The sequence below is a fragment of the Ranitomeya variabilis genome, chromosome 6 (genome assembly GCF_051348905.1).
Source record: "Ranitomeya variabilis isolate aRanVar5 chromosome 6, aRanVar5.hap1, whole genome shotgun sequence".
NCBI lineage: Eukaryota > Metazoa > Chordata > Amphibia > Anura > Dendrobatidae > Ranitomeya > Ranitomeya variabilis.
This window is the reverse complement of record NC_135237.1, coordinates 78972474-79116652: the sequence shown is the minus strand read 5'-3', so window position 1 is coordinate 79116652 and position 144179 is coordinate 78972474. Positions and strand designations below refer to the sequence as shown.

Below are 144179 nucleotides of genomic sequence, written 5' to 3'. Positions count from 1 at the left end.
TCAAGTACCCACAGTCAGTGGTGTGGGGTGCCATGTCAGCTGCTGGTGTTGGTCCACTGTGTTTCATCAAGGGCAGGGTCAATGCAGCTAGCTATCAGGAGATTTTGGAGCACTTCATGCTTCCTGGCACCTGCTCACAGTGCCAAAACCACTGGTAAATGGTTTACTGACCATGGTATTACTGTGCTCAATTGGCCTGCCAACTCTCCTGACCTGAACCCCATAGAGAATCTGTGGGATATTGTGAAGAGAAAGTTGAGAGACGCAAGACCCAACACTCTGGATGAGCTTAAGGCCGCTATTGAAGCATCCTGGGCCTCCATAACATCTCAGCAGTGTCACAGGCTGATTGCCTCCATGCCACGCCGCATTGAAGCAGTCATTTCTGCCAAAGGATTCCCGACCAAGTATTGAGTGCATAACTGAACATTATTATTTGATGGTTTTTTTGTTTGTTATTAAAAAACACTTTTATTTGATTGGACGGGTGAAATATGCTAATTTATTGAGACAGGTTTTTTTGGGTTATGGAGTTGTATGCCAAAATCATCAGTATTAAAACAATAAAAGACCTGACAAATTTCAGTTGGTGGATAATGAATCTATAATATATGAAAGTTTAATTGTAATCATTACATTATGGTAAATAATGAAATTTAACACTATATGCTAATTTTTTGAGAAGGACCTGTATTGTATTTGGAATTTTTCAACTAAAATGATTTGATTAAGAAAATGGCATGAGACTTGCCCAGATCCAGAAGAAGACAAATCCGTTAACATGAAGGAACAGTTCAACACAACAAACTCGGCTCCACTTCATCAGGACCAAGGAGCAGCTACCAGGCTTTCTTCTAAGCGCTACAGAACTGTGAGTGAGAGACATGGGGAACACATTTTTAAATGTATTTTAGTCATTCTTTATGGACATTAAAAAAAATTAAAAATGTTAAAAACAGACCGATATCAGCAAAAGAAAGGAAGAATATCACAGAAACATAAAAATGAAGCCCCATGTATCATGAAAAAAATATGCGAATATTACTAGAATATCTGAACAAAAAAAAAATGTACACCTCTTTAAAGGGAACCTGTCTGCAGGATTGTGCACAGTAACCTACAGACAGTGTCAGGTCGGCGCCGTTATACTTATTACAATGAATCCTTGGGTGTTGAAATCCGTCTTGTGGTTGTTCTTTAATCTTTATTTTCAGTTCTGTGTTAATGGTATGCCCGTGCTCCAGGGTGGCCTGTGGGGGGTCTGCATGTGGTCCTCGGATTAGCTATTCACAATGCAGACTGCTGACAGGTTACTGATCCCTCACTGACCTGCCCCATAGTTTGCATAATGAATATCTGTACATATATACAAAAAAAACCTTCTGCTGGCAGGTGTCAGCCGTGGCACTTGTGCTGCAGCATAATCGCATGTTTAGTGCCTAAGTAATAACTGTTCGTGATGTTATTGAGTGAGTACAAAAAAAAATCTACTTGAAAATGGGACCCGCTGCTTCTGCGCAGTAGCAGCTATCGGTGTGAATAGAGATCTGAGAGCTGCTATTGCGCCGGCACCGGAGAGGAAAAAAATAAATTCCTCCTCCATGATGCGCATTAGTAGCTATCGGATCTCTATACACACCGATAGTTGATACTGCACAGGCACGGTGAGCGCCATTTTCAAACGATTTTTTTTTTTAATTCGCTCAATAACATCAAGAACAGTAATTACTAGGTCACTAAACATTTGATGTGCAAATGTGCAGCAGCGCAGGTGCCACGGTGAAAGATGCCTGCAGGAGGGTTTTTTTTTCATTATGCAAACTAGGAGGCAGGTCAGTGAGGGATCATTGACCTGTCAGCAACCTGCATTATGAATATATAATCAGAGCACCACATGAAGACCCCCACAGACCGCCCCGGAGTATGAGCATACCATTAACTCAACACTGAAAAAAAAGATTACCGTAAACAACAACCACAAGACGGATTTCATCACCAAGGTATCATTGTAATCAGTATAACGGTGCCGACCTGACACTGTCTGTAGGTTTCTGTGCACAATCCTGCTGACAGGTTCACTTTAAACTATATTTATAAACAAAAACATCAAAAATGTACCTGGTCAGGAACAGGAGTAAATGACCTGATCAGGGCCGTATTTGCCACTAGGCACTTGAGGTCACGTGCCTAGGGCGGGGACAGGCGGGGGGGCGGCACCTGAGCAAGTGTATTTTTTTTTTTTTTCGTTTTTTTTTTTTTTTTTTAAAGGGAACCTGTCACCACGTTTTTGGAAGATGGGATAAAAATAGCGTTAAATAGGGGCAGAGGTGGGCGTTACATTAGTGTGTGTGTTATGCGTTTATTACCCACCTAAGTTGCCGAAATAACTTTGCAAAGTCTCCGTTTTCGCCTGTCAATCAGGCTGGTCAGGTCGCATGGGCGTTGTCTTCCCCCAGATTTGGCGTAGTTTTCCGTTGGTGGCGTAGTGGTGTGCGCATGCCCAAAGTCCGGAATCCTCTTCCAGGGGATTTAAAATAGCGCGGTGTTCGTTATTGCATTGGTGATCGGTGGGCGCGGCCATCTTCCTTTGGCCGCGCGTGCGCAGAAGCGGCGCTCTGCTGGCCGCGGCTTCAGGAAAATGGCCGCCGCGATATCCATCTGCGCACGCGCGGCATCCCGCGGCCATTTTCCTGAAGCCGCGGCCAGCAGAGCGCCGCTTCTGCGCACGCGCGGCCAAAGGAAGATGGCCGCGCCCACCGATCACCAATGAAATAACGAACAGCGCGCTCTTTTAAATCCCCTGGAAGAGGATTCCGGACTTTGGGCATGCGCACACCACTACGCCACCAACGGAAAACTACGCCAAATCTGGGTGAAGACACCACGCCCATGTGACCTGACCAGCCTGATTGACAGGCGAAAACGGAGACTTTGCAAAGTTATTTCGGCAACTTAGGTGGGTAATAAACGCATAACACACACACTAATGTAACGCCCACCTCTGCCCCTATTTAACGCTATTTTTATCCCATCTTCCAAAAACGTGGTGACAGGTTCCCTTTAATACTAGTTCTGTGGGTCCCTTCCTGAAGACAGGGGGCGGCAGAGCGACAGCCAGAACACGTGGTGCTGGTGCCGACTCTCCCTACTCCCCCTGCTGAGACACAGTGACCTCACTGACCCCATGCTCACAGCCTCACTGGTGGTGCCGGCGGGAATGTGTCTGCTGAGGTGGAGCGGCGGCGCCCTGTGTGCCGACCCTGGGTCCTGTCCTGGACTCGCACATTGCTGGCCAGGAGCTGGAGGACTCGCAGACAGTAGCGAGCGCGGTACATGCACAGTGAGTAGTGTACTGTCTCTGTCTGTAACGATCTCCCTCCTGGCTCCTGCCCGCGCGCTGCCTGCTGCACGGCTGTCTGTGACTCACCTCACGGTCCTCACCCCTTCCCTCACATTCCTCCTCAGCCTCGTTTCTTCCTGTAGTGCCTGAGGCTGGAGGAGCTGTGCAAACACAGCAGCCCTGAATGTATGATATCTGTTTGATCTTTCCTCCCGGCAGACGGACCCAGAGAGTGAGTGGTGGGGGTGGGGTATAGTACACCCCCACTCACTCTATCTGGGTCCTGGGAGCAAACATTGCCACTGCTGGTGTGCAGAGCTGTGTGTGTGTGTAGCTCTGTGTGTGCGGAGCTCTGTGTGTGCGGAGCTCTGTGTGCGCGGAGCTGTCTGTGTGTGGAGCTCTGTGTGCGCGGAGCTGTCTGTGTGCGCGGAGCTGTCTGTGTGCGCAGAGCTGTCTGTGTGCGCAGAGCTGTCTGTGTGCGCAGAGCTGTCTGTGTGCGCAGAGCTGTCTGTGTGCGCAGAGCTGTCTGTGTGCGCAGAGCTGTCTGTGTGCGCAGAGCTGTCTGTGTGCGCAGAGCTGTCTGTGTGCGCAGAGCTGTCTGTGTGCGCAGAGCTGTCTGTGTGTGTCTGTGTGCGGAGCTCTGTGTGTGCGAAGCTGTATGTATGTGTGTCTGTGCGGTGCTGTATGTGTGTCTGCGGAGCTCTGTGTGCGCGGAGCTGTCTGTGTGCGCAGAGCTGTCTGTGTGCGCAGAGCTGTCTGTGTGCGCAGAGCTGTCTGTGTGCGCAGAGCTGTCTGTGTGCGCAGAGCTGTCTGTGTGCGCAGAGCTGTCTGTGTGCGCAGAGCTGTCTGTGTGCGCAGAGCTGTCTGTGTGCGCAGAGCTGTCTGTGTGCGCAGAGCTGTCTGTGTGCGCAGAGTTGTCTGTGTGCGCAGAGCTGTATGTGTGTGTCTGTGTGCGGAGCTCTGTGTGTGCGAAGCTGTATGTATGTGTGTCTGTGCGGTGCTGTATGTGTGTCTGCGGAGCTCTGTGTGCGCAGAGCTGTCTGTGCAGAGCTCTGTGTGTGCGGAGCTCTGTGTGTGCGGAGCTCTGTGTGTGCGGAGCTGTCTGTGTGCGCAGAGCTGTATGTGTGTGTCTGTGTGCGGAGCTCTGTGTGTGCGAAGCTGTATGTATGTGTGTCTGTGCGGTGCTGTATGTGTGTGTGCGGAGCTCTGTGTGCGCAGAGCTGTCTGTGTGCGGAGCTCTGTGTGTGCGGAGCTCTGTGTGTGCGGAGCTGTCTGTGTGTGCGGAGCTGTCTGTGTGCGCGGAGCTGTCTGTGTGCGGAGCTCTGTGTGTGCGGAGCTCTGTGTGTGCGGAGCTGTCTGTGTGCGCAGAGCTGTATGTGTGTGTCTGTGTGCGGAGCTCTGTGTGTGCGAAGCTGTATGTATGTGTGTCTGTGCGGTGCTGTATGTGTGTGTGCGGAGCTCTGTGTGCGCAGAGCTGTCTGTGTGCGGAGCTCTGTGTGTGCGGAGCTCTGTGTGTGCGGAGCTGTCTGTGTGTGCGGAGCTGTCTGTGTGCGCGGAGCTGTCTGTGTGCGCGGAGCTGTCTGTGTGCGCGGAGCTGTCTGTGTGCGCGGAGCTGTCTGTGTGCGCGGAGCTGTCTGTGTGCGCGGAGCTGTCTGTGTGCGCGGAGCTGTCTGTGTGCGCGGAGCTGTCTGTGTGCGCAGAGCTGTCTGTGTGCGCAGAGCTGTCTGTGTGCGTCTGTGTGCGGAGCTCTGTGTGTGCGAAGCTGTATGTATGTGTGTCTGCGGTGCTGTATGTGTGTGTGCGGAGCTCTGTGTGCGCAGAGCTGTCTGTGTGCGGAGCTCTGTGTGCGCAGAGCTGTCTGTGTGTGCGGAGCTCTGTGTGCGCAGAGCTGTCTGTGTGTGCGGAGCTCTGTGTGCGCAGAGCTGTCTGTGTGTGCGGAGCTCTGTGTGCGCAGAGATGTCTGTGTGCGGAGCTCTGTGTGCGCAGAGTTGTCTGTGTGTGCGGAGCTCTGTGTGCGCAGAGCTGTATGTATGTGTGTGTCTGTGTGGAGCTGTACGTGTGTGCGGAGCTGTACGTGTGTGCGGAGCTGTCAGTGCCAGTGTGTCGCACCATCCCGGACCAACTTTTTACTATTGATGCTGCCTATGCAGCGTCAATTATAAAAAGATATAATGTTAAAAATAAGTAAAAAATGTAAAAATTGTGCTATTCTCACCTTCCGCCGTCCACCGATGCGCACGATGCTGCCGCCAGCTTCCGTTCCCAGTGATGCATTGCAAAATTACCCAGATGACTTGGCGGTCTCCGCTAAGTCATCTGGGTAATTTCGCAATGCATCACTGGGAACAGAAGCTGGCGGCAGCATCACGCGCATTGGGACAGCTTCGGTGGACGCCGGAGGGTGAGTATATAACTTTTTTATTTTAATTCTTTTTTTAACAGGGATATGGTGCCTATACTGCTATATATTACGTGGGCTGTTATATTCTACGTGGGCTGTGTTATATACTGCCTGGCTGCTATATACTACGTGGGCAGTGATATATACTACGTGGGCTGTGTTATATACTGCGTGGGCTGTGTTATATACTGCGTGGGCTGTGTTATATACTGCGTGGGCTGTGTTGTACACTGCGTGGGCTGTGTTGTACACTGCGTGGGCTGTGTTGTACACTGCGTGGGCTGTGTTGTACACTGCGTGGGCTGTGTTGTACACTGCGTGGGCTGTGTTGTACACTGCGTGGGCTGTGTTGTACACTGCGTGGGCTGTGTTGTACACTGCGTGGGCTGTGTTGTACACTGCGTGGGCTGTGTTGTACACTGCGTGGGCTGTGTTGTACACTGCGTGGGCTGTGTTGTACACTGCGTGGGCTGTGTTGTACACTGCGTGGGCTGTGTTGTACACTGCGTGGGCTGTGTTGTACACTGCGTGGGCTGTGTTGTACACTGCGTGGGCTGTGTTGTACACTGCGTGGGCTGTGTTGTACACTGCGTGGGCTGTGTTGTACACTGCGTGGGCTGTGTTGTACACTGCGTGGGCTGTGTTGTACACTGCGTGGGCTGTGTTGTACACTGCGTGGGCTGTGTTGTACACTGCGTGGGCTGTGTTGTACACTGCGTGGGCTGTGTTGTACACTGCGTGGGCTGTGTTGTACACTGCGTGGGCTGTGTTGTACACTGCGTGGGCTGTGTTGTACACTGCGTGGGCTGTGTTGTACACTGCGTGGGCTGTGTTGTACACTGCGTGGGCTGTGTTGTACACTGCGTGGGCTGTGTTGTACACTGCGTGGGCTGTGTTGTACACTGCGTGGGCTGTGTTGTACACTGCGTGGGCTGTGTTGTACACTGCGTGGGCTGTGTTGTACACTGCGTGGGCTGTGTTGTACACTGCGTGGGCTGTGTTGTACACTGCGTGGGCTGTGTTGTACACTGCGTGGGCTGTGTTGTACACTGCGTGGGCTGTGTTGTACACTGCGTGGGCTGTGTTGTACACTGCGTGGGCTGTGTTGTACACTGCGTGGGCTGTGTTGTACACTGCGTGGGCTGTGTTGTACACTGCGTGGGCTGTGTTGTACACTGCGTGGGCTGTGTTGTACACTGCGTGGGCTGTGTTGTACACTGCGTGGGCTGTGTTGTACACTGCGTGGGCTGTGTTGTACACTGCGTGGGCTGTGTTGTACACTGCGTGGGCTGTGTTGTACACTGCGTGGGCTGTGTTGTACACTGCGTGGGCTGTGTTGTACACTGCGTGGGCTGTGTTGTACACTGCGTGGGCTGTGTTGTACACTGCGTGGGCTGTGTTGTACACTGCGTGGGCTGTGTTGTACACTGCGTGGGCTGTGTTGTACACTGCGTGGGCTGTGTTGTACACTGCGTGGGCTGTGTTGTACACTGCGTGGGCTGTGTTGTACACTGCGTGGGCTGTGTTGTACACTGCGTGGGCTGTGTTGTACACTGCGTGGGCTGTGTTGTACACTGCGTGGGCTGTGTTGTACACTGCGTGGGCTGTGTTGTACACTGCGTGGGCTGTGTTGTACACTGCGTGGGCTGTGTTGTACACTGCGTGGGCTGTGTTGTACACTGCGTGGGCTGTGTTGTACACTGCGTGGGCTGTGTTGTACACTGCGTGGGCTGTGTTGTACACTGCGTGGGCTGTGTTGTACACTGCGTGGGCTGTGTTGTACACTGCGTGGGCTGTGTTGTACACTGCGTGGGCTGTGTTGTACACTGCGTGGGCTGTGTTGTACACTGCGTGGGCTGTGTTGTACACTGCGTGGGCTGTGTTGTACACTGCGTGGGCTGTGTTGTACACTGCGTGGGCTGTGTTGTACACTGCGTGGGCTGTGTTGTACACTGCGTGGGCTGTGTTGTACACTGCGTGGGCTGTTATATATTGCGTGGGCTGTGCTATATACTGCGTGGGCTGTGCTATATACTGCGTGGGCTGTGCTATATATTGCGTGGGCTGTGTTATATACTGCGTGGGCTGTGCTATATACTACGTGGCTGCTATATACTACGTGGCTCTTATACACTATGTGGCTGTGTTATATACTGCGTGGGCTGTGCTATATACTACGTGGCTGCTATGTACTATGTGGCTGTGTTATATACTATATAATACAGCACTGAGGGGGTATAGAGCTGGAGTAACAGATCTACTCCCTCATTTGCATATGTATGCAAACCGATTTGAGATGAGTGGACTGAACATGTAAAAATATTGCTGGAATTGTCTTTGAAAGAGCTACATGGGCATATACATAGATTTGGACCCCTTACGGATTCCCTATGGGACTTGCGAACATGTGCAGCACTTGCGGTTTTACACTTACGATGAGACAAAAAAACACTGCTAGCAGCGTTTTTTTCCGTTGCTGCAAGTACCGCATTTATCGGATCGCGGCAAAACTGCAAGTGCGGCACACGTCCGCAAGTCCCACAGGGAATGAATGAGACCGAACGCAGTGTTGCCGTAAGTGATGCGTTACGTGGCAGATGCAGAAAAACTGCCGGATCGGCCACGAATGGTAAAAATCGCTGATGTGAAAGTAGCCCAAGTCACTGCCGACAGTGTCTGCATTAGTCATACTGACCAGTGGGGGAGGCAGCACGAAAAGTGCCTAGGGCAGCAGAAACTCTAAATACGGCCCTGGACCTGATCTTGAACAGTGTTAGCCTCCCTGTAATAACACTGTATACAGTGAGAGAGGTTTATACCTTACAGAGAACCACTGATTAGTGGTGGCCATAATCGATAATCTTGATCGATAATCTTGGCACTATGTTGGACTTTCTATGTAGCCAGAAACCCAAAGACTTGAAAGTACAGACATTCCTTAGACTTTTTCTGCTTGCTGGGCGTTAAGACATTTGCACTGCCATATTTGGTAATACCGTAAGTAACATATGGCTGGAGAATACAGCGTTCTTAATCCGTAACCAGTAATTCCGGTTTCTCTGTAGGAGTCAACAGTAAACAGCACATAAAACCCACATATTACTTTCTGCAGCCACACCTGGCTGCTAAGCAGCACACGCTCTCTGCAATGTCAGGGGACTTAGATCCTAAGTGACAGTATGTATATATGGAGCAGTATGTCAGATAGTTTAGGCTACTTTCACACTAGCGTCGTGTGACGTACGTCGCAATGCGTCGCTTTGGAGAAAAAAACGCATCCTGCAAAGTTGCCCGCAGGATGCGTTTTTTCTCCATAGGCTTGCATTAGCAATGCATTGCGACGGATTGCCAAACTTCGCATCCGTCGTGCGACGGATGTGTCGTGTTTTGGTGGACTGTCGGCACAAAAAAGTTTCATGTAACTTTTTCTGTGCGTCGCGTCCGCCATTTTCGACAGCGCAGGCACGGCCGAATTTCCGCCCCCTCCTCCCCGGACTGCAGAATGGGCAGTGGATGTGCAGCGCCCCAGAGTCCTGGTCGTTGCAGTACTGAAGCTCTGCCGCTAAGGGGAGCTATGGTACGTCTGATGGCACTGAAGGAGTTCATCTGACCAGGTATCACATACACCAATACATTTCACAGTCGGGCCTCCAGGGGGAGCTAAGGGTGCTATTTATTAGGCCACTCCTCACCTGGTGGGTAAAACTGGGGGTCAGGCAGGAAGTTAGACAGAAAGCTGACTGGGTTGGAACCAGGCAACACCTTGTGGCAGAGGGTGTTGTGGGGGAAGATTCAGTAGGGTCCCTGTCAGGTTTGGGACCCTGACAGAGGCCTGGCAACGAGAGAGAACGTAACGGGACCGTGCCTGCTCAGCATAGCGGCGGTGCCCTAAGAAAGGATCAGAAGCGAGATATATTGTGCTGAGTGAGAAACGAGATCAAAGCAAGAAGGAGAATACCAGTAGGAGTCGTGCTGTAAGACCGAGGCAACATCCTACTGAGGCGCACAGCCGGCGGCCGGAACGCCGAGGAAGTATTTCTATATATAGCTTCAGGCAATACTTCAAACCAACGGCAGGACAGTCAGTCATAGGCGGGCTGTCTCACCTAAATCACCTAAGAAGACATAGGGGGCAACCTGTGGAGAGGGGCGACTCTAGGGTCCCGGAAGAGCTCCGAGCCTACCCGTCATACGGGTGCGTCCCAACCATAACACCGGGAGGGACGGATTAGCAGAACATCATCTAATCGAGTTGTGAGGGAACACGAGAAACAGACACAACAGTTGTGGGGACTTTCCGTAAGCACAGCAGGGGAGGACCGCAACACCTAGCGCTAGCAGGAAGGCACAGATTTCCACCTGCAAAGAGAACTCTGGAGGTGCCATTGGACCGGCCGGACTTGCGCAGCCTGGTGAACCGTATTCCGGACTGAGGACCCAGAGATCTTCAGTAAAGAGGTAAAGAGACTGCAACCTGGTGTCCTCGTTATTTACTGCGACCGGCACTTCACAACTACACCACCATTCACCACTCTTTCACCGGACGTCCCCCTGGCAGGCAGGGCCACGGACCGGGTCTAGCCACCGTGACAACCCCAGAACAAGAGACCCAGAGGCCCGGTACCGGGTACCCCTCGGCCCTGCGGCAGTGTGGGGGCGCTCCATTTGCGTTGTAAAACTGCTTCCGCTGCCCACGTCTTGCAGTTATTTCACAGCGTCCGTCGGTACGTCGGCCCGACGCATTGCGACAGGCCTGTACCGACGGATCAGTGTGAAAGCAGCCTTAGTCTGTGTAAAAGAATGGATTTAAATGAATAAAATAATAAAAGATTAAAAATGCTTTAAAAATAAAACAGTAATTGTGATACATCTGACATACCAGGCTACATATCTCAATATGATTGCACCAATTTTGCCCAAATTGCTATATTACTTTATCGTAAATGCCCATGCCAAATTTATCAATATTTTAACTCCACTTATTACACTAGTTTTTAGTACCTGTGCCAAAACTTTAGAAAAATGATAAAAGGGTGCCCTGCTTACCTTATGGCGTGAAGTACTACATACTTATTATTCAGTTTAAAAAAAAGTTGCATATTCTATACAGGTCATAGCTGTCTTACAAAGGATGTAGGACAAATACATTTAAGTTGTAAACATTTTTAGTTACATTGTTACATAGTTACATAGGTTGAAAAAAGCCCTAGGTCCAACAAGTTCAACCTTTCTCCTCCAATTGTACATTTTATCACTAAACTAGTTATAGCCCGCAATGTTATGTGTATCAAGGAAATTATCCAGCCCTTTTTTAAAAGCTGTTACAGTGTCTGTCATTACTATCTCTTGTGGTCGGCATGCCACACTGACTGCTCTAACTGTAAAGAACCCTTTCCTTATCTGCCAGAATCAACTTTCTTCCACCCATAATGAGTGCTCCCTGGTCCTTAGCATGGTCTTTGGAAGGAATAAGCCTTGTGCCAGTCCTCTGTACTGACCACACATATAATTTATACATATAAATGTGATCTCCTCTGAGGCTTTTTTTTTCTAAGCTGAACAAGCCCAACTTTTCCAACCTCTCCTCATATGAGAGGCCTTCCATCCCTTGTAATAATCTAGTTGCCCATCTTTGAACTGACTCTTAACTTCTTAATGTTCTTTTTAAAATGTGGAGCCCAAAATTGGAACCCGTATTCTAGATGTGGCCTTACCAGTTTATACATCCTAAATCTTGTTTGCTTTTGCAGCTGCTGCCTGACATTGAGTGTTACTGCTCAGCTTACTTGTAACCAGAATACCCAAGTCCTTTTCCTGTTCTGTAGTCCCAAGTGTGGTCCCATTTAATGTATATGCAGCAATAGGATTATTCCATCCTAGGTGCATTACTCTACATTCATCAAAATTAAATCTCACTTGCCAAGTGTTTGCCCATTAAGTCATCTTATCCAGATCATTTTGCAATATTGTAATGTCAAGGTCAGATTTTAATATCCTACATAGTTTTGGTTTTAATATAAAGGTTAAAAATAATCGGTCCTAGCACAGATCCCTGCGGTCCCCACTGCTCCCAGTACAGATCCCTGCGGTCCCCACTGCTCCCAGTACAGATCCCTGTGGTCCCCACTGCTCCCAGTACAGATCCCTGTGGTCCCCATTGCTCCCAGTACAGATCCCTGCAGTCCTCACTGCTGACTATATCCCATTTAGTACCATTTGTGACTCTTTGTTTCCTGTCATTTAGCCAATTCCATCTGTATATAGTTTCCCCCAGTCCCTGCCTCTGTAGCTTCAGTATAAGTTTGTTATGTGGTACAGTATGAAATGCCTTTGCAAAGTCCAGATAAATCACATCAGCCGCATTACCGATATCCAGACTTGCACTTACCTCCTCATAGAAACCCAACATGTTAGTTAGACACGACCTATCTGTCATGACTCCATGCTGGTTGTCAGTTATTATATTATTCTCTGCAATATAATTCTGCAGGTCATCTCTTATGATGCCCCCAAAAACTTTGCACACTATTGATGTTAGACTTACCGGATGGTAATTACCTGGATCCACCTTCTTACCTTTCTTAAATATCGGTACCACATCAGCCATCCTCCAATCCTGTGGCAGCACCCCTGTTACAAAAGAGTCTAAGAATATGGGATACACTTGGATTTTTATCCCATAAAAAGTCACAATTAGTGCAAAATTCTACATTAACATGCGTCATTTCAAACATGTGGACTTTTGCTCATTTCTAGCATGCAAGTTGCTATTTGCTGAAAATTTTGAAACTTTTGACACATTGGTCTCAGGGTCTTATCATTAGGAAGACAATGCTCAAAACATTGTGCAGCCATAACTTGTGCCAAATTTATTAATAAGGTGCAGTATTTGATAATGATAATATTGGGTATGCAGAAATAAAGTGACTACTCACTACACTAAAGATTTGCTGTTAGTTACACCATTTTTAATAAATGAGGGCCACTGTTCATAGTCTTCACTGGTAGGTCCTTCTGTGGCCAGAGATTAAAAAAGAAAAAAAGTCGAGCAGGTCAAACAAATTCTGAATCTCTTTGTGCAGCAAAATAGTTAGCTCAATAGCATTAAATACTTAATGAAATAGATATGAGTTGTTTACTTACATTAACCATACTGAGGACCAAGGGGCACGATTTTGGCAGATAAATAGGAGATGGTTCTTTACAGTAAGAGCAGTCAGAATGTGTAAGGCCGACCACAGGAGGTAGGAATGTCAGACACAATAATGGCTTTTAAAAAAGGGCTGGACGATTTCCTTGATACACATAACATTGCGGGTTATAGTTAAATTAGTGGCAAAATGTACAATTGGTGGAGAAAGGTCGATCTTGATGAACCTAGGTCTTTTTTAAACCTATGTAACCAAGTCAATAAGATTGTACAGTAAAGTTTTGGGGTTCTTAAAAAACCTAGCAAAGAAAAGACACATAAATTCTTGCTTCTGAAGAAAAATTCCTTTGTTTTATAAACAAATTTGGACAATTTTATACCAGAAAACTAGTGCACAGACAGTATATCCACTCTTAAAGGGGCTGTCCGGCCTTAGGTACAGGTCTGCAGTTACTCTATGTGAGTGCAGACTTGTTAATCCTCACAATGCGCACACTGCACGCTGTGAGGATTCTCCAGTGCTGCGAGCAGCTGACGCGTGACTGCAAGTATGTGATTTGCTTACAGAGGTGCATGTGCCGACTAGACATGCACAGCCTCACTCAATGTAAGTGTATTGTGTGAGGCCGGACATGTCCAGTCAGAATGTGGCTGTAAGTATGCAAATCACATACTTGCAGTCACATGACCACCCTCCAATGCCAGCACCAGAGAATCCTCACTGCGCTCAGTGTACACAATGTGAGGATTCACAAGTCTGCAGTCACATAGAGTAACTGCAAGTTTGTACCTTAAGGTCGGACAACCCCTTTGACATTTAGTCTCATCATTACAACCACTTGTCTAATAACAGCCATCCTAACAGCTGATCATCTGAAGTCGAACAACTAGAGCTCCAAGGGACCAGCTGTTGATGCATGAATTGAAATTACCTTTTATTTCATGGGGACTAGTCTGCATGATTTCCATGTCCCCAAATATGCCATTTGGATAGGGGTTCTCTTGAAGATATATTGGCCCCGACTCATCAAACTGATTTTGCCAGACATCTGGCTTAAAAGGCCCTGAAAGGTTTCAAAATGTTTGCAAAACACAGAATTGTGCAAAAATGTGACGGCTTTTCTTCTTTCGTGACAGATTTTGCTGGAGCAGGGACGGAATGGGGGTAGACAGGACATGGTCATGTCTGCTTGTCTAATCCATGACTTTAATACACTTGTCTTGGGTCCGAGCTCTGCCCCCTTCATCTATGTGAATCATTATATGTGATAATTTTCCTAGTCCTATATAAGACCCACCAGGATGCACACCTTGGTATTAAGACTCTTAGTTTTCTTGTGTCCTGTCTGTCTGTGGCCTCCGGTGCTTCTTGTCCTTGTTTCCCACAAGCATTACCTGCCTGAGGACTGTTGCTCTTTTGCCCGTGTGCCCACCTGAACTTCACCAGGTGAGATGAAACAATGACGAGCTGTGGCATACCTTTCACCACAAATCTTACTCCACTCCCTGACCGAAGTAAAATTTTGACGAAGCACCATTTTAAAGACGTGATTGATTAATTAAAAATCGTGCTTTTGTTAATGAATCGGGCGAGTCTTACTCCAACACGCCCCCTCATCAAGACTGGCGTGAACAACTCTGGTCTTGATGAATCGTGGCTATCCTCTTTATTGATTTTATCCAAGAATTTCTTGTGTGAGGCATTCGAAGCATTTTTATAGATTTTTGCATTTTGCATTCTTTCCTAGCTACTGTTTACCAAGTGCACAATAATGAACGTGTGAACTAATAACCCCGTGGACTTGTCCTCTGTGTAATCCAGGTGTAGTGTGGATAGTCAAAAATATACATTAACCTAGTTTATCTCAGTATTTGGATTATCATACAATCCTACCACACCTCATTGTATAGCTGGGAAAACACAGTACATTTCCTTATTCGGGGTAGTGAACAGGGCTAGATCATTGAAGAAACATTTCCATAGAAGTTATTCTACTCTTTCTCCAGTGTGTTTGATATTTAGTAGAGACAGAAAAATCACTAATGTGTTTAAAGTGTTTAGCGAGTTGCCCGAAATTTAATACAAACATCAAAAAACTGACCGTCACTTCCAAAAAGAAATCAGGTATGTACAGGTGCTTACTAGGAGTAGCCATCTCCATATATAACTAACAAAATAAAGTAGCACTCTGTAGCACTATAGCATGCAAACATGAAATGTATGAAATTTGAATTGCTTTTCTGCTCTAGAAAATCCGAAAAATTGAGAATATTTAGCTCATAAATTAGCAACTTCATGCATATCCGGCAGCCGCGATACGGCGATTCTCATTGCTGGGACCTATCTGGTGGGGACTCCTTCTCAAGGGGTTAAACCTACATTTATATAGGAAGGTAGGATCCTGCTGTAATTAAAACCACCAGAGGCTGAGGGGTAGAGTCCTCTGTCAGAGAGCCTATGTATACATATATAAAAAAAAACTGACCGTCACTTCCAAACAGAAATCAGGTGTGAATAGGTGCTTACTAAGAGTAGCCATCTCCATACATAACCAACAAATAAAGTAGCACTCTGGAGCGCTACAGTATGCAAACATGAAATTGGCCAATTTATGCGCTAAGTATTTTCAAATTTTCAAGCGCAGTAATGCAATTCAAATTTCATATATTTCACATATGGAGATGGCTACTCTTAGTAAGCAACTGTTCACAGCTGATTTCTGTTTGGATGTGCTGGTTCAGCTTTTCTTTTTTATTAAATTTTCAAAAATTTCCACATTTCTGTTTTTTTTCTGTCAAGATGGGGTGCAGAGTGCACATTAATGAGAAAAAATTAACTTTTTTGAATTTACCAAATGGCTGCAATGAAACAAAGATTGAAAAATTTAAAGAGGTCTGAATACTTTCTGTACCCACTGTATGTATCAGACCATGAGACGAGTCTCAAATAGGATAGGTCACAGCCACGATAATCGCCTTATCGTGGCAGTCGGGTACACATGAATTGGCCAATTTAGGCGCTAAGTATACTCAATTTTTCATATTTTCTAGAGCAGTAATGTATTTCAAAATTCATATATTTTATATTTGCATGCTATAGCACTACAGAGTGCACCAAATTTAATAGGCCACATACTTCATCAATTTGAAGCGATTTGAGATTTTTTGATCAGCTGTTGTGAATTTTAGCATCTATGATGGTCCATAATTCAATATCAAGTAAAATAAAAAGAATTTCCAACACTGGATTGAAAATATATCTCCAGATTAAATTTGTCTGCTGCATTTCCATGTTCTAATTTGATTATAAGCCTCTGACTCATTTACCTGTTCAAAAGAACAAAAGATCCCCTGTTCCACCTACTGAATTGTGAATAAGCTTATAAGCGCCATTTCCAATGTGATTATATGATGTTTTAGGTTGTAGGGAAGTGTATACAGCACAACACACACATCGGCAAAGTCTAAACCTAGGTTTATACTTGTGTTTCAATACAACAATTATGATAAAACTTGAGTTTATTCTGTGCAATATTTTATCCTCATACACAAAAACAGTCTAAAGGATACACCTATCTAATGCCAATAATGCCTAAATAGCATTTTTCCACTCAAATTTTTACATTTCTTCCTATATCTTATTCTTCACGTTTTTTTCCTGCTCTGTTGGTGGTTTGTGGGCTGGCAGCCGGCAGAAAAGCTTATGTGTCACTCACTCCTCACAGTAGTTCCTCATAGTTTTGCTGAAGCTTCATTCTGTAGCCTTTCTTCCCCAGGCACACTCCCAGACTGGTCATCTGTCAGACTGGGCGGATTCCGAGTAGGCCGGTCAGTCCAAAGATTGACCAGCATAGACACATAACCACAGGTCTAAGCTTGTGAGGGAGTAAACTTTTGAAGCTCATGTTCCGCTCCTCCTCCATTGCATTTGAAGAATATGTGCAGGCTACATCACCATGGTATGTCTCTGCGCAGCACCATTCCAGAGCAGCAGGGAGAAAGACAGAAACAGAGATTGTGTGGTTACTTTAGTTTATATTTTATTTGTGACATGATCCTTTTATTGAATTGAGAACCTACCTCATGTTATACATACCATAACTGACATAGAATGGAGAGAAGTATTTGCGCTTCCTTATTCATGCACCGTTACCCCTCTGTGTCTCTTCCACCAATAGAGTATTAAACCCCTTATCCTCCAATCACGTTTGGCCTTTCGCCCTTGGCCCTCTAGGTAAGTCCTGTTTTTTTGCTAAACATCCAACATAAAATCTTAAAAATAAAATAATAATAATAATAATAAAAATTTTTTTTTTTTTTAGTATAACTATTTTATTATACAAGCCCTAACATTAGTGCTAACCCCAAATAGGGTCAGAAAAACTGCAAAAATTTTTAATTTATTATAACTTTTTTTACAGAGGAAACTGCTCAATTTAGGACCGCTCTCCCAGAAGGTTTCAGTAGAATGAGAGTGAGAATATAAGCAGAGCGATAAACGAGAGATGATTCAGCCTCTGTAATCTAGTTATTGCCTATGCAGAGAGCAGTAGTCAAAATGAGTTTTTCATTGGTTGTTGCTCTCTGCATAGGCAGAGACCGAGATCATCAAGCTCACCTCTTAAACTGAGAAAAAAGTTTAGCTTTCCCACCTCCGGTTAGGTATTCACTGTGCCAGTGAAAAAATTGTGCTTGTCGGCGCTACTCAGTGCATTAGAAGTCTCCTGGATCATTGGATAGTTGATGCATGACATGCCAAGCTGCCCCCTCCCTTCCCAATTGACTTTGGCGGTCGATGAAACTGCCCCCATGGCCCCTACAAGCTCCAACACTGTATATCATGACTCCTTGCCTCTTGGACGTTGTCCAGCTTGCAGGAAACCAAGGAGCTTTTATAAGTCCGTTATTGTCTCTCCCGATAATTTATCTTGCTGGAAAATACTGCATTAATGTGACAATACAATGGGATCTGTTCTTCTGAACTGTTGAGAAATAATTCTTATCATACAGTTAGTATTTAGCTACAGGAGCCAGTTTTCCAACATAAGGACATTTTAGGCTCTGTTCACATTACGTTAAGCAATTTTCATTTACGCAGGAAAAATTCAATTCTGTTCACCCAAGTATCCTTCTAGGCTATAGAGAGTAAAGGCCTATATTGCATGGAGCCTGAAACGTATGTGACTGCATGCCCATGTAGTGGTATATGTGGGAGCCTCCTCGAAGATCTATATGTTGGGAAATCTTTCTATGAACATTTATTATTGTATTTAATTAACATGATTTGGCACAATCTCTCTCAGATTGGATATAAAATTCTGAAAACACTAAGTATGTTGTAATTACATAACACTTCAGACTGAACTAGACTCTCCATACACCATACCATACAACCTCCTCGTGGTCAAGGGGAAGTGGTGAAGAAGGGTCTTTGGGCCCAGGTTTGGTCTTCAGCACAAAAGACATGTTCTAAATTTCTTACAAATAAATTGTCCTAGCATCTCATAAATACAACGTGTATTTCCTTATATTTAGTTACTTCTAGATTCCATCCTTTTGTGCTGTAGCTTCAATTGTGAGACTGATCCAGGTTTCATACAAACAGTTGAAAGAGTAGTACAATTATCCTAGTAATTACCAAGATTAATTATCCCCTCTTGTGAAATGATGCAGTACCATTAGTTATACTCTGTGCTTCCTGTGTAGTATTAATTTATATTATTGGTTTATATAATATTCCATTTTACAGGGAGGAACCAAAAAATTCTGAAATCCATAAAAAAGGGTTCCTCTTCCCTTGGTATTTTTTGTCATTGTGACAAAACAAATACAAGACCCTTCTCTCCTGGATTGTAGACGAAGACCCCAAAATGGGGAGACAATTTTTCTCATTGCTTTGGACCTCTATCTCTTCTATGTACAGACGTGTGTAGAATTTGGGTATTTCCTGCCAACTACTAAAAAATTAGGGAGTATGTGATAATATAGAAATCTCACTCCGCAAGTACTGGAGGATGATAATGCTGTAGTCAAAAAGGCAGGCCCCGCCACGGATATTATTTTAACACAGCTTTCTTCTTTATTCATAGCTTACCGTGACATTTAGAGACGCATATTTCATAAGTCCACAAATGATATTAGTTTTAATATCTTATGTCAACTATGCTAACCCTCAGTGTTAGGACTAACATTATCCTGCTGTACTGGGAGGCTGCTTTGATCAATATGGCTTTTCTTTCCTGCTTGTTTTATAGCTGATGATGGATATATAAAGTAAACGTTTATTCATAGAGGACACTGGAGGACAAGTTTGCAGAACAGAAAGGAACAAAGAAGCATCTTGAGAAATACTTACTTTTCCAAGATTGACAGGCAATGTTTGCTTAACCGACACAGAAAAACAATTATTACAATGCATCTGCTCTTTGCTAGAATTATAATATAATGCAGGAATTAATTACGTATCTATGTAAGTATGTATATATACCGTACTTGTTAAAGGGATTTGCTGGCACTTCCCATATTGTTTGTGGATATTCGGTGAAGTTTATTATAGAATGTAATTGAGTGCATGTAATTGGGGTTTAGGAAACTCACATGATGCAGGAAAAACACAGAGACTTCAGTGCATGCTGTAGGTTTTAATATGGCAAAGTAATAATCGCAGGGTCTAACTAAAGTTTAGATTATGGTCCGCTATTGTAATGCAAGAAGGGATTGGGAAGATAAATGGAAACACAACCATATAGTAGGAGTACATTTCCAAACCTCAAGAGGGTACATACAGTGCTCAGCATAAATGAGTGAACCCCTAATGAAAAGTAAGATTTTAATTAATATGTCACAGAACACAAGGACAGTTTCAAGAATTATGGCAAGGCTGAGTTACACAGAACACTTTTTTTTAACCCACAACATGAAAGCAAGATTTATAATAAAACTTTCTTTATAAAATCTTCAGTTTTATTCAGATTAGTTGATGCAAAAATGAATACATCTACTACATCTAGTATTTTGTATGAAATTCATGATTTTTAAGGACAGCACCAAGACTTCTAGGCTTGCGATGAACAAGTTGGCACATACTGCAACATCTGTCTTTTTCTATTCTTCATGAACGACCTCTTTTAAAGTGAACCTGTCACCAGGTTTGCCCGATAAGAGATACGGCCATCACCTTTCAGGGCTGATAAAAGCTGTATATCTGCCCCAACCTGACCTGTAAGAGACCTGCGAGGCGGTCTGGTCCGAAGGGAGTCGCAGGTCTTTGTCCGGTGTCTCACATCTTCTTACGATCCCCGTCCTCCTGCTTGCTTTGTCATCCACATGGTCTCCTCGGCACAGCGCTCCTGCATAAGTGTGCTTTTCCGCCCTGTCAAGGGCACAGCAAAGTACTGCAGTGCCCATGTGCCGGGCCTCTCTGACCTTTCCCTCAACAGGGCAGAGAAGTGCACCTGCGCAGGAGTGCGGTGCCGTGAAGACACATCATCCACACGAAGCAAGCAGGAGTGATGGTATCGCAAAAAGAAGGGAGGCGCCGGACCAAGACGCCCATCAGACCGGACCGCCCAGCAGGTGAGTATAATAAAAGTTATTTTTCTTCTGTTGCAGATCAGGTTGGGGGCAGATATACTGTACAGCATTATAGAATGCTGTATATCAGCCTCGAAATGTCATGGCCGTATATCTTATTGGCCAAACCTGGTGACAGATTCTCTTTAAAGCCTCGATGCTGCAAGGAGAGTGATGACAACTTGTCTATTCAGAATTACCTACTGTATCCTCACCCATCCCTTGTAGATTGTGAGCCCTCGCGGGCAGGGTCCTGTCTCCTCCTGTACCAGTTGTGACTTGTTCAAGATTATTGTACCTGTCTTTATTATGTATACCCCTCCTCACATGTAAAGCGCCATGGAATAAATGGCGCTATAATAATAAATAATAATAATAATAATAATTACCAATAAGTGTTCGATTGGGTTCATAGTAGAAGAAATACTTAACCACTGAATCACTTTCACACTTCTTCAGAAATGCAACAGTGGCTGTAGAGGTGTGCTTTTGTTCATTGTCATGTTTTAAAAGTGCACATCTATCAAGGGTATGGAGTGATGGTAGCATCATCCCTTTAAATATAGAGTAATACAGCTGTAAATTCATGATACTATAAATGAAATGTAGCTCCTAAACCTCAGCAGCACTCATGCAGCTCTACATAAGGACATTGCCACCATCATGTTTCACTGTAGGCACCACACATTTTTCTTTGTACCCCTCACCTTTGCGACACCATACAGTTGTGAAGCCATCAGTTCCAAAAACATTTATCTTAGGCTCATCACTAAATAGAATCTGAATAGACATCATATTTTTCTGCATGAGCACCTGGCAAATTGTAGGCAGGCTTTTTTGTGTATGTGTATTCTCTGCAGTGTACACCGTCACAGGAATTACTCACCCTGGTTTGGTTTCTACTTCTTTATCTAACTGCAGTGAACTTCAGGCTATGTGCACACGGTCAGGATTTTTCTATTTTTTTTCGTGTTTTTTCGGCCGTTTTCAGCAGAAAAAAGCACTTAAAAACACATACATACACATACATACATACTCCATTTCCTGACAGCAAGCGGCTTGGATGGTAAACATATCATTCATTCCCTGAACTGAACTATCCTGCATGTCTATTGCTCCATTCCCTGACAGCAAGCGGCTTGCATGGTAAACATATCATTCATTCCCTGAACTGAACTATCCTGCATGTCTATTGCTCCATTCCCTGACAGCAAGCGGCTTGGATGGTAAACATATCATTCATTCCCTGAACTGAACTATCCTGCATGTCTATTGCTCCATTCCCTGACAGCAAGCGGCTTGGATGGTAAACATATCATTCATTCCCTGAACTGAACTATCCTGCATGTCTATTGCTCCATTCCCTGACAGCAAGCGGCTTGGATGGTATCTGATTCATTCTATCTTCGGCATTGAATCCTGCATATAGCTATATATGTTAGTCATCTTATTATGCATTTGTTTGTGTTTATAGATATTTAACTCACTTTTGCTTGTCCCTATGTAGAGAGATCACATAGCTTTTTCAAAGGGGTTTATGATCCATGCAGACCTGGACATTTGTTTATCTCATCACTACATTTATTGTGTCCCGCTGTCTCAACTGAGTTAGATTGATTGGTAACAAGAGGGGGAGAAACACCCTTTTCCACAAAAAAAAAAAAAAGTGAGATCTAAGAGCTAGCCTTCTATAAATGTAGACATAGCTTGGGGATGCATTCATGCAGGGGTGCATTCGTGCACTATTATTCGTGTCCTTTTTTCAAAGTATATATTTTTTTCTAAGTATGACGCAGTTATAACATGGCAGTTAGACAGGGCAGGAGACAGGTAAGACAATCTAAACCTACTCCCTATTCACTTGAAACAGAACAAATACACACCATAAGTAAGGCCGTACTGGGCCGCAGGCCTTCAAAGGGAGGACGCCATGACAGGGTTAAGTGATAATACATGAGAAAGCATTGGGTTGAGGGAATTTTGGGTGGGGAAGGGTTAATAAGTTTGAATCAGGGGAATGATGTATGGCTAGGGGGAGGGGGAATGGGGAGAAGAGGCGGAGTAAGGGCGGGCAGTATAAGGGGCAACGGCCATCTCAGTGGGGCAACCATTTTAGGTCCCCCACCGTACTAGAAACAAGCTCAGAGCTGATTTTAGTTATGGAGATTGAGGCGATTTTGCAGCAATTGAGAGCGGCTGCGGGAACCAGAGGTGCGGGATGGCTGCAGGCATCCATTCAGGGCCTGCTGCCTGATGAGGGAGCCGACCAACCCCAAGGTTTAAGTGCAGGGCGACGGACTCGGAGGTCTAGGCCTCCGGAGCGCCTCAGCCCTGAGGCTACCCCCAGGGCCCGGCGCCGTATAAGGAGCCCCTCTAGGGACCCTCCGGCCGCGGTCACGAAGCGTCGGCAGCCGGCGCGTAAACCTGCAGCTGGGAGGAATCCGCAGCACCGGCGGGGCCTGCAACAGGGGGAGGTGTCGGCCTCCCTTGCAGCGATGGCATCTGGAGGAAGCGAGGATACAGGAGCAGGAGCGGCCGCTGCCCAACCAGGAACGGGCTCGGCTCGGCGGGGCAGAGAGGTACTGAAGAGCACACGAGGGCCTGCTAGTCAGGTGCCTTCAGCGCAGGGGGGAAGCCGGCAACGCGAGCACTCACCAGCAGCAGAAGGAGCCAGGGATCCGGGGTCAGGAACGGCTGGGGCCCCTTCGGTTCGGCCCCAGGCTCGGCATTCATCCAGCAGCAGTGAGGAGTCGGCGGGGCGAGCATCAGCACGCAGGGCGGCTGGTGAGTGGCAGTGGGGAGTCTCCTCCTGCTCATCGGCTGCTGCTGCTGCTACAGAGAGCAGAGCTGGACGTCCCTGTGCTGCAGCTGGGAGGGGGAGGGGGGGCGAAGCTGACCGCAGGCATGGAGGAGATCGCTGTGTAGTAGGAGGGAGGGAATCTCTGGCCACTGGGGAGGGGGAGAGGAGGGGGGAGCATGGATTAGGCCATTCATCTAGAAGAAGAGGATCATCAGACGGATCTGAACCAGGACATGTGGGACGTATGGACACTGGGGACGCAGCGGTCGAGTCAGGCCGGCTGCACACTGCATCAACTTCCATGGGACAGCACGAGGATGGAGGAAGCACGCGCCCAGAGAGATCGCGTCAGGACGCCGGATTGGCGGCTGCTGGGAACACAGCACCCAGGCAGCCAGGTGAGCAAGACTGCACTTCTTTTTACTTACCTGCACTAGCCTCAAATGTGAATGCAAGGGGGGAGGAGTTATCTGTTGGGGGGGCTAGTGGCGGCTCTGGTGTTTTATTACAAAGTCTTAAAGATTTAGTGCGGTTATGGGAGGCGGGGAGTACGCAGGGTACGTTATCTCCCTCGGCGGCTTGGTTAGGTAATAGAAGGGGTATAGGGGATGGAGAAAGAAGTCTGGAGTCACGTCCTGTGGTACAGAGCGAGGTAACGGGGGTTACTGCGGCGGCTGGGGACGAGGCGGCTTCGGGCAACGCAATAACGGGTCAGGTATCCACGGCGGTTGATAACGGGGCAAAGATAAAGATGAAGCAGTGCGTTTAGGGGATGCTGCAAAATGTGAAGTGTATGTCTGTTTTGAGGGGCCTCTGGGAACACATTTAAAGCAGGAAGTAAGGGATAGGATTTGGAAGGGAGAATACGTGGAGATATTCTCACTTCTCCCACTCGAACGTTTTAATTTAGACAGGGTCAGACGGGATGAGTATAAAAAGGAAGACGAGGAGAGGAGACGTTTTCGTTTGATACCCCGCACATTCAATAATTGGTTACAGGCTTTCGCTATATTGGCTAGTGTGATTGGGGAAAAAGCGCCAGAAAATTGTTCGCCCCTATTCTGCTATATGGATACCATAGGGGAGGCATATAGAGTATACGGGGGACAAGGATGGTTGAGATATGATGAACAATTCCGCCAGAGGAAAGCAGTTCGTCCAAACATTAGATGGGATCATAAAGACATAGCTCTATGGATGAGAGTGACGGCCCCTGGAAAAGGGGGTTTGGGTTCACAATCGTTTCTTGGGGGCACCGGGGGTTCAGGGCAGTCAGGGCACTCGGTGGCAGTACAGAAAGGACTGTGCTTCTCATACAATGACGGCGCATGCAGGTTTGGTGCCAAGTGCAAATTCAAACACGAGTGTTCCGCCTGCGGAGGTAATCATGGGGTGTCGAAGTGCTTCAAGGGAGGAAGACAGAAGGGATCTGAGGGTTTTGAAAAAAGGGGTGACACCAGTTCGGCTGGAAGAGATGGAGCACTTCCTAAATAAATACCCTGACAAAGAGGCTGCAAAATTGTTGCGTGATGGTTTTCGGGACGGATTCAAGATCCCTTTTGTTGACATGGAGGTGAGGTTATCAACCAAGAATTTGAAATCAGCCAGGGAATTCCCAGAAGTGGTCACTGAAAAATTACAAAAAGAAGTGGCTTTAGGTAGAATGGCTGGGCCGTTTGACACAGCCCCCATGGTTAACCTGAGAGTGTCGCCATTGGGGGTTGTACCAAAAAAGGAGCCTAACAAGTTCAGGTTGATTCATCACCTTTCATTTCCGAAGGGCTCTTCGGTAAATGATGGAATTGACCCCCAATTGTGTTGTTGGCAAAGATGGACATTGAGGCAGCGTTTAGACTGCTACCAGTTCATCCGGACAGTATGCATTTGCTTGGTTGTTTTTGGGACGGGGGATTTTTTGTGGATCGTTGTTTACCGATGGGGTGTTCATTGTCATGCGCCTATTTCGAAGCATTTAGTACGTTTTTAGAATGGGTAGTTAAGGACGTGACAGGACTCGGTTCTTGTGTTCATTATCTGGATGATTTCTTGTTTGTTGGGTCGGCCTTTTCTTCGGATTGTTCGGTTTTACTTCACTCGATGGAAGGGGTGGCTAAAAAATTTGGCGTTCCGTTGGCAGCGGAAAAAACGGTTGGGCCTGTTACATCTTTGAGTTTTCTGGGTATTGAAATCGACACGGTGGCAATGGAGTGTAGATTGCCAGAGGACAAACTGGTGAACATGAGATTGGAGGTGAAGCGTGTGGGTAGCTTGAAGAAGGTAACACTTCGTGAGGTCCAGTCGTTGCTTGGTAAACTGAACTTCGCATGTCGGATCATGCCAATGGGAAGAGCCTTTTGTCGTAGACTTTCATTGGCCACGGTTGGGATTAGAGCGCCGAATCATTTCATACGGCTTAGAAGGGATCTGAAGGATGATTTGAAAGTTTGGGAATTTTTTCTGGATTCATACAATGGAAAGTCACTCTGGATTGCGCCGGTGGTGTCGGCGGAGTTTCTCGGCATTTTGGTCGGTTCAGTGGACAAATCGGGTTTTTCTTTGTTTTTTCGGAACGAATGGTTAGTGGCCGAGTGGCCAAAAACGTGGAAAGAGAACGGTTTAGTGGCTGATCTTACACTACGCGAAGTTTTTCCTATCGTGGTAGCTTTGACACTATGGGGAGGCAATGTTCGAGACAAGAAAATATGTTTTTGTTGCGGCTCAATTGGGGCCATGGAGGCTATTAATTCGTTGTCATCATCAAAACACTCTCTTCTGCGAGTTTTACAACACTTGGTTTGGGCTGGTTTGAATTTTAATTTGTGGGTCACGGCGGAGCTTGGGGTTTTGAAATATAACAACATTCTTGAAGCTCTTTCTTCTTCGCAGTGGGATCGTGTTCGGGAGTTGGCACCTCAAGTGGAACCCACGGGGAAGGTTTGTTCAGAGGAGCTTTGGAATCTTCCGCTGGGGCAGTGAGAGACTTGTTGGCCAGATCGCTGTCGGCTGGAACTTGGTCGCACTATACGAGGGCCTGGGATTCTTGGGTCCGGTGGAAATATCAGATGGGTGCGGATTTAGAGGACGAAAGAAAATTGATTTTATTTATCGGTCATATCTGGGAGTCAGGTTGGTCAGTGTCAAAAATCAATAATTCGTTATCAGGCTTGGCTTTTGGCTTTAAACTTAGAGGGTTGCAGGATTTGACAAAATCGTTTCTGGTCCGGCAGGTGGTAAAAGGCTGTCGTAAAGGCTGGAAGGTGTCAGACGGTAGGCGGCCGGTGTCATATGAAGTTTTATTAAATCTGGAAAATCAGTTAGAGGCTGTGTGTTCGGATATGGGGGAAGTAATTTTGTTTAGATTAGCATTTTCTCTAGCATTTTTTGGTGCGTTTCGGTTAGGTGAATTGGTTAGTCCTTCCAAGTGTAAGAAAGGTGGTATACTGAGGCAGGATGTGGACATGTTTGGGGACAGGCTAGTGATATTTTTGCGTTCTTCCAAAACGGATACTGCAGGTAAAGGTTGTCGAGTGGTTCTTTTTGAGGAAAACGGCTCTCCAGTTTGCCCGGTAAAATGTTTGAGGGAGTTCCTGTCTGGTCCAGGTTCGGGGGATTGACCATTGTTAGTGCATAAGGATGGGTCATTTCTCTCCCGTTTTCAATTTTTGACTGTATTTAGACGTTGTTTGGAAAAAGGGGGCATTTCAGCGAAGAATTTTAGTGGGCATTCATTCTGGATTGGGGCGGCAACGGAGGCTGCCAGGAGGGGTCTAGGAGATGAAATGGTTCAGAGGATCGGTCGTTAGGAATCCGTAAGATTTCGTTCTTACATTCGCCCGTCTTTGTTGTAACGGATTGATCTAATTGACCGCAGTTTTTCCTTTTCAGTTATACGGTGTTGATGTTTCCTTTTCTATTTTCAGAGCCGAGGCAATTGCTTATTTGGATCATGGGTCATTCATTTGTATTCTGGGCGGCATTGAGGGCTGACGTGCGGCCGGACGGGAGACAACTGGGAGTGCCCCGATCGCGTGGAACCCTGAGGTGGATCGGAAAAAGGGGTATGATGTGGAAGCAATTGCTGTCGGAATTCCACAGATTTGTTCGATTGGATCGGGTGCCAGACTTGTTGGTGGTTCATTTGGGGGGCAATGACTTGGGCAAACGTCCCTGTAGGGAACTAATTAAGGATATCAAGTTTGACATGTTACTGCTTTGGTCTATGTTTCCACGTTTGTTGGTTGTTTGGTCGGACATTGTGCCCAGGAAGGTTTGGCGCGAGGCAAGATCTGTTCATGGTGTGAACAAGGCGCGGATTAAGTTAAACAGAGCGATTTCACGTTTTATGGTGAGAAATGGGGCACTTGTGGTTCGGCATAAGGATCTGGAGTCTGGGCAAGGGGGATACTGGAGGAAAGATGGGGTCCATTTAAATGCGATAGGTCTAGATTTGTGGTGTCTGGCGATTCAAGAGGGCATTGAGAAAGGTATTTTGGTATGGCGTGACATAAATGTTTGAGGGGTCAGAACATTTATGCTGGTGGCGTGGGGGGGGAGGTCCTCGAGGTTGGTGGTGATGGAAATGGTGGATCGGAGGGGGGGGGGATCTCTAAGGTCCTGGACTCCCCCGTGGGTGAACAAATTTGGAATGGAACAAAAAGATCACATGGAGGTGATAATTAGGATTTATGGGTAATTTTGGAGGAAATTGGCAGGGTGAGTCTATGGGCGTCTCTGAGCTGGAGCGTAGCGGCTAGAGGCAAGACGTGACCTGGAGGCCAAGTTTTACGGTTATGGAAGACAAGTTTTTATGGTCTGGAGGCCAAGTTTATTACATTTTGGGGCTTCGAGGACCACCCTCCCCGTGGTTAATGTTTAATAAATAAACTGTTTGTTATTATGTGTTAATAAACGGCTGCTGTGGCCAACTTATCCAAATACCATTGTGGTCAGTTTTTTATTTCAGATAAAGCGGTCGGGCCGTTTGGTTGAAGGGTAAAAATGAGGAGTAAAAAAGGTGGGTAGAGAAACTCATGGGGATTCACGTATACCAACTGTCATGTATCTGTATAATCTATATCCTGGCTGCTGCATTCACTCACCGCCCTTGCATAAACTCTTTACACTCCATCCATATCGGCCCCTCTGTCCTTGCCTCTCCTATGTATAGCACTCATGCTCTGTTCACATTGCTTAACAGCGCAGATCCATTCAGTCCCACCATCCAACACAAAAGACGCTCTCACAAATCACTTAACCATCTGCTCACTCTTTCTATCCTCCTTCTCCTAGTCGCTGGAGACATCTCTCCAAACCCCGGCCCCCCATGTTATAGCCAGTCAAACCTCCCAACTGCTACACCCAGAAACCCCTCTAACCTTATTAATATTCCATGCATGCCTTCTGTCTCTTTCAATTGTGCTCTTTGGAATTCTCGCTCTGTGTGTAATAAACTCTCCTTCACCCATGATTACTTCCTTTCTAAGGCTCTTAATCTCCTGGCTCTTACTGAAACCTGGATTCAGCAGTCAGACACAACTGCTGCTGCTGCTCTCTCCTATGGTGGACTACACTTTTCTCATACCCCAAGATCAGACAACAGAGCAGGTGGAGGCGTTGGGCTGCTCCTTTCACCCAAATGTACCTTCCAAGTTATCCCCCAAGTACCCTCACTTGTATTCCCTTCCTTTGAGGTCCATGCTGTCAGACTCTACGTCCCCTTCTCCATGCGAGTGGCGGTGGTGTATCGTCCTCCTTGCCCCTCTCATCAGTTCCTGGATCACTTTGCCACCTGGCTTCCACACTTTCTCTCCTGTGACACCCCCATCCTTATCATGGGTGATTTCAACATCCCCATTGCTTCTCCCCTTTCCCCGTCTGCTTCTCACCTTTTATCTCTAACCTCCTCTTTTGGCCTCTCGCAGCATACTAACTCTCCAACGCATGAAGATGGAAACTCCCTTGACTTGGTCTTCTCCCGACTTTGCTCACTGGATGATTTCACAAACACCCCTCTCCCGCTCTCTGACCACAACCTTCTTTCATTCTCTATCAAGAACTGCCATCCCGCTCAGGTCACCCCCACTTTCCACACTTATAGAAACATACAGGCCATTAACACCCAGAAACTTATGAAGAACTTGCAGTCCTCATTGGCCCCAATCTCCTCCATCTCATGTCCTGATTCTGCTCTGAACCATTACAGTGAAACCCTGCAAAGTGCCCTGGACGAAGCTGCTCCTCCTATACATAGAGCAACTCGACACAGACGGCGACAACCGTGGCACACGCTGCAAACACGCTTCCTGCAGCGATGCTCCAGGTGCGCCGAACATCTGTGGAGAAAATCTAATCTACCCGAAGATTTCATCCATTATAAGTTCATGCTAAAAACATACAACTCTGCCCTTCACCTCTCCAAACAAACCTATTTCAACACCCTCATCACCTCACTGTCCAATAACCCTAAACGTCTCTTCGACACTTTCCAGTCCCTACTCAACCCAAGAGAGCAGGCCCCAACCACAGATCTCCGCGCTGACGATCTGGCCAATTACTTCAAAGAAAAAATTGACCACATTCGACAGGAAATCATCTCCCAATCTCTTCATACCAGGCACTGTCCTCCCTCCCCCACTGCATCTAGTTCACTCTCTGACTTTGAACCAGTTACTGAAGAAGAAGTAAGCAGGCTCCTTGCATCTTCTCGCCCGACCACTTGCACCAGTGACCCCATTCCGTCACATCTCCTGCAGTCCCTTTCCCCGGCTGTCACCTCTCACCTAACAAAAATATTCAACCTTTCCCTCACTTCCGGTATTTTTCCCTCCTCATTTAAGCATGCCATCATACATCCATTACTTAAAAAACCCTCCCTCGACCAAAACTGTGCCGCTAATTATAGACCTGTCTCTAATCTTCCCTTCATCTCTAAACTCCTGGAACGCCTGGTCCACTCCCGTCTTACCCGCTATCTCTCAGATAACTCTCTTCTCGACCCTCTTCAATCTGGCTTCCGCTCTTTACACTCTACTGAAACTGCCCTCACTAAAGTCTCTAATGACCTACTAACAGCTAAATCTAATGGCCACTACTCCATGCTAATTCTATTGGATCTTTCCACAGCATTCGACACTGTGGATCATCAGCTCCTCCTCACTATGCTCCGCTCCATCGGCATCAAGGACACCGTTCTCTCTTGGTTCTCCTCCTATCTCTCTGACCGATCCTTCACTGTATGTTTTGCTGGTTCCTCCTCCTCTCACCTTCCCCATACTGTTGGGGTTCCTCAAGGATCAGTCCTAGGCCCCCTCCTCTTCTCTTTGTATACTGCCCCTATTGGACAATCAGTAGATTTGGGTTCCAGTACCATCTCTATGCTGATGACACCCAATTATACACCTCTTCTCCTGCTTTCACTCTGACCTTCTTAGAAAACACCAGTGATTGTCTTACCGCTGTCTCTAACATCATGTCCTCCCTCTATCTGAAACTGAACCTGTCAAAAACTGAACTCCTCGTGTTCTGTCCCTCTACTAACCTACCTTTGCCTGACATTGCCATCTCCGTGTGCGGTTCAATCATTACTCCAAAGCAACATGCCCGCTGCCTTGGGGTCATCCTTGATTCCGAGCTTTCATTCACCCCCCACATCCGATCACTGGCTCGCTCTTCTTATCTGCATCTCAAAAACATTTCAAGAATTCGCCCTTTTCTTACTTTCGACTCTGCAAAAACTCTTACTGTTTCTCTTATTCATTCCCGTCTGGACTATTGTAACTCTCTACTAATCGGCCTCCCTCTTACCAAACTCTCCCCGCTCCAATCTGTCCTGAATGCTGCTGCCAGGATCATATTCCTCACCAACCGTTACACCGATGCCTCTACCTTGTGCCAGTCATTACACTGGCTACCCATCCACTCCAGAATCCAGTACAAAACTACTACACTCATCCACAAAGCACTCCATGGCTCAGCACCACCCTACATCTCCTCTCTGGTCTCAGTCTACCACCCTACCCGTGCCCTCCGCTCCGCTAATGACCTCAGGTTAGCATCCTCAATAATCAGAACCTCCCACTCCCGTCTCCAAGACTTTACACATGCTGCGCCGATTCTTTGGAATGCACTACCTAGGTTAATACGATTAATCCCCAATCCCCACAGTTTTAAGCGTGCCCTAAAAACGCATTTGTTCAGACTGGCCTACCGCCTCAACGCATTAACCTAACTATCCCTGTGTGGCCTATTAAAAATGGAAAAAAAACCAAAAACACATAATCAGGTTCCTTGCATCGTGTTCTCATACACTTTATGCAGTTAATAGCCCTCTGTGTCTGTACTGCTACATACTTAGGCTGTTAACTGGTTCATGCAGCTTTACATGAACACCCGAGCCTTACACTATGGCTGGTCCAAATAACTAAAGCAATTGTTACCATCCACCTCTCGTGTCTCCCCTTTTCCTCATAGTTTGTAAGCTTGCGAGCAGGGCCCTCATTCCTCCTGGTATCTATTTTGAACTGTGATTTCTGTTATGCTGTAATGTCTATTGTCTGTACAAGTCCCCTCTATAAGTTGTAAAGCGCTGCGGAATATGTTGGCGCTATATAAATAAAAATTATTATTATTATTATTATTATTATTATCCCATCATTTTTAATGCATTCTGCAATTTTTGTGCACATGATGCATTTTTTTCCGTGAAAAAAACGCATCGTGGGAAAAAACGCAGCATGTTCATTAATTTTGCAGATTTTTCACGTTTTTGATGCTATTTAATGCATTGGGAAGTTACAGAAAAAAACGCACAAAAAACGCGCAAAAAAGTGTGAGAAAGACGCAAAAAAGACACAAAAAAACCGCAGGATTTCTGCAAGAAATCCTGACATGTGCACATAGCCTGAATGTTGATTTTATTCAATCCTTCTCATCAAAGATATTCCTGTTTAGGTGTTATCTTCCGTGGTCGGCTTGGACATCTCTATGAAATGGAGGCAGTTCTATCTTTGTTATATTTTTGTATCACTTTTGCTATTGTATTCTGACAGAAAAATAAAGCTTTGCTGATCCTCTTGTAGCCCTCACCTTTCTTTTGTAAAAAAATTATTTTATTTCTCAGGTTTTGTGACATTTCTCTTCCATGTGGTGCCATTGCTGACAGTATGACATTTTTTTTGTTAAGTAACACCTTTTTATAGTGAAGGTGAAGCAGAAGTCCAGCGTGGGTGATATCCATAAAAAATAACTTCCAAAATCCATCTTTATATCCAGAGACACAAAAAAGGGTAATTCATATCAGTGACAGTCACAGGCTTAAAGTGCAATTAAAATCATACACGTTTCAATGGTCGTGCCGCCTTAGTCAGTGTCACAATGACTAACCTGACACTTGACAATTTGTTTTCACCAAAAGGAATTGAGCTGTTTATAGTGGCTGTCATGTTCAGGAGGCAGATTATGTGCAGTTCCATATACAATCTGTGAAATGGAGCTGGAGTTTTTAGGAGGATGGCAGCCATATTTTACTAATCCTGAACAATCCCTTTACAAACAACTGATCCACCAGAGTAGATTTTTTCCATTTTCATGGTTTTGTTTTGGTCCACCTGCATGACTTTCCCTAGCTTTCCAATATCTATAGTAGCCCTAGTTATCCTTGGAAAAAAAACACTTAAGTCCCTGTTTTGCAATTGCCAGTGATCCATGCAGCAAAAAAAAAAATATTAGCGTTATATATTATTGTGAAAATATATTAAGACACTAAAGGATGAGCCGTCAACATGTGATTATTAAAGGGAACCTGTCAACCCCCAGGGCCTATTAAAGTAAAAGAGCCACCTTCAGCAGCACTATGGCTGTATTCTGTGAAGGTGACTCTTCTGTTTATTATCCCTAGGAACGTTGTAATGACTTTTATAAATTTCCCGCCATACCTCTATTGAGTCAGGGAGGTATGTTTTCTCCCCCTGACTCAACTGCCTCACAGCCGTCCATCATCCAGCTCTGTCCTCTGTGCACCGCCTCTTCTCTTTGTCGTGAAGTCACTTGCGCCTTTGTGTAGCTGAGGCCCTAGATCCTGCAGGGTGTTATGATGGATTCAAACTGCGGGACTGGGAATCTGGCGCCTGTGCAGTGGAGCGGGTCACCGTGCTCCATTGAAGATAGTGCCAAAGTCTTGTGAGACTTCACAAATCTCGCGAGACATCGGCACTCTCTTCAATGGAGCACGGTGACCCGCTCCACTGCGCAGGCGCCAGATTCCCAGCCCTGCAGTGTGAATACATCATAACACACTGCGGGGTGGGATCTAGGGCTTCGCTACATGAAGGCGCCGGTGACATCACAACAAAGAGAGGAGGCGGCGCCCGGAGGCAAGACGGGGGATGATGGACGGCTGCGAGGCGGTTGAGTCAGGGGGAGAAAACATACCTCCCTGACTCAATAGAGGTATGGCAGGAAATTTATAAAAGTCATTATTTCAGCGTTCCTAGGGATAATAAACATAAGAGCCACCTTCACAGAATGCAGCCTTAGTGCTGCTGAAGGTGGCACTTTAACTTAAATAGGTCCTAGGGGGTGACAGGTTCCCTTTAAGGATCCAACCCCTTGGATGGACCCCCATGATCAGCGGTATTGGAGTTCCATAGCCCTTTTTTTGTTTATCCAGCAAAGCAGCTGATCCTTTTTTGCAGTATATAGTGGAATAGGCCACTACCAATTATACATTCATAGCCACCAATATTTTTTATAAACTTGAAAACCCCTTTAAGGTAAAAAAGACACAAATGTAAAAGTATGAAATCATATTAACACTTACATGCATGTGCAATTAGCTAATATGTTTTTTTCTTTAGCCATACTTTCTCACTCCCTGAGGCATTATTATATGTTTCACTCTCCATCCCAGCTTATATGTCACATGTAATATGTTGTTACGCCTAATTCAGCTAGAAGAATGTGACGTCTGCATTGCAGCTGCTGGATAGATAGGAGCTTATTTCTGCTTTACATGTTTTCTCGGCATTATTTATTAGAGAATATGATGACATCTTGATCATTTCAAATATGTTATTAATATACTTGGTTTTATCCTTGTATCACTTCATAACATACATGTTTTACCCAATGTACTATTATGACCCACTGATGGACCATTTTGTAGATATAATAAGGGACATAGTAGAGGGATAATAAGTTGTTAGAGGTATTCTGGATCCAATTTCAATAGAATAGAGACCCTAGCTGATCGACAGAATGGGACACTTTTGTCCACAATCTGGAGTGGCAGTGGGCTTGTTTGACTGCCACTCTATTAATTTTCTATGGGATTTCTAGATATAACTGAGAACATCACTTGGTTTTCTCCAGCAGCCCAATGAATGAATGGAATGGCAATCGCATGCACACTTTCACTCCATTCAGAAGGGGAACAAAAGTGTGGCCAATGCTGGGGGCTCTACTGCAGGTCAAGGATGAGCTGCAAATCATCAGAGGAATTGGAAGACTGAGTCAATTAGAAGAAAGCTGCTGTGGAGCGGAGTCATTAAGCCATCAATCCAATAGGTGTATAGAAAGAAAAGAATTGTGCAAAAAAGTCTGGATCACCAAAAATATATAATATAAATACATCTTTATTAGTGTAGCATGAACTAACAGTAGAAATGAAAATTAAAAAATAATTAAAAAGCTAAATAGGCTATGATATACCATCAAAGGTCTCCATATAAAGGTCAACACCCTCCTCCAATGACCTTACTCAGGTAATCCACAGTATTTTCCCTCATGAAGGCTTGGAGCTATAGCAGCCGGCTAACTTCCTCTCTGGAGCTGTTTGAGGCCGTTTGGTGTTAACTCTCTGAGTCTGCTCAAGCTAAGTTCATTCCCCTTGTCTGTCTACCTTTTTGTCTTTAGTTTACAGTGGGGATTGACCAGTGCTCAACCCTCTTCCCTCCCTATCCAAGCCCTAGCTCTAGGGAGATTCACGGCTTAGGTTCCTGCTCAACGATTTGTTAGGAACCAATTTAGGGATGGTAGGACAGGTAGTGTTATCAGGTCTGCCTAGGGGTTTCCACTCATCCTTTCCCTAGTGTCTGGGCTTCCTTCCCCTCATCCTTTCGCGTTGCACTTAGAATTCCCACACTGTGCGTGACAATTACCTCATGTAAGACTACACACCATTAAACTTGTCGCCTCATGTAAGACTGTGTAACCATCAAGCTGGTTGCCTCCGTGTGAGTTAAGTTATTGAACTTACAAATGTGTGCTTTTATCCTTCCACTATCCCCAGGGATGGGTCATCACTCTACTAATGAGAGCTATTACATTGTATTCTATTTAAAGGGGCATACCATAATGATTTCACTGTTATGACAGGACAGCAGACCCTCGACCGCAAAGTTAATTTCAACCCTCATTACAAACTCGATAACTTATCCCTAAGGGAAGAGTCACACGACCACATAGCTCGGATGATGATTGCAAAGTTTGGACTGGACATTAGCTCTCCCGACCCGAGTGTGACAGCTGCATAAAAACACAAGCTGTCATGCTCGGGTCGGGAGAACCGATGGCCAGTGTGAGCCTTGTCCGAGTTATATGGTGTTAGGGGTCGAGTTCCCGCCTCTGCACAGGGGGAATCTCGAGCCATCTCCGCTGCGGTCTCCCATTCCTCTCCAGCCACAGTGGAGCTTGCTCAGCGGAGACATCGGTCCCAGTGTCTAGCTCAGCCTGATACGGCACTCAACCTCGGCAGTGGATATTACCGCAGTTGCTGTTCAGGCTGCTAGCATGGCTGCAGCAACCTTGTCCACTACCACCCCTGTTCCAACTCTTTCTCGCCTCCCACTGCTGGAGAAATTTTCTGGAGACAGTAAATCTTGTAGGGGTTTCGTGAGCCAGTGCTCTATACATCTCGAGCTTCTGGCCACACGTTTCCCCACAGAGCGGGCAAAGGTGGGATTTATAGTGCCTCTCCGGTCGGACAGGGCATTGGAGTGGGCTACGCCACTGTGGGAGCATGGCGATCAAGTGGTGCAGAGTGCTCCGCTGTTCCTGAGCACTCTGAAACAGGTCTTTTTAGGACCTCGAATCACCCACGGTACGGCGCTCCAACTGTTGGCATTGACTCAGGGCTCGTCCTTGGACAGCCATTTTGCCGTCCACTTCCATACCCTAGCATCTGAGTTGGAGTGGTCAGATAAAGCCCTTATCCAAATATTTGGAGGGGGCTGGCTGACCACGTGAAGGATGCTCTGGCCACTAGGGAGATTCCCGCCACACTGGAGGAGTCAATAGCTGTGTCCACTCATATTGACCTCCGTTTTTACGAGCGGAGGTTAGAGCGAGCCCAGTGTAGGCAGAGTTTTCGGCTGGCTCCCACCTTCTCCAAACCTTTGGAATCTCCGGTCCTGGTCCCTGAGTCACATGAGGCCATGGAGGTGTCACGAGCGAGATCTAAGTCCCGGACCGCACGTACACACAAGGTCTGTCATGTTTTCCAGCAGTCAGGACATTTTGCCATCAGATGTCCCCAGCGGTCGAGGAAACGTCAGCATCTAGTGGTAGTAGGTGGACGTACACAAGACACGGCAACGTTTGTCTCCAAATTGTCCTTTAAGAGGACAATTACTATAGGCTCATTCTCCCACTCGGTAGAGCTTTGCGTGGATTGTGGGGCGGAGGGCAATTTTATGTCTTCAGCCTTCGCCCAACGTCACGCAATTCCCATGGTAATGCTTGCTCAACCAGTTACCGTACAAGTGGTGAATGGGTTGACACTGCCCTCTCAGATAACACACCAGACCATCCCTTTCACTCTGTCCATGTTGCCATCTCGTCAGGAGATTATATCTCTGCTCGTCATTCCTGAGGGAATTGATGAGGTCCTGTTAGAGATACCTTGGCTACGGTTCCACTCTCCTCATATTGAGTGGTCCACAGGCAGAATTTTGGGATGGGGTGAATCTTGTGGGGGTAGTTGTCAGAGGGAATGCGTTCAGGTTGCTACTACCGAGGTACCCACAGATCTATCCTCTCTCCCCATGCAATATTGACCCTATGCAGACATGTTCTCCAAAAGGGCTGACCTCTTGCCTGGGGCTGAGCCTCCCTGGGGTCGAGTCTATCCGTTACCTCTCCCAGAGACGGAGGCAATGTCACAGTAGATCCAGGAAAATCTGGCAAGGGGATTCATTAGGAAGTCAGTGTCACCTGCAGGGGCCGGGTTCTTCTTCGTGCAGAAAAAGAATGGGGAACTACGTCCATGTATAGACTACAGGGGTCTTAACGCCATCACCGTTAAGAATAAATATCCCCTGCCCCTGATATCTGAGCTCTTTGAAAGGCTTCGAGGAGCAAGGGTATTTACTAAACTAGATCTGCGGGGTGTTTACAACCTGATTCGCATCCGTGAGGCGGATGAATGGAAGACGGCTTTTAACACCAGGGATGAGCACTATGAATATCTAGTGATGCCCTTTGGGCTCTGTAATGCCCCTGCCATTTTCCAAGACTTTGTAAATGATATCTTCCAGGATATGCTCTCCACCTCAGTCGTTGTCTATATGGATGATATCCTCATCTACTCTCCAGATATTGACTCCCACCGGAGAGATGTTTGCAAAGTCTTCGACCTCTTACAAGCTAATTCCCTCTACGCCAAGTTGGAGAAATGTGTGTGTTACCTTTCCTGGGCTACATCATCTCTGCCCAGGGATTGGCTATGGATCCTGCCAAACTACAGGCTGTGATGGACTGGCAAGAACCCCATTCTCTTAAAGCGGTGCAGCGCTTTATGAGGTTTATTAACTATTATCGCCAGTTCATTCCTTATTTCTCAACTTTGGTAGCCCTCACCAAGAAGGGAGCAAATCCCAAATTGTGGTCTGAGGAGGTCTCCAAGGCCTTCACTTCTATTAAGTCCCATTTTGCTAGTGCTCCCATTCTACATCGCCCCGATGTAGATAAGCCATTTATAATGGAGGTGGATGCCTCTTCTGTTGGTGCTGGAGCAGTCCTCTTTCTAAAGGATGCTCAAGGTCGGAAGCATCCTTGCCTCTTCTTTTCCAAGACCTTCACACCAGCGGAGAGGAATTATTACATTGGGGACAGGGAGTTGCTAGCAATGAAGTTGGCCTTCTCTGAGTGGAGACATCTTTTGGAGGGGGCTCGCTTTCCTTTCCAAGTATTCACAGACCACAAGAATTTGGTTTACCTACAGACAGCCCAGCGGTTAAATTCTCGCCAAGCCAGATGGTCCTTGTTCTTCTCCAGGTTCCATTTCCCCCTCCATTTCCTTTCCAGGGATAAGAACATTTGTGCTGACGCTCTCTCTCGGTCTGTTGTGTCATCTGAGGACGAGGAAGAGGAGCCTCGGCTTACTTGTTTTTTTTTTTTGCTCATGTCTAATGTATTTGTCTATATTTGCCCCGTATTTCACATGTACAGCGCCATGGAACAAATGGCGCTATAAAAATGAATAATAATAATAATAATAATACTGTCCCTACTGAGAGTCTGAGAACTGTGGCCCCGATTTCGCTAGAGTCTCTGCCTCCAGGCAAGTCTTTTGTACCATTCAGTCTGTGTTCGGAGGTTCTCTCTTGGGCTCACTCGTCCAGGGTGGGTGGACATTTTGGGTCCAAAAAGACATCTGAGATACTGGCGATGACATACTAGTGGCTGCATATGGCCCGTGATGTCGCAGACTATGTTCGGGCGTGTGTCTCCTGCGCCAAGAACAAGTCTCCTCGTCAATGGCCAGCTGGGTTGCTTTATCCCCTGCCGGTGGCGGACAGGCCCTGGGAGGTGGTCAGGATGGATTTTGTAGTGGGCTTACCCAAGTCTCGTAGCTGCACCATTATTTGCGTGATCACCGACCATTTTTCCAAAATGGTGCACTTGGTGCCTCTTCCAAGGCTACCTTCTGCACGGGCGCTGGCAGCTTTGTTTATCAAACATATCTTTCACCTACACGGTATGCAGGACAAAATTGTCAGTGACCGGGGTCCCCAGTTTGCATCTCAATTCTGGAGAGAGCTTTGTCGTCTACTCAGCATTGAGTTGAATCTCTCCTTGGCATATTATCTCGAGACGAATGGGTTGGTAGAGAGGGCCAACCAGACTCTGGTCACATATCTACATCATTTTGTTTCTGCCAGGCAGGATGACTGGGCATCCTTGCTACCGTGGGCGGAGTTTGCGCTTAACAACGCCATAGCTGACTCCACCGGTCAGACTCCATTCCTCCTTAATTACGGCCATCATCCGCGTGTCCCTGTGCCCATGCCCGTGTCTTCCACCGACTCCAGGGTGGCAGACTGGGCTGTGGAGGCACGGGACATTTGGGACCGCACTCAGGATGCCATTCCAAGGAGAGAATCAGGTCCTCCGCCGATGCTCATCGGCGCCCCGCTTAGACCTTTGCTCCTGGTGACTTAGTGTGGCTCTCCGTCTGTATCATGAGGCTGCGTGTTGAGTCCACTAAGTTTGCACCTCGCTACTTGGGTCCCTTCAAGGTCCTCGAACAGCTTAATGCTGTGGTCTACCATCTGGCCCTTCCTCCACGCCTAGGTATCACAGACACCTTTCATGTGTCCCTCTTGAAGCCTGTATACATGTCCCGGTATTCCGAGTCATCTGCCGGGACATCGGGTTCATCTACGGACGATTACAAGGTGAACGCTATTTTGGGGTGCAAGGTGGTACGTGGCAAGAAATTTTATTTGGTGTACTGGAAGGGTTATTGCCCAGAAGACAGATCTTGGGAGCCTGCTGAGCACATTTGAGCTCCGCAGCTCATTGTGGCCTTCGAGCGTAGCGAGGTCCAAGGAGGGAGGGGCCCTAATGTTAGCGGTCGAGTTCCCGCCTCTGCACAGGGGGAATCTCAAGCCATCTCCGCTGTGGTCTCCCATTCTTCTCCAGCCACGATGGAGCCTGCTCAGCAGAGACGTAGGTCCCAGCATCTAGCTCAGCCTGATACGGTGCAGATGATTACTGCTGCCTTTCCAGGTTCAGCCATTGTAACCAGTACTAGTCAGCGGCGAGCAGACGTCTCTGGGACTAAGTCCTGCTTTTCCCTTTCTGAGCATGCCCAGGGTAAGACCTCTCATTGGAGGTCGGGGGTCACATGCTCAGGTACTGCAGCAGCTCCCATTGGTCCTCTAGGAAGGTCCTAAAGTTGCTGCAGCTATAAAAGGTTCGCATGGCCGCGCGGTCATGCGCTAGTATCAACTTAGTCTACGTTCACATTAGCGTTCGGCGCCGCCGCCGCATGCGTCCCTATATTTAACATGGGGGCGCATGGACATGCGTTGTGCTGCGTTTTGCAACGCATGCGTTTTTTTGGCCGCAAGCGTTGGGCGCAGAAAATGCAGCAAGTTGCATTTTTTTTGCGTCCAACTTTCGGCAAAAAAGGACGCATGCGTCCCTATATTTAACATGGGGGCGCATGGACATGCGTTGTGCTGCGTTTTGCAACGCATGCGTTTTTTTGGCCGCAAGCGTTGGGCGCAGAAAATGCAGCAAGTTGCATTTTTTTTGCGTCCAACTTTCGGCAAAAAAGGACGCATGCGTCGCAAAATGCAGCGTTTTAGCGTGCGTTTTGTTGCGTTTTTGTCTGCATTGTGCGTTGAGTCGCCGACGCAGCGGCGCACAACGCAAATGTGAACGTAGCCTAACTTATGTGTTCTGCGCCAGTGTGGTCATATGTATGTGGTTTCAGGGTTCGGCTGAAATAAGCCCCTAGAATACCGGCACCTCTGGTGAGTTTTGTGTGAGTGGATTCAGGGTCCGGCTGAAATAAGCCCCTAGAATACCAGCACCTCCGGTGAGGAGTTTTGTGTGTGCTATTCTGACTGCATGACCACTGTTCGCTCTATTTGGTAGCTGTGCTCCTCTGTGAGGTTAACAGGGCACAGCGTTCTCTTGTCTTTAGTGACTCTGTGAAGTAAGAGAGTTCACTTATACTGCCATATAGTACCGTCAGTTACTAGCAGCGGGTTTTACTCCTGCACGGTGGGCCCCGGGTTGCGAACGCACCGATTACTCTATAAATATATATTTGGTGCGTTCCGCCAAACCCTAACATATGGCGCGTGACTCTTCCCTAAGATTAATCCTCTGACACAATATAGTTAATTGCTTTATGTCAAGGCAATTCTCATTATAAGTGATCATTTGGAACAATTGCTACATGTAAATGACAGACAATAAACATGAAGCACTAATATAGTAATAATCCCTGTGTTACCAACAAATTTCCTGCTCCAGAAACAATACACTTCCCATATTTCGCAGAGTCTAACCTTCATGTAGTATTGCGAGCTGTGATTTTTTTCCGTCTCCTTGTATATCATTTACTAATGCAGTTAACTACTTCGTATCATTTTAACAGTGCAACCTTCCCATTCTAACTTAAGGAAACCAAATTACTCATTGACTCGCTGAGCAGCACATTCTCCCCCCTGTCCTGTGGGTAGGGTGCTTGGTCGGAGAATTCTGGGTGGGTTGGCCCAGCATGTAGGAGGATCACTGCAGGTGAGCCTGGGCTCAGGTTACAGGTTTGGGAACTGTGACAAGTAAAGGTGACAACATTGGTCCCGACAGAGAGACCTCGCAGAGACGAAATTATATTCATTGTGTAACTAAGGTAAGAATTTCCTACTTTTCTTGTTACTTTATTACTTGAAGTGTTCTCCACTGCCGTGCTGTGACTGGTTAATGGGAAGCATCATCCGTCTCCTTCCATGAGACACTGCCCTGTAAACACAATTTTTCTATAAAGGTTATGCAGCATAATCAAGGATATTTTTCTATGTTACATAGAAAGAACATAATAGGAATAACCATAAGGATTGCCATGAGAAATGATAAGTGAATTGTAAGCTTTGCTGGTAGTTTGGCCAACTATCATTTGCAAGGGGAGATCGATATGAAGGGTGTTTCCGTATGTGACTCCTTGCTGAAGCATGCAGAAGAACCACCACCCTATCGCCCTAGGAGATGGATATCGTACAGGCAGATCTCTAGCTCGATATGTAGATTGGATGGAAGCTTTATCTGAAATTGGGCGTTTGCGGGACGATGTGGGAGACTGATAAAGTCATATTGAATCTGATTACTTTCATTTATTGCTGTTAATGTGGTTCTACAAGCTATTGATTCATGGGGTGTACTTAATTTATCACGCCCTGCTTCGGCATTTTGGCCTATTTTTTGTTAAATAAATAATTACACTGGAGCTTGTCATGTATTGTTCATTTGAGGTTGCATTTAAATAATTTGAAGACTTTCTGAAAACCAGATAATTTTCTTATTATGCCCAGATACTTAAAACCATAGAACTTATAGAGGGTGCACTTATAGCTTCCCTCATGAATATATTTTCTGCTGTTGCCTCTCTTTCCAATCCATACATAGAACCTAAATCAGTAAGGCTTAGGCTACATGGTGAATTTGGATATACAGGTAAGATAGCCAAATAATGCTCTGTGCAGCTGCTATATCATAGTGTAATGCAAGGAGAATGGGTCACGTTGCAGCCTGTAGGGTACTGCGACCATGGCAGAGAAAGTCCGAACCAGTTGGAGTTTTTGTGACCTGCTTACTGCAGTACCCTGGGGTCACAATGCAAACCTGTTTGCCTACATTACACTGTGGTATAGCAGCAGCATAGTGAGATTATTGGTTACTTATCCGGTGTCACAGCCCAAATCGCCATGCAGCCAGAGCCTAAATCTGCCACAATTATGCAACCAATCCAAAACCACACTGTGCTCTGCGAAGGTTTAACCTGGACTATGTTGGGGGAATGTGTCCAATGTGCATATCCTGGATGCAATGTCTGTAACGTTGGAGGTTCCCTTTATACATTAATAAGTTACAGGAGTTGTCTGGCCTTGAGGTACTGTGAATCCATACAGTGCGCAGTGCGCTCACTGTCAGGATTCTCCATTGCCGGCACTCACATCTGGCGGGTGCGTGCGCATATATGCGATCAAGTGTGCGTAGCCTCGTTCAGTACAAGTAAAATGAGCGAGGCCGGACACATCAAGTCAGAATGTGGCTGGAAGTATGCAAATCGCATTGTTGAGGTCACATGACTGCCCACTCTTGGTGCTGGGGAATCCTGACAGTGTACACACTGCACGCTGTGAGGATTCATATGCCGGCAGTCACATAGAGAGACTGCACAGTTTTTACTGCTGGTAACAGAACAAGTAAATGTGTTCGGGAACATGTCGGGCGTGTACACACCCGGCTGAGTTTGGCAAAGTCAAAGTTGAACATTTCTAAACAAATATTTTTTCTCCTCCTCCCGCCTTGATGAAACGAGTCACTATTTTTATACCGGTATACAAGGTAACAGCTGTCGTCATGTTACAGGAGATAAAAACGTCTTTCCTTGAAAGCTAGCTAAAGAGACCTCATAAAATCAATGACTTATGCTTCCCAATACAGAATAGTGAGTTGTGGGGACTGAAAGCAAAGCTGCCGGCTGTTACACATTAACGTCTATACATCACATTCACGGCAGTCACCTTGAGGAGAATGTCAAGAAAAATACTTTATTCCCTTATTACAGGGAGCTTTTGCTGACTTGTAATCTACATATAATATATAATTAAAGGCACATCCGGGAGTCAGGCTTTTACTTCACATGTAAGGTCAGTGCAAACTCTCTATACAAGAAATAAGGCTGGGGTCACACGTGTGCCTAAAAAACCAGCACCATTCTCATCCAGAAAAGTGTGATGATTTTTTTTTCTCATTTGTCATCCGTATTATCAGTTTCCTGTGCTAATTGTAATGTATCCGTAAAAATCGGATGTTGTACTGATGGTTCGTATGCGATTTTTCTCTCACACCCATCCGATTTTGGAGTGATATCTCAGCATGCTGCAATTTTTTTCACACCAAATACAGATGAGAAAAAATATGTAGCTCTGCCCTGCCTCATAGATTTACATTGGTCTGAGTACTATCACTTTTTTTTTTTTCAGATTGTACTCGTCCCAGTTATGTGTTCGTATGAGTGAGCCCTAAAACTGATATATTCAACAGATTAGTGCTAAAATGTCTTTAATCTACCAGTTCTGATGACACGTCTGTTTTAGTAAAAAAAAATTGCATTCCCCATGGGCCATGACATAAAATTTCTTCATACTATTTTTTTTTTTTTAATATCCTGGGCCCTTCCTCTGTAAATTTTCCTGGCAATTTCTGAATAAATTGACACTGGGTGTTACCAATTGAAGGTGTTACCCAACTGTGAGGCTAGGTACAGATGAAGGTATAGACTCTCATTCCAGAGAATCGGGCCAATTATGTAAATCACACTCTGACCAAACGTATCAGAGTGTGAGCTAGTATGGAGAATGGAGAAAAAAAAGACTATCTTCTCCATTCTATCCATCGGTGGAAATCAGACTGCACTCAGTCAGATGTCTTACGATTGGGTGAGGGACATATGAGTGTGGAGAAGAGAAGGCGGTCTTGGGAGGACTGGAGGTTGTGTGTTGGAAGATATCGGGAGATTAGCTCAGAGATATACGGAGAAGAAGATTATGGATGGTTTTGTAGGTCAGTGTTGGAAGTCGGGCAGCAGAGTTAGGCTATGTTCACACTTTGCGTTTTTTGCTGCGGATCCGCAGCGGATTTGACGCTGCGGATCCGCAGCAGTTTTCCATGCAGGGTACAGTACAATGTTACCCTATGGAAAACAAAAACCGCTGTCCCCACATTGCGGAAAATCCCTTAAAAAACCGCACGAAATTGCGGAAAAAAAAGGAGCATGTCACTTCTTTCTGCGGATTCCGCAGTGGTTTTCAACATGCACCAATAGGAAAGTGCTGTTGAAAACCCGCAGAGGAATCCGCAGAAGAAACCGCAGGAAAATCCGCAGTGAAAACCGCAGCGGTTTTGCACTGCGGTTTTTCAAAATCCGCTGCGGAAAAATGCGCAGCAAAATCTGCAAAGTGTGAACAAGCCCTTAGCTAGGTTTCTACGATCAGGAAGTAACTGGGTATTTTTGCTGCATCCAAAGAGCTGCATTCTAATCACGTAGATAAATCCACATGTGTTCACTGAACCATCCGGATTTACTGCATCCAATACATATCTATTGTGGAAATTTCTGTTGCGGAGACTCGTGTCTCCACAACAGAAAATTACATGCTACAGCTCTTAATTCCGCACCGCTGGTGAGTTTACGCAACATCAAATAAAAGCACAATGGGCATGAGATTTCTATAAATCCCATCCTCTGTGCTTGTACTGTACAAAGCAGCGTTTCGAACGCAGCACAAGTGCACTGCGGGCAAAATGCTGCTATTCTTGATCTTGGACACATACTCTTATGATGAACTGGAGGGGTGCGAGAGTGTGAGCTGGGAGGCCACCGAAGAGGATATTGCAGTAGTCGAGGTGGGAGATAATGAGGGCATACACTAACATTTTAGTAGGTTGAGGATTAAGAAAAGGACAGATTCTGGAAATATCTTTGAGTTCTAGGTGTCAGGAGAATCACCTTATGGTGATGATGCCATACTATCTCATTTTGTCCACCTTTGTGGTTGATTTTCTCTTCAAAAATGGTGGCAAACTATCTTTTATTAGCTTGCTGGATGTATTATTAAATATCATCAATTCTGTTTATGATTATGGCACAAAATTAGTATTTTTTTCTTTGATGCTCGAAATTTTCTTTTATTTAAAAAAATCAAGAATTAAAGCTATCTCCGTCCCTTTAATTTCATCTGATGTCCTACAATCTTGTAAAGCCAGAGTAAATCTTTGAGAACTGTTTTTTTTTCTATATAACATAGTATTCAGTGACTTTGCAGTGATCCGCTTGTGAATCCGGGTTTGGGAATGCATGAGCTTCTTATCTCATCCACAATACCATGAGGCTAAGGCTACGTGCCCATGATCATGAAGAACTGCGATTTGGATGCAGCTAACCTGCACTGTGACCAAAACGCAGCTTTCTACATTACAAGCACAGTGGATGAGATTTATAGAAATCCCATGCCCACTGTGCTTCTATTTAATGCTGCCTAAACTCACCCACGGTGCGGGTTTACGAGCCACAGCATGTCAATTATCTAACGTTCTCTGCTGCATAGTCTCACCCATAGCCAGTTATAAGATGCGGTAAATCCGCATGGTTTACTGAATTTCACTGCAAGATTAGAACTCAGCGTTTTGGATGCAGCAAAACTACGCTGCCTCCAAAACACTGCATTTTCCTGATCGTATAGACAAAGCCTAATAAAACACTGAGTGTTTTTCCTTGCTTGCAGCATTTAGTAATCCATTCCTGACTTCTCATGGCCATATACAGTTGTTCTCAAAAGTTTACATACCCCGGCAGAACTTTTGCTTTCTTTTCCTTTTTTCAGAGAATATGAATGATAACACCAAAACTTTTTCTCCACTCATGGTTAGTGGTTGGGTGAAGCTATTTATTGTCAAACTAATGTGTATTCTCTTTTTAAATCATAGTGACAACCCAAAACATCCAAATGACCCCGATGAAAAGTTTACATACCCGATTTCTTAATACCGTGTATTGCCCCCTCTAACATCAATGACAGCTTGAAATCTTTCGTGGTAGTCATGGATGAGGTTCTTTATTTTCTCAGATGGTAAAGCTGCCCACTCTTCCTGGAAAAAAGCCTCCAGTTCCTGTAAATTCCTGGGCTGTTTAGCATGAGCTGCATGCTTGAGATCTCCCCAGAGTGGCTCAATGATATTGAGGTCAGTGGACCGAGATGGCCACTCCAGAACCTTCACTTTGTTCTGCAGTATCCAATGGCAGGTCAACTTGGCCTTATGTTTTGGATCGTTGTCATATTGGAACGTCGAAGTACGTGTCATGCGCAGCTTCCCGGCTGATGAGTGCAAACTTGTCTTTAGTATTTGATGATAGCGTGCTACATTCATCTTTCCTTCAACAATGACCAAGTTTCCTGTTATGTTGTAGCTCACACATCCCCAAACATCAGCGATCCACGTCCGTGCTTTACAGTAGGAATGGTGTTCCTTTCATCATAGCCCTTGTTAACCTCTCTCCTAATGTAACGTTTATGGTTGTGGCCAAAAAGTTCAATTTTGGTCTCATCACTCCAAATTACCTTGTTTCAGAAGTTGAGGTTTGTGTCTGTGCTGTTTTGCGTATTGTATGCGAGTTATTTTGCGGCATTTGCACAGTAATGGCTTTAATCTGGCGACTTAACCATGCAGCCCATTTTTCTTAAAGTGCCTCCTTATTGTGCATCTTGAAACAGCCAGACTGCTAGTTTTCAGAGAGTCTTGTATTTCATCTGATGTTATTTGTGGTCTTTTCTTTGCATCCCAAACAATTTTCCTGGCAGTTGTGGATGACATTTTTGTTGGTCTACCTGACCATGGTTTTTGTTTTTACAGAGCCCCTGATTTTTCATTTGTTAATCACAGTTTGAACACTTTTTGCATCCCTTTCCTGTTTTATACAGTTCAACTACCTTTTCCCGTAGATCTGTTGCACAATTCTTTTGCTTCCCCATGACTCACAATCCAGAAACATCAGTGGCTGGATGAAAGATGCAAGAGCCTGTTTGGATCCCAGAAACTCACTCAGCTTTTATGCACGCACACACAAGCCAACAGGTCACAGGTGAGGATGTTACTTTTAGTAGCCATTCAAACCCATTTGTGTCAACTTCTGTGCATGTTATCAGACCAAAATCACCAGGGTATGTGAACTTTTGATCAGGGTCATTTGAATGTTTTGAGTTGTCATTAATATTTAAAGAGAGAAAGCAATAGTTTGACAATAAATAGCTCCACCATGAGTGGAGAAAAAGTTTTGGTGTTATCATTCATATTCTCCGGAAAAAAGGCCAAGAAAGCAAAAAATCTGTCGGATATGAAAACTTTTGAGCATAACTGTAATGTCTGTGATCTGCAGGGCATCAGCAGGGAACTCTAATTTTTCTACGTTTGCCTGGAGCTCATTCTAGTCACTCAGCAGCTAATGATAATGATTATGATAATAATAATAATAGGTAACTGATATTTAAAAGGACTGTACAGGTTGAGAAAGATATAGCGGCTTTAATTCAGGAACAGCGCCACTCCCTTCCACAGATTGTGTTTGGTATTGCATTTTAACTGCACTGAACCAAATAGGAGTAATGCGCAATCACATATACAGCCTGTGGATAGTAGCAGCACTGTTTTTAGAAGAAAACAGCCATGTTTTAATTATACTGGACAATCCCTTTAAGCTATTGACCATTGAGCTTCACTTTAAAATATATATACAGTGTCTTGCGAAAGTATTCGGCTCCCTGGAACTTTTCAACCTTTTTCCACATATCATGCTTCAAACATAAAGATACCAAATGTACATTTTTGGGGGAAGAATCAACAACAAGTGGAACACAATTGTGAAGTTGAACGAAATTTATTGGTTATTTTAAATTTTTGTGGAAATTCAAAAACTGAAAAGTGGGATGTGCAATATTATTATTTACTTTTCAGTGCAGCAAACTCACTCCAGAAGTTCATTGTGGATCTCTGAATGATCCAATGTTGTCCTAAATGCCAAATGATGAAAATATAATCCACCTGTGTGTAATCAAGTCTCTATATAAATGCACCTGCTCAGTGATAGTCTCATGGCTCTGTCTGAAGCACAGAGAGCATCATGAAGACCAAGGAACACAACAGGCAGTTCTGTGATACTGTTGTGGAGAAGTTTAAAGCCGGATTTCGATACAAAATGATTTCCAAAGCTTTAACCCCTTAACGACCGCCAATACGCCTTTTAACGGCGGCAGTTAAGGGGAATTAAACCACAGCGCCAATAATTAACGGCGCTGTGGAAAAAGTGTATAGCACCCCCAGAGTCAGATTTTCTCTGGAGTTTCGGTTGCCGGTGGTAGCCGAGACCCCAGAGAACATAATTCGGGTCAGTTTTTGCCAACCCCCGAGTTGCGATCGCCGGTAATTAACCGTTTACCGGAGCTCGCAAAAAAAACCCAAAAAACGATTTGCCATTTAATTTCTCTGTCCTCCAATGTGATGGCACATCAGGGGACAGAGAAATGGGGTCCCCGATTGCCCCTGATACTCACCCGTCTCCCCCGGTGCTCCTCGTGGTTCCCCATGGGCGCCGCCATCTTCTTCTGGCAAAAAACGGCAGGCGCATGCGCAGTGCACCCGCCGCCGGCACCTGGCAGATCTTTGGGGTCTCGGCTGCCAGGGTAACCAAGAACCCAAAGAACATGATTGGGGTCGGTTTTTACCGCAAAAAAAAAAAATGCGGTGTGTCATTCTCTGTCCTCTGATGTGATCGCAGATCAGAGGACAGAGAAATAGGGGGATCGGGGACCCTGTTATACTTACCAGAGTCCCTGGGTCCTCCTGCTTCCTCTGCTGGCCGCCGGCTTCTTGCTTTGGTAAGAAAATGGTGGGCACATGCGCAGATCACCCGCCGTGATCTGCCGGTCGGCAGAGGAAGATTCTTCCTCTTGTTTTATTTTGGTCACTGTGAGATCCTATCACAGTGATCAAAATAAAAAAAATAGTAAATACCCCCCCCTTATCACCCCCTTAGTTAGGAAAAATAATAAAATAAAAAAAGGATGTCTTTCTATTTTCCAATTAGGGTTAGGGTTAGGGCTAGGGTTATTTGGGGCTAAAGTTAGGGTTAGGGTTGGAGCTAAAGTTAGGGTTAGGGTTGGGGCTAGGGTTAGGGTTGGGGCTAAAGTTAGGGGTAGGGCTAAGGTTGGGGTTAAAGTTAGGGTTAGAGTTGGGATTAGGGTTAGGGTTGGCAATAGGGTTACGTTTTGGATTAGGGATAGGTTTGGGATTAGGGTTAAGGTTAGGGTTGGGATTAGGGTTAGGGGTGTATTGGGATTAGGGTTAGGTTTGAGGTTAGAGTTGAGATTAGAATTAGTGGTGTTGGATTTAGGGTTTTGATTAGAGTTATGGTTAGGGTTGGGATTAGGGTTAGGGGTGTTTTGGGGTTAGGTGTCAGGACTCTGAACATTTTTTATTACCTTTTTGTGCATTACTGCCCTTTTCCAAGATGGTGCCTTTGGTCTCATGTGCACTGTGTCTTCCTGCTATAAAACTCCACCCCAGCCTTCAGTCTGTGCTAGAGTATTCTGCCTTGCATCCAGCTCCAGACCTCTGGTGACTCCCTGGCTATATATCTGCTCCTGTGTACCTGTGGGGTTATCCTGCTACTCTGCTCTGAGTTCCTGCTGCATACACCAGTTCCAGTAATCCTCCTTCATCTGCTGCTCGTGTTTGCTTCCATCTGCATTTGCTGGACATGTAAGCTGTTTCTGCTCTGCAAGAACCTGAGACTATTACCCAGACCTCCCTGGTTGAGCTAAGATATTATTTGAACTGCCTTATAAGCATATCTATCTGTGTTTTGGACTAAGCAAGGACTTATTCGTGTCAAGTATCCTCAAGAATAATTGTGCTTCATAGACTTTCTGCGTGATTGCATTTTCCTCTGAAGTTTCCTATAGACTGCTGAGCTGCATTTGATATTTGCACCAAGTGTTGTGGACTTGAGTTTCTCTCTGCACCTGTTTGAATTACTGTGTGATAATATAGACTTTACCACTTATAAAACTGTGTCCTGTAGTTGTCTTGTTCCACGCAAAGAGTCTTCTGAGTTATCCTCTAGAACTATTACAGGATACTCTAGCCTAAAAAAAAAAGGAGACTGCTGGAACAATGACTGCAGAAAGCAGACTAGAGCAGGTGTTTTCCATAATTAGATCACTGCAGAAAGATGTGGAAGGTCTGCAAAAGAAGTTTGGAAGCTTTGAACTCCATCAACAAGTGTTTGGACAGACTTTGCAGGACTTAAGCACCCGCATGGCTGCTCAGGAAAACAAACTTGCTAACATAGAGTCCCAGTATGGACGGGCTTTTCAGGACATAAGCACGCAAATAGCTGCACAAGAGACTTTTCCCTCTAGGCAACCGCCACCAGCTAGCCCACCTAAGTTGCCCCCATTCAGATTTAATGGTGATCGCGACAAATTTCGTGGCTTTGTGAATCAATGTATGCTATATTTTGATGTGCATGCTGACCGTTTTCCTAATGATAGATCCAAAGTATTGTGTGTAATAATGCTGCTGACCGCACGAGCACACGCCTGGGCGAATCCGATGATTGAGTCTCGTGACCCACGGTTAAATAACTTGGATGATTTCTTGGCAGCTATGGCATTATTGTTTGATGATCCTAATCGCCGTGCAACCGCTGAATCTGCTTTAATGTCTTTACGCCAGGCAAAACGTTCTGTTATTGAGTATGCTACTGAATTCAGGAGATTAGCGGTAGATACTAATTGGGACAGTTATGCACAATTACCTATTTTTTAAAAGGGGTCTGTCTAGTATTGTAAAAGATGAACTAGCTCGCTCTGAGTCACCACAAGAGCTAGAGACATTTATACAGCATTGTGTGCACATTGACATTCGCCTTACTGAGCGTAGGCAGGAGAAGTTTGCTGCATATAACCGTATTTCTAACTTTTCCCTTCCTTTCAAGGAGCCTGCAGGTAAAACATCTCGGGAGGTGGAGGAGGTGCCCATGCAAATTGATTCCGTTCAGAGGCACGAGATCAATGAGCGCCGGGAGCATCGCCTTCGTGAAAGTCTATGTTTCTACTGCGGCCAGTCTGACCACTTCTTGATCAATTGTCCTAAGTGTCCTAGACGGCCTAACAAGGTGCTAGCAGTAGTAGGGGAGTATGACAACTGTGATGATGAATCTGACATCTCTGAATGTAGCCTGCCTTTAAACGCTGTATTCCATTCACTTTCTATGACTTCAACCCCCAAGGAGCTTAAGGAAAAGAACTCTCATTGTTCTCTCCCTATTAAGATCCTGTGTTCAGGACAGTGGATTTCCAGTGCAGCTATGATTGACTCTGGTGCAGGTGGCAATTTCATGGATATCTCATTTGCCAAGGAACATGGTATTGAAATTCAGCAAAGAGCCTCTCCAATTACCATGGAAACAGTGGATGGGTCACCTTTAATCTCTGAGCCTGTGGATCAGGAGACCGAACCCCTTGAAATTTTGTTGGAGCCTAATCATCAGGAGCAACTTTCTTTCTTGCTAATTTCTTCTCCTCATTTTCCTGTGATTTTAGGCATTCCTTGGTTGCGTTCTCAGAACCCAATTATCAACTGGGAGACCAAGGAGATTATCTTTCCAACAAGGAACAACTCAGCTTTAACAGAAGCTGTCCCTGAGTCCACCGCTACGGAACCACATGTACTGGTATTTTCTTTACCTCCAGCATATAAAGAGTTCTCTGACATCTGTGACAAGAAGAATGCAGATTAGCTTCCTCCACACAGGCATTATGACTGTCCCATTGAGTTGCTTCCTGGGGCAGCTATTCCTTTTGGTAATGCATACCCTTTGGAGGCACCTGAGCTTCAAGCCTTAAAGGAGTATATTGATGAAAATCTGGCCAAAGGCTTTATAAGTCCTTCTTCCTCACCAGCAGGGGCACCTATCTTTTTTGTACAGAAGAAGGATGGGACCCTGAGACCCTGTGTTGACTATCGGGAACTCAATAAGGTAATCGTACAAAACCGTTACCCTTTGCCTCTGATTCACGAATTACTGGAAAGAGTCCGCCATGCTAAGGTGTTCTCTAAACTGGATCTTCGCGGGGCTTATAATTTGGTGCGTATTCGTCCAGGGGATGAGTGGAAGACAGCATTCAGATGCTGGTATGGACACTTTGAATCTCTTGTGATGCCCTTCGGGCTTTGTAACGCCCCTGCAACGTTTCAAAACCTTGCTGATCACATTTTCAGAGATTTGTTGGACCAGTTTGTTGTGATCTATTTGGACGATATACTAATCTTTTCTGACTCTCTACAGGAACATGAAGAACATGTCAAAACTGTTTTAAGACGTCTGAAAGAGAACCATCTGTATATTAAGCCAGAGAAATGCGAGTTCCATCGTTCTGAGATACAGTTCTTAGGTTATATCATCTCTCCCCAGGGGCTGAACATGGAATTTGGTAAGATTCAGGCTATCCTTGACTGGCCGGTACCCAAGAACGTTAAGGAGGTCCAACGTTTTTATTGGTTTTGCAAATTTCTACAGACGCTTCAATCGAAATTTTTCTGATATTGTCCGTCCCATTACTTCCTTGACAAAGAAGGAAAAGCCCTTTAAGTGGTCATCACAGGCTCAAGAAGCTTTTGATCGGCTTAAGATCTGTTTCACATCAGCACCGCTGTTGATACAACCAGATCCAACACTTTCTTTCATTGTGGTGGTGGATGCTTCTGATAATGCTTTGGGGGCTATTCTCTCCCAAAGAACTGGAGAGAAGGGTCTGCTACATCCTTGTGCTTTCTTTTCCCGTAGACTAACCTCAGCAGAGAAGAATTACGACGTGGGAGACAAGGAATTGCTGGCTATTATTGCGGCTTTCAAAGAATGGAGGCATCATCTGCAAGGAGCTGCACAACAGATCATAGTGCTAACTGACCATCGCAATTTAGAGTTCCTTAGATCCGCTAGATGTCTTTCTCCTCGTCAGGCTCGTTGGAACTTATTTTTAAATCAATTTAACTTTGTTATCTCGTACCGTCCAGGTTCTCGTAATGGGAAGGCTGATGCTTTATCCCGAATCCATGCTGCGGATTCCGTACCTGGAGCCCCGTCCAAGACCATGGGGTATCAGCGTACTCAGGACAAACTGGACAACAAATTTTGAGGTCCAATTTCTCCTGTTACCCTTGAGAAAATAAAAAATTGCGAGCTTAAAAATCATTTTTGAGGAAAAAAAAGATTTTTTATTTTCACGGCTCTACGATACAAATTTCTGTGAAGCACTTGGGGGTTCAAAGTGCTCACCACACATCGAGATAAGTTCCTTAATGGGTCCTTCTCTTCCAAGCTCTGCCGTGCGCCCACACAGCGGTTTACCACCACATATGGGGTATTGACGTACTCAGGAGAAATTGCACAACAACTTTCGTCATCTAATTTCTCCTGATACCCTTGTCAAAATAAGAATTTGTGGGCGAAAAGATCATTTTTGTGTAAAAAATGCGATTTTTCATTTTCACTGCTCTACGTTATAAACTTCTGTGAAGCACTTGGGGGTTCAAAGTGCTCACCACACATTTAGATAAGTTCCTTAAGGGATCTAGTTTCCAAAATGCTGTCACTTGTGGGGGGTTTCTACTGTTTAGGCACATCAGGGGCTCTCCAAACGCGACATGGCGTCCGATCTCAATTCCAGCCAATTCTGCATTGAAAAAGTCAAATGGCACTCCTTCTCTTCCAAGCTCTGCCGTGCGCCCAAACAGCGGTTTACCCCCACATATGGGTATCGACGTACTCAGGAGAAATTGCACAACAGCTTTCATGGTCTAATTTCTACTGTTAACCTTGTCAAAATAAGAAATTGTGGGCGAAAATATCATTTTTGTATAAAAAATGCAATTTTTCATTTTCACGGCTCTATGTTATAAACTTCTGTGAAGCACTTGGGGGGTTCAAAGTGCTCACCACACATCTAGATAAGTTCCTTAAGGGGTCTAGTTTCCAAAATGGTGTCACATATGGGGGGTTTCCATTGTTTAGGCACATCAGGGGCTCTCCAAACGCGACTTGGTGTCCAATCTCAATTCCAGCCAATTCTGCATTGAAAAAGTCAAACGGTGCTCCTTCTCTTCCAAGCCCTGCCGTGCGCCCAAACAGTGGTTTACCACCATATATGGGGTATCGGCGTATTCAGGAGAAATTGCACAACAAATTTTGTGGTTCATTTTCTCTTTTTACACAATATCGAAGAAATGTTACCACTATCATGAAGTACAATATGTCAAGAAAAAACAATCTCAGAATCAGCAGGATTCGTTAAAGCGTTCCAGAGTTATAACCTCATAAAGTGACAGTGGTCAGAATTGTAAAAATTGGCTCGGTCATTAAGTACCAAATTGGCTGTCACTAAGGGGTTAAACATCCCAAGGAGCACTGTGCAAGCAATCATATTGAAATGGAAGGAGTATCATACCACTGCAAATCTACCAAGACCCGGCTGTCCCTCTAAACTTTAATCTCAAACAAGAAGAAGACTGATCAGAGATGCAGCCAAGAGGCCCATGATCTCTCTGGATGAACTGCAGAGATCTACAGCTGAGGTGGGACAGTCTGTCCATAGGACAAGCAGGGCCGTATTTGCCACTAGGCACTTGAGGGCACGTGCCTAGGGCGGGGACAGGTGGGGGGCGGCACCAGAGCAAGTTTTTTGTTTTTTTTTAATACTAGTCCTGTGGGTCTTTTCCTGAAGACAGGGGGCGGCAGAGCGGCAGCCAGAACACGTGGTGCTGGTGCCGACTCTCCCTACTCCCCCTGCTGAGACACAGTGACCTCACTGACCCCCTGCTCACAGCCTCACTGGTGCCGGCCGGAATGTGACTGCTGAGGTGGAGCGGCGGCGCCCTGGGTCCCGACCCTCGGTCCTGTCCTGGACTCACACATTGCTGGCCTGGAGCTGGAGGACTCGCAGACAGTAGAGCAGTACATACACAGTGAGTAGTGTACTGTCTCTGTCTGTAATCATCGCCCTCCTGGCTCCTGCCCGCGCGCTGCCTGCTGCAGGGCTGTCTGTGACTCACCTCACGGTCCTCACCCCTTCCCTCACATTCCTCAGCCTCGTTTCTGCCTGTAGTGCCTGAGGCTGGAGGAGCCGTGCAAACACAGTAGCCTTTAAATGTTTGATGTCTGTTTGATCTTTGCTCCCGGCAGACGGACCCAGAGAGTGAGTGGTGGGGGTGGGGTATAATACACCCCCACTCACTCTATCTGGGTCCTGGGAGCAAACATTGCCACTGCTGGTCTGCAGAGCTGTATGTGTGTGTGTGTGTGTGTGTAGAGCTGTATGTATGTGTATGTGTGTGTCTGTGTGTGCGGAGCGCTGTGTGTGCGGAGCTCTGTGTGCAGAGCTGTATGTATGTGTGTCTGTGCGGTGCTGTGTGTGCGTGTGTGTGTGTAGAGCTGTATGTATGTGTGTGTGTGCGGGCAGCGGAGCTGTATGTGTGTGTGTGTGCGGAGCGCTGTGTGTGCAGAGCTCTGTGTGCGGAGCTGTATGTATGTATGTCTGTGCGGTGCTGTGTGTGTGTGTGTGTGTAGAGCTGTATGTATGTATGTGCGTGTGTGCGGGCAGCGGAGCTGTATGTGTGTGTCTGTGTGTGCGGAGCTCTGTGTGTGCGGAGCTCTGTGTGCGGAGCTGTATGTATGTGTGTGCGGTGCTGTATGTGTGTGTGTGTGGAGCTCTGTGTGTGTGGAGCTGTATGTTTGTGTCTGTGCGGTGCTGTATGTGTGTGTGTGTGTGCGCGGAGATGTATGTGTGTGTGCGGAGCTGTATGTATGTGTGTGTATGCGGTGCTGTATGTGTGTGTGTGTGTGTGTGTGTGTGTGTGTGCGCGGAGCTGTGTGTGCGGAGCTCTGTGTGTGTGGAGCTGTATGTATGTGTGTCTGTGCGGTGCTGTGTGTGTGTGTGTGCGGAGCTCTGTGTGTGTGCGGAGCTGTATGTATGTATGTGTGTGTCTGTGCGGTGCTGTATGTGTGTGTGTGGAACTATATGTGTGTGGGGCTGTATGTGTGTGTGCAGCGGAGCTGTGTGTGTGCATGGAGCTGTGTGTATGTGTGTGTCTGTGTGGAGCTCTGTGTGCGGAGCTGTATGTGTGTGTGTGCGGAGCTATATGTGTGTGGGGCTGTATGTGTGTGTGCGTGGGCAGCGGAGCTGTGTGTGTGCATGGAGCTGTGTGTATGTGTGTGTCTGTGTGGAGCTCTGTGTGCGGAGCTGTATGTGTGTGTGTGCGGAGCTGTATGTGTGTGGGGCTGTATGTGTGTGTGTGGGCAGCGGTGCTGTATGTGTGTGTGCGCAGAGCTGTATGTGTGTGGGGCTGTGTGTGTGCGGAGCTGTATGTGTGTGTGTGCGGAGCTGTATGTGTGTATTTGTGTGGAGCTGTATGTATGTGTGTGTCTGTGTGGAGCTGTACGTGTGTGCGGAGCTGTCAGTGCCAGTGTGTCGCCCCATCCCGGACCAACTTTTTACTATTGATGCTGCCTATGCAGCATCAATAGTAAAAATATATAATGTTAAAAATAATTAAAATATTTAAAAATTGTGCTATTCTCACCTTCCGCCGTCCACCGATGCGCGCGATGCTGCCGCCAGCTTCCGTTCCCAGTGATGCATTGCGAAATTACCCAGATGACTTGGCGGTCTCCGCTAAGTCATCTGGGTAACTTCGTAATGCATCACTGGGAACGGAAGCTGGCGGCAGCATCACGCGCATCGGGACAGCTTCGGTGGACGCCGGAGGGTGGGTATATAACTTTTTTATTTTAATTCTTTTTTTAACAGGGATATGGTGCCCATACTGCTATATATTACGTGGGCTGTTATATTCTACATGGGCTGTGTTATATACTGCGTGGGCTGTGTTATATACTGCCTGGCTGCTATATACTACGTGGGCTGTGTTATATGCTATGTGGGCTGTGTTATACACTATGCGGGCTGTGTTATACACTACGCGGGCTGTGTTATAAACTACGTGGGCTGTGTTATACACTACGTGGGCTGTGTTATATACTGCGTGGGCTGTGTTATACACTACGTGGGCTGTGTTATATACTGCATGGGCTGTGTTATACACTGCCTGGCTGTGTTATATACTACGTGGGCTGTGTTATACACTACGTGGGCTGTGTTATACACTACGTGGGCTGTGTTATATACTGCGTGGGCTGTGTTATATACTGCCTGGCTGTGTTATACACTACGTGGGCTGTGTTATACACTACGTGGGCTGTGTTATATACTGCCTGGGATGTTATATACTGCGTGGGCTGTGTTATACGCTATGTGGGCTGTGTTATATACTGCGTGGGCTGTGTTATACACTATGCGGGCTGTGTTATACACTACGCGGGCTGTGTTATAAACTACGTGGGCTGTGTTATACACTACGTGGGCTGTGTTATATGCTGCGTGGGCTGTGTTATACACTGCCTGGCTGTGTTATATACTACGTGGGCAGTGATATATACTGCATGGGCTGTGCTATATACTGCATGGGCTGTGCTATATACTACATTGGCTGTGTTATATACTGCGTGGGCTGTGCTATATACTACATTGGCTGTGTTATATACTGCGTGGGCTGTGCTATATATTACGTGGGCTGTGCTATATATTACGTGGGCTGTGTTATATACTGCGTGGGCTGTGCTATATATTACGTGGGCTGTGTTATATACTGTGTGGGCTGTGCTATAAACTATGTGGCTGCTATATACTACGTGGCTCTTATATACTATGTGGCTGTGTTATATACTATATAATACAGCACTGAGGGGGTATAGAGCTGGAGTAACAGATCTACTCCCTCATTTGCATATGTATGCAAACTGATTTCAGATGAATGGACTGAACATGTAAAAATATTGCTGGAATTGTCTTTGAAAGAGCTACATGGGCATATACATAGATTTGGACCCCTTACTGATTCCCTATGGGACTTGCGAACATGTGCAGCACTTGCGGTTTTACACTTACGATGAGACAAAAAAACACTGCTAGCAGCGTTTTTTTCCGTTGCTGCAAGTACCGCATTTACCGGATCGCGGCAAAAATGCAAGTGCGGCACATGTCCGCAAGTCCCACAGGGAGTGAATGAGACCGAACGCAGTGTTGCCGTAAGTGATGCGTTACATGGCAGATGCAGAAAAACTGCCGGATAGGCCATGAATGGTAAAAATCGCTGATGTGAAAGTAGCCCAAGTCACTGGCGACAGTGTCTGCATTAGTCATACTCACCAGTGGGGGAGGCAGGACGAAAAGTGCCTAGGGCAGCAGAAACTCTAAATACGGCCCTGAGGACAAGAATCAGTTGTACTCTGCAGAAATCTGGCCTTCATGGAAGAGTGGCAAGAAGAAAGCCATTTCTCAAAGATATCCATAAAAGGTGTTGTTTAAAGTTTGCAACAAGCCACCTGGGAGACACACCAAACATGTGGAAGAAGGTGCTCTGGTCAGATGAAACCAAAATCAAACTTTTTGGCAACAATGCCAAACGATATGCTTGGTGTAAAGACAACACAGCTCATCACCCTGAACACACCATCTCCATTGTCAAACATGGTGGTGGCAGCATCATGGTTTCAGCCTGCTTTTCTTCAGCAGGGACAGGGAAGATGGTTAAAATTGATGGGAAGATGGATGGAGCCAAATACAGGACCATTCTTGAAGAAAACCTGTTGGAGTCTGCAAAAGACTGGTATGGAGATTTGTCTTACAATAAGACAATGATCCCAAACATAAAGCAAAATCTACAATGGAATGGTTCACAAATAAACATATCCATGTGTTAGAATGGCCAAGTCAAAGTCCAGACCTCAATCCAATCGAGAATCTGTGGAAAGAGCTGAAAACTGCTGTTCACAAACAATCTCCATCAAACCTCACTGAGCTCGAGCTGTTTGCAAAGGAAGAATGGGCAATAATTTCAGTCTCTCGATGTACAAAACTGATAGAGACATACCCCAAACGACTTGCAGCTGTAATCGCAGCAAAAGGTGGCGCAACAAAGTATTAAGTTAAAGGGGCCAAATAACATTAGACGCCCCACTTTTCAGTTTTTGAATTTCCACAAAAATTTAAAATAACCAATAAATTTAATTCAGCTTCATAATTGTGCTCCACTTGTTGTTGATTCTTCACCAAAAATTTACATTTGGTATCTTTATGTTTGAAGCATGATATGTGGGAAAAGGTTGAAAAGTTCCAGGGAGCCAAATACTTTCACAAGACACTGTATATATACATTTTAAAGTGAAGCCCTCTATGGGAGGTGGAGCCGCATATTCATCACTGTATTGAGCGGCACCACGTGACCGCTCATACAGGAGAAGCTGCGGCGCTGAGAGGACGCATCAAGGGAGCTGGGTGAGTATTTTATTTTCAGCGGGTGCACAGGGGGTGGGAGGGGGGTGGTGACAAAGATCTTTATTTCAACCGCAAAAAAAACCAAAAAACAATGATTTTTCATTTCTTCTCTCCTGCGAACGCTGCTGGAGAGAAGAAATGAATGGCGGCTTCAGCACCACAAGCTGGGGGGACAGCGCTTACTGTAGCGCTGTCTCCTGCACGGCACACGGACGGCACATGGACAGCATCCATGTGCGGTACGTGTTTTACACGGACCCATTGACTTTAATGGGTCCGTGCGATCCGTGCGCTCCCACGAACACTGACATGTCTCCGTGTTTTTCAAACGGACACACGGTCCATGAAAACACGCTGACATGTGCAGAGACACATTGATTTTAATGTGTCTACGTGAGTCAGTGTCTCCGGTACGTGAGAAAACTGTCACCACACGTACCGGAGCCACTGACATGTGAAACCGGCCTGATAGTGTCCTTTTAAAATCATCTTCAGTTGTGGTAATATCAAGTGACCTTTCATTTCTAGAATTTATTTTGAAGGTTCAGTCATGGGCTGATAGCTTTTACCACCCCCTCAACAATCTAGTTCAGGAGTTTGGGCATATTCCTGCACAGTGCTATCAAAGCTATGAATTGCTTTCAATTCCTGTAGCTGTCTTTGGAAGGAGTTTTCCATTCATGATGATTGGCATCGTCCCTCTGTCTTTCACCCTCAACTCGGTAATAAACTGTGTTAATTCCTGAAAAGAATGTCCACATGATGTCCTCATGGTCTCTCTCTCCCAGATCTTCCATCTGTTCATTAATGACTATTAAGAGATGTCTCTGGGTGCTTGCTTTAGAGATCTGTTCTTCTGACATTTGACATGTTCTGCTACTGCACTCAATTATTCCTGTGTTAAGGGTAGAAGCAATTCACTGACACTGTGAATCTGTTTCCACAGCCATAGCTTCCTGGTTCTACTATTATTCTTTGTTTCAATACTGGTCCCCTTTCATTGATACAACAGAGTTTAGTTGAAGTCCTGCTGTATGTTTCAATAGCTGTGCCTCTGCTCACTACAATCTTATTCCTGCTGGATTCCCAGTCTTATTCCTTATGGATTCCCCATAGGGGCCACCAATATTGTAAGTCCACCACTTAGTATATGGAAGCAGGACAAAGGAACATGGGTTCTTTGGAATCTTGGAGGGATTTTACTCAGGGCGACTATTAACCAGAATCTTTCACAGTCATGTGGCTTCCATACAGAGGTTTATTATAAGGTTTTAATCAAGTTTCTTTCCATCACATAGAATCACTTCTCTTTATACAATGCTTCTAGCAAACAAATGAGAGTCTCTTCACAGACAACTGCTCTTCACACATAGTGTCTTTACACAGAGTAGCACTATATGTTTATCATGCAGTGATGTGGAGGGAAGGGAATGAGTCCACTGTTGGCTCTCTCTCACTCTCTTATTTTGAGGCAACAAAGATGGCTCCTGGCTTTCCTGACTGCCTCTATGCTTCCAGCAGTCACATCCCTGAAAGAACTGATCTTGGCCGCTTATTTTAGCTCAGTCTGACAGGAGACTTTCTCTGACACAGTATTCTTCTGGATATCCCAGACACTAGTAATGGGTTGTTTGTGAACGAACTGAGGCAAAGAGCCAGGTCCCTGCTGTGTATGATGGGAGCCAGCACCCCAGTGGGAGCCACTAAATTCTCTGAATGGCTCACACTGGACGTAAAATTTCGGTGTTCGGCAGATGTAACTCTGCCCACCCGAACCAAACTCTGTCCGCTTATCATTTTAATTGTCTAACTGTAAGTAGTAGTCCATGAGCCGGGCCAGATATCGGTACCACCCGGAGTGACTAATTTTCTTTGGTATTTTTAGGTAGATGCATGTCTGTAGTTTATTTTTTGATATGATAGCCCTTACATATACGTAGCTTATTAACCCCTTCAGCCCTAGGCCTATTTGTACCCAAGTGCCTAAGCCAATCTGACCTGTGCCACTTCATGGGCTAATAACTTTGGAACGCTTTCACCTATCCAAGCCATTCTGAGATTGTTTTCTCGTGACATATTGTACTTCACGTCAGTGCTAAATGGGAGTCAATATATTTTACCTTTCTATATAAAAAAATGCTAAATATTCGGAAATTTTGGAAAAATCGGCAATTTTTTAACTTTGAAATTCTCTGCTTTTTACAAAAATACTGATACCCCCCATAATAGTTATTAATTTACACTCCCCACATGTTTACTTCATATTGGCATCATTTTGAAAATGAAACCTTATTGTTTTACGACGTAATAGGGCTTATAGTTTTATGCGCAATTTTTCACATTTACAGCAAAACCCACTTTTCAAAGGACCAAGTCACTTCTGAAGTCACTTTAAGGGGCTTACATAACAGAAACCACCCATAAATTACCCCATTTTGCAAACTACACCCCTCAAGCTGTTCAAAACTCATTTTTAAAAACTGTTAACCCTTTAGGTGTTCCACAGGAATTTTAGCATGAGCCAAGAACCAAATATGACGATATCGGTACCACCCGGAGTGACTAGATGTAGTATTTGTAACAAAATTTAATCCAAGTTATGTAAATACACACTGAACATGTCATGTGCATATATATATATATATATATATATATATATATATATATATATATATATATGTTACTCCATAATATCTTCAACATCGGACTCTGAATCTGACTGTTGTTCTACTGGCTCGTCTTCAGTACCCTTGTTCTGGCATGTCTGTAATCTGCACATGTCTGTGCACTTCAGGCCATTGCTGAGGCAAGTACACTGAGGAAGTTCACATGACCGCACACACTTGCAGGACAGTAGCTGTATAATAGCTTCTGGTGCTGGTGCCCCTTGCATCCACTTGACAACAAGCTTTCCGTCGTTATCTATCATCCAACCGCAGTCTGTTGGGTTTGCAACCCATGGCTGGCTCTGCAGACTTCTCCTCCAGATCGCAGCCTGGTAGTTTGCACGCAGTGCATGCATGAAAAGGCAGTCCTGGCAAGGAGGGAGTTGACTTGACTCTACCACTCCACGTCTGGCACAGAACAGCTGATAACGGAGCCTGTTTACCTCAGTTGTTTGGGTAGTTGGCAGGTACATGTGGCAGGTGATTTCCTGTAACTTCTCAAAAAGTTCGGTAGACACTTCCCATGAACGACCAACTTCCTGAAAGGCATCCTGGTATGTCTTGTTCATCTTCAACTGCTTGAGTGTCGTCATCTTCCCACGGCCAGCGAATGCACTGACGGTGTCACAGCCTGTAAATGCATGCATACCAATCAATGAATCACATACGCTGCCTCCCAATGTTCGGCTCAGAGTGGTGATATCCAGGAATCTTGTCCGGTTCTGTGTACCGCATTTCTGGAACAGGTGGGATGGGATTTTGTGGCACATGCCCAGACACAGGACCATGACATCAGTATCCTCCGAAGTGATGATGACCGACTTGTAACCAGATTCTGCTGCATGAAGAGCATGGAGAAGGAGGCGTGTGTCTGCTTCTTCTTGATTTGACTTAAGGTCAGCAGCCTCTTCCCACTGTTCTTTGGTGATCTTAAAGCAGAGCTGCTCACATGTGACATACAGCTCCTTCTCCTCAAGCTTCTCCCTGTGGTGTTTCGCCTTCCATTCTTCTACCAGAAACTTTATGAGACTTGCCTTGTTGGAGGAACTACTTAGAAGCTTTTTCCACTGCTGGATGTTGTGCCCATGTTGAATGTTCTTGAAATGGATCCCTGTGCCTTCATATCTGTTGACTCTTTCTGTATCTTTGATGGATGTCTCCTTGTAGACGTCAAAGACAATATCAATGCGCTTGCTCTTAGCACCCTCATGGATAGCGCGACTCATTGCTGTGCCTGCTAGCTGGCCAAATGTTGCATTGTTTCCCTTCAGTTTCTGAACCAGGCTCATCCCATCAATGATGGTTGCAGAGGGCTCGGGGATCACTTCTGCAGGACGAGCATTCCTCTCCAACTCCCTTGCGAGGGCAGCCTTGTTGGTCTTGCGGATAGACCCATCACCATTGGCAAGTGCCCATGGCAATGGACCCAGGGGATGAGTCAAGACATCACTCATTTGTAGCTTTCTGTTCTCAGCTACAAGTATCATCTGGCCAAATAGGTTTCTGTCAGCCTTCAAAATTACCTCCTTGCCAAGACCTTGTCTGCGTGTCTTCATTTGGATGTTAGAGAACGTTTTAAGTTTGTTCTTCGTCATCTTGTCATGAAACAATGTAGTTGGCTTATCGGTACCCAAACGCTCATCCTTGAATGTTTGATATGCATCCTCTCCTATACTGTATGCCCCTTGAAGGTCTTTGGCTACATCTGGTGGTGCTACAGTCGCTGTTGACAAACTGATAAGTTCACCATTATGCTCTTTGTTGAAGGGGTTCACCCAACCTGTCTCCAGCAGTTGAACGAAAGATTGGACATCGGCTTCATCTCTTCTAATCCTAGACACCTGTAGGTCTGAATGGCTGAAGTCAGTATATTGTTGGCCTACCAGGGCCCTCAGCTGCCTCAAGTACATACTGCGGTACTCTGATGTCAGGTAGAACCTGGAAACAGCTCCAACTTTGAGGCTGAAGCCTTTTGTGCCCCCTGGTGTCTGGGTGTCTTTGTTGATTGTCTCTTCAATGGTCTGGTCCACAGGAATTCGTCCAAAAGGATTCTTGCTACCGATCTGGACCGAAAAGCCACCTTGCATGAAGTATTCATGGACCTCTGGGTGTTCTATGGGCAGCCGAGACATTGTGGCATAGTAATAGGTTAGGTATCGGGCATAGTTGACCTTGTCATAGGCAAAACACCATGGTATCATCTGGGAGGTGTCAGCCTCTACAGAGGGAGATAGGAGCTCTGCAGAGAAGACCGGAGAGTCCTGTTCAGCACAGAACGTGTATGTGTCAGTGTGTGTGCGTGTGTTGGGGCACCTCAGGGTGTCTTCAAATGTGACATAGCCCCCTAGATTTCTTCCAGTAAAATTTGCACTCCAAAAGTCATTTGGCGCTCCTTCCCTTCCGAGGCCTGCCGTTCCCCAATACTGCAGTGTACGACAACATATCGGGTGTTGTTGTGTTCGGGAGAGATTGGTGAACAAATAGTGGGGTGCATTTTTTGCTGGTACACCTCTTAAAAATAAAAAAATGAGCCTAAAATGACACCTTCATGTAAAAAATGCACTTTTTCCATTTTCTCAACCAAGTGTTTCCAACTACTGTGAAACACTGGTTGGGTCAAAGTGGTCACTATACCCCCTAAAAGATTCCTTGGGGGTGTAGTTTCCAAAATAGGGTCACTTTTTGGGGTTTCCACTGTGGGGGTACCTCAGGCAGCCTTCAAATGTGACATGGCCCCCTAGATTTCTTCCAGTGAATCCGCCACCCAAAAACCACATAGCGCTCCTTCCGTGTTGAGCTGTGCTGTGTGCCCATACTTTAGTTTACGAGTACATGTGGGGTGTTTCTATAAACTGCAGAATTAGGGTAACCAAGTTTGGGTTTGCCGTTAACCCTTGCTAGGTTGCAGGTAAAATTGGATTACAATGTAATATCTGGAAAAAAAATGAAATTTTGAAATTTCGCCTTCATTCTGCTAAAATTCCTGTGGAACACCTAAAGGGTTAACAGTTTTTAAAAATGAGTTTTGAACAGCTTGAGGGGTGTAGTTTGCAAAATGGGGTAATTTATGGGTGGTTTCTGTTATGTAAGCCCCTTAAAGTGACTTCAGAAGTGACTTGGTCCTTTGAAAAGTGGGTTTTGCTGTAAATGTGAAAAATTGCGCATAAAACTATAAGCCCTATTACGTCGTAAAACAATAAGGTTTCATTTTCAAAATGATGCCAATATGAAGTAAACATGTGGGGAGTGTAAATTAATAACTATTATGGGGGGTATCAGTATTTTTGTAAAAAGCAGAGAATTTCAAAGTTAAAAAATTGCCGATTTTTCCAAAATTTCCGAATATTTAGCATTTTTTTATATAGAAAGGTAAAATATATTGACTCCCATTTAGCACTGACGTGAAGTACAATATGTCACGAGAAAACAATCTCAGAATGGCTTGGATAGGTGAAAGCGTTCCAAAGTTATTAGCCCATGAAGTGGCACAGGTCAGATTGGCTTAGGCACTTGGGTACAAATAGGCCTAGGGCTGAAGGGGTTAATAAGCTACGTATATGTAAGGGCTATCATATCAAAAAATAAACTACAGACATGCATCTACCTAAAAATACCAAAGAGAATTAGTCACTCCGCTTGGTACCGATATCGTCAAATTTGGTTCTTGGCTCATGGACTATAGGCAGAGTTTCAGCCACGGGTGGGTGGTGTTTTGGTTGCATTAAAGTCATAATAAATATGTGTTCACCTATTGTGAACACATATTTCATAGGCATCTATTTAGGATCCAAAAGACCCTGCTCTTTTTGGTGAGCAGAACCAGACTACTAAAAAGAGCAAGACTGCCCATCACTACCAGACACAACAAATACTTTACCATAATACTCTGGGGCTGTGTTGACCACTCCTATTCTCCTGTAACCACTTTAGCCCCTCTGGTTGCTGGATGATTCTAAATCAGCAATGCAGCTTCTACTTGATACATAACTTTCTTTAAAACCCCTTTCCGTCATCATGATAGTATGCCGATGTCTGACCCCCTCCCTTTGATGTGGGCTCCGGTCATTTGAACAGCTGACATGTGCTCGGAATAGCCACGGTGAAATCGCGATCCACCCATTAAATGCCACTGTCAAACGCTGACAGTGGCATTTATCTCGTGCTTCCAGCCATCTGTCCGGAAACCCACCCACCGGTGACCCCGTCACGTGATCACGGGTCACCGATTCATTAGCATGACAACCAGAGTTCTCCTGGAGACCTCTATGGTTGTCACTGCCGGATTGCCACCCAGTGGTCGGTGCTCATAGCAATTGAGTAATTCTACTACATAGAGGCGATCTGATCATCGTCTCTATGTAGCAGAGCCGATCGGGTTGCGGCAGCTTCAAGTCTCCCATGGAGACTATTGAAGCATGCCAAAAGTAAAAAAAATGTTTTTAAAAATATAAAAAATATATAAAAGTTCAAATCACCCCCCTTTCGTCCTATTCAAAGTAAAGCAATGAAAAAACAAAAAGCAAACATACACATATTTTGGATCGCTGGGTTCAGAATCACCCGATCTATCAATAAAAAAAAGGATTAACCTGAACGCTAAACGGCGTAGCGAGAAAAAAAGTCAAAACATCAGAATTACTTTTCTTTGGTTGCCGTGACATTGGATTAAAATGCAATAACGGGCAATCAAAAAAACGTATCTGCACAAAAGTGGTATAATTAAAAATGTCAGCTCGGCACGAAAAAAAAGCCCTCACCCAACCTGAGATCACGAAAAATGGAGACGCTTCGGGTATTGGAAAATTGCGCAATTTTTTTTAAACAAAGTTTGGAATTTATTTTCCACCACTTAGATAAGAAAGAACCTAGACATGTTTGGTGTCTGTGAACTTGTAATGACCTGGAGAATCATAATAGCAGGTCAGTTTTAGCATTTAGTGAACCTAGAAAAAAAGCCAAACAAACAAGTGTGGGATTGCACTTTTTTTTGCAATTTCACTGCACTTGGAATTTTTTTCCCATTTGCTAGTACACGACATGGTAAAACCAATGGAGTCGTTCAAAAGTACAACTCCTCCCCCAAAAAAACAAGCCCTCACATGGCCATATTGACTGAAAAATAAAACAGCTCTGGGAAGAAGGGGAGCGAAAAACGAAAACGCAAAACCGAAAATACCTCGGGGGGTGAATAAGGGGTTAAAACATAAAAATCTGCAGGTAGAAACTAGGGAATAATTTTTTTTAAGATTCAATCATACACAATCTTGGGATCACACATATAATGGCATATGCTGAAGAAATCACTGCCAGCTCCAGCTTTGCCAAACAATTTATTGTATTTATTCCCACGCTCTACCAGGGGAAGAATAGAACAGAGTGAAACCTAGATTATGTCTCACACCTGAACAGCAAATATTTGCCAACTTTTCATTGGATACACCTGCAAAAAATGTGTTAGATAGTATGAAGTCTCAATACGTAGTTCTGGGTGATTAATTGCTAAATAAGATTAATGCTGAGGACTAGTCGGAATGGTCATTTTATCAATCATTTTATCTTTAGGAAAAAGGATGTTTGGCAATAAAAAAAATAAAATAAACTGAGTCCTAAAGATATATTGATACCTGAAATCAAGGAGTTTGTTACTTCTGAATGTTGCCTCCAGATGTGGTAGCATAAATCTGTTGACTAAGGCTGGTTTCACACTTGTGTTGGGCAGAGCTGCAGAGTTCCTCCATTAAGCCCCGCCCACTGCCGCACTTCTTCTACTCAGCTCCGCCTACGTCGGTATGCGTCCTGCTTACCTATCTTTAACATTGGGTACGCAGGCCATGCAAATGTATGCGGATGCCTCCACATGCATCGTTTTGATGCTGTGCCGACCGCAACAAACTGCAACATGTTGCGTTCGGCGCAGCGTCAAAACGGCACATGCGGAGGCATCCGCATACATTTGCATGGCCTGCGTACCCAATGTTACAATGTTAAAGATAGGTACACAGGATGCATGCCAACATAGGCATGAATGAAAGAAGTGCGGCAGTGGGCGGGGCTTAACGGAGGAACTCTGCAGCTCTGCCCAACACAAGTGTGAAACCAGCCTAATTCCCCAAATATTCAGTTCCCATGATGAGATTTTGACGCTGTGTATTTTCAATGTGCAAAAAACGCAGATTCTTACAGTTCTAGCAAAGTTTATGAAATTTATAGAAATATCCTGCCCACTGTGGTTTTCTTTTACGCAGCGCAAACTGACCTGCGGTACGTGTGTCAAATTCGCAGCATGTCAATTTCTTAGGCCTGTCCCACACGTCCAGATAATTTCATTACCGGAAAAATCGGTACCGGAGTTATCCGTGTCTGTGTGTCCGTGTGCTCACGTGGCACATCAGTGTGGCACACGTGCGGCAGCCGTGTGCCGCCCATGTGCCGACTGTGTACCACACGGACCGTGCAGGAGACAGCGCTAGAGATAAGCACTGTCCCCTGCATCTGGTGCTGAAGCCGCCATTCATTTCTTCTCTCCAGCAGCGTTCGCTGGAGAGAAGATATGAAAAATCTTTTTTTTTTACTGTGTTTCAAATAAAGATCCCTGTCACCAACCCCCTCCCACCCCCTGTGCGCCCGCCCGCTGGAAATAAAATACTCACCCAGCTCCCTCGCTGCTTCCTCTCAGCGCCGCAGCTTCTTCCTGTATGAGCGGTCACGTTGTACCGCTTATTACAGTGATGAATATGCGGCTCCACCCCTATGGGTGGTCTCCGAGTATTTTGCGGCTGCTAGACAGCTTGAACACATGTGGGGGTTGCCTGGTTGCTAGGGAATCCCCACATATATTCAAGCTGTCTAACAGCCGCAAATCATGCAGCTGCGTCGACATAAACTAAATCTCCGAGCACGCCGAAATACTCGGAGATCACCCAATGCATGCTCCGAGAAACTCGAGTAACGAGCATAGTCGCTTATCACTAGTGTATATGACCCGCGGTGCTTGTTTGAAATCTGCAACATGTCAATTTCTCTTGCTGGTATGTTGCAATTTATGTGCGGACTTTCCCCATAGAATTGCACTAGATGCGAAAAATCTGCAGAAAAAAAAAATCAATTGTGTTTTTAGTGCAATTTACGCTGTGGAAACGCTCTAAAAATGCATGCAATCCACACAGATATCAGGAAGTATCAAAAACAAAGAATCTTTATTTAAAACATGACATACAAAATAAATAAATAAAAAATCATAAAACCACAAGTAAAAAAAAACACACAAAAAAATATTTTTATATGCTTTTTTATTTTGCTTTTGTCACTGCAGTTTTGTCTCTTTACGGTATGCTATGTTTTCAATTAAGTTGCTTTGTTTTTTATATATCCTGGTATTTCGCTTTAACAAAACTTTATTGATACTGTCAATGGGCAAACATTTGAATAACACAAATGTCTCATCTCAGTGTACTAAATGGCGAGACTTATACAAAGAAGCTACTGAAGCAACGAGAACAGAGTAGAAACGGCAGCAAATTCAGTATGGAACAATATTTATTTATATGTATTTCCTTTTTTTTTTCAAGTTCTAGGGCTGTATTTGCCACTGTGCAATTGAGGGCAGGTGCATAGGGCAGCAGAATTTAGGGAGCAGCACTGTAATAAGTGTTTTTGGGGGTTTTTTTTGCAGGTACTGCCACAGAGATCAGGCAATTGAGTAAGAATCCACTACACGAGAGGAAGGATGGTTTTTTTTTAGGTAGAGGCAGCTTGTGAGCCCTAAGGCCATGTGCACACGATGCGGTTATTACTGCGGATCCGCAGCGTTTTTGACGCTGCGGATCCGCAGCAGTTTTCCATGCGGTGTACAGTACCATGTTAACCTATGGAAAATAAAAACCGGGTAGTGGGTATGTGAGTGCCCGTATAAGTGTAGTGAACATGTGCCTACATAAAATCTGGGCTCTCTGTCACAATATATAATAACTAGATGGTGGCCCGATTCTAACGCATCGGGTATTCTAGAATATGTATGTATGTATGTATATAGCAGCCCCACAGTATATAGCACAGGCCACGTAGTATATAGGAGCCATGTAGTATATAGCAGACAAATACTACGTGGCCTGTGCTATATACTATGTGGCTGCTATATACATAGATACATACATATTGTAGAATACCTGATGCGTTAATACAGGCCACGCAGTATATAACAGTGGCCACACAGTATACAACACAGCTCAAACAGTATATAACACAGCCCACGCAGTATATAGCAGCCACGCAGTATATAATACAGGAGACGTAGTATATAACACAGGCCACGCAGTATATAACACAGGGCACATAGTATATAGCACAGCCCACGCAGTATATAACACAGCCCAAACAGTATATAACACAGCCCACGTAGTATATAACATTGCCCACATAGAATGTAGCACAGCCCACGCAGTATATAGCAGCCCACGCAGTATACAGCAGCCATGTAGTATCTAACATTGCCCACATAGTATATAGCACAGCCCATGCAGTATCTTGCACCCATGTAGTATATAACACAGCCCTAATAGTATTTATCAGTGTGGGCACCATATCCCTGTTAAAAAAAATAATTAAAATAAAAAATAGTTATATACTCACCCGCAGGGATCCAGCGAAGCCCTGCTGATGTGCGTGCAGCTGCCGCCATCTTCCGTTCCCAGAGATGCATTGCGAAATTACCCAGAAGACTTAGCGGTCTCGCGAGACCGCTAAGTCTTCTGGGTAATTTCGCAATGCATCTCTGGGAACGGAAGATGGCGGCAGGCGCGAGCGCATCGTCCAACGACGGAAGGTGAGAATAGCCTTTTTTTATTTTTTTTTATTTTTAACATTACATCTTTTTACTATTGATGCCGCATAGGCAGCATCAATAGTAAAAAGTTGGGGACACACAGGGTTAATAGCAGCGGTAACAGAGTGCATTACCCGTGCCATAACGCGGTCCGTTACCGCTGGTATTAACCCCGTGTTTGCGGTGACTGGAGGGGAGTATGCGGGCGCCGGGCACTGACTGCAGGGGAATAGGGAGGGACTAATTGGACTGTGGCCGTCGCTGATTGGTCGCGGCAGCTATGACAGGCAGCTGGCGAGACCAATCAGCGACGCGGGATTTCCGTGACGGAAGTTGCAGACAGAAAGACGGAAGTACCCCTTAGACAATTATACAGTATATATAGATTAATAAGTGAGTTCTGAGAGAGTCTTGAGACAAGGATAGGGGCAGCATGGTGGCTCAGCACTGCAGCCTTGCAGCGCTGGGGTCCTGCAAAGATTTTATATGTTCTCCCCGTGTTTGTGTGGGATTCTTCCGGGGTCTCTGGTTTCCTCCCACACTCCAAAGACATACGGATAATGAATTTAGATTGTGAGCCCCAATGGGTACAGCAATGATAATGTCTGAAAATGCTGTGGAATATGATGGCGCTATATAAGCAAAGTATGATAATATAATAATAAGGGGAAACCAACAAAGTGAATCGAAGTGCCGAGGGTAGCCTGAGATGTAAATATGTCCCTGCCGAGTTCATGTAGATTTGTTCATGCACAATGATATTCTAGATCCACAGATGTCTGTAAAAACATGAGAAAAACAACTTTGCAAAACAAATATGAAGGATTTTCACATTTAGGTTTTAGTGGTTTGGCACGCAATACTGAAAACTCTTCCTTTGCATATTACACAAGGGGAGTCAGTATAGGTAGAGTAGTCCTTACCATTATGTGAGGTCTGGTAGAGCTAAGACAAAGCCTAAGAATTACCAGAGAGTTAATGACTTAACCAGACGGCATAAAGGTTTATATTGTGCAATCTGAATCACAATGCTTGTCAATACTTTATGGTTCTGTATAGTATTGAGTTGGAAATATTTAAAAAAGATCAAATACTTTCTTGTTCTTTTTTTTTAAATTTAAAGGAAACCTTTAATACGCTATTTACTTGCAGATATATGGTTAATTTGTAAGTAAATAACATTACAGTTCTGCCTGGCCGCCTTACTGAAAGTGCTGCTATTGGGAGAAAAAGAACTTTATTCCTACCAGCAGCTGCCTGTTTCTAGTCATATAGGGTCCATGGAGAGGCTGCAGTTACCGCTCGGCAGCTGTAGGCACGCCCTGGCACTATGATTAACGGTTCACCACACATATTTGCCCTGCAGAGCTAGCGATCAAACAATGTGCCAGGGTGTGCAATCCCCCAGGACTGAAAGCCAGCAGCTCCCAGGAGGAAGAAAGTTTATTTTCTCCCTGTAGCCGCACTTTCAGTAAACCGGCCAGGAAGCAATTTTTTTTCTATTCATCTGCAGATTAACCCTATATCTGAAGGTAAATAGTGTTTTTCAAGGTGACCGGTTCCCTTTGAAAATATAAGATACTTTCATTATCATGCACCGTCAACATCAAGAAGAAAATTAAATGTGGAGTGATGGCTACAAATAAGAAAAAACTTTTTGGTGCAATTGTCATACAATCTAGTGAGTATGTGGGTCCCCCAATCCACCCTTGAGTACAGATGTTGTTGGAAAGAGATCAGGGGTGTTGCATTTCATCCTTCTCATCTGTTTTGTGCTTGCTGAGGATGAGCCTCTGGCAGAGAGGTCTGACGATGTCTTTTCCCATCTTCACACTGAAAAATACATGGATTACTGACCCATGCACGATAATGGTAGGACAGGATGAACTTTGTCAGCGAAAACTACTACATGTCTATGGCTGGTCGAGTAGGATTGCCTTCTCGTTAATTAGACCACCAAGTGTTGTGGGGAGATTTATGGGTAATAAAATAGGAAATAAAATATGCAAATAGCCTCTTAATACAGGAAGAGATCAGGGTTTCTAGCGAAACCTACATTCCTGTTAAAGACCACTCACCCAGCCAAGGAGTCTACTGCTTTGCATTGATGACGGATAAGAACCCTGAAGCAGCAGTTTGCAAATGAAGATTCTGATTTGGCTACATACTGTAAGTCATGTGGCAAGGATGATGACATAGGACTGCTGCATTCAATATGTGGCACTAAAGACCTTGTTCTCTTCCTTTGTGAAGAGGCTGTTTTTATATGTAGTGGTCATTATTAACACCATAGGAACCAATATGTCTAACAGGAGGTACAAAGGGCTGAGTTTGTAAATGAAGGGTTGTGCCTATAAAAAAGGCACTTTTTACTTTAGGCCTGAGGAATGCTGTGAAGGAGAATCATACGCTCAACTAGTTGCTATATAGTTAAGAAGGATTAGCAATAAAGTACTTTCATTGCCTTAGTGTTTCCATAATAGTTTTAAAAAAATAATAAAAAATGATGACAGTAAATATTGCCCATCAAAATTTTTTTTATTAGTTTGAATTTTCCAGAGAAATTATAAGTTTTCATTTTCAGTGATCTACAGACACATTTCATTGTGTAGAAATTGTTTTAATTCATTTGCAGCCCATTAACCTCAGAAATTTGCACCAAAATATGGTAAAAACTGAATAATCAATGTGGGTCATTGTCTGAATATTTAATGCACTTGCATAAACCTACCCAAAGTCTGACTATGTGCCCGGAGGAATAATGTCCAGGGGTTTGCTGCCCTCCTATAAATATACTTTTGGGGTTCTGGAAGATAAGTTTCAACCAATTTATGAAGACCTATTTCAAAAGAAGAAAGTCATGCACAAAATTAATTTAAAAAAAGTTTATTTCAGAATAAGAATATGAAACAATAAACTTAGTTTGTTTCAATATAATCACACATTAATGTCCAAGAATGTTTTCACCCATATATTGGGTAGAGTACCCCTTTAAATACTAAATTTCCATCACAACTATGTTACCAGAAACGTATTAATTACTAGTAACACAAGGTTCTTCATAAAAACAAAGATTTTTATTGATATCACAATATTAAAAAGTAAATATGAAAGGTGCTAAGTCATTAAAGAGAGGACCCAATACCATGGGGTACCACAAAGCACAAGCTCATTCAAAGAATATAGCAGCCCTGTGCAAATTATTGATTAATAATGAAAATGCACAACAAAATTAAAACAAGCCAAATACAAAATGCATATTTCTTATAGCTAAACCAAAAATCCACAGAAAAAGTGGTTTAGTCCTATATAGTAAATGGCTGTAATGTCAACATACCATATATAAATAGCCTAAAAATGCGCTGTAACAATACTGTTATGTGTGCAAATGCTGCTATCCTAGCAGGTAGACAAAAATTAGTCCTATATAGTGAATGGCTGTAATAATAACATACCATATATAAATGGCCTAAAAATGCCCTGTTACATTGCTATTATGTGTGCAAATGCTGCTATCCTAACGCCCAGACGCCTCACGAAGAAGCTGTACGAAACGCGCGTCGGGGCAGAGGGACGCCCAGGATATCCATGTGCACACCACTTTATAGGTATTTTATGCCCTTATATCTTTGCACTTTATTCTTGTCTACCTGCTAGGATAGCAGCATTTGCACACATAATAGCAATGTAACAGCCCATTTTTAGGCTATTTATATATGGTATGCTGTTATTACAGCCATTCACTATATAGGACTAATTTTCGTCTACCTGCTACGATAGCAGGATTTGCACACATAACAGCAATGTTACAGCACATTTTTAGGCTATTTATATATGGTATGTTGACATTATAGCCATTTACTATATAGGACTAAACAACTTTTTCTGTGGATTTTTTGTTTAGCTATAAGAAATATGCATTTTGTATTTGGCTTGTTTTAATTTTGTTGTGCATTTTTATTATTAGTCAATAATTTGCATAGGACTGCTATATTCTTTGAATGAGCTTGTGCTTTGTGGTATCCCATGGTATTGTGTCCTTTAATGATTTAGCACCTTTCATATTTACTTTTTAATATTGTGATATCAATAAAAATCTTTGTTTTTATGAAGTACCTTGTGATACTAGTAATTAATACGTTTCTGGTAACATAGTTGTGATGGAAATTTAGTTTGTTTCGAGCGCAGAACTCTCTTTTTTGGTGAAGAAAAGCGTGGTGCATAGTGCATCTGATGGGGAATGGCATTATTTGTCTGTTTTCAGGAGCCCTTAGGGTGGTTTCACACACAGCGTTTTTGGAAAACTTCACAGAAGGGCATATACTTCTTTCTCTTTGATCTATTTCTGCCTTTGTCTTAAAAAAAACTTCATCAAAAATTTCAATGGCTTGTAATGACATTAATTTTATACATTTTCTTTTATAAGTGTTTGTTGGTGGCATTTTTTTGCAGTCATTACTTACATACGTTATTTAAGACCTAAAGAGGTGTATATGGGAAAACATGAAAGAAAAAAACGTGTAATGCATTGGGGTGCTTTCACATTGTGCTTATCTTCACGTTCGTGGGTCTCATCGGGGCAGGGGTCCATATCACCCTGCAAAACGGGATTTGGGCTTATGCGGCAACGAGGCCATACACTATAATGGTGCTGACAGAGCGAACGTGCGTTCTGCTCTAACACATACAGTAGCTTTTATTATTCACAGTCTTTATAATCCAGTTTATCTAGAAGATTGCGGCCAGCTCCTGCTTTCACTAGTTTGTTCTGCTATGATTGAGCAAGGGTTACAACTTTCAATTGATGCCTGACAAGTCTCAAATACATGAGCATTTCGAGATTGACAATATTTGTCTTTAAGTTTAAGAAAAATAAAAAACGGAATTTGAAGAGTTTTCCCTTTGAAACAAATAATTAGTTTTCACAAACTTCATGCTCTTTTGTGGTGTAGACTAACCAAACCCAACTTTTTTACGGAGCACTAAAACCTTGTGGGGATCTGAGTTTGATTCATTGGAACCGTTCTTAAAATATTAAAACATTTTTTTTTTAATATTCTCTTCTGTGAAAAAAAGGAGCCACTCTTAAAATTTCGCGTTGGGATACATGATGGTCTCATCACTTCCTCTTTGTGACTGTGATGTCATGACCATCAGTTGTGTAGCCTTTCAACAGCAATTGCACTGCCCCGATGGAAGCCAGATTAGAAGTCAGCCACAAGATCTCTGGGCTAGGGCGTTTTGCGTAGATGGGGCTGTCCTAATTAACGCAACCACTGAAGCAAACTAGTGGAGCACCACCAGGAAAGGAGGGAAAAAATGAGCCATGGCCGTAGCAGGGAGATGTAGTCATGGAACTGCAAACATGCCCACAGGATGGATGTGTCGTGTGGGAGCAAGAGCCAAACTAATAATCAAACAACATGATCGGTAAAGCAAATTGCTTTATTAGTTCGACCACCAATAAGAAAGATAACTTGGTAATAATATAAGATCCAGATCACCCTCCCCCAAATAAAAGGGGCTGTCCTTTATCTACAGGACATCTGATACATGTATGATCGCTGGGACCCATCATTCACAAGAATGGGTTTATTAAAACACCATGGATTTCAATGCTGTTGTTTTTTAAAGCATATTTGGTGGTAATTTGTATTTTGACACATTTGTGAACATACAAACATACATTTTTTTCTGGTGTTTTTCTTGCCTATGAGAAAAATGCCAGAAATGCTATCAAACCCAGAGCAAGCTTTATTTTGAAAAAAATATATAACTGAGCCAAAAAATGACACAAACCAAAACAATTTGTGTGTTGTATAATTTATAATTTCACTATAGGCTTTAACACTAACATTAACACTTTAAAACTCATGAAAAATGCAACAACAAAAAAACAGCACAGTGTGAAAACAGCCTCAGTGAATTTTTATGCAAAATACATCATCTGGAAGGGTTGGCAGTCAAGAAGTCAGATACAAAGAGTGAAATGTGACTGATGTGGATAGTGTTGCTCTTTACTAGAATGGCTGTTTGCATTGGGAATTATTGGTTTGTGATATACTATAAACAGCTCAGGCTTTTATGCGCCAGTCTGCAGCTCCTGAACTAGTGAATGCAGGCATTGTGCCACCTGCCAGGCAACAAACAGTACAATGTATACAGCCATGTACAATATTGACTTTCTGCCAAAGCATCTAGTTAGCGAAGAGATTGCCAAGTATTAACCTTTTACTTTCCATTAAGGTTTAATTCCCAACTTAGTCATTTATAGTAGGTCCATAAAAAATGCCATAAATGTATGACACATGCAGATCCCACCTATAGAACCTGCTCCTGTTTCTAGAACTGGGTCCCTGACCCCCATATTGTGGCTGCTGTAAAGGCACATTGGGCCGTCCATGTATGACTCTTTCCATTGGGTCATGTATGTATCAGATAGTCATGGTATGCACTTTATGGCTTGGTGTAAAGGAGAAACTTCAATTAATGTAATCCACCATTGCAAGATATGAATAGACACTGAGACAGCGAGGAGTGCTGGGAGAGGTCATCTCTGAAGCCTACAGAATTGAGAATTCGTCCCTACAGCTCCAGAACTCTATATAGTGCAGTGGGTGGGATGTTATCTATGAGCCACCATATATAGTGCCCACTGACATTACTGATCCTCGTGATCTTGCACTTACCATAAGACTAGGATCAGATGATCATATTTCATGGCTCATTTATGAATGACAATAACCTGAATTATGGCTGATGTCTTGACCCAACGTACGGCCTCTGATTCCATATTAGACAGTACGTTCTGGTCGGGAGACCTGCGATCAGTCCAGGCACTGTGGTCTCTATACAGATGGTGAAATATATCCGTCTGAACTTGGCCAAAATGCAGTTTGCTGAGAAAGTGATAAACATGCTGCTGTAAGACATTACAATGTCCTGCAGAACAAGATATTTTTCTCCAGCCTCAGTCTTAGGCCGGAGTCACACTTGCGAGTGTGATGCAAGAAACTCGAGCGAGTCTCTCGTCTCAATACCCGGCACTGCTGCCGGCACTCGGGACCGGAGTGTGCGGCTGCATACAAATACATGTGGATCGCTCCCACATAAAGGCAATGGGGTACTCGGCACCGGGTCCTTCGGTTCGGGGAATGTCACGGTGGCCCGACCCGGTCCGCGGCCCTTTGAGGGACGTCCAATAAAGGAAAGAGTTTTGATGGTTTTGGGAAAGGTCTTTAAAGGGGTAGTTCGTGACGCCACCTGTGGTATTCGGTCAGGGTGACCGACGCTGCTTAGGGGTCCGCTGGGGTTGATGTTATGGCAGCTAGATGGTATACCTTCCCACAGGTGAAGTGTATCCCCAGGGCTTCCCAGAAGTGTAGGTGGTGATGATGTGAGGCGCAGCGAATAACGAGGACACAAGGTTGCAGTCTCTTTACCTTTACTGAAGACTTCAGCATCCACAGTCCAGGGTACAGACCACAGGGTAGGCAGAGTCCGGCCGGACTGAAGGCAAATCCAGAGTCCCCTTATCCAGGTGGAAATCAGTAGCCTTCCACTAGCGCCTGTGTGTTGTAGTACCTCCCTGCTGAGCTTCTCGGTAAGGTCCTCACAACTCTTGTAGATGTTCTAGATGTTATTTATTCCTCTTTGTCCCCCAGATGGTATGGATAGGACAAACCCGTATGACTGATGGCCTGAGGCTTGTTTATAGGGACCCTAGAGACGCCCCGACCGCCACAAGTTGCCACCGTGTCTTCCTAGGTATTAAGGTCGGGCAGCCAACTTGGAAATGACTGTCCTGCCGGTCTCTGGAGCAAGGCTTGGAGACTGTTGCTCCCTCGGTGTTCCGGCCACCGGCTACGCGCCTCAGAAGGAGGCAGCCTTTACAGGGCAGAACTCCTTCTGGTGTTTTCTCCTTGTGCTATGACTTTGTTTCTCACCCTCTACAACACAGTTCTCTTCGTGTACTTTCTTAGGATGCTGCCACACGTGGGGCAGGCGCAGCTCCGTAGCTTTCTGTCTAGCTAGGCCTCTGACAGGATCCCACCCCTGTCAGGGACCCTCTGTCTGCAGCTCCGATGTTCCTCCTTTCCCCCTGTCTGCCTGACAGGTGTTGCCTGGGCAAAGCCCAGTCAGCTTCTCTCTAACTTTCTATCCAGCCAACCAGTTTTACCCTTCTGTGAGGAGTGCCCTAGTAGATACGAGCAAGGCTCCCCCTGGTGGTCTGGAGTGTGAAGTGTGGTGTATGGTTTGTGATACCTGGTAGGTAGATCTCCTTTATTACCTTCAGACGTAATATCACTCCCCCTGGTGGAAGAACAACATTACTGCAACGACCAGGACTCTGGGGCGCTGCACATGCAGCCGCACACTCCAGTCCCGAGTGCCGGCGGCAGTGCCGGGAATTGATGCGAGAGTCTCTCATTGCACATCACAAGTGTGACACCGGCCTTACTCTGCGCTCATTTGTAAATCTGTATTCTCTCAGTCAGCCTTACAAGTTTACAATATGGCATGGAGACTGAGCATGGAGGAGGACTAAAACAGGAAAATTATAACCCTTTCAACTCACTCAGCTAAGGACAGGTTTTTTCTCTTTCTACAGCCCTGCTCTATGGCAGGAGTGACACGATGCTGCTCGTCTGACAGTTGAAACAATGTCTTGAGCTGTGTTTCTTCAGGTAGTAACCAAAAAGATGAGGTTGCAGTTTGAAATATGTCACAGCGGCCATTTTTATCACATTCTAAGAGAACCCCTGTAAGCAGACCTCACAGGACGGTGTCTGCAGCAATACTGAAATTCTTTTCTTAGCCCCCTGTATACTATATTTAATAGCATCTGTGGTAAATAATGGGGTTAGGCACTGGGAGGCTCTCTGAAATTATAAAAAGACACCAGAGCTGTATTTGGGTTTGTATACTTGTTCAGTTCTTGGTATATAAAAACAGATACCAAACCGATGTAAGAAAACAGACATATGGATACCATACGGATGAAAAATTATCTGTTTCTTTCTGGACTCCTCAATTAGGCCATAGGGTATACGGGATTCAGACAGATGTAGTGCAGTAACTTAAGGGTCAGTCATGTCTGCAAATTGTAAAGTAGACAAGTGCAAAGTTACACACAGGCACCATCATGCATGCTTTGATTTCTTCCCACATGGATCAATGTCTATTGTTTGACACCTTTTCACACAAAATGGTAAAATATGATATTGTAACATTATCTGCTGTCAGTATAAAAAAAAGTGCTTAGAGATTCGCATGTGCAGATCCATGGCATTACCAACCAGGGTTGCACTGACATAGTGGGATACCAGTGGCTGTGACACATTCAGCCCCAAATACAACAGGTACCAAAAGTTCCAGCAGAAGATAACCGCATGTGGAAACAACTTTGGAGTCACTTACCACTAGGTTCTATTTTAGCTTATTAACTTTATTGAAAAGATGCCAATACAAGTAGGCATGCAAATGTTCTGCATGGATAGATGGTGAGATGTCAAAATCATTTCCTTTGTCGGCCTAAGAAAACCCAGTGCAACCCAATCACCATAATCACATCGCTGACCCATGTGCTACATCAAACGCACATAATGTTAATATCCCAGGGAGCCCATTTAGTAACCCACCTTCATTACGTCTGCTCTGCTTATTTGACTATATTCAAACAAGGATCTCAGTACACTGCACCTCATATTACATGGCACTGCTGCTATGTCAGCTGTAATAGTAGTAAGACTTACCATTTCATAAACATGATCACATCTTACCGCATTTACAGTGAAAACTACAATCATAGCGACATTGTGGTAAAAAAACTATGTATCTACATGCAGGTCTGCAATTGTGATTTAATAGCACTGCTTAGGATTGAGCAAAAATATTTGCAGGACCCTGGTAAAGCGGCCACTTTGGTAGTCTGTGGCCACCGGCCCAGAGCACTGTGATTCTCGTACCATTTATGTCTTCCCCGATGCATTTTTTAATTAGTAGGTCCGTCCTCTAATGTCATTGCTGCTGCACAATGCACGCATGATGTTGAATGTGCCTACATAATTGCAGAGGCACCAGTGATGATGTCGCAGGTGTCTACATAATTGCAGAGGCACCAGTGATGATGTCGCAGGTATTAGGAGGTTTACAGTGCTTTAACTGCTCTCTGCCACATCTTTACTGCCTCATGAGATTGTATCCTAAATAGGTTTCCAGTGGCATAACTTAAACTTAAGGGTCCCAAAGCAAAATCTCCAATAGGACCCCCAAATATGACAGGTCTTTAATGGTATTAGTGACTGTTTGGGTCTTGGTGTAGCTGTAACCCTGGCCTCTATAGTTATGCCCCTGCTTTTTTCTAAAGAGTAACTGGGAATTATTTTGGTTTACTCTACTACCAAGTTCTGGTAATCCTATGACCGTTTTGTGGTCACTAGTGCACAAACGTATGAGCCTCATGCAGAGGACCACAGAGGCACATGTAGCTATAGAGCCCTTGGTTTGGGAACATTGCTATGTTTTTATTACCATTCACAGTATATATTAACGTCTCTCTTCTTGTAAAGCTACGCACATAAAGTATGTACCATTGATAAGTATCATTGTAACATTTCTCAAATCTTGTCTTACAGCTTCTCTGTCAAAATGAGCACGCAGTCTCTTGCTAACATTAGTAGGAAACCTGGATTACAAATATGGTCCATCGAGGTAAAAAACTTTCTTACTTTACAATTTTAAGTTTTAGAGAAGAATATATTTCAGCAGAGGTATGAGTCAATTTTGTAGCAATCAAATTGGGCCTCAGGCGCTTCATATTATTCCTGTTCAGCCTAATAATCTACTATATAATTGTCTAAGGGTCACTTCCGTCTTCCTGTCTGTCTGCCTGTAACAGAAATCCCAGGTCGCTGATTGGTCGCGGCAAAACAGCCACGACCAATCAGCGACGGGCACAGTCCGGCGGCAAAATGGCCGCTCCTTACTCCCCGCAGTCAGTGCCCGCTCCATACTCCCCTCCAGTCAGCCCTCACACAGGGTTAATGGCAGCGTTAGTGGACCGCGTTATGCTGCGGTGTAACGCACTCCGTTAATGCTGCTTTTAACCCTGTGTGACCAACTTTTTACTATTGATGCTGCCTATGCAGCATCAATAGTAAAAAGATCTAATGTTAAAAATAATTAAAAAATAAAAAATCATTATATACTCACCTTCCAGATCCAGCCCAGGCCTTTCCCGCTCCTCGCGATGCTCTGGTGACCGGTCCATGCATTGCACCGCACATTAACATCTCGCGAGACCGCAATGATTTAAATCCCGCTTCGCTGATTGATGTCACCAAAGCTCCTTTTACACTTCTAACTTTAGACGCTATACTGATGCAGGACTGGTATCAGTGCAGTTTCTGGATTATAAAAGCAGGGGCCCCTTTTGAGGATGGGGTTCCTTGGCAATTGCCAAGATTGCCCCCTGTTAAATACCTGCCTAGGCTCTTGGGTAGCAGAGTCCTTGTCAATTTCAGCTATGGTTTAAGAAGAGGCATAGAATATGTTTTCCATGAGCCACCCAAGTTCAGTAGGACTGACATCTGCCTAGATTTGCCCAGTCTACCCATAGATAGATAGATAGATAGATAGATAGATAGATAGATAGACAAAAGGAAAAGTAGGAGCAGCACCAAGACAATATGGATGCAGAGCCTCCCTGGTAAGCACCAAACTATCCAGACAAAAAATAAGGAATGGAGGCAGCACACCAAAAAGGTATGGCAAAAAAGTGTGGTTTATTAGCCCTTGGTGGCTGGCAATGTTTCAGTTGTTAGGGTTCACACATAGATATGGTAGATAGAAAGATTTTCCATGAAAAAAAAATGTTTCATTTTCACAAGTACAGTAAGAAAGTACTGTATATAAATTATTTATTCATCTGGACAGACATTAGGGGGCTGCTCTATAATGAGCTTTAGGATCCATACTATTCTTTTACGGAATGTTCATGGCTTGAGAAAGGCTCACAGTTTGAAGAACCGAAATGTCGCACATACATGGGTAAATATAAACCACAGTTTTATTTTCACTATCTCATGTCTGAAGGGCTACCATTTTATGTCATGAGTACAGTCACATGTAAAAGTTTGGGCACCCCTGGTAAAAATTACTGTTATTTTGAAGAGTTAAGCAAGTTGAAGATGAAATCATCTCTAAAAGACCTAAAGTTAAAGATGAAACATTTATTTTATATTTCAGGCAAAAAAATATTAATATATTGTCATCTTTTACATTTTAAAAATTACATAACGGAAAATGGACCTATTCAAAAGTTTTGGCGTTGAGGGAGATTTGTGTGCTCAGATAAGTTTGACTAAGGTTTCAGACCTTAATTAGCCTGCTAGGCTTATGTCTTGTTCACTATCATCATTAGGAAAGATCAGGTGATGCAAATTTATAAAAACCCAGCGTCATCTAACCTAGTGCCAAAAAAAACAGCAGCCATGGGTTTTTCTAAGCAGCTGTCTAGCACTGTGAAAATGAAAACAATAGAGGCCCACAAAGGAGGAGAAGGCTATAAGAAGATAGAAAAGCGTTTGCAAGTTGCCTTTTCCTCAGTTTGAAATGTAATTAAGAAATGGCAGTTTACAGGAACAGTGGAGGGCAAGATAAGGTCTGGAAGACCAAGCAAAATTTCACAGTGAGAGCTGCTTGTAGGCTTGCAAGAGAGGGAAATCAGACCCCAGCTTGACTGCAAATGACCTTCAGAAAGATTTAGCAGACTCTGGAGTTATGGTACATTGTTCTATTGTTTAGAGACACCTGCATAAATATCGCTTTCATGGAAGATTCATCAGAGGAAAATCTCTCCTGCCTCCTCACCATAGAATTCAGTATCAGAAGTATGCAAAAAAAATCTAAACAAGCCTGATGCATTTTGGGAACAAGTCCTGTGGACTGTTGAGGTTAAAACAGAGCTCTTTAGCCACAATTATCAAAGGTATGTGTGGAGAAAAAAAGGGCACAGAATTTCAGGAATATAATCTCTCACCAACCATGAGTTTCCCAAGGAAGAATGGATGAAAATCCCTCAAAACGAGAACTGAAAGTCTCTTGGCTGGCAACAAAAAGTGTTTACAAAATGTGATATTTTCAAAAGGGGATGTTACTAGGTACTAACCATCAGGGGCGGCGTCAGCACCCGGCGTACCCGGGCAAGTGCCGGGGCCCTGGCGAGACGGGGGGGGCCCATTTATGATAGTACACACTGTCACGGTCTACATCCCTGCTGTGCGTGTACAGTGATCAAATCAAATCCCTCATCATCCCCGGCGGCACCTCGGCAGCAGGGGGGCAGACAACAGAGCTCTGTCTGAGCCGTTTCGCTGGCGCCTGGTGCTGCGCAGCTGCAATAGCAGCAATACTCACCTCCGCCGGCCCGTCACCATGGATACACAATACAGATAGAGTCATGTTGTGAATTTGGATTCTGGGCTCCCCCGGTGGCTACTGGTGGAATTGAACTGGTGTCTTCATCTTCTCTGTTCACCTGTTCCCATCAAGATGTGGGAGTCACTATATAACCTTGCTGCTTTGTTAGTTGCTTGCCGGTCAACAATGTTATCAGAAGCCTCTCTGTGCTTGTTCCTGCTCCTAGACAACTACTAGATAAGTTGGACTCTTGTCCATGTTTGTTTTTGCATTTTTGTTCCAGTTCACAGCTGTAGTTTCGTTACTGTGTCTGGAAAGCTCTTGTGAACAGGAATTGCCACTCTGGTGTTATGAGTTAATGCCAGAGTTTTAAAGTAATTTCTGGATGGTGTTTTGTTAGGGTTTTTAGCTGACCATGAAAGTGTTCTTCCTGTCTTCTGCTATGTAGTAAGTGGACCTCAAATTTGCTAAACCTATTTTCATACTACGTTTTGTTATTTCATCTTAATTCACCGCCAATACATGTGGGGGGCCTCTGTCTCCTTTCGGGGTATTTCTCTAGAGGTGAGCTAGGACTTATTTTCCTCTGCTAGCATTATTTAGTCCTCCGGCTGGTGCTGGGCATCTAGAATCAACGTAGGCATGCTACCCGGCCACTGCTAGTTGTGTGTTAGGTTTAGTTCATGGTCAGCTCAGTTCCCATCTTCCAAGAGCTAGTTCCTATATATGCTGATGCTATGTTCTCTTGCCATTGAGATCATGACAGTTTGACCGGCCCACAAAGTGTTAATTGTTTGGGCTGAAGCAGGAGATAGAGAAGTGTTTAAGGGAAATTTTTTTTTTTTTTTTTTTTCCCTTCAGAGTTTTGCTGTCTAGCCCTTAATTGCTGTCTAGCTGCTTCTTACCTCCTCTTAACCCTTGAATGGCTCTGTGTCCACCTGTTTGTAATGGATCTTCAGAGTGTAACTGCAGGTTTGAATAATCTCGCCACGAAGGTACAAAATTTGCAAGATTTTGTTTGTCATGCACCTGTATCTGAGCCGAGAATTCCTTTGCCGGAATTTTTCTCGGGGAATAGATCTGGGTTTCAGAATTTTTGAAATAATTGCAAATTATTTTTGTCCCTGAAATCTCGCTCTGCCGGAGACCCTGCACAGCAGGTCAGGATTGTGATTTCCTTGCTCCGGGGCGACCCTCAAGACTGGGCTTTTTCATTGACACCAGGGGATCCTGCGTTGCTCAATGTGGATGCGTTTTTTCTGGCCTTGGGGTTGCTTTATGACGAACCTCATTTGGAGCTTCAGGCAGAAAAAACTTTGATGTCCCTATCTCAGGGGCAAGATGAAGCGGAAATTTACTGCCAAAGATTCCGTAAATGGTCTGTGCTTACTCAGTGGAATGAGTGCGCCCTGGCGGCGACTTTCAGAGAGGGTCTCTCTGATGCCATTAAGGATGTTATGGTGGGGTTCCCTGTGCCTGCGGGTCTGAATGAGTCCATGACAATGGCTATTCAGATCGATAGGCGTTTGCGGGAGCGCAAACCAGTGCACCATCTGGCGGTGTCCACTGAGAAGTCGCCAGAGAGTATGCAGTGTGATAGAATTCTGTCCCGAAGCGAGCGGCAGAATTTTAGACGGAAAAATGGGTTGTGTTTCTATTGTGGTGATTCTACTCATGTTATATCAGCATGCTCTAAACGCACTAAAAAGCTTGGTAAATCTGTTTCCATTTGCACCTCACCGTCTAAGTTTATTCTATCTGTGACCCTGATTTGCTCTTTGTCATCTATTACCACGGACGCCTATGTCGACTCTGGCGCCGCTTTGAGTCTTATGGATTGGTCCTTTGCCAAACGCTGTGGGTATGATTTAGAGCCTTTGGAGACTCCTATTCCTCTGAAGGGGATTGACTCCACCCCATTGGCTAATAATAAACCACAATACTGGACACAAGTAACTATGCGTATTAATCCGGATCACCAGGAGATTATTCGCTTTCTGGTGCTGTATAATCTACATGATGATTTGGTGCTAGGATTGCCTTGGCTGCAATCTCACAACCCAGTCCTCGACTGGAGAGCTATGTCTGTGTTGAGCTGGGGATGTAAGGGGGCTCATGGGGATGTACCTGTGGTTTCCATTTCATCATCTATTCCCTCTGAAATTCCTGAGTTCCTGTCTGACTATCGTGACGTCTTTGAAGAATCCAAGCTTGGTTCGTTACCTCCGCACCGAGAGTGCGATTGTGCCATAGATTTAATCCCGGGTAGTAAATACCCAAAGGGTCGTTTATTTAATCTGTCTGTGCCTGAACATGCTGCTATGCGAGAATATATAAAGGAGTCCTTGGAAAAGGGACATATTCGTCCATCGTCATCTCCCTTAGGAGCCGGTTTTTTCTTTGTGTCAAAAAAAGACGGCTCTTTGAGACCATGTATTGATTATCGGCTTTTGAATAAAATCACTGTTAAATATCAATACCCATTGCCGTTGCTGACTGATTTGTTTGCTCGCATAAAGGGGGCCAAGTGGTTCTCTAAGATTGACCTTCGTGGGGCATATAATTTGGTGCGAATCAGGCAGGGGGATGAGTGGAAAACCGCATTTAATACGCCCGAGGGCCACTTTGAGTATTTAGTGATGCCTTTTGGTCTTTCAAATGCTCCGTCAGTTTTCCAGTCCTTTATGCATGATATTTTTCGCGATTATTTGGATAAATTTATGATTGTGTATCTGGATGATATTCTGATTTTTTCGGATGACTGGGACTCTCATGTCCAGCAAGTCAGGAGGGTTTTTCAGGTTTTGCGGTCTAATTCTTTGTGTGTGAAGGGTTCTAAGTGTGTTTTTGGGGTACAGAGAATTTCCTTTTTGGGATATATTTTTTCCCCCTCTTCCATTGAAATGGATCCTGTCAAGGTTCAAGCTATTTGTGATTGGACGCAGCCCTCTTCTCTTAAGAGTCTTCAGAAATTTTTGGGCTTTGCTAACTTTTATCGTCGATTTATTGCTGGTTTTTCGGATATTGCTAAGCCATTGACCGATTTGACTAAGAAGGGTGCTGATGTTGCTGATTGGTCCCCTGATGCTGTGGAGGCCTTTCGGGAGCTTAAGCGCCGTTTTTCCTCTGCCCCTGTGTTGCGTCAGCCTGATGTTGCTCTACCTTTTCAGGTTGAGGTCGACGCTTCTGAGATCGGAGCTGGGGCAGTGTTGTCGCAGAAAAGTTCTGACTGCTCCGTGATGAGGCCTTGTGCCTTCTTTTCCCGTAAATTTTCGCCCGCTGAGCGGAATTATGATGTTGGGAATCGGGAGCTTTTGGCCATGAAGTGGGCTTTTGAGGAGTGGCGCCATTGGCTTGAGGGGGCCAGACATCAGGTGGTGGTATTGACGGACCACAAAAATTTGATTTATCTTGAGACCGCCAGGCGCCTGAATCCTAGACAGGCGCGCTGGTCATTATTTTTCTCTCGGTTTAATTTTGTGGTGTCATACCTACCGGGTTCTAAGAATGTTAAGGCGGATGCCCTTTCTAGGAGTTTTGAGCCTGACTCGCCTGGTAACTCTGAGCCCACAGGTATCCTTAAGGATGGAGTGGTATTGTCAGCCGTTTCTCCAGACCTGCGGCGGGCCTTGCAGGAGTTTCAGGCGGATAGACCTGATCGTTGCCCACCTGATAAACTGTTTGTTCCTGATGATTGGACCAGTAGAGTAATCTCTGAGGTTCATTCTTCTGCGTTGGCAGGTCATCCTGGCATTTTTGGTACCAGGGATTTGGTGGCAAGGTCCTTCTGGTGGCCTTCCCTGTCACGAGATGTGCGAGGCTTTGTGCAGTCTTGTGACGTTTGTGCTCGGGCCAAGCCTTGTTGTTCTCGGGCTAGTGGATTATTGTTGCCCTTGCCTATTCCTAAGAGGCCTTGGACGCACATCTCGATGGATTTTATTTCAGATCTGCCTGTTTCTCAGAAGATGTCTGTCATCTGGGTGGTGTGTGACCGTTTCTCTAAGATGGTCCATTTGGTTCCTCTGCCCAAGTTGCCTTCTTCTTCCGAGTTGGTTCCTCTGTTTTTTCAAAATGTTGTTCGTTTGCATGGTATTCCTGAGAATATCGTTTCTGACAGAGGGACTCAATTCGTGTCTAGATTTTGGCGGGCATTCTGTGCTAGGATGGGCATAGATTTATCTTTTTCGTCCGCTTTCCATCCTCAGACGAATGGCCAGACCGAGCGGATTAATCAGACCCTGGAGACATATCTGAGGTGTTTTGTGTCTGCTGACCAGGATGATTGGGTTGCTTTTTTGCCATTGGCGGAGTTCGCTCTCAATAATCGGGCCAGCTCTGCCACTTTGGTGTCCCCGTTTTTCTGTAATTCGGGGTTTCATCCTCGATTTTCCTCTGGTCAGGTGGAATCTTCGGATTGTCCTGGAGTGGATGCTGTGGTGGAGAGATTGCATCAGATCTGGGGGCAGGTGGTGGACAATTTGAGGTTGTCCCAGGAGAAGACTCAGCTTTTTGCCAACCGCCACCGTCGTGTTGGTCCTCGGCTTTGTGTTGGGGATTTGGTGTGGTTGTCTTCTCGTTTTGTCCCTATGAGGGTCTCTTCTCCTAAGTTTAAGCCTCGGTTCATCGGCCCGTATAAGATATTGGAGATTCTTAACCCTGTTTCCTTCCGTTTGGACCTCCCTTCATACTTTTCTATTCATAACGTTTTTCATCGGTCATTATTGCGCAGGTATGAGGTACCGGTTGTGCCTTCCGTTGAGCCTCCTGCTCCGGTGTTGGTTGAGGGTGAGTTGGAGTACGTTGTGGAGAAAATCTTAGACTCTCGTGTTTCCAGACGGAAGCTCCAGTATCTGGTCAAGTGGAAGGGATACGGCCAGGAGGATAATTCTTGGGTGAATGCATCTGATGTTCATGCCTCTGATCTGGTTCGTGCCTTTCATAGGGCCCATCCTGATCGCCCTGGTGGTTCTGGTGAGGGTTCGGTGCCCCCTCCTTGAGGGGGGGGTACTGTTGTGAATTTGGATTCTGGGCTCCCCCGGTGGCTACTGGTGGAATTGAACTGGTGTCTTCATCTTCTCTGTTCACCTGTTCCCATCAAGATGTGGGAGTCACTATATAACCTTGCTGCTTTGTTAGTTGCTTGCCGGTCAACAATGTTATCAGAAGCCTCTCTGTGCTTGTTCCTGCTCCTAGACAACTACTAGATAAGTTGGACTCTTGTCCATGTTTGTTTTTGCATTTTTGTTCCAGTTCACAGCTGTAGTTTCGTTACTGTGTCTGGAAAGCTCTTGTGAACAGGAATTGCCACTCTGGTGTTATGAGTTAATGCCAGAGTTTTAAAGTAATTTCTGGATGGTGTTTTGTTAGGGTTTTTAGCTGACCATGAAAGTGTTCTTTCTGTCTTCTGCTATGTAGTAAGTGGACCTCAAATTTGCTAAACCTATTTTCATACTACGTTTTGTTATTTCATCTTAATTCACCGCCAATACATGTGGGGGGCCTCTGTCTCCTTTCGGGGTATTTCTCTAGAGGTGAGCTAGGACTTATTTTCCTCTGCTAGCATTATTTAGTCCTCCGGCTGGTGCTGGGCATCTAGAATCAACGTAGGCATGCTACCCGGCCACTGCTAGTTGTGTGTTAGGTTTAGTTCATGGTCAGCTCAGTTCCCATCTTCCAAGAGCTAGTTCCTATATATGCTGATGCTATGTTCTCTTGCCATTGAGATCATGACAGAGTCACTTCCGGGCGGCGCTGGGTCATCTGTCCTGTTACTTCCGGTCGGCTCGTCTTCCTAAGAGCAAGAAGACAGAGCCACCATCCAGGACATGAGGACAGCCTGGTCTAGCAGTGCCAAGCAGGAGAAGACGGGCAGCAGCTGCAGTGAGTGAGGAGGTGCACGGTCGGTGCCCTCTCCTGTGTGTCCACAAGGAGGGCGACGGGCCGGCGAAGGCTAGCAGCAGTGACTGTGAGTGAATCGTCTTCGGTGACGGTCCCCGACCCCAACGCTGCGCATTGCGGGGGCTGGGGGGGAATGAATCGGAATGGGATGCAGGCAGCCTGCTGCTGACTGACTCTGAGCCTGGGTCTGCTGCGTGAGTCACTGGACCTTTTACTTTCCAAATCTGATCTCAGCCAGTGTCACCCATTTTAGGTTTTGCCGCCGCTGCCGCGGTTATATACTACGTCACGGGGCTGTGCTGTGTTATATACTGCGTGCGTGGGCTGTGTGGGTTATATACTGCGTGGGCTGTGTGTTATATACTGCGTGGGCTGTGTGGGTTATATACTGCGTGGGCTGTGTGTTATATACTGCGTGGGCTGTGTTATATACTGCGTGGGCTGTGTGTTATATACTGCGTGGGCTGTTATATACTGCGTGGGCTGTGTGTTATATACTGCGTGGGCTGTGTGTTATATACTGCGTGGGCTGTGTGGGTTATATACTGCATGGGCTGTGTGGGTTATATACTGCGTGGGCTGTGTGGGTTATGTTGACTTATATAAAGCCCTTCTGCTGTATGGTATTGTAGAATTTACAATAGCTATCGCTCAGGTAAGAAGTTAAATCTGGCATTGTATTATACTTTTTTATTTCTTATCTGTGCATCATGAATCGTGGTATGTGTTAAAGGGGGGGGGGCCCACTGAGACTCGTTCGCCCGGGGCCCTCAAAAACCTGGAGCCGGCCCTGCTAACCATGCAGGGTGGCTAAACTTTTGCGTTGCCCAGTTTCCTTTTTGTAATTTTTTAAATGTAAGAGATGAAAATATATATTTTTTTTGCCTAAAATTCAAAGGAAATGTGTCATCTTTAACTTTAGACATTTTAAAGATCATTTCATCCTCAACTCGCTTAATTGTTCACAATTACAGTAATTTTGACCAGGAGTGCTCAAACCTTTACATGCCACTGTATATGGAAGATACTGGGTCGGAGCCCTAAGGCTTGCACCCGTTTTCTGTATCAGTTTTGTGTAGTGCTGCTTTATTTTGAAGATAGATAGATAGATAGATAGATAGATAGATAGATAGATAGATAGATAGATAGATAGATAGATAGATAGATAGTCTCTAAACAGATATATTTCTATTCCATAGATAGATTTTATAGGTAGCAAAATATATTTATGTAGAGACCATAATGACAAGGCTTATTTCATTCTATTTTTTATATATCAAAAAAATATAAAGTAGAATATAGAGTAGGGATGAAGTGAGTCTTGTTAATAAATTTAACTGAATCATTTGTAGTTGCTCATCAGAGAGTAGACAGAGACCGAACCCCGGGGCTCTCCCATTATACTAAATTTAGTCATCAAATATTAGTCACACAATAGTCATATGTCAGATAAAGAGCATCTGTCGGTGTTTTTCAGTGTTTTCCACCCATTGACTTGAATGGGTGGTGAAAAAGCCCCAAAAACACAGGTATCCAGGTTCCGCTGCTATATATGCCCAAACCTGATTCTATGGAATAGGACTATTTTTTAACATTAAACTTTATCAGTATGCAGAAGAGACAAATCTAGATTGCCAAAACCGCATTCTGTAAATTCACTATATGGATATCAATATCTTATGGTTGATAACATTTCTATGACTCACAAATATTTTTGGGGTGGTTGCATCTGTGACGTACTTTAAATGACATTTAAGAAATTAGTCACAACTTGATTGGCATGAACAACAGGCCTCAGTCGTTGCAGCCGTATGCCACTTCTCAAACGATTGGTGTAACCTCTTCCTGGATGTGTGGCAGTTTCCAGCACGCCTCTAGTCTTTTTGGTGCCTAAGTCAACACCCCTCCCCTAAATAAGATGTATACATTGACTGTGTATCTATAGGTGAAAATGTTGCCCCCTTCTGTCCAGGAAAGGTGTTGCATGTGGCAGATTTCATTCCAAACCACATTTGTATTCTGTGTACTCAACACCAACGTAAGTCCAAACAGACTAACTAAAAACGAACTAAAGCGAAGTTCCCATTCTAAATGTTTTTCCACTGCATATTTCCGTGGTTAAAAGAAATTGGCCCTTTACAGTTTACATAAATCTCATGCACACTGTGCTATTTTTCCCTAGAAGGGAACGTGTTTTTGATCCTTATACTGCCTTGTTTGCCGGGGTGAACGGTCTGCAGCAAACTGTGTCATGTTGTGTAAAGTTAGACAAATGTATCCGAAGAAGGACCAGGCGTATCATCCAGTAGGAGCCACCATGATAAATCCTGCCCATTTTGTGGCCTAATGGCCAATCGGGTGCACCAGTGTTTGCAGGAACACTCGCTCCTATCGGCCAGTATAGACAGGACGGCAGTCACCTGATAAATGAGCGACACGCTCGTTCATTGAGGGGTGATAGTTTTTATTCCAGTGAACAAATCATCGTTCTCGGCAGCACATAATGATGTGTCAGCCAGTGACGTGCTGCTGATAACGTGATATTCTGTGCACACGGAACAACCAAATTAGCGGTCGTTCTGCTCACGTAGATTATCCATCTGCCCCGGCCGCAGTGTTACTAATGACCACCAGTTTCCTATTGTCTTTAGCATCTGTTCAGACATTGTATTGCATGTAGTTCATCTTTTTTTTTCCCCCCAGAAAATGAAAATGGTTCCGCTTCCTGAGAAGGCCTATGGGAGCTTCTTTGAAGGCGACTGCTACATCATTCTATTTGTAAGTACATAGTAATATTTCAGGGGAGCGTTACATCCATTGTGCAGCATATGTACAGTGCTTCACGTCACATCACAGCTTACTGAAGTGGAAAGACTGATGAAAACTCTCCGGGAGCTTCCATTCAGCAGACACCTCCAGGCGCTCGGCACAGAAGACAGGTGTTTTACCATGCGTGGGATTTACACATGGAAACTCCCAGACCCCACAGCTGCCATACTATTCCCACAATACAATAGCCATAGCAGCGAGCTCCCAGCATGCTCCTCTGCAACCTAACAGATTACTATGGCAACTCCCTGAATGCAGGAAGATCTCCTTCCTTTGAGTTGGAATGCTTAAAGGGGTTGTCCACTACTCAATCAACTGGGGGTCTGCCCTCAAAAACTAAAAACTATGTATACTCCCCTCCTGTAGCGGCATCGGTACAGTGATGTACCCAGCGGGTCTTGTGACTGCAGCAGCCAGTGAGCAGACGCTAATCAAATGCAGTTCATTAATATTCCATCAGAGTAGATATCTGATGCAACAAAATAAGTATAGGCAGCTGTAGATCAATGGCGACTGATTGGCTGGAGCGGTCATGTGACAAAGACAACACTATCACATGACCCCTTGGAAACAGCAGCAGAACAGTGCCACTGTGGGAGGCAGGTATCCATTGTTTTTACTTTCTATGTGTCCTTAAACTGATTAATCAGGGTTTGTCCAGTGGTGAGAGAGGACCTGTCACCAAATGAAAAGTGCTCAGTCTCTATGTGATTGCAGACTTGTGAATCCCCACATCACGCAATGCTCTCACTGTCAGGATTCTCCAGTGCTAGAACCGGGAGCGGGCAGTGATGTGGCCAAAAGTACGCGATCTACATACTTTCGGCCATATTCCTAAGAGAGATGTCTGGCGTCGCTCAATACACTTCTATTGAGCGAGGCTGCACACATCTAGTCGGCATGTGACGGCATGTATGCAAATCACATGCTTCCAGTCACATGCCCGCCGCTCTTGACGCTGGCCCTGGAGACTTGTAGCATAATGCCATAGAACACCTTTAAGTAATGTAGGAATTCATCCTATACTCAATTGCCTTAGTAATCTCTGAGGTTGTGTAAGGTGCACAGGGTGGTAGTCATGGTCGAGGGGCTGCGTTACCACGCCCTGGCACCCTACAAATATAGAGTGTCACAGTTCCTTAGTGTTGCGCTGTGTACAATGCCGTGTACTTACTTTCAGGCCAGAGGCCTCCGCTGCAAGTCCAGGATCAGCCTCACACAAATCAGAGGACACTTGCTTCTTATTAAACAGTCTGAGTTCAATTGATGATACAGCACACTACTTTTCCAAGTTCTCTGTTAATTTAGCCTGAACAATCCCTTCACTTTCTGGCTCCTTCGGCCCCCGGGATACTCTGTGCGGCACCGCAGTGCTCACAATACCCGTCCTGCCTCCCTCATACATTTTCCTGTCTGGCTTCCACTGTATGGAAGGGAATATGGCATGCTACCCTTTGCCTAGTTTGGGCCGTAGGCTCTGGACATTACAGGAGTGTCCACTGACGACCGTTGCTGACATTCTCATACTGTCAGAACAGTGCTTACTTCTCGTGCCCTCCAGCCCCTTGACCATGAACTCTTTCTAAAACTTTATTAATCTTTAAATATAATCTAACCATGAAGTTCTTCTCTTTTTATATGGCCTGATCCCTACCCACGCTTGGCTTGTCCCAACTGTCATGTTATTGACAGGGACAGTGGGCACCTACCCTGTCCCTTGAGCTAGGGGAACCCTGGGCTATCCCTGTCCCACAGATTACTCCTGATAGTGGAGACTTGGGGTCTTGTACCTTGCTTTGCTCCTATAATAACACTTATCTGTTTCCTCCCCCATCCAGGGAGGTATGAGACAAAAATGTATAAGATAACACAAATCAGACAGACAGGGGTAAACGGACAGGGATAAAGGAAAACTACAATCATGCAAAAACACTTACCAAACAACCCAGTGGGAAACAAGGAAGGAATAGGTGGGAAAAAACAAATGAGAAGAGATTGGGGGGAATCACTCAAACCAAATCCACGCATAAATATCCTGAATACAACAATAATCCCCTGCTACAAACTCTGAGCACTGCAACAACTCCAAATCAGGAAATGGTAAACCTATCACTGGCAAGGTCAGAAGCAAGGAGGAGGGTTCTTATACCAGCAGAGAATAATAAACTCAGAACAGCTGATACCACACAAGACAGAGAACTCCAGGAGTCCAACTAAGCTGTTTAACCCTTGAAGCATCAGAGCAAAGAAATCCAAAACTGCTAAAAGGACGGTGAAGCCATTGTAACTACCGCAGGTGTATGGGTGACCAGACGCTGCAATTGCCTGACCCCACTCTGTCGCGGTGTCCCGTGACACCAAACATATTAACTGTGTATAACCCTGTGCACTACTTCCTATAACTAATGTGCCTACTTTCTGTATATTTCCCTTTCCTAATCTAAACTATAAGCCCTATATTACACCTTATGTCCTAAACCTACCTCTATTCTTTCACTACACGCTACACATTAATAACATTGTACATTAATCACAATACATTTGGAGAACCACATACGTTAGTGCCTATAAAACTCTATGCAGTTTCACATTTTACAACAGCCACAAAAATGCAATAAAATCACATATAAGAACACACTCCTTTACAAATGCTATTATGGAGAGGCATATGACACTCTTAGGCTGCCTTCACGCTAGCAGTATTTGGTCAGTATTTTGCCTCAGTATTTGTAAGCCAAAACCAGGAGTGGGTGATAAATACAGAAGTGGTGCATATGTTTCTATTGTACTTTTTCTCTAATTGTTCCACTCCTGGTTTTGGCTTACAAATACTGATGTAAAATACTGACCAAATACTGCTAGTGTGATGGCAGCCTTACAGTGGCAATATCGCAGCTCAGACCTATTTACTTGAATGGTGCAATTCCACAAACACACCATAAACAAGAGTGGCACTGTTTCTGAAAAAGACAATGAAACTTATTTTTTTCTTTGTTCATTGGACTCGTTTATAGCTTATCTATATAAAACTGGAAAATAAATCAGGCTCCATGTTCATCCGACTTGTATATGGAATCTTTTACCAGTGGTGAAATAATAAGGGTGACGGGAAGGACAGAATGTGCGTGTTTGCTAATACTCACAGAATTAAGCTGAATTCTGCCATACCTTAAATAAACCCTGCACAGAGCAAAACGCTCAGGATTAGCAAACATTGTGCTGCGCTTTTGTTATATTCTCACATGAAAAACACCTGTCACAGAACTAACATAAAATACATGGAATATTCTTCATGCCATGTAAAAAAAAACCCACAGGGTTCCAGGGAAGGACCCAGGGGCCACAGTGCAGGCACAGTATATGGCCCCTGCGCTTATACATTTGGTATGAGCTAACCTGACTGAAATTTATTGTGACGTAACGGCTGCTTGACTGAAATCTTCATATGATATCAAAGCCGTTTGCCTGACTAAAATTGTGGTGTTATGGAGATTAAGGGTATGTGTCCACGTTCTGGAATACATCCGGATTAGCTGCGGATTGAACGCTGCGTCTTTGTAGAACACAGCATGTCCGTTTAACTTGCGGCGACGCTCCGTCTTCGCAAGGTAAATCACAGGGCCCTATGTAAGGGGGTGCGGATGATTCTGGATGTGTTCATTGAATCACCGCACATACAGAAGGGGGCGGCACTTTGAGCGGAGCGGGTTTTCTGCTCCGTCCAAAGCGCCTTGATTACGGACCGTGGACACATACCCTTACTTAAAGGGAATCCGTCACTTTTTTTGTTACCTCAACTGAGAGCAGAATGTAATGTAGGAAAAAAGACCCTGATTCCAGCAATGTGTCACTTAGATTATTAGGTGCAGCAGTTGTGATACAATCATAATTTTTACATGTAGCATGTAGCAGAGCTCAGAAAGCTGCCCCCGCCCACACCACAGCTTTCTGTGTACATTGTCTATTGACAGTGAGCTGCTTATCACAGGAGGGGGCATGGCAGAAACACTTGGCACAAGAGAGATAATCAGGGGAATGATTAACTCATGGTGATAAAACATTGTATGGAAACAATAATAAGTGACATGGATCGCCCCCAGGCGCAGGGCAGAGGGGGACTCGCTACCGGGTACCTCTGTCTCGGTTCTGGGGATGTCACAGTGGCCCGACCTGGTCCGTGGCCCTGCTAAGGGGCGCCCAAATAAAGGTGATAGTTGAAAGTTTGTCAAGTGTTCGTGACGCCACCTGTGGTGTTCGGTCAGGGTGACCGACGCTGCTTAGGGGTCCGCTGGGGTGATGTTATGGCAGCTAGATGGAGTACCTTCCCACAGGTGAAGTATGTCCCCAGGGCTTCCCAGTAAAGTAGATGATGATGGTGTAGATCGCTGTAAATGACGAGGACACCGGGTTGCAGTCTCTTTACCTTTTACTGTAGACTTCGGCATCCACAATCCAGAGCACTGCTAACAGGGCTGGCTGAGTCCGGCTGGTCCGAAGGTACATCCAGAGTTCCCTTTGCAGGTGGAAATCAGTAGCCTTCCTACTTGCGCCTGTGTGTTGTAGTACTTCCCTGCTGAGTACCACGGGATAGTCCTCACAACTCTTGTGTATGTTTCTGATGTTCTCTCTCCGTCCCCCAGATGGTATGGATAGGTCGCACCCATATGACTGGGGTAGGCCTGGAGCTATTTTATAGGGACCCTAGAGACACCCCTCTCCCACAATTGCCTCCATTGTCTTCATAGGTGTAAAGGTGAGACAGCCAACCTAGAGTTAACTGCCCTGCCGTTGTCTGAAGTAATGCGTAGAGTCAGTACTTCCTCGGTGTTCCGGCCACCGGCTACGCGCCTCAGAAGGATGTTGCCGATCTTAAGGCAGGACTCCTCCTGGTATTATCTCCTTGTGCTGTGATCTCGTTTCTCACTTCTCCACAATATACTCCGCTTTGTGTCCTTTCTTAGGATGCTGCCGCAATCAGGTGCAGGCGCAGCTCCGTAACGTTCTATTTCGTGCTAAGTCTCTGCCAGGATCCCACCCCTGACAGGGACCTCTGTCTGCAGCTCAGATGTTCCTCCTTCTCCCCCTGTCTGCCTGACAGGTCTTCCCTGGGTCTCACCCAGACAGCTTTCTGACTAACTTCCTATCCAACCCCCAGTTTTACCCGAGTGTGAGGAGTGGCCTAATAGATAGAACCCTTTGCTCCCCCTGGTGGCCGGAGTGTGAAGTGTAGTGTGTGACTGTGATACCTGGTCAGGTGAACTCCTTTAGTGCCATCAGACGTACCATCACTCCCCCTGGTGGAAGAGCGACAATACTGCACGACCAGGACTCTGGGGCGCTGCAGACACATCCCTGAAATCAGTCTCAGCACATATATTATGCTGTCTTCAGACTGCATAGCAAAAACCTGTTGACAGATTTAATAAAAACACAGTTGTGATATTGCCGTAGTGATATAATTACCTGATTAAAAGTAACTTGTGATGTCACAGATGTTTAAAGGAAACCTGTCAGAAACCTTTACCCCGCCCCAAAACATTAATATGATTATGTGTACCTTTAAAAGATCCCTTTATGTGCCCATTTTGAAGTTGCATTGGGGCATGACGACGCACTTCGAGTTTCTCAGCCTCACACTGTATTCCCTCTCCTGGCTGACTGACCATTAACCTTGTACCGGAGCAAACAATCTGTAGTCCAGCTATGGGAGAATGTCTCATGGTAGGAAGTATAGTAAGCGGCTGAGAATCTAGAAGAGAATCATCAATCATCACAACTCAATGTACTTCCAAACACAACTTCAAATTGGAATTTTTACCTACTGGAGCAGCACTTTGGAGTCATAAACGGATCGACTGGCTTCTCTTTTAAAGAGCTACACAATCATATTAAAGGGAGCCTGTCACAAGGTTTGTACTATATGGGATAAGACCACCACCTTTCAGCCCTCATATTCAGCATTCTAATATACTGTATAGATGCCCCCCATCCAGCCAGCAACAAAAGTAAAACACCTTTTATTATACTCCCCTGTGGGTGTCGCTGGTCTTGGCCCGGTGCCACCTTTCTTCTTGCCATCCTCCTTTTGTGCTTTTTGTGGATGACATGACCTACATCATCCACACAGTGTCCCTGGCATTGTGCTGCTGCGCAGGCGCGCTTCGCTGCCCTGTTGAGGGCAGAGCAAAGTACTGCAGTGAGCATGTGCAGGAAAATGGTCAAACAGCCCCGCTGCATGCGCACTGCAGTACTTTACCCTGCCCTCGTCAGGGCAGAGAAGTACAGTACACCTGCGCCGGAGCTTGATGCCGGGGACACTGTGGGGATGATGTCGGATGCGTCATCCACACAAAACACAAGAGGAAGACGGCATCGAAAGAAGAAGGGAGGCACCGGGCCAAGACCAGCGGCACCCCTCGGACCGCACCGCCCCACAGGTGAGTATAATAAAAGGTCTTTTTCTTGTCTTGGAGGTTGAATTGGAGGCATAAATACAGCATATTGGAATGCTGTATATCAGGGCTGATAGGTACTGGCCATTTATCATATGGGGCAAACCTGGTGACAGGTTCCCTTTAATGATTTGACTGGGTATGGGAGGGATGGTAAAACCTTCTGACAGGTTCCCTGTAAATGAATAAAACCTACGGTGATGTGACAACCGCTAACTGGTCTACCACCTACTTATGGTATCACAGAAGCTAACCTAACTGCATCCATAGTATGGCGTCATTCCAGATTACCTGATGGAAACACAACTGTGATGTCAAATCAGCTTGACTGACCAATTAAGACGTTTGTGACAGCAGCTTACCTGCCTACACCTGCCTGCTCGACCACTACATTCTAATGGGGCATTTCAGAGCCCCATCTGTGGGGTCCCAGCAGTCAGATCCCCAGCGATCAGCAAGTTGTCACCCATCTTTTGGGAATAACCTCTTAATAGTTCACTTGGCTCCCAATTACTGATGCACTATTATTAGGGTGCACCTGAAATTAGTGCACAAGTGCTAGTATGTACAGAAGAGTCAGAATGCGGAGCTCGGATACAATTAGCCCACTCCTGACAAGCCAGCTACTGGATAGTGGGGGGGCTGGCCACAGGGTTACCGGCGGCACAGAAACGGTCCATCCTGATCAACATACTTATCTTCCGTTGGGGTTCCCTTTTGTTTTTCTCACCCATTCCTCCTTCCCCATACCAGTCTTCTTCCATTTTCATATCTGACCATTATCAGAAGGTCAGTCTGCTTATTAAAGGGGTTGTCTCCACTGAGGAAACCCCGATAGCCCCCTTTGTAAATTAAGTAGCCCCAATTGTAATTAAGCAGCCCTTATACATAAAGTAGATTACATTATAAAATAAAAAAAAATGTGTGCTCCCCTCCTGCATTGGCACTGCTCCATTAGTTTCAGTGCCGGGTCTGCCGGGGTTTGCATTGCATTGGGGTGCCACATGAGTGCTGCAGCCTTTTGGCGCCCACTACTGGGCTGTTGCTCTCACTTTTTTCACGTGTTCTACATTCTTCTGAGGGCACAGCAGCCCAATAGCAGCAGGTAATGGACATCTCCGTTAAGGCAGGGAGTCTACAGAAAGTCAGTCTCACTATTTCCAGCTACCCCATGAATTATGTTTGCCTTACTTGACATACATAAACCTAATACATACAACCTTGCAATTTTGGTCATAAATATGGTCACATTTTTTAAGTAGGAATTACTGTATTTAACTAAATAAGCTACTAATTGTAGAAAAGATGAGAATCCACAATTTTCTCCTCTCTCGTAGATCAAGCAGTCACCCAGTGGCATGTCCAGTGATCTCCACTACTGGATAGGGAAGGACTCGACTCAGGACGAGCAAGGAGCAGCGGCACTGTACACAACTCAGCTGGACGAGGCTCTAGGAGGGAGCCCAATACAACACAGAGAGGTGCAGGGCCACGAATCGGCCACCTTCAACAGCTACTTCAAGAATGGCGTTATGTAAGTGCGTTTTAGGGTGCGTTCACACAAAGCTTTTTGATGTGTTTCTCTCTGCATGAAACCCCGTGTTTGTAATGACATGCACAATGTAAAAAACTACAGAAGAAAAATGTTGAAAGAATTGACATCAGGGCCGGACTGGCCAGGGCCTGTCCGTTCATGGGCTGCCTTGTCTGCTACGTTGTTAACAGAATCGGTGTTCTCAAGATACCCATACTGTTAAGAGTTGTGGCGGAGCACAAAGTCGCTGACTCCCTCACTTACCCAAGCAGGCCACAGGTATCATTAGACATATTGGTCTTGTTGTAAATCTTCCTTTCCTCCATCCAGGGTAATATTAGTAATATATCCCATCTGGTTCATGGGGACGGAGACAACATGGCCCTGTGTGATTTCAAATGCCAGGGCTGATTCAGCCCCAGTCCGTACCTGATTGACATGCTATGTTTTTTTTTTAAAAATGCCCCACAGGTCAAAGTAGGCAAGATTTTAGAAATGTCATTGTTTTTACGGTTACTGTCAAAGGCTGTATTTTCTCTGCCCGAAAAAATTATGCATTAAAAACACTATGGCCCTATAGGGGTCGGGGGCCAGGGCAGCAGCCATGGCCGACAGCAATCCCTGTATCACTCTCTGGCCCCCTTTCCGCATCAGTTGCGAATTCTCTGCGCCATCTGGACTTGCCCGGTACGGTGATGTATTCCTCACAGACAGTTTCAAAATAAAGGAGACACGCTACGGCTTAACTTCTATATGAACTTGTTTACTCAGCACAACTTGCTCCAATACAGGCACCTCGGGTATCACAGTCAGTACCTTCTTCTCTGTCCCTGCTCTGTTTTCTCCTTCTCTATATTCAGCCCTGGGTAGGACCATATCTTCTGGTCCCGCAGAGTCTATCCCATCCGGAATTCTTGCCTTACATGAGGGAGTCCTACACCGCTTCGCACTGGTTCTAAATACTGCCGCCCAGGCAAAGATCTGCCACATCTTGCTTGTGCTTCCCGGCTGAACAAACCTCTCTCTCTGGGGACAAATTCCCTTCAGTTGCATCCGCAGCACTGTCGTACTTCTTTCCTCCTAGAGGAATTCTTTGCGTGGCTGATCTATGCAGGGCCCATTTCTTAACGTTTCGGGGCACAGCAACTTCTGGCCAGGCAGCCCTGGGAGCTGCACGGGCGCCCGGGCCCCAACGGACCTAGAACCAGGAAACCTAACTATCTTTGTGCCATTGTGCCCCTCCTACTCTAACTGTACACTACAGTGCCCCCTCTAATGGGCAACTATGGATTCTACACCCTTATCACTATACTCGGCCCGGGGACAAACTTTCCCTAACACAAAGTGTGCAAATTGTGTCAAACATGTGAAGGCATACATTTATAAAGAGCAATACACAAGGGGTGTAGCAGTACTCTTGTACATGGTGGTGATACACTTTATGTGTAGCAGTACCACCGTGTACGAACACTTTAATATACGTATACACTTAAAGGGGTTGGGGAGAAGAAGGAACAAAAACATATTTACATCCCCTACAGCCCAATTCATCAGGCCTGGCTATGTTCTTGTCAATCTTGATGAGGGGTCATGCTGAAGTCAGATGCTCCGGATTCATTAAGAGACGCACGCTCCCTAACGAATCTGGTGTGAAAAGTGGCGTGCACCTCTGTATCTGCCTTGCCACAAATCTTACTCTAGTCCAAGACTGGAGTAAGATTTGTGGAGTCAGGAATGCCACCACTTATCATGAATTTGATGAGTGCGGGTTTGCCACACTTTTGTTGTGCCCCGGCTCTACAGACTTTAAAGGAAATGGGCGAAAATGACAAAAGTTGCAAAGTTTGGTGACTTTTAAGAACTTACGCTAGAATTCTGTTGTAAAAGCTTTGATGAATCAAGGTTAAAGCGTGAACAAGTCCTGTTATTTATGTGATTTATGTGCAAAAAAGTATACTGCGCACCAAACTTTTTTTTTTTCTGATAAGTGCACAGATCTGTTTTAAAGGGAATCTTTCACCACTTTTTTGGGATATCAGGTAAAAATATTACGCAATTCAGTGTCCCTTATTGCATTATACCAGTACTTTTGATACCCCTTAACTGCCCACCTATGATCCATAAGTACCGTTTTTATTCCTTCCGTGGTGTATGTAAATATCCTCGGTCCGGTCCGATGGGTGGGGCTTATTGTCCATCTCTCCTCCCTCCTGGCTTGCTGTATGTATTCTTTTCGGTGAATTTCTGCGTTTGCCTATAGTGTTGGCACATGCGGATTCAAATAGCCTCTCGCCCGTGCGCAGTATCCTTTGCCCAACTGTGGGCAAAGCCGAAAAACAGTATTGTGCATGCGCCGGCATACGCGATTGCGTTCTGTGGCCCAGAAGTATACTTGGGTATCAAAAGTACTGGTATAATGCATAAGGGACACTGAATTGAATGATATTTTTACCTGATATCCCAAAAAACTGGTGACAGATTCCCTTTAATGGATATAATATAACTACTTGTAATATGTGGTGTTGATGTGCGCTGAGCTCTCTAACTGTAGGTGGATACTGTATACCATGCAATGTTGCTAAATGGCATCTTAAAGTAAAATTATTCCGATTTGTAGATCACTTGTACATGCTTTTTCAGTCGTTTCTATTTACATTCTGCTGGACGTACAAGGCATTTTTTCCCTTTTATTCCGATTTTATTCTGTTTTTTCTCTCATACCAGATACAAGAAAGGTGGAGTTGCCTCTGGTTTTAAACACGTGGAGACAAATATGTACAACATACGTCGCTTACTTCATGTAAAAGGAAGAAAACATGTCTCAGCGAATGAGGTATGTGTGCAGTGGGGGCTGTTTTCCCTGAAGTGTCATACTTGGCGAATGACAGTGTTTTATTTTTCCTGTGAAAATGGCAAAAGGAACAGATTAAGGGCTCGTGCAGATGACCATAATAATCGCACGAGCGCTATCAGTTATTTGACAGATAGCACCCATCCCCATGTTATTCTATGGGGCTGTGCACAGGTCTGATTTTTTTCCTCGGACCGAGTTGGTCAGAGGAAAAAAAAAGTAACAGCATGCCTGGGTTGCCTCTGATAGTTGGATGGCACTCACCCATTAATGTCTATGGGTCCGTGGAAAACATCGGCCAGTACTCAGATGTCATCCGAGTGTGGTTCAGTTTTCACATACACACTGAATAGAGAAGATTGAGAATTCTTTTTTATTTAAAGGGAATCTGTCACCCCAAAATTCGAGTATGAGCTGCGGCCACCGGCATCAGGGGTTTATCTACAGTATTCTGGAATGCTGTAGATAAGCCCCCGATGTATCCCGAAAGATGAGAAAAAGAGGTTAGATTATACTCACCCAGGGGCGGTCCCGGTTCGGTTCCCGGCCTCTCTGACCTTTCCCGGCGCCTGCGCACTGCAGTACTTTGCTCTGCCCTCAACAGAGGAAGACAAGAAGAGGACGGGATCGTATGAAGATGGGAGGCGCCGGACCCGGACTGCGACACCCATCGGACCGGACTGCCCCTGGGTGAGCATAATCTAATCTGTTTTTCATATCTTTCAGGATACATCGGGGCTTATCTACAGCATTACAGAATGCTGTAGATAAGCCCCTGATGCCGGTGGCCGCAGCTCATACTCGAATTTTGTGGTGACAGATTCCCTTTAAATTCTCCACATCCGAGACAATTGGGTCACACTTGGATCAGCATAATCGGACCAATTTTCTCGGATGGGAGAACATCGGTTGTTTGACCCTAGCCTTACACTGAATATGTTCCCTTTATGTTTGTGTATTGATGTAGGCTGTCAATCATACAATGAGAAGACACACTAGTCACCAAATGCCAAAAAGAACAGAAACCAATCAATAGTATAATAATAAAATACATTACACCCTCACAGCATAATAATGTATACTCTGCTGTATAGCAAGCTGTTTGCAGACAGAACAGAAAGATGAACATGAACGATCTACTTTAGAGATCACTCAAAAGAGCGTGTTAGACGTCCGTGTGCTGTCTGTATGCAACACTGATACCATACGGACAGCACACCGATCACTGCAAGTCAGTATGGTAGATCAGATGAACGTTTTTACATATAGACAGTCTATGTATACAAGAAACCACGTCGTGCACTAATATAATCCATATTCTGGATCCGGCTTGTCCATTCTAAGTTAATGCGTGCATTCTGTTCCCATAGAATAGAAGGTTATCGGCAGCACGTCAGCTGATTACACAACGATGTGCTGCCAAGAACACTGATTTTAATGCCTGCGCTTCTAAACAATTTTCAGTCTGTGTGAAGAACATGGTGGGCATGTGAGTTAAGACTCGGGCAGACCCCAGTTTTTCACATACGAGTTTTATCAATATTTTTGACTGATAGAGCTCACTCCTATGGGGTTGTTCACACTCCCATGTACTTTACATGACAGACTAATTCATACCAAAACACAGAGACGTGTCCTATTTTGACCAGTCTTGGATCAAACTCACCAATGTAAGCCTATGGCTTTGTGAAAAAATTAGACAACACTCGGCTACCATCCATGTGCCATCCACGTGCCATTCATGTGCCATCCATGTGCCATTCACGTGCCATCCACTTGCCATCCACGTGCCATCCACATGCCATCCACGTGCCATCCATATGCCATCCATGTGCCATCCATGTACCATCCACGTGCCATTCATATGCCACCCACGTGCCATCCATATGCCATGCATGTGCCATTCATGTGCCATCCACGTGCCATCCACGTGAGCAAAAAAAGACTGAGGAAACTCTGATGGTAAAAACTAACACATCGGCCACTGATGACAATCTGATCCAATACACCGATACCAATCGTTCCATTTTGTGTGCATACGGGAATAATCAGTGACATCTGAATGGACTCTTAGCGTCACTGTTACAAGCATGCGCAGAGCGGGGCAGATCCGTCATGGGTATTGCAGATTCTCACAGTACTGTGGGAGCGATGTGACTAGTTCTGCTTGACTGCTCATTTTAGTATCTGGAAAGAAAACAGATACAAGAATTGCAGAATCAGAAAAGTAAAAGGAAAGTTGTGCAAACCATGGACACATCTCATGGAAGTTTTTTAATGTTAGATGAGTTTGGGACAAATGTTTGATAGTGGGATATCCCTTTAAGTGAGGCAAGTCTTATTTGCAGTCTTAATCAGTCACTAAATGACGATGTCACAAGTGCAGTGTGCTATGATATGGAGGTGACACCATGGGTGAAAATAGTCCGAGCACAACTGCACCAACCAATAGTACCCGAATGTGAAAGTGAAGAAACATAGCAGAGCATTCCCATTGTTGGTGGATCCTCCGCACACATTGGCGTCATTTCAAGCATTGTTCTATTCTCCAAATACTGAGCTGAAGGCTTCTGTACTGATAACCTTTTGCATTTATTTTTCTACTCGGTGGGAGACTACAGTATGTTGTTTGTTTCACTAAGGGCACAATTCTGAATCGGCATTAATGTGTATGTCTGGCTATAATTACAGAAATGTCCAAGGATTTCTAATAAAAAGGAATCCTTTGCTACTCTAAACACAGGTTATTACAGTAATACAGTATGTACCCCGGCTTTGTGTGGAGCTGCTGTTCAGAGTATAGATACTTCTTAAAGGGAATTTGTCAGCAGGTTTTTTTTTTGTTTAAAGGGACTCTGTCACCTGAATTTGGAGGGAACAATTTTCAGCCATAGAGGCGGGGTTTTCGGGTGTTTGATTCACCCTTTCCTTACCCGCTGGCTGCATGCTGGCTGCAATATTGGATTGAAGTTCATTCTGTCCTCCATAGTACAGGCCTGCGTAAGGCAAGATTGCCTTGTGCAGGCATGTACTACGGAGGACAGAGAATGAACTTCAATTTAATATTGCAGCCAGCATGCAGCCAGCGGGTAAGGAAAGGGTGAATCAAACACCCGAAAACCCCGCCTCTATGGCTGAAAATTGTTCCCTCCAAATTCAGGTGACAGAGTCCCTTTAATCTGAGGACAGCATGAGGTAGGGGCTGTGACATAGATTTCAGTGATGTGTGACTTATTAGGCTGTGTGCTGTTTTTTCAATACAAGGAGTGTTTTATCAGCAGGAGATAAACACTGCAAGACCACAGCTCACGTGCATCCTGGTCCAACTCCGCCCCATCGCTGATTGGCATCTTACTGTCAATATACAATGTACGCAGAAAGTTGCTAATCCGGGAGTGTGCGGCTGCATGTATTTCTATGCAACCGCGTGCTCCGGTCCCGGGGGCTGGTGGCAGTGCCGGCTATTGATGTGAAAGACTCGTGCGAGTTTCTCGCATTACACACGTAAGTGTGACCCCGGCCTAAGATCTAAGAACGTCAGGAGTGAGATAGTTTGCCTTCTTAGGCCTTGTTCACACCATCCTTTTTTTTCTGCGGATTTTTCAGGTCCTGATTTGAGAAAACCCGCAGTGCAAAACCGCGGTGGATTTCCCTGCGGTTTTCTGTGCGGTTTCTCCTGCGGATTCCACTGCGGGTTTCCAACTGCACTTTCTTATTGGTGCAGGTGGAAAACAGTTGCGGAATCCGCAGAAAGAAGTGACATGCTACTTCTTTTTTTCCGCAGTAAATCAGCGCGGATTTTCAGGCGGAAAAAAGGAAAGTGGGCACAGCGGATTTGGTTTTCCATAGGGTAACATTGTACTGTACCCTGCATGGAAAACGTCTGCGGATCCGCAGCAAAAACCGCAGCGTGTGAACATAGCCTTATATTTAGCAGATTGTTCTGAGAGTTTGCATCTTCTTTAGCTATGACATTGCTGTTTTGCTGCAGTGTAAAATATTACTTCTGACTTTCATAGGTGGATCTGTCCTGGAGCAGCTTTAACAAAGGAGATGTTTTCCTTCTTGACCTTGGCAAAGTGATCATCCAGTGGAACGGGCCAGAAAGCAACAAAACTGAGAGGATAAGGGTAAGGAAATAGGGAGGACAGAGCGTTATATTCAATGAAGCAAACAATCCATGATTACCGCAGGACTTTTCCATTCTTTTCATTTCCCAAACGTGGGTTTATAACCCGAAATTGTGGAAAGTTTTTGATTTGGGTAAGAAGACATGACCTCATTATTACCCGATCACAACACAATTTTTTTTATATTGACTTAACGATTACCAAATACAAAGAGATAGTAAAAAAAATCTCCCAAAGTTGTGAATTGATTCTTACTTTCTATGTCAATTATATACCTATATATATTTAGAGAGAAAAGCATGGTGGCTCAGTGGTTAACACTGGGGGACTGGGGTCCGGGTACAAATCCCACCAAGGACAATAACTGGCTTCATCTCTCACTCCAAAGACATACTGAGAAGGAATTTAGATTGTGAGACTCAAAGGGGACAGAGATGATGATGTGTGTAAAGTTCTGTGGCATGAATGGCACTTTATAAGTGAGTGTAATAAATTAATAGATGGCGATATAGACAGATCTCTCTCCCAAAGTGTTTTGGTTAGTTTGAAAATGAATGAAATTACCTGTAGTAATGCGCTGACATGATATATTGTAATCGTCAATTATCATTTTAGATTTATATAATATCTTATAATGATGAAGAGCGGTCAGCACCAACAGTAGTTATATTTTTATACATTTTTAAATAAAAATTGATTTTTTTTCTGTTTCTGCTTTTAAAGGGAACCTGTCACTAATGTGATATGCTAATGTGACTCTGACCTTAATCACTTAATCCTCTGCTCTTCCTGAGATTTTCAGTCAAGTGGGCGGGCCAATTAGTGACTGACAGCTGTCTCTGCATGGACTCATATAAAGGAAGCTGTCAGTCACTGATAGGACCGCCCACTGGACTGATAATCGCAGAAAGAGCAGAGGATTAACTGAATAAAACATGGTGCCCGCAGATTGGGCTGTGATTTCATGGTGACAGGTTCACTTTAATGCTTGTAGATTGACACATGCTAATGAATTCACCAATGAAGTGGAAGCATTTCCCAAAAGATTGAAGGTTTTTAGAACTGCAGACAGGAATAGACACATATAAATAGTATGCTTGTTTGTCCAAATACTATGAAATGTCCACAAAATGGCAACTTTTGGGTATGGGATTTCTGTGTCACACCCACTTTGTGTCCCAGATCGCTAAACTTTCCCAGCAACATTGGAACTTCTTAAAAAAAAAATTGTGCCAAATTTTGTATGGATGAATTTTATTCACATAATATTGACTTTCATGTTCATGTTCATGTGTTCTCTAATCAGTTGTGTCCTACGCACATCTGCTTATCAAGTTTCTATCTTTAAGTGAAAGCTGATAATACCATCCCTTCCCAGGCTTGTTCTTTGGCTAAGAGCATAAGAGATGATGAGCGAGGAGGAAGAGCCCAGATTGGCGTCATAGACAATGAACAAGATTCCCCGGACTTGATGCAGATAATGACAGCCGTGCTTGGGACCAGAACTGGTGAACTGAAGGATGCTGTTCCCGATGAGAAGGCAGATGAACTGCAAAAAGCAAATGTCAGGCTTTACCAGTAAGTCAGAACCTACAGTCTGAACTGGAGCTCAAAAGCCTGAGACATTGGCCCACATTCATCCAAGAAATTGTACCAGAATTATGGTGCAAATTGCTTTGAAAATGCAAAAAAAATTTGTGCAATCTGTGGTTGTGCAAAAATAGTGCGACTTTTATGCCAGTTTCTTCCAGCTTTGCCATAGCTCATCTAATTGATGAGGGACTGGAGTAAGATTTCCAGCGTGGTGCATGGAGGCGCATTCCACTTGTCAGACGTTCCTGATTCTTTAAGATGCGTGAATTAGGAGCGTCTGACTCCAGCACTCCCTGTCATCAAGACCAGCAAGAAAAGCACTGATCTTCATCAATCAAGGTCATTATGCCATCCTCGGCATATGCAAATGTCGCTGACAAGACTGGGGGAGTTTCATTTTGGGAACAGCCCGGCATTGCAAGCAGTAATCCCGCCCCACTGGGTGTGATTGACATCCTCCTGGCTCGCTACATCTTCTCTACTGTGCTCTCTTTGTTTCCTAGGCACAGAAGTGAAGACACAGTAAGTTAGGTGAATGCCAGTCACGAAGATGGCATAGCTCAGCTGGTATCGATCATCTTTGTATCAGGCTCAGTTCCTGAGCCTGAACTATACACCTGCACCCACACTGCAGTAGGACATGCTATTAAATAAGTGTTGGTTAACGTGTATATACTAAACTATATATCAATCTACCCAGCTCCCCCTGCTCTATATCATGGGGCATGTATTATATATACAATATTTAATCTGCACTGTGTAAATAGTTCTTAACTACTATGATATAATAAAGATTTGCAATTTAAGGAAATTCACAATGTAGTAAAACAGTGCTGAAATTAGAGGTTGATAACTTTTAAGTTGATCATATCAACCAAATGTGTCATTTTTCCATTTTTACAGCACAAATACATCAACAGGGCAGACTCAACACCACAAGACACATACAGATTGCAGTGGTGACCTCAGAAATATCTATGATCCATATAAAAATATGCTCCTGGCTCTCCGTATCTACTAACTTGGGATATATCCTCATTTTATGGCCACGTTCACATATTCAGTATTTATTCAGTATTTTGCATGAGTATCTGTAAAGCAAAACCAGGAGTGGGTGATAAATACAGAAGTGGTGACATGTTTCTATTATACTTTTCCACTGATTGTTCCACTCCTGGTTTTGGCAGCGGTAACGTGTGTACTACCTCGGTGGCACCCATGGGTAACATGCAAAAGAAAAACTACAGTCCGCATCTTTCCATCTTGGAATGTCTGGTTATAGAAAACAATATATTGCATTGAACATCACAGAAAATATAGGAACGGAAGATTTTAGGTTTACAGTCCCATATCAATGTTTTTTCTTCTCTAAGCTCTGTTACGGTGTTGCAGACCTGACATAATTTCTTTGCTTTTTTAATATGTTTTTTGCAGTGTGTTTGAAAAAGATGGAGACTTGGTTGTCGAAGAAATTGCAACAAAGCCTCTAACTCAGGATCTCCTTCAGCACCAGGTTGGTGGGGTACATAAAAGCAAAGCAATGAAAAAAATATACATATATTCCACAGGCCACAGCTCCTTTCATGTTTCATTATTGTTAGTATTTCATTATGGATTTCGTTGTACACCAAAAACATTTGGGGGGAAATTCACCAAGATTGGCATCCTATGTGTCCTCAGAAAAATTATTATTAATCCGGTTCTTCTAATGTTATATTTTAGCTTTTGGGCTTTTTTTTCAATCTCCTATTAACCCTCCCCTTCCCCCCCCCCCCCCCCAGAGATTTTGAAATTTACACACTGGCCGCTAAGCCTAATATTAGGCTCATACTCAATTTTATATTTTCAGTAGACTCATTATCATTACATCTAGAAGAGCAATGATAGGTACCACTTATATACAGAGCAGATAATACAGGGTCCACTAACCACAATAGGAAATGATTGTACCCCTTCACAATGACCCAAAGTTTCATCAGCACATGCCCCCAAAATACTTGTAACACTCAAGTCAATGTGTCAGAGCCCGACGACTGCTGCCTATGTCACAGTGGCTGCAGAAAAGAACAGGAAATAAGTTAATATTAGGCCTAGTGGCCAGTGTGAGAATTACAAGATATCAGAATTGTTTTGATATAGATAGTGACATGGAAATTAAGAAGAAAAAGGAAAAAAATTGCATTCAACATAAAAACTTGACTGTAATAAAAAGGTCATTTTATGATGACACCCTCCCTTTATTAAAGTTGGCACATCTTTGAGCTGTTTGATGCACCATAAACCAAAGTCTATGCCGGCTCTGAGGTTGAGTAGGTTTTGGCTTTAATTTCTATCAATTTCTGATGTCAAATAGAGTGAATATGTTAAGCAACGATTGTTCATGCCCCTCTCCACAAACACCTCCCATATTATAGAAAATCTACAGGATAATGTTGGTATATCAGAAAAGTTGCACATTTTTCTGCTTAAGTTTGGATTGAAAAATGATTACTTTCATGAGTTCACCCTTTAATTTCTGTATCACTAAATGCAGTGGGGAAAATAAGTATTGGATACACTGCCGATTTTGCAAGTTTTCCCACCTACAAAGAATGGAGAGGTCCGTAATTTTTAACGTAGGTACACTTCACCTGTGAGAGACAAAATCTAAAAATAAAAACCAGAAAATCACATTGTATGATTTTTACACAATTAATTTGCATTTTATGGCATGAAATAAGTATTTAATACTGTAGAAAAACAGAACTTAATATTTGTTACAGCATAGTGGATGGGATTTAATGAAAACCCATCTCCACTATGAATGCTCGGATGCCTACGACTTCCCTGCGGAGATGGATATGCGGCTCGTCTTTCTAGACTGCAGCATGTCTATTTATCTTGCGCAGATGTGAGTCTCTGCAAGATAAATATCACCCATACAATGTATTGGGACGCGGTGATACCGCACGGTTTAATGAACACATGCGGAATCACCACATGTACAATAGCCGGCAGCGCTTTGGACAGAGCGGACATGTGCTGCGTCCAAAGCTCTGCCGATTACTGAACGTGGGAACATACCCTTAAAGAAAAACTGACAGGTCTGTGAGAGCCAGAATTCTAGCTGGTTGGTAGGTGATGAGATACTTATTTCATGCTATAAAATGCAATTTAATTTTGTAAAACTCATACAATGTGATTTTCGGGTTTTTATTTTTAGATTCTGTCTCTCACAGTTGAAGTGTACCTATGATAAAAATTATAGACCTCTCCATTTTTTGTAGGTGGGAAAACTTGCAAAATCGTCAGCGTATCAAATACTTACTTTCCCCACTGTAGGTGCATAACTCATACATACAGTTTGCAGCTTGATCCAAGTTTTAGATTTTTCTCTTGTGGGACTGTCTCTCCCTGTAATACATGCTGAGTGTAAGGGCTGTGTGTATCCAGGGTACTGCTGTCTTCACTTGCTTTAGTATACTTTACACTATCCTCCTTGTCTATAGCCTATTTTCCCTGCCCTCCAAGATAAGGCTTATTTAGCATCCAATAATCAGGGAACAAGTATTCTTTGGAACGCTTGTACCCAATTATCATCCAGTCTAAACAGACCAGCAATCACCTGAAGAACAAGCAAAACATTCGTTTATTGGGTGTGATAATTTTTGAACAAGCTTAAAAATCATCGTCCTCGGCAGCACAAGGCCTAGTGTAAATGGGAGATGGGCTGCGAATAACATAACGTTCTATATACAAATAGAAGTGTAGGCGGCTGGTCTAAACAGACCATTAATTATTCACAGATCAGCTTTCATGTTGCCGATCCATGATTGTTTGAAGTCCGTGGGAGACCCATATTCTCCCCATTGCAGTTCTACAGTATTTACAATCTCCTCCCTCCTGCTATTGTTAAAACTGAGAGAAGGGAGATTTGAGGAGCAAGAGCTGTCAGGAGCAGGAGAAGAAGCTCTGATAGATTTGTATCTGTTTTGTGGAGCATTCAGCTACATAAAAGACTAAACAGGCATTCTGCTGCATCAAAATGATAGAAAATGTTTAATGGAGACTATTTAGGAAGTTTCTTAAATTTGCATTTTGAAAACAAACATAAATGTATAATCCTGTACAAAGGTTGACCTAACATTTAAGAATCCCCTGAAGTTAATGTTTACTGTAGCTGACACTGACTTTCTAAATTAATAGAAAGTTAGACACACAACCAAATGTGTGCATTCTCCAGCATACAGATTATACTCACAAGAGGTTTTGACTTGTGTCCTTCCTACTGCAGGACTGTCACATCCTAGATCAGGGAGGAGTAAAGATTTTTGTCTGGAGGGGGAAAGATTCCAGTCCAGAAGAGAAGAAAGCAGCTTTCAGCCGAGCAGTGGTAAGTGCAATAATCACATTACACAGTAGTAACACGGTATAAATAGAGAAATCTTCTTGCCTTAAGCCAGAAAAGTTTTTTAATAAATAATTTAATAGTAAAGTACAGTAAGTGTATGTTCACACGCAGCATTTTAGCAGCGTCTTTTTAAACTAAGAAAAAGCTTCATTTTACAGTACCAGCAAAGACTATGAGATTACAGAAATCTCATGAACATGCCTGTTTATTTTTTCCTGATTGAATTTGAGACCAGCAGCATTTCTTAAATCTGCTGCACGTCAATTTTTTCAGCATTTTTGCATCCATAAAAAGAAATGAGAAAGTTTTAAAATGCTGCAAAAAATGTAGCAAACTGGTTTTGCAGCGTTTTTTTTGCTACATTTGTGTATAAATCAAACTTTATTAAACGTATACTGTGGACAAAACATGTAAGCAGCATAAAAACGGTGCTTTGAATGCAGCATTTTTACTAACAAGAGAGCACATTTTGGCTGCATAAAAAACTGCAAAAATGCTGCATGTGAATATAGCCTAATGGTTGGTGGGCTGATGCAGTGGTGGCCTCTCGATGGTAGAGATCTCATGCAAACTCTCATTCTTTTTTTGTTTCTCACAGTAGTTATTTGCAAACCTAACTGTGTAAATTTGTAAACCTGTGGTTTGGGGGCCACTTGCTGTTTGTGACTGCTCACATGTATGTTCCATGTTAAAGCGAAGAAGAGTGGTGAGCATTGTGGAAGCCGGCCTGAGTAATGGTGCTTTGTGGAAGCCGGCCTGAGTAATGGTGCTTTGTGGAAGCCGGCCTGAGTAATGGTGCTTTGTCTGGCCATCCTTGGTTTTCTTACTTATCTGTAGGATGGGGTTATGTGACCCTTGTGGTTCTCAGTGATGAGTAGATGAAATGGAAAGTTGGCATCCATGTATGCGGCTATCAACTGGAGTACTTGTAGTAGTAGAGAAACATGGTAATTTCAGCAGAAACTAAGATAAAGAGAGCCCCATGCATGGTGTCCTTCTAGGGTGTGAGCTGAAGAAAGTGTTGTCCATACCGCGATTAGGTGTCAGACTCCTGGAAGTGGAGCCATCACCACTCATTAATGACATCACACATTTATGGTATATACTTTCACTATGCCATAAATGTCTCGGATCTTAATAACTATTTACATCTTACTGTGGCCCTTGGAATTGTTCAGCCTTACAGTGTGGATTGAATCCTCTGAAGATATGGCCAGACTTTTAGAGTGGTGTGACCGTCGACTTTACAGATACTTATAGGGTGGGCTGTAAGCTGGACATTTGTCTTAAGTCCTTATTTACTAAAAGCCTCCTTGGGTAAAATCAAATCACGCAGTACTTAGCAGTGTATGGAACATTTATTTAAGAACTGAATTGCAGTATTATGTGGAAAGTATATGGAAGTATTATTTGTATTTATTGATTAGGCTTGCTTCTATGTGCCAACATATTTCACAGTACTTTATGTGCATTGTGAAACTCACTCTCCCCATAAGGACTCACATTTGTAAGGATTTTAAGTGGATTAGTTGGATACTTCGCATATTTGGTACTATATGGTAGTATGTATGGTTCCTAACACTTAGCTGCTGACTATTTTAATTGTTTTGAATAAATCCTTTTTTTTTGCCCTATTTTAAGCCAGACGTCAATTTCATCTGGGTTTAACAGTTCTTTCTCAATGTGTTTCCATCTATTGAGAGTCTTCCATTTATTTCCCTGGTAAGACTTAGAGCTTCTGATTGCCGTTTTCTAAGTAATCTTAATATTTTTTTTTTTAATATGCCTTGTTTGTAGGGTTTCATACAGGGCAAAGGATATCCGGCTACAACTAATGTGGAGGTGGTCAATGACGGAGCTGAGTCAACCATGTTTAAACAGCTTTTCCAAAATTGGAAAGATTTTGGAGAGACGCAAGGACTTGGAAAAGCCCACAATGTGGGCAAGATTGGTAAGAAGCCTTCACATTTATCTGGTATTGAAGAATATAATAAAAGAGATGGTTAACAGCAATGATTGGTCTAAGCTCAGCCATTTAATTACACCCACCATAGGATCTGTTAAATGCTTTCAGATTAGATACTTGGTGAGAGAATCGAATCGTGTAAGAGGGAAAACAAACTCTAGTTATCAGACCAAAAATTACAATAGAAATGCTGGATTTTACCAGGGCCAGTGAAATATCTGGCTATTTCTGATAAAGATAAGAGGAATCATATGCAAAATAATTTGGACTCCTCTATAATAGATTGTGACTGCGCTTTAATAAAAATATCTCTGCTCTGTTTAGCTAAGGTGGATCAAGTGAAATTTGACATTAATGAGCTGTATGCCAGACCTGACTTAGCAGCAGAACAGCGGATGGTGGATGATGCTTCAGGGAACGTGGAGGTGAGTAGATAATGTTTTCCACAGAATACACAGGCATCAAAGAAGCCTTAGGTTGTTCTTCTCTCTGACAGCCTCTGTATAGCCAAAAAATGCTTTCAGACATTTCCCTGATATATCTATTGATTTTTATGAGCCTAATACAGGCTAAGTATAAAACGTTGGACTACATTGTTGACCTCTTTTGCGTGGTGTCCAACTTTTTAGCCGAACACAATACTATGATGATATTCACTTCCAACTATACAGCACTTATTAATAGAGATGAGTGGATCTGACAAAATTTGCTTTGAATTCCCCTGTGCATTTTCTGGTAATTACCGTAAATGTTCCTTGGAAAGACGCCACAACATAAGAAACGAAAGATGTAAACATTAAGAAAATACTTATACTCACCTCTCCAGCTGCTCCATGTCCGCTGTCCGGTCCTCTGTGTCTCTGTCGTTGTATCGTATCTACAGCCCAGTGTTAACACTAGGCGGGACTTCCGACCATGAGCAGGTCCCAGAGTTAACTATTAGTGATGAGCGAGTATACTCGTTGCTCGGGTTTTCCCGAGTACACTCGGGTGACTTCCGAGTATTTGTTATTGCTCGGAGATATAGTTTTCATTGCCTCAGTTGCATGATTTACGGCTTCCAGATACGCTGAATACATGTGAGGAATGCCTGTTTGTTAGGGAATTCCCAGATGTATTCAGCCTATCTGGAAGCCGTAAATCATGCAACTAAGGCGATGAAAACTATATCTCTGAGCAATAACAAATACTCGGAGGTCACCCGAACAACGAGTATACTCGCTCATCACTATTAACTATGTATGTGCAGCCACCCTCCAGGGTCTGTGCCCGAAAGTAGTAGTCTGATGTTCCCTATAGGCTGAGACATCTGGCCTCGAGTAGGCCTCGAAGCATGTACAGTGGACTTCAGAGCCTAATCTGGCCTACTGTGAACCCCGAGTGGGAAATGCAGTGCAACAGAGGAATAGAGGACCAGACAGTGTGCAGGGTGCGGGGGGGTGGGGGCAGAAAGGTGAGCGATGAGGTGAGCATGTTTTTGTTTTCTTTTTAACCTTTTAACCTTTTTGCCAGTCCTCTAATGTTCAGCAAGATGGCAGCCTCAGCTGGCCGCCATTTTGCTGAAATTGCTAAAAGCGGAATACAAAAAATCTGCAGATTTTTGTAAAATTCTGATTCCTCTCAAATAAATTTTCTCATCTCTACTTATTATTGGATATTACATACTATAAGAGATAAATATGTATGGGATAAGGGGACACACAATATCACACTGTGCTCATTTTTACATGTGACATTTTTAAAGACATTATATGTCTTTACATCTAATATGTTTTTTTGTTCCACTGGATCTAAAACTACCAGAAATAACAATCATTCTAATACACAATGTTTTGTCCCTCTCCTCTGAATCAGCCTTATATGATTCCAAGATTATAGACCGCTAACAAACCTATGTAGGCTGTTCCTTTAATAGATAGGCAAATGAATGGCAATATGATTGACAGTAGAATTGATGCCTCTAAGGCTCTTCTTTTGATTAGCCAGCCTGGCGCAACGTCATCGTTGCGGCATAATGCGCATGCCACGTTGGCTAATTGAAAGGAGAAGCACAGATGATGTCACTCCCATCAACTGACCACAGGTTACTGACATGGCCGATGGACAGAGTCCTGCGAATTGATTCACACCAAGTCGAATTGCAAGTTCAGATGACAGAGGGTTTTTAGTTGTCTGTTACCATGTAAACATATAGGCCTTTATAGGAGCTGTACAGAAAAATTATTTCGAATTTTGAAAAGGGTAGTCCGGGACTTTAACATTGATGGGCTATCCTTAGGACAGGTCATCAATATCTGATCGGTCGGGGTATGACACCCAGGACTCCCGCCGATCAGCCCTTCCCGATGCCTGCAGCAGCCAGAACTACTAAGGCTGGTTTCAAATTAGCGTCTGTGCACGCAGCGTACGATCCGCATAGATCCGCATGCGTGCCTAGCTTTAACATGGTGTACGCATGGACATGCGTTTTTATGCTTTTGCGTACACATGCGTTTTTTCACAGTGTGCGGCTGGGAGTGGAAAATGCACCATGATGTATTTTTGGAGGCGTCAAAAATCTGTCAAATATGCATGCGTAAAAAAACGCATTGCTGTCTATAGGAATGCATGCGCACGCATGTCTTTGCGTTTGATGCGCTTGCGTACTTCGAACTGCGCATGTCCAGGAACTGTTTTAAGACATGCCCATTGAGACACTCCCTACTGGAAATATCAAACGCATGTGCATACAAAGTGGAAACGCATGCAAAAACGCATGCAAACGCTGCATTTTTTTGCCGTCATGCACGGATAAAAAAAAAACCGCTGCATTTTTGCATGCGCTTGCGGATCATACGCTGCACACATAGATGCAAATGTGAAACTAGCCTAAGTTGCATTATTTCAAAGCTCCATTATCGTGATTGTGGCCTTGGACTGGTACTCCACAACTGAGCAGTTCTTGCCACAGCTGATCGGCATGGGTGCCAGATGTCCCACCCCCCACTGATCTGACCATGATGACCTATCCTAAGGATAGGCCTTCAATGTTAAAATCCCAGACCACCTGTTTTCCTACACTATTTGCAAATCTGTTCCAACTTTTAATTACGGTAAGCATAATTGGACTAATAAAATTCTTATTGTAGGTTTAAATAGACTTTAAGGCTTCGTTTAGTCAACCGTGTTTCATGTATGTGTTCTGAGTATTTCACAGAATGAACATATACCCATTGTAGTCAAAGGGCATACTCAGACGTCTATTGGTTTGAAGACCAATTGTAAGTAAAGAAAAATGAAAGCATTTTGCTCATCAAAATCAGCCATTAAAAATCACCAGGTCCATAATAAAAATGAATAGCACATGGCTGTCACCCATATGTCATCAGAGTGCTCTCCTTATTTTACTGTTTAATGTGTAGAAGAGTGGAATTATGTTTTGCATATGAGAAAAACAGATGCCATACTGATGTTAAAAATGGACACAGGTCCTCCCAAAGAAAGAAAGAAAGAAAGTTCTCCCTTATCATTCTTTGCTCCGGTCTGTAAAATTTATGAACTTAAAATTCACTTCCAGGGAATAATTCACATGAATGATCATTCTGTAAATTAATTTAAGTTTTGTAAACTTTTTTCATAGATTTGGAGAATCGAAAATCTGGAGCTGAAAGCAGTTGATCCAAAAACATATGGGAGATTCTATGGAGGAGATTGTTATCTGGTGCTGTACACATACATCAAATCAGGGAAACCAAATTATCTGCTGTACATGTGGCTGGTAAGTGGCGATGTGCCAGGCAAACATAGCTCACATGGAGTAATGCTTCACTACTATTCTCAATAATCTATTTCTATATATGTGTGCGCATGTACAGTGGGTACGGAAACTATTCAGACCCCTTTAAATTTTTCACTCTTTGTTTCATTGCAGCTATTTGGTAAATTAAAAAATTTACACTCTGTACCCCATCTTGACTGAAAAAAACAGAAATGTAGTAATTTTTGCAAATGTATTAAGAAAGAGAAACTGAAATATCACATGGTCATAAGTATTCAATTTTAATGGAAATGTTCTCCAGTGTCTCCCCGGAGTGATTTTTTTTTTGTACTCCAGAATTTTTTTGCTCAAATGTGAGGTCATGTTCACATGTTCAGTATTTTCCATCAGTATTTGTAAGTCAAAACCAGGAGTGGGTGATAAATATAGAAGTGGTAACGTGTTTCTGTTAGACTTTTCCTCTGATTGTTCCACTTGTTTTGGCTTACAAATGCTGATGTAAAACACTGACCTAATACTGAAAATGTGAACACGGCCTTAGAGTTGCCTGTGATATTCTAAGGGATCATGTTGTGGCTGTTGGCACTAAATAGGTGAAAGACAAAAGTAAAGAACATTTTTGATTGTGTGCAAAATTCATGAACCCTTGTGCACCATTTTCAAGAATTTGACGGAAAAAACAACAATAAATACCACAAGACAAAAAAAAAAGTGCTAAAAGATACTCTGATCATGAACCGAGCCCTTTCTTGTCCTTTCCCAGAGGAATAACGGAGAGATGGCACAATACAAAGTTGTAAGAAAAGATTCTTCCGAACTGTTGTTTTATAAGAAATTCAAGAATTTACTAAATTAGACATACCGATTGTTTAGGTCCTCCTTAAAAAGTTGTGCCGTGCTAATAACTTATCCCCCTATACATTGTATAGGGAATATCAGTCGTTCCATTTGCTGGGACCCCCACTGAGTATTCAGTACTTGGCTATCTCTGGCAGACAATGAATACAGTGGATATATATCCTTGACTTGTGCTCGTTTACCACACAGCTCTTCATAACTTCATTCTAGGTCTCAGTGGGCACTCGATGGGCTCGTTCTGGGGCTCAATGGGACCCCAGAGTATCAATGAATTATCCCCTATCAAATCAATACAGGATAACTTATTAATTTAGTGCAATACCTTTAATGTTCATTTAGCCACATTGTTGAGTTATAGTTTCATTTGCCGGTATGATCGTATTTTAATGCTCTGTCTTTTATTTATAATATTAATATTTTGTTTCATACTGGCAGGGCCGCCATGCCACACAAGATGAGATCACAGCATGCGCCTTTCATGCTGTAGAGCTGGACCGCAAATACCAAGATCAGCCCGTACAAATACGGGTGACCATGGGAAAAGAGCCAAAACACTTCCAGGCCATCTTTAAAGGAAAGATGATTATCTATGAGGTAATATTGTCCTCTGTTGTGTATTATATCCATCTGCATGGTCGCTGCTTTTGAGGACTTTCAATGTCCTACTTTCAAGGGGAGGCATGAGAGTGGTTATAGGACCACTCCAGTAGTATATTTTTATTGCACCTTCTCTAAGCCCTCAGTTATATGTGAACAGTGAATGAATTAAATTACTTCCCGGTTGCTGTCTTCTGCCATTTCCAGCGCAGCTCCGGCCCTCTACTACATCATTTGTCCACATCTCTGGCTTGCCTGCTTTGCACAACAGAATAATGATCCTTTGACCACCTTGCTCTTTCACGGACTTACATTCAGAAAGTGACTTCTGGTTTACACAAAATACACTGTGAGAGTCTGCTGGTTAAAACTGTGGTTATAAGATGCATGGTATAATGGAGCAGCAATGGACACAGCACAAGCCAGCAATGGTTTAATAATTTAATGCATGCACTGCTCAGATGAACATAGGATGGAATAAATAAAAGTATTCTACCAAAAATGGCCCAAGAAATTGCAACTTGTGAAAATCGTGAGCCAGTATGGTTCAAACCCACAGAAGAGCCATTATAGCAGAAACTCTGAAAATTATAATAGAAAGGTGTTAGAACACATCTGCGTATTGGGCTGTGTAGCCACTGACCAATCAGGTTGCCCATATTGACCATTATCCACCACAAGAGACTCAGAAATGGACCATGAATCAATGAAAGAAGGTGGCCTGGTCTGATGAATTACATTTTCATTTACAGTGCCTTGCGAAAGTATTCTGCCCCCTGGAACTTTTCAACCTTTTCCCACATATCATGCTTCAAACATAAAGATAGCAAATGTGAATTTTTGGAGAAGAGTAAGCAACAAGTGGAACACAATTGTGAAGTTGAATGAAATGTATTGGTTATTTTAAGTTTTGTGGAAAATCAAAAACTGAAAAGTGGGGCATGCAATATTATTCGGCCCCTTTACTTTCAGTACCGCAAACTCACTCCAGAAGTTCATTGTGGATCTCTGAATGATCCAATGTTGTCCTAAATGCCTAATGATGATAAATATAATCCACCTGTGTGTAATCAAGTCTCCGTATAAATGCACCTGCTCTGTGATAGTCTCAGGGTTCTGTTTGAAGCACAGAGAGCATCATGAAGACCAAGGAACACAACAGGCAGGTCCATGATACTGTCGTGGAGAAGTTTAAAGCCAGATTTGGATACAAAATGATTTCCAAAACTTTAAACATCCCAAAGAGCACTGTGCAAGCGATCATATTGAAATGGAAGGAGTATCATACCACTGCAAATCTACCAAGACCCGGCCGTCCCTCTAAACTTTCATCTCAAACAAGGAGAAGACTGATCAGAGATGCAGCCAAGAGGCCCATGATCACTATGGATGAACTGCAGAGATCTACAGCTGAGGTGGGACAGTCTGTCCATAGGACAACAATCAGTCGTACACCGCACAAATCTGGCCTTTATGGAAGAGTGGCAAGAAGAAAGCCATTTCTCAAAGATATCCATAAAAAGTGCTGTTTAAAGTTTGCAACAAGCCACCTAGGAGACACACCAAACATGGGGAAGAAGGTACTCTGGTCAGATGAAACCAAAATTGAACTTTTTGGCAACAATGCAAACGATATGTTTGGCGTAAAGGTAACACAGCTCATCACCCTGAACACACCGTCCCCACTGTCAAACATGGTGGGGGACAGGGAAGATGGTTAAAATTGATGGGAAGATGGATGGAGCCAAATACAGGACCATTCTTGAAGAAAACCTGTTGGAGTCTGCAAAAGACCTGAGACTGGGACGGAGATTTGTCTTCCAACAAGACAATGATCCCAAACATTAAACAAAATCTACAATAGAATGGTTCACAAATATACGTATCCAGGTGTTAGAATGGCCAAGTCAAAGTCCAGACCTCAATCCAATCGAGAATCTGTGGAAAGAGCTGAAAACTGCTGTTCACAAACGATCTCCATCAAACCTCACTGAGCTCGAGCTGTTTGCCAAGGAAGAATGGACAAGAATTTCAGTCTCTTGATGTACAAAACTGATAGAGACATACCCCAAGCGACTTGCAGCTGTATTCGCAGCAAAAGGTGGCGCAACAAAGTATTACGTTAAAGGGGCCGAATAATATTGCACGCCCCACTTTTCAGTTTTTGAATTTCCTCAAAAATTTAAAATAACCAATAAATTTCATTCAACTTCACAATTGTGTTCCACTTGTTGTTTTCACCAAAAATTTACATTTCGTATCTTTATATTTGAAGCATGATATGTAGGAAAAGGTTGAAAAGTTCCAGGGGGCCGAATACTTTCGCAAGGCACTGTAACACATGTGGACCACCTATAGGGAGATATACCATATGTGCAGTCTGTGGGGGTACACAGGGGCACAGGAGGTATGGAGGCCTACTTTTTCTTTCGTAACTCAAAATTATTGGTGGATTTTTAGAGATATAATAATTGTACTTTGTCATTTCATACCAAGTACATTTTCCCTGGTGTAATAGGGAGGTACCAGTCGCAGTGGAAATACAGAACCAGAGCCTGCAGTCCGTCTGTTCCAGGTCAGAGGAACTGATGAATACAACACGAAGGCCACCGAGGTCCCGGCCAGAGCTGCTTCTCTGAATTCCAATGATGTATTCGTACTGAAGAAGGACAACGTGTGCTACCTGTGGTGTGGAAAGGTCAGTATAGACTTCACTTTCCACATCTGTAACCAGCGAGCTTATAGCTTGGTTATATGGTCACAGTTTTTCATAACTATTTAACTGTAAATTATCTCTCAGGGCTGCAGTGGAGATGAGAGGGAAATGGCAAAGACGGTGGCAAATATTATTTCCAACAAAGACAAGCAAACCATCCTGGAGGGTCAAGAGCCTGCTGAATTCTGGGTGGCTCTGGGTGGAAAATCATCATATTCCAGCGATAAGAGGTAGGTGCAATTAGATTACTATGTATGTAAAGAAGTATTTCGAAAACTTAACATTGGCTAACAAATGGCTATTGGTTGATGGTTTAATCACTTGGCTTCACCCAACAGAGCAAAATAGCCTCAGAGTTTCACCGTAGTACTGTAGCTGATCTCCAATAATTTTCAAGGATTAATATTCCCCCAATAATTGTCACTGTTTTCATACAATAAGCAATTTAAATGTAGAAATATATTATGTTTCTAAAATGTTTAAAAGGCTATGTTCATTTAATGTTATTTGCTTCCTAAATCAAAGTTAAGCAACTCTGTAAGTAGTTTTCATTAAAAATGTTCCCATACAGCGAAAACATTATTTACATGTAGAAATCAATAAGGAAATAATACATGCAACATATTGCTTTTTTACTTTTGTTTTTCACTTTCTATCTTTTGCTAGGATTTTTTTTTTCCAAAATAGAATAGAAACATTTTAAAAATATTTTGAAGCTGTAAGAAATTATTGCAGAACTAAATTTCCGCTCTATTTTCTGAATTGCTACTAAATGGCCTTTACTAAGTTTGATCTCTAATATTCTGTGCAGATTCCAGGAGACTGTAGTGCAGTACAAGCCCCGACTCTTTGAGTGCTCCAATCAAACTGGTCGTTTCATTATGACGGAAGTGGTAGATTTCGACCAGAGTGACCTTGATGAAGATGATGTGATGTTACTTGATACTTGGGAAGAGGTATGTGACAGTGCAGAAAGATACAAAGAAATTATTATATACACTAAAACCAAAGCAAGCAGCAGAGGAATTCTTTAAAAAACTGATGTGCCCACTGTTAGCTATTCTTGAATTCTGTTATGATAGACAATTTATCACAATAATAAAAATATAAACGTTGACTTGACGTGTCAGATAGCATTTGCCAGATGTAAACTTATTTTGCATGTCTGTCTAAAAGCTCGTGCCATGCATCTCAGGATATGTTGGGTTTTGCTTCTTTATAAATACCTTCTCTACAAACTAGAAATTTACTACAGATGGTAGATGAGCATGGCCATTATAAGTGGATAGAATGCCGTTTGGGTCACAGCCTAGTGCTTAGTTTAGATGTTACACCCCAGGCCGCTAGCTGATCAGGGGTTGTGTAATCCATTGCCCATGCCAGAAGCAGGCAGTAATGTGACCAGAAGTATTCGATCTCCATACTTCCAGCCACATTCTAACTAGACTGTGTCCGACCTCATTCAATACACTTGCATTGAGAGAGGCCACATGTCTAGTCAGCATGCGACTACATGTATGCAAATCACATACTTGCAGTCATGCACCTGCCGCACCCAGCGCCGGCACCAGAGAATCCTTGCAGGGTGCAGTCATATTGAATGACTGCATACTTGTAGCCTAAGGCCGGACAACCCCTTTAATATAAATTTTCTGTGTGCAAAGAACTTCATATTTTCGGTAGCACATGTACTATTGGCGTGCTGCCAAGAACGAAGATGTTTAAGACTTCATTTTGTTCATTCATTGGGTTTCTGCCAGCCTGTTCAATTGGGTCTACAATCGGTAACACTTGTTCCTTGTTTCGTGGGCTTTCTAAATGGGCCTTTAGGGAATAGTGGTAGTAGAAGGACAAAACAAGGTTTACCAGCCAGAGCCTGGCGATGTCTTAGCTTCACTATTGATCAAAGTCAATGACAGAATTAAAGATTATTTGATTGACCTCTCATTTGTCTCCCAGTATAATATTAGAATGAGGGAATTTTGTTGCTAAATCAGAAGTGGGTGCATCCTGTAAAAATCCTGTGCAGCATATCATAACTTCTGCCATACCGGTCCCTGCAGATGTTCCTCACCTGCCACCTTACAATTTGAGAAGCTCTGATATAAAAATACAAACAAGAATACAGAAGTGTTACCCGGTACATAGCATGTACTTATAACAAGTACTTGTAAACAGGTCAACACTGTAGTGGTGCAGGGGTTGCAGATGCTCCTCTGGAGCCTGGAGGGGCCAAAATCTCTTCAGCCTAGAGAAGACGAATACGATTACAGATAGTTGGGGTTCCTTTTGGAGATTTCAGTTGGGACTCACAAACTTCACATTTCACCACTTCATGTACAGGTAGGAATAGTAACTCAGGCAAACTGAAAGCACCAACAGACTTTACTATCAGCTCCAATGGGAATTTTGTCAAGATCTTCACATTGCGGAGATTACTAGAATAGACTAAAATTATCTTTTTACAGTTGACCTTAAAAATATTTATTTCTTATTGTTTAATTCAGCTTTTCCTTTGGATTGGCAAGTCAGCAAATGAGTATGAGAAGAATGAATCCATTAACTCTACAAAAGAATACCTGAAATCTCATCCCGCCGGCCGAGACTTATCAACTCCAATAGTTATAGTAAAGCAAGGACATGAGCCTCCTACCTTCACCGGCTGGTTCAGTGCTTGGGATTCTCACAAATGGAGTGTAAGTTCAGTCTTTCTACATCCATAGATTGCATCTGATAAGTTAAGTCATTGGTTTTATTTGATTAATAAGAGGCTAAAGGTGCATTGACTTTCAGTAAATTTTGTTTAAGGTTGATATGAATGCAGGCGTAGGATCGAAGATATAAATACACCTGACAGTGAACACTATGAATGGACCTAGAAAAATGCAAGGATTTAGTGCTGGCTTAGAAGAATGCAGGGATTGATTCATCAAAGATTTTATGCAAAGTTCTGGTATAAAAAGCTTTGAAAGATCACAAAATTTGGGCACTATGTGAAGCTGCTCTAAGATTTTGCAACTTTTGGCAATCTCATGCCATTTTATGCCAGCTTTGAAAAAGTGGGCAGACCTGGGGCAAGATTGGGGCATGGCAACCCCGCTCATCAAATTTGGAAACTGGAGTAAGATTTGTGGCGAGGCACAAACTGGTGGGAAAATGCCATGTGTAAGATGCTCCTGACTCTTTAAGAAACATGTGCCTATTAATGACTCAGGAGCATCTAACTCCAGTACACCACCTCATCGAGACCTAGGTAAAAAAAGGTCAGTCTTGATGAACTAGGACCATAGTATATGTCCTAGAAATAATATGGTGTTTGATAGTGCTTCTATCATTAGAGTGAAATTGATCAAGAAGAGAACTAGAGCATTTTCTGGTGGGTCCACAGTCTGGCACAATAATGAGACCCAGCCACAATAGCAACCACAGAATATAATACAATCTAAAGCTACATTTGGAGCAGATCATATTACGTAACGGTATTAGATTAGATTTTATGTAGTTGTACAGTCTGGGACATAACTATAATGGGTGTAGGGGTTGCAGTTGTACCCGAGTCCTGGTGTCACGGGCATAATGCGACAGAGAGAGACCAGAAGATCGCAGCGTCTGGTCTCACAAAATCCTGCACTTATTAGAACTGCTTCACCAACCTATTAAAAAGTGCAGTTTTTCCTTGCTATGTAATTGCAGGGGTTAATCAATTCAGTTGATCTCTTTGAGCTCTCCATTCTTAATTGTCTCAGCTGTTCTGTGTTTGCCACTCCCCTCTGTATATATGCTCACCACTTGCACTTAGGAATTGCCAGTGCTAGTTCATTTTGCCTGGTTTGGAGTTGAAGGAGAGAGTTCAGTGTTTGTTCTTTGCTGCGTGGAGTTGGTTTAGTGATTATCCTCATCCTCTCATATTTGGTTTTGGCTACCTATCAGGGATAAACTAGGATGCCCCCTAGTTTGAGGGATCAGTTAAGCGCCCACCGTCCCTAGTCACTGTGTCACACCTGAAGCCTAAAGGTACCGTCACACTAAGCGACGCTGCAGCGATACAGACGATGCCGATCGCTGCAGCGTCGCTGTTTGGTCGCTGGAGAGCTGTCACACAGACCGCTCTCCAGCGACCAACGATGCCGAGGTCCCTGGGTAACCAGGGTAAACATCGGGTTGCTAAGCGCAGGGTCGCGCTTAGTAACCTGATGTTTACCCTGGTTACCAGTGTAAAATGTAAAAAAAACAAACAGTACATACTCACCTTCGCGTCCCCCGGCGTCCGCTTCCTGCACCGACTGAGTGCCGGCCCTAACAGCAGAGCGGTGACGTCACCGCTGTGCTGTGCTTTCACTTTATGGCCAGCGCTCAGTCAGTGCAGGAAGCGGAAGGCGAGGGACATGACGGACATCAGAGGGTGAGTATGTACTGTTTGTTTTTTTACATTTTACACTGGTAACCAGGGTAAACATCGGGTTACTGAGCGCGGCCCTGCGCTTAGTAACCTGATATTTACCCTGGTTACCATTGTAAAACATTGCTGGCATCGTTGCTTTTGCTGTCAAACACAACGATACACGGCGATCTGACGACCAAATAAAGTTCTGAACTTTAATCAACGACCAGCGATATCACAGCAGGATCCTGATCGCTGCTGCGTGTCAAACACAACAATATCGCTATCCAGGACGCTGCAACGTCACGGATCGCTAGCGATATCGTTTAGTGTGACGGACGGTACCTTAAGGAGACTAAAAGGTCCCCTGTTGAAAATTTTGAATTAAGTCCCACGGTTGTCAAGTTTCATCACTCCATAAAGTGGAATCGAATCTAAGAGCATGTCATATTCGCAATTTGTGTATTATTTAGTCTACGGGGATCCAAGAACAGATGAAAAACTGAAGACTGATTTTGAACTTCAGAGTTCCATCTGTTACCTGATTCATTGCTTAAAGTCAATGGATGCAAAAGTAAAAAATTGAGAAGAGAAAAACAAGCAACAAGGGTGTAAAATGAAGTCAAAACAGATGACACAAAGCACTAATAATAAATGGAAAATTGGGAGCTACCATGGGTTGGGTTCTCTACATGGAGAGAAGGAAAATAAGTCAACACAACAGCTATCATTTATTATGATGATTGATGGTATGTGATCAGGGAAATGTAACCCAAAAAGTTCACCATTTGTCAATAAGAATTTTTAGAAAGTAAGTGTGACACACGTGGCAATAGTCAATGGAAAAATTAGTAATAAATCCTGTTAAAACATTCAAATATATTAGTTCACCTTAGCTACTTTCTAATTAAAATGGAAATGTTCTTTTCCCAACAGTCTGACTTATCCTATGAAGACATGAAGAAGAACCTGGGTGAGGTCTCTGCTATTTCCCAGATCAGTGTGGTAAGTCTGCTGGATTGTCTTCCCAGATGAGGCATTAGGCCATGTTTCTACAAAGACCAATAAGATAAATATAGTCAATAAAACAGAATTTTATTAATAATATTGAATAATCAAACAAAAATTAATAAAAGCTGAGTTAGGTATTGGAACACGTAACACATATATTTAATATATCCATTATTATATCACTATGCCCCTGGTAGGTTTATAAAGTATTGCATAATGGCAAAACCAGTGAAAATAAATTACAGTGACAGCTAATTAAAATACGGTAATGTATATAATATAAGTGTAAAAATAAGTGTGCAAAATATATGTGCTAAAATTGTGTGCAAAAAAGTGCAGCAAATGCGCTAATAAAAAAGATAAGGTGCAGCACAATAATATATTAAAACATCTTAGTAGGGAACTATTTACCTAAGGGAAATGTGCTGCCAGGTCCCCTACGCGCGTTTCGGCCCTGTGCCTTCTTCCGGTAAAAAAAGCCCCCCGGAAGAAGGCACAGGGCCGAAACCTGGCAGCACGTTTCCCTTAGGTAAATAGTTCCCTACTGAGATGTTATTGTGACGCACCTTATCTTTTTTATTAGCATTGGCTGCTAACATTGTCTTATTAACCGCTCAGCACTGTTTGCACTTTATTTTGCTTCATCTGATTACACAGCTTTTTGCTGCAGTGTATGTGTTTTAGGAATCACACTTTTTTGCACACAATTTTAGCACATATTTTTGCACACTTATTTTTGCTTATATTATATACATTATTTTAATTAGCTGTCAATGTAATTTATTTTCACTGGTTTCTCTGACATATGTTGTATTTTTAAGGTGCTATCATGTTATTTTGGGCATTATGCAATATTTTATAAACCTACCAGGGGCATAGTGATATTTTTAATATATCCATTATTATATGTGTTACGTACTCCACTACCTGACCCAGATTTTATTAATTTTTGTTTTAATATTCAATATTATTAATAAAATTCTGTTTTTTTTACTATATTTATCTTATTGTCTTTATTGCACTTTTTTCTTTTATGATCCCTATTTATATTTGTGCTTGACCTTTTAGTTTTTTTTGTACAATTTGTTCTCCTTTGATAACCTGTTTCTACAAAGCGTAAATGCTGCATTTTTTCCCCCGCTGCGTTTAATACTGTAGTTCAAGCAAAGTGGATATAATTATATGAATACTCATACTCACGGTGAGCTTAAAGACGCTGAGTGACTGTACGTTAAATGCAATAATCAGGATAAAATGCTATTGAATATTTTTTTTTATGTGAATACTTGAAAAAAGTGCATGGCAGCAAAGTTTCTGAAGGAGTTATTGCCCTGATTTATCAAGACCGGCGATTTCCTCAAAGGTCTTGATAAGTGAGCGTGGTGGAGTCAGACGCTCCTCATTCATGAAGAAGTGTCCGCCTTTTCTTCATGAATCTGCAGCGTCTGTCAATGGCCCGTGCCTCCGTGCGCCATGTCACAAATCTTACTCCAGTCAGGTACTGGAGTGAGATTTTTGGTGTAGAAAATGCCACAACTCGCTATGAATTAGATATGCTGTCTTGTCATATCCCCAATCCGTCCATTTTGGCAGAGCTGAGAGAAACTGGCATGAAAACTTGTTTTTCAACAATGTTTTTGCAACTTTTCAAAGCTTTTATATCACTTTTATGGCATAAAAATAAATCGGAGCCTGTGTGTTTTCATCATGTTTTATGCAGGGGTGTGCCTACTGACAGTCTACTAGTCTCCTAAATTAAGAAGAGAAGCGATATAAATGAATTAATAAATTCATCTAAATAAATATATTAAATACCAGTTATACAGACTTTTTCCCATAATACTATATGTCAATGTGTAGAGTTACTTCTGCTCTATAACATGTTGCCTGCAGTCCAGACACCATATTTAACGTGCCGGGTTCCTTATACCTTGTCTGCCTTATTTTCCTAATAGAAATCCAGCCCTTCTATGGAATCTATATATTGTATTCATTTAACTTTTACCATTTTAGGACTTACAAAACACAAATCTGAAAGGCACAAATCAGTCTGTTGCCCCAACCAAGACAGAGAACAACAACATAAATGTTCTTCCTACATATCAGTCACATAGCAATGGTGGCCTGCCGCAGAGCAACAGTAATCATGCCAATACCAATGGAAATCAAGCACCAAGCCAGAAGCCCCCTAAAGTAGAAATAGTAACACCGAGCAGTGGAAATCAGGTCTTTGACAAGAGTCTGCTTCTTAACAAAATTGCAGAAGATTTACCTGATGGTGTAGATCCGACCAAAAAAGAGGTAAGAAGTGTGTTCTAAAGTTAAGCAAGCAGTGCACCCTATATTGGGAAACAGTGCCAGAGCATGGGGGGTCGAGCTAGTGATTTTCCCATGCACCACAGTCTATTGGGGAGCAAAAACTCTCCAACCTGCACTGTGATCGAGGCCTTCTTGTGTGCAATGAGAGCTCACCTAGAGCTACATAAGTAGAGCCACAGGCAAAATCAGTTTGTCATTGGCTGCATCTCAGTGTACTGAAGTGAGCCTTGTTATTTCCGTCGCTACTAATGATGAGCGAGCATACTCGTTGCTCGGGTTATCTCCGAGTATTTGTTAGTGCTCGGAGATTTCGTTTTCCTCGGCTCAGATGCATGATTTACGGCTGATGGACAGCCTGAATACATGTGGGAATTCCCTAACAAACAGGCATTCCTCACATGTATTCAGCCTGTCTAGCAGCCGTAAATCATGCAGCTGAGGCGATGAAAACTAATTCTCCGAGCACTACAAAATACTCAGAGATCACCCAAGTGTGCTCAGGGAGACCCGAGCAACGAGTATACTCGCTCATCACTAGTCGCTACCTATGCAGAGCACAGCAGTTGATGTCAAACTCATCTCCACTGCTGTGCTCTACATAAGAAGCAACAGAGATAACAGAAAATTAGCTCGTAATGGACGAAGACAATAATGAATCAAATACTGTTCACATTATTCAATACTGTCTTAAAACTGGTCTATTTAGATCTGGTGACAGGCCCTCTGTGTCCCCATCCCTGTGTGGTGTGGGGTACATCACGCTCACTTGTAGGCCCCAGGCCTCCACTGCCTCCAGGCTTTTGTCCTCAAGAGCCGCCACACACAACTCAGGGGACACCAAGTTCTTTATGACAGGCGAACATTTACTGGTCAGTATAACTTCATCAGGTGGTGACATGTGGCATAGGGCACAGGAATTCACATTTCCTTCCTCCTTAGCACAATACCTCTTCAGCCCTGTCACTTGCTGGTTCTGGACTATCCCTAAGCCTGCTGACTGTCAGCTCCAGAGAGTTCTTGCTTACTTCAGTAGTGCCCCCGGGACTGGCCACCTGCCCCTCACATAATTCCACGTCCACCGACCTCGAGATGTCAGAAGATCAGGCCCGCTCCTTGGTACCTGGCCCAAGACCTAGGCTCCAAACGTTACAGAAATGTCCATAATGGATTCCAGTTTGGCCTCACACTGCCTCGAACGGTTGACACATGCCCCTAGCAGCCCACAGCATCCAAACTTTTACCTGATACTGCACTTCTGTTAACACCTCCTAACTCCTTTTTCCCTTTTTATTAACACTAGTGCCCACCCACTGCGCTAGTTCCTTCTTTAAGTTCTTCCTTTCTCATATGATAAACCTATTATCCTTATCCAGTGTCTTATACAGTAGGTGGTTTAGCTATAAGCCATACTTACGTTATCCTACGCTTGTCCTATACTATACTTAACACTTCACATGCTGTACATTGCCACAATACATTACATAAGACACACCACTTTTACACAAAAAAACACAAGACAGTATTCACATGACAAGTTTGTCATCTTCAGGGGCAGGAACAGGGTAAGACAGTCCACATCTCTACATTTACAAATCTACCAGATGTGGTCAAAGGAAGGAGAACCAGTGAGCCATCCGCAGGGTCATGGGTGTCCCAGGATCTCATTGATGTGCGTCACCAGCCTGCCTCGTCCAATCCCACAAAAAAAGCAATTACAGCATAAATTGCTGAAAAAAGTATTGCTGGCAATAATAAAAATAAATGACAGACTACATAAGGCATCACAGTGTGCTGGACATGGGGCTGCTGACTGGCGTACATCACCATCTACAGAACATCAATCCACTAGGTCCACTAAATCTGGCACACGTGAAAGTTCATAGCCAGTTCTAATTCTGCTAGGTTCGTACTAGCGTTTGTTTCTGTTTCAAACCGATCCGTTCTTTTGTTTTTTGCTTTTTTTTTTTTTTTACAAAAATCAGAAAACTTCTGTTTAAATCTTTTTACCATAGACTTCAATGTAAAAAGTAAACAGGATCCATATACATGAGTGTATTTGTATGTGTATAGGTAAAAACATTTTTGTACAAGTGAAGTAAAAAGTTAAATTTCCCTTTTACAGATGTACTTGTCTGATGGCGACTTTGCAAATATATTTGGGATGCCGAAAGCCGAATTCTATCAACTGCCCAAATGGAAGCAACAAAATATCAAGAAGCAAAATGGTCTCTTTTAATAGATAGATTTTCAAATTTTTTTAAACTATGGAGGGGAATGTCACATACAGTCACTGTATACTTTAAAGCACTATGTAACTACGCAGACCGTACGACCAATGCCCTCCAGTGTTCATTTCCATCCATGGACTGTGGTGTCACAGACGGCAAGACTGCAAATTTCAGCTTTTATCGCAATGATTATTTCTACTATACTACACTTTTTATCTTGGTCTTTATAGAGAGGTGTCCATAGAAGTAATTAACCTCTGTAGTTTTAGCTTCAGGATCACCGACCAAGTACCAAACCTTACCTACAACACGATTTAACATGAATATTTTATGGATCCTCAACTTCTGCACTCTCCAAATAAATAGAGGACAATGAATCATGATGACGAATGGCAACACTTTCCTCAATCACAACCCCAATTAGGATCCCATAATGGCTTTTAAGGGGGCCTGCTTCATATATAAGCAAGTTTAGATAGAAATTCTGCTCTCACTGCTTTTTTGCTTCGTTCCTTACATTTAAAGATAACTGGAATTGCTACAAATGGGTTTAAGAATATTGTGCCTTTAAAAACACAGATATTGTTTTATAATTGTATTATTTTATAATATATAAATAGAGTTTTCTGCTACTGTATATCCACTGCTTCTTCTATATACCAGATTTATCCCTTTGAATGGATTATTATATTCTCACAGGTATCTAATGTGTATATTTGTTCTGTCCATAAAACATTTAGTTGCCACAATAAAGCTGGTAAATATTGTTTATTTCTATATGTAGAATTACATCTTACACTATAGATCTGTTCCTCCCGCTCCATAACTCACAATGATGTGCCATTGTGCGTGTTTTAAAGGGAATCTGTCACATTAAACAAGCAGCCTGAAATGCCAGCATCATACTGTAAAACAAGAGTCCAGTGGGCGGTCCTAGTCAGTGAGTCAAGTACGCCCACTGGACCCCGAATAAACAGGGATGTCAAACAAAGGTTCAAGTTATTGTGAATCTTTCTCTGCAAAACAATATTACAGCGGAGGGGTGGAGTTCCGGCCGCGCATGCGCATGCGCGGTCGGAAAAAGCGGACCGTCGTGAGCAAAAAACGTTACATGTAGCGTTTTTTGCTCCCGACGGTCCGCCACTGCACGACGCATCCGTCGCAGGACGGGTGCGACGTGTGGCAATCCGTCACAATGCGTCGCTTCATGTTAATCAATGGTGAAAAAACGCATCCTGCAAACACTTTTGCAGGATGCGTTTTTTCGGCAAAACGACGCATTGTGACGGAATGCAGTTAACGCTAGTGTGAAAGTAACAATACATCAAACATATTCTAATAAAATTGTGAAATTTTTAATGGCTAATTGCTTCTACTTTTTTTTTTTATGTATATATATAGTGTGAAAGTAGCCTAAGTGTTTCACATCACCAAACAAATTTAATTATTAGACAAGGATAATACAAGTCAACACAAAATGGAGATTTTAATTGAAGGTCTTTATTACTAAGGGAAAAAGAAATCCAAACCTACAGGGCCCTGTGTGATAAAGTGATTGCCCCCTAAACCTAATAACTGGTTGGGATCCCCTTAGCAGCAACAACTGCAATCAAGTGTTTGCGATAACTGGCAATGAGTATTTTACAACGCTCTGGAGGAATTTTGACCCACTTGTTTTTGCAGACTTGTTGTAATTCAGCCATATTGGAGGGTTTCTGATCATGAACCGCCTATTTAATCTGATTGAGATGCTGTGGCATGACCTTAAAGTCAGGACTAGGCCACTACAAAGTCTTAATTTTGTTTTTCTTAAGTCATTCAGAGGTGAACTTGCTGGTGTGTTTTGGACCACTGTCCTGCTGGATAACGCAGGTGTGATTCAGCTTGATGTCACAAACACATGGCTGGACATTCTCCTTCAGGATTTTTTGGTAGACAGCAGAGTTCATGGTTCCATTTACCACAGCAAGTCTTCCAGACCCTGAGGCAGCAAAACAGCCCCAAACCATCACACTACCACCACCATATTTTACTGTTGGTATGATGTCCCTTTTCTGAAATGCTACTTCTACAGATGTAATGGGACATACACCTTCCAAAAAGTTCAACTTTTGTTTCGTCAGTCCACAGAATATTCTCCTAAAAGTCTTGGGGATCAGCAAGATGTTTTCTGGCAAAACTGAGACTAGCTTTTATGTTCTCATTGCCAAGCAGCGGTTTTCATCTTGGAACTCTGCCATGCAGGCCATTTTTGCCTAGTCTCTTTCTTATGGTGGAGTCATGAATACTGACCTTAATTGAGGCAAGTGAGACCTGCAGTTCTTTGGTTGTTGTTGTGGGGTCTTTTGTGACCTCTTGGATGAGTCGTCACTGCGCTCTTGGGGTAATTTTGGTTGGCTGGCCACTTATGGGACAGTTCACCACTGTTCCATGTTTTTGCTATTTGTAGATTATGGCTCTCACTGTGGTTCACTGGAGTACCAAAGCTTTAGAAATGGCTTTATATTCTTTTACAGACTAATAGATCTCAATTACCTTGTTTCTCATTTGTTCCAAAATTTCTTTGCATCCCAGCATGATGTCTAGCTTTTGAGGTTTTTTTTGGTCTACTATACTTTGCCAGCTAGGTCCTATTTTTTTTAGTGATTTCTTGATTGAGAACAGTTGTAGCAGTAATCAGGCCTGCATGTTGCTAGGGAATGTGAACTCAGCTTCCCAAAGATGTGATAAACCACAGTTAATTTATGTTTTAAAAGGGGGGGGGGGGTCACTTTTTCTCACAGGGCCCTGTAGGTTTGGATTTATCTTTCCCTTAATAATAAAGAACTTAATTTAAATATTGCATTTTGCGTTTACTTGTGTCATCATTGTCTAATCTTTACATTTGTTTGGTGATCTGAAACATTTAAGTGTGACAAACATGCAAATGAATTGGAAAAACTTTTTCACACAACTGTATGTATAAGTGTGGTGTGAAGCGATATATATGGTATCCATGCTACATAATTAGATAGTTTGCCACTAGATGATAAACATTGTAAAGGGGTTTTATGGGGGATAGAAAAACATGACTGCTTTATTTCAAAAGGTTGCATTATTGCTGTACCAGGCACAATCTGTGGACAGGTAAAGCACTGTTTTTGAAAGAAAGAATTTGTATTTATAACCTTGTACAATCCCTTTTAGGCCACATTCACACATTTAGTATTTGGTCAGTATTTTACATCAGTATTTGTAATCAAAATACCACAAGTGGGTGAGAAATAAAGATTTTTGGTGCTCACCATAAAAACCGTTTCTCATTAGTCTTCATCAGGGGACACCATGTGGTTGTCTGCTGCCACCTGTCGGCTGACACGATTATTAAATTCTGAATGAAAATTGGCTCTTCTCCTGACTAACTTGCATGCTGGCCTCATGCTCCCTCATTTTAGTGAGAACGCAGTTGAGGAAGCAAAAAAACATTTAAGGACAACAAATCAATTACATCTTGAGAGAAAAAAACAAGGTAAAACATGTCAACTAAGCAACCAAGGAGTGCTGTGTCCACAATGAAGACTAACTAGAAACAGATTTTATGGTGAGTATCAAAAATCTTTATTTCTCAGTCGCTTCATTGGGGGAAGCTTTCCCTTGGGCGGGAAAACGAAATAATACTGTTACCGCCAAATTACGCAAGCCAAAATATGAGCATTTGCCACCTGCAACATCTTTCTGTCAAAACTTTCTTTTCTGCCAAATCAAAGGTGTGAACCCTGTAAAATTTCAAGAAGGAATGTATAGATGACCAATTAGCTGCCTCAGAGTTGCAAGACCGATGCCTGGTGGTGAACTGCCAGGAGGCTCCCACCGCCCTAGTAGAGTGCGCCTTAACCCTAAAAGGAGGAGCCTTGTCCCTTTGTAAGCCTGAATGATGGCCATTTTAATCCAACAAGCAAAAGTCATTTTAGAGGCGGCCAGGCCCCTGCAAGGGCAATCTGGTATAACAAACAAAGAATCACAGTCTGAAAGGAATGGGTGGCTGAAACATAGAATTGTACAGATCTGATAACATCCAATCTATGCGAAGCCTTCTTATTCAGATAAGAAGGTGCAGGACAAAAGGAAGGCAAGATAATATTCTTGTTAAGGTGGAAAGCTGAAACCACCTTAAAGAGTAAAGAAGGAACGGGTCTCAACACTACCTTGTCCTGGTGCAGGACAAGATAAGGAGCGCGGCAATAGAGAACCACAAGCTCTGATACGCTTCTAATAGATATAAGGAAAGCTAACTCATAAGCAAGATGAAGTGTCGAAATCTGTCTAAGGGGCTCAAAATGTGGGGCTCAAGAGCCTTCGAAGACTTGATTAAGGTCCCAAGGATCAAGGGGGTAGATAGGGTGGTCTAGCATGCGCTACCCCATGAGAAAAGTCTTGACCTTGGGTCTAGAAACCAAATCCTTCTGAAACAAATAGCAAAGGTGGACACCTGCCCCTGGAGAGAACTAAGTGCCAACCCTGACTCTAGCCCCGACTGCAGGAAGGAGAGCAGATCAGGCAGAGAAAAGTAAATTGCAGCCTGCATTTATTTGATCTCCAAAAATGCCATTTGTGGTTATATAATCACCAATAGGATTCTTGTGCTGGTTTATAGTCCTAACAATAGGGAATCCCATTGCTGCTAATTTGAGCATTTGGTTCATTCCTATATATGATACGGGACTTAGGCAGCCATTTTTTTTACTTCAGCACAGGCACTTTAACCCCTCTCTGACATCCGACATACTATTCCGTCCATGTGACCTGGGCCTGTCTGACCATGGACGGAATAGTACGTCATGTCCTTTAACCCCTTCACCCCCGGAGCTTTTTCCGTTTTTCCGTTTTCGTTTTTCGCTCCCCTCCTTCCCAGAGCCATAACTTTTTTATTTTTCCGTCAATTTGGCCATGTGAGGGCTTATTTTTTGCGGGACGAGTTGTACTTTTGAACGACATCATTGGTTTTAGCATGTCGTGTACTAGAAAACGGGAAAAAAATTCCAAGTGCAGTGAAATTGCAAAAAAAGTGCAATCCCACACTTGTTTTTTGCTTGCCTATTTTGCTAGGTTCACTAAATGCTAAAACTGACCTGCCATTATGATTCTCCAGGTCACTACGAGTTCATAGACACCTAACATGACTAGGTTATTTTTCACCTAAGTGGTGAAAAAAAATTCCAAACTTTGCAAAAAACAAAACAAAACAAAATTGCGCCATTTTCCGATACTCGTAGCGTCTCCATTTTTCGTGATCTGGGGTCAGGTGAGGGCTTATTTTTTGCGTGCCGAGCTGGCGTTTTTAATGATAGCATTTTGGTGTAGATACGTTCTTTTGATCGCCCGTTATTGCATTTTAATGCAATGTCGTGGCGACCAAAAAAACGTAAATCTGGCGTTTCGAATTTTTTTCTCATTACGCCATTTAGCGATCAGGTTAATGCTTTTTTTTAATTGATAGATCGGGCGATTCTGAACGCGGCGATACCAAATATGTGTAGGTTTTTGTTTTTTTTTATTGATTTATTTTGATTGGGGCGAAAGGGGGGTGATTTAAACTTTTATGTTTTTTTTATTTTTTTCACATTTTTAAAAACTTTTTTTTTTTACTTTTGCCATGCTTCTATAGCCTCCATGGGAGGCTAGAAGCAGGCACAGCCCGATCGGCTCTGCTACATAACAGCGATCATCAGATCGCTGTTATGTAGCTAAAATGCAGGTGTGCTGTGAGCGCCGACCACAGGGGGGCGCTCACAGCCACCGGCAATCAGTAACCATAGAGGTCTCAAGGACCTCTATGGTTACAATGTACAAGCATCGCCGACCCCCGATCATGTGACGGGGGTCGGCGATGCGCTCATATCCGGCCGCACGGCCGGATGCGGTAGTTAAATGCCGCTGTCTGCGCTTGACAGCGGCATTTAACTAGTTAATAGCGGCGGGTGATCGCGATTTCACCCGCCGCTATTGCGCGCACATGTCAGCTGTAAAAAACAGCTGACATGTCGCGACTTTGATGTGCGCTCACCGCCGGAGCGCACATCAAAGCGGGGGTCCCGACATGTGACGTACTATACCGTCACATGTCGGGAAGGGGTTAATGCGACACTGTGACTGAAGCCGCGGTGATCGCATTAAAATTCCAGCGCCATCTTACCTCAGAGAAGACGGTGTCGGCATCCCTGGGGTGTCCCCGCCCACCCACCTTCATGATCGCTGTGATTGGCTGTTCAATTCTGAACAGATCTCATGACCCGAAATTACAGCATCATACACTATATGGATAAAGATATTCAATGTCAATTGAATTCCAGTTTTTCATCTATTCCCATTGTCACATGTGTATGACATTTGGCCCAGTCTCTATGCAGTCTGCCTTTACTGACATTTATGAAAGACAGGTCTCATGGTAAAGATCCCACTGATACCAGAGTGGTCCTGTAATAGGATGTCACCATTATCAGTCCATGAATTTTCTCTCCTTCTAAATATTCTACCATCTTCTGTGAGTGGAAAAGTAGAGAGGTTTCGGCACCACAGCAACTCAGCCACAAAATAGAGACCACAAAGTTTAAAATTACAGAAAGGGGTCACAGACTGCTCAGCGTATAAGGTAAAAAAAAGCCCTGACGAGGCCACTGAACGTAGAAAAAAAAGGTTGTGAACCCAACTTTACGTCACCAAGTACAATAACAAGTGTTGGAATGATGGAGTGGTGTAAAGCACACTGGACCTTGTAGCAGTGGAAACATGATCTGTGGCCTGATGAATCGCACTTCAATATGTAGCATTGGATGGATGAATCTGGGTTTAGTAAAAGCCAGAAGAACATCACCTGCATGATTGCATTGTGTCAGCTGTAGTTTGCTGTAGGAGGGATAATGCTATGAGGTTGCTTTCCAGATGTTGACAGTGGCCCTTTTGTGCCAGACAATTGTATGATTCCAACTTTGCGAGAATCTGTTCTAGTATGACTGTGCCCCAGTGCACAAAGCAAGGTCCATAAAATCATGGTCGATGAGTTTGGTGTAGAACTTGCCAAGCCGCACTGACTCTTACCTCAACTCCATCCAACACTTTTGAGATGAAACAAAATAGAGATTGTGAGAACATCATTGCCTGACCTCACAAATGCTCTTCGGAATGAAGGGGCAAAAAAATCCCACAGACAAAATCTAGTCCCAGAATCGTGGAAGACCTTTTTAATCCAAGGCGGGTGTTGCAACTGCATGTTCCTGCCTTCTAACTGATCCACTCCATGTTAATAAATCCAAGCAGAAAAAACAGATAGTGCACTCACCGGTCTTTTGTGCGCTAGTCCTTTATTTAGAACATGTGCGGGCACACTGGGGAGAACGTGGACAAAAGACGATGGCCATTTCGCGCTGCCGTGCTTGCCAAATGAAAAAAGGTGGTTTCTGGATGGTTTTTTTACATTTTGACTCTCATAGTTGTGGTCTACCTATGATGTCAATTACAGGCCTCACACATCTTTTTAAGTGGGAGAACTTGCACAATTGGTGGCTGACTAAATAAGTTTTCCCCACTGTATATATACATATAGCTCTGGCAAAAATTAAAAGAGACCACTGCAAAATTTTCATTTTGTCTGATTTTTCGCTTTATAGGTATATTTTTGAGTACAATGTACCGTATATACTCGAGTATAAGCCGACCCGAGTATAAGCCAACCCACCTAATTTTGCTGCAAAAAACTGGGAAAACTTAATGACTCGAGTATAAGCCTAGGGTGGGAAATGCAGCAGCTACTGGTAAATGTCAAAAGTAAAAATAGATACCAATAAAAGTAAAACTAATTGAGACATCAGTAGGTTAAGTGTTTTTGAATATCCATATTGAATCAGGAGCCCCATATAATGCTCCATAAAGTTTATGATGGCCCCATAAGATGCTCCATATTAAAATATGCCCGATATAGTCCTGCATAAAGGTTAATAATGGCCCCATAAGATGCCCCATATACACATTTGCCCAATATAATGCTGCACAAACATTAATTATGGCCCCATAAGATGCTCCATAAAGATATTTGCCCCATATAATGCTGCACAAACGTTATGGCCCCATAAGATACTCCATACAGACATTTGCCCCATATAGTGCTGCACAAACGTTATGGTCCCATAAGATGCTCCATACAGACACTTGCCCCATTATAGTGCTGCACAAACGTTATGGCCCCATAAGATGCTCCATACAGACGCTTGCCCCATTTGCTGTTGCTGCGATAAAAAAAAAAAAAAAAATCACATACTCACCTCTCCGTCGCTCAGGCCCCCGGCACTTTCAATATTCACCTGACTTCGTTCTGGCGCCGCGCCATCTTCAGCGTCTTCTGCACCGACGTTCAGTCAGAGGGCGCGCACTAACCACGTCATCGCGCCCTCTGACCTGAGCATCACTGCAGAAGATGCTGAAGATGGAGCGGCGCCGGAAAGAGGAACAGGTGAATATCGTGCAGAGCTGCGCTCCCCTCCCTGTTATACTCACCTGCTCCTGGCACGGTGCAGTCCCTGCTTCCCCGGCGCCGCAGCTTCTTCCTGTATTGAGTGGTCACCGTTACTGCTCATTACAGTAATGAATATGCGGCTCTACTCCTGTGGGAGGTGGAGCAGCATATTCATTACTGTAATGAGCGGTACCATGTGGCCGCTCAGTACAGGAAGAAGCTGGGGTGTCGGGGAGCCAGGGACCTGCAGGGACCGCGCCAGGAGCAGGTGAGTATGATTAGACAGCCCCCGCTCCCCCTCCTCTGCCGACCCCTGGGTATGACTCGAGTATAAGCCGAGAGGGGGACTTTCAGCCCCAAAAAATGGGCTGAAAATCTCGGCTTATACTCGAGTATATACGGTAAATTGTTCTTTTATTCTATAAACTACTGACAACATGTCTCCGAAATTCCAAGCAATACAATTTGCATTTAATTTTCTGAAAATAAGAAATGGTCAAAATAACAAAAAGATGCATTGCCTGTAGACCTCAAATAATGCAAAAAAAACAAGTTCATAATAATTTAGAAACAACAATACTAATGTTTTAACTGAGGAAGAGTTCAGAAATCAATATTTTGTGGAATAACCATGATTATTAATCACAGCTTTCAGGCGTCTTGGCATGCTTTCCACCTGTCTTTCACACTGCTTTTGGGTGACCTTATGCCACTCCTGGTACAAAAATGTAAGCAGTTCTTCTTTGTTTGATGGCTTGTGACTATCCATCTTACTCTTGATTACATTCCCGAGGTTTTCAATGGGGTTCAGGTCTGGAGATTGGGCTGGCCATTGCAGGGATTTGATGTGGTGGTCCTTCATCCACACCTTGATTGACCTAGCTGTGTGGAATGGTGCATTGTCCTGCTGGAAAAAACAGTCCTCAGGAGTTGGGGAACATTGCCTGAGCAGAAGGAATAAACTGTTTTTCCAGGATAACCTTGTATGCG

At 43.9% G+C, this 144179-nt stretch overlaps 1 protein-coding gene across 2 annotated transcripts; it reads left to right on the top strand.

The window, feature by feature from the left end:
* Positions 1 to 41705: 41705 nt before the first annotated feature.
* On the top strand, positions 41706 to 135473 carry VILL (villin like). Of its 2 annotated transcripts, none has more exons than XM_077268708.1 (20): positions 41706 to 41909; positions 82410 to 82485; positions 93796 to 93870; positions 101711 to 101907; positions 104632 to 104740; positions 108778 to 108888; positions 110267 to 110466; positions 111916 to 111994; positions 114755 to 114853; positions 116669 to 116822; positions 117162 to 117262; positions 120457 to 120594; positions 121888 to 122046; positions 124568 to 124747; positions 124850 to 124995; positions 125577 to 125721; positions 127273 to 127461; positions 130083 to 130151; positions 132171 to 132458; positions 134599 to 135473. In XM_077268708.1, exons 2-20 carry the CDS (start codon positions 82423 to 82425, stop codon positions 134710 to 134712), a joined length of 2616 nt encoding a protein of 871 aa, XP_077124823.1. In that variant the 5' UTR covers positions 41706 to 41909; positions 82410 to 82422; the 3' UTR covers positions 134713 to 135473. The 2 variants fall into 2 exon arrangements, with proteins under 2 accessions (XP_077124823.1, XP_077124822.1); XM_077268707.1 differs by lacking the exon at positions 41706 to 41909 and adding an exon at positions 47824 to 47918.
* The last annotated feature ends 8706 nt before the right edge of the window (positions 135474 to 144179 follow it).

Excerpts from the sequence above, each read along its gene's own strand:
- VILL (XM_077268707.1), top strand. The coding sequence starts at position 47,839 with ATGAAAGATGCAAGAGCCTGTTTGGATCCCAGAAACTCACTCAGCTTT. Across the intron at positions 93,871-101,710 it reads ACTGCTACATCATTCTATTT|ATCAAGCAGTCACCCAGTGG; the intron begins GTAAGTACATAG and ends CCTCTCTCGTAG. Across the intron at positions 122,047-124,567 it reads GAAAGATGATTATCTATGAG|GGAGGTACCAGTCGCAGTGG; the intron begins GTAATATTGTCC and ends CTGGTGTAATAG.